The sequence below is a fragment of the Diadema antillarum genome, unplaced genomic scaffold, assembly GCF_040938485.1.
Source record: "Diadema antillarum isolate AM-2024a unplaced genomic scaffold, OU_Dant_1.0 seq00001860_RagTag, whole genome shotgun sequence".
In the NCBI taxonomy this organism is placed as follows: Eukaryota; Metazoa; Echinodermata; class Echinoidea; order Diadematoida; family Diadematidae; genus Diadema; species Diadema antillarum.
The window spans coordinates 269,512-373,505 of record NW_027272531.1 but is presented as its reverse complement, the minus strand read 5'-3'; the positions used below and the strand labels follow the sequence as shown (position 1 = coordinate 373,505).

The window sequence follows — 103,994 nt, the reverse complement described above, 5'->3', positions numbered from 1 at the left end:
ATCCATACTAACGGTGGCCCGGTTGCCCGGGGCCACCAAAAATGAAAGTCGGACCACCAAATTTCAAAAAAGGGCAAATTTGGTGGCCCGCCTCGGGCCACCAAAATTTTTTGAAAAGTATGTCAATAAATTCGTATTTTTTTGCGCCGGAAATTAGCAGTTAAATTTGTTTAAAGGATGGATGAAAAGGACTGAATGAGTGCCTGAGAGTGAGTGTTGCAAGTTTGTTGAAGTTTATTTATGAGTAGATATGTCCAACTTCTAATTCTTACTATCATAAACTTGAATATTTGACTCATAAAAAAAGGACTTTTGATGTTTTTTGTTGTTTTTTTTGGGGGGGACACCAAATTTTTCTCTCGGGCCACCAAAAAATTGAAATTTAGGATTTTGGTCGCCCCATCGGGCCACCAAACAAAAAAGTTAGTGTCGAGCCATGCCTAAATGCTTGAGTCTCCTCACAATGCGTGAGACTTGGTAGCTCTGAGTGACCGTAGGCCTAATTATAGGCCTATGAGTGGCAGGTGGATGCTATAGGTGGCCGCGAAACATGGCGCAAGCTTGTAGCTCACACGTCCCCCCTCCCCCCCCCCCCCCCCCCCCAAAAAAAAAAAAGAGAGCGGAGAGAGTTAGCTTGTTTTGCGATAAAGATCCTCAAATCTTGGTTAGATTCATTTCTTTTTCGTTGTTAACATCTTCCTCATCAAGATAAGTATAGACCTAAATGGCTTTGTAACACAATAAAAGTGACTTTTTGGGCGGGGGAAAATTAAGTTGCATATATCTTCATCTTGTAGTCATTGCCTATAGAAAAAAAAAAAAAAAACTTGATTTTGATTCCATTCGTGTACAAACAAATGGGAGAGCTGTGAGGTGCTGACATCATGACTTTATTACCCGGTGAAAGCACAGGGAACTTTGATATATCATAACAGTAAAGTTCAATTTAAATGTCGGATTTTAATATGAAACTTCTATCATTCTGCATGTTCGCTATACATCTTGTATTGTTTTTCAAAGTCAGCTTGATCTTATAGTGTGAAAATTTGCGCTCAAATCATCTCAAGCTGTTTACCATGGGGAAAGCCTTTCTCTAGGACCCTCTACTTCGAATCAACTGAAACAGATACTGAATAAGTGAGAAGGGAGGCAGGAGGATTATGTAATGTTCAAGTGGGAGGGGGTTAGTATGGTGCGTGGATGGCCAGCTTCGTATTAAATTTATATTGATAATTCGGCATTCAGTATCCTCGTTTGTTCATCGATCAATCATCGAAGTATCGCGACCATATCGATCTGCCTGGTATCGATCTCCTGCAATGCAGCGTAGTAGTGCACGGTGCATTCTCGGTAGTGTCGTGATCGTCGGATTGTAGATCGTCGCAACATCCGGCCGGGGTCGGGAGCTCGAGAAGGGACGTGAAAGCTGTTTTCTAAGCCGTAATTTGTAGGTAGCAGCTGACTGAGAGTAACTTCTTAATCTTAGTGTCAGTAGATCTAATCACATTGTCTTGGTACGGAATCAACAGTAGAATTCCTGCCGTTGTTGGCGTTGATGTTCAAGAAACTACATAATTGGTGCATTCAACTGCTGAACTTTATCCCGAGTGTGAGTGTGACCGTGGCTGAGCGCTGTGTAATAACGTATAATACGGTGTGGCGTCACGGAATTGGCAAAAAATTCTGTTCAGCTGAAGATGCGTTCGTGACATAAGAGGTATACCATCTCTATGGTTCGTAAACAGGTAACGTTAGAAGGAATCCTGAAACCACTTTGATCAAACTTAGTGGGATAGCTCTTTTTGGGGTCTAGGGCAATTACCCCCTGGGCAAATTACCCCGGACCCTTAGCGTTGAACAATCCTAATCCTAATCCTGAACTCCTATTAACCCTAACCCTAATCTTTACTCTAACCTTACCACTAACTAGTAGTATTTAGCTGGGGGGTAATTGCCAGGATACGCTCTTTTTGTTCCAGCAGTCGCTGGCTGTCGATGTTGATAGCTCTTTAACCCGGGAGTGCTCCTTTATTATACACAGGGCAAGGGGGTATTCCCGAACGCGAGCTGGTCGCAGTCTAACCCTTCTGACTAAACAACTGGTTAAGATGCTGATAATGCCTGATTGAGGTTAATGAAGTGTTTGTTATTGTTTTGTGTTACAGTGTTAACGCCAGTTAGGCCTACAAACACAGATGATACATCCCAATATAGAGTCTAACATTTAGGTCTAGTAATACTATTTTTGTTTGTACCCTGTTTCTATTCATAGTTTGGCTGTAACCTTCAAAGTGAGACTAATGTAGAATCTAATAAGACTAAAAAGAGTAGAATCTACTAACTATTATCTCCGTCTAGCTAACGTTACACTACATTTTAAAGCTAACATTTTTGGCACCTTTCTAGTGTCCTAGCTAACAGTTAACACTGACACTTTAACAAGGAGTTAAGTAATGACAACTTGGTGTCTCTCCTATTTTTCAATTATTTATAAGCCAACCATGATTTTGTTAGATTGGAAATGTGTATTAATAACTTATGTTATTTGCTCATGATTATTGTCATTTCTCAAGGCCTTACAAGGTCAAGGAAAATCATGCAAACCCCATCAGGGAAGAATGTTATACCTATCTTCAGCAAACGGAAGCGACCTCGCCAAGCTCTTTATGCTCTTCCTGCATCACAAAATGCCAGCAACCAAGTGCAAGGTATGTGCTCATAATCATATGGTCACATCCTGTAAATCCAGTCATCCAGATCACCAGTTACTTTTAAGTTTTAGACCCTTAGGCCTATGTGAATTATATAGATATATGGATATGTTGGCCAAGACCTAGCCCGACCAGACGATGTAAGTACGCTGTACGTACCTACGTACAGCGACTGGGCTGTGTATAGTTAGCCAAGCCCTAGCATGAGTGAAGCTTTTCAGTTGATATTCTTTTTTGATACTGAACTGATTTCAGCCCCCCCCCCCCCCCCCCCCCCCCCCCCCCGGGGGAGGGGGGGGGGGGGTAATGCAGTTTGCATGTGTTACTATAAATTCTTGCCATGTCAGGCAAGTCTCAAATGAGCTTTCTGGTTATCAGGAACATTACTTATCACAAAGACATGCACAGTAATTACAATCTAGATATGTTGGTAATCTGGTCAAATGTGCTAAATTCTAGAACCTATTTGTACAATTTTGTACTATAATATACCATGATTTGGGGGGTTTTTTTCTAATGAATTGACAAATGCACACTTTGTATTCGTACTATTTTTAATGGAAATGAATTGGAATGCTGCGACAATGTCTCAAACAGACTCATTGCATTGCTGGTATAGAAAATACCATCACATTTCAAAGAGAAACAACCACTAAGTTCATGACTCTTGGCCTGATACTGTTCTTTTTTTTTTTCTTTTCTTTTTGGTAATCATATAAAATTTGCTGGTGGTTTGGAGTTCAGACTGCTATTCCAGGATTGATGATTGAATTGACCTCGTAAAGGACCATCATTTCAATGTATATGTGAGCGTTCATAAAGTTAATGATGTCAACTCTTTTGTTTTACCTCCAGGGGAAGCTGTTACACCATCCAAATCTCACAGAGATGTCTCAAGTGCACCCCAACATGGTAATTGGCTAGGAGGTCAGAGTTCATCCCAACAACGCGGGAGACCACCACTCGCACCGACCACAGCAAATACCAGCCATACAAATGAGCAGTGGCAACGTCAATCCCAACCTCGAGGCTCAGAAAATAAACCAAATGCTCCAGGTTAGGTGGTGATATAAGATCTTGGGTACTGTGTAGAGAACCTTCAGATGGAGATGGGTTCACACTGCATACTGACAGCTGAAGTTGATGCTGCTGTCTTGATTAGATGTGAAAGTAGAATCACTTTGGATTTCCTAAATGTTTGATGGCAATTTTTTAGAATCTGTTTCTAGCTCACAAGCCAGTGTGTAAGAGATGACACACACTTTCTGTTATGGGTAAAGACCACTCTGGTGTTAATTCTACAAGGTCACGTACATTATATTTTGTTTAGACTTTCATAAACAGCTTGACTTTTTCATGCTAGTGTGACAAATCAAATCAAACTTGTACACAGTAAGCACAGTAAGAGAACACTGCCATAAGGAAATAACGAAAATTGGTCTTAAATTCTGTGCAATAGGTGCAATAATATGGTTTGTTTGGTTTAGCTGCTGTAAATATTACCTTAATTGTTATTTTTGTTTCATCAAGTGGTTGAACTGCTCAGTGTATTGAATAGGAAAAATATTGTTGATGATGTTGATGATATTTCTGTAGATAATGTCACTAGAAGTGATGGGAGATATTGATTAATTTGATTGAAACAGAAATAACCAACCACATTCTCATAGGAGAGCATTAATGTCTCAACAATTTATTCAAGACTTGTTCCTGTGACAACTTCTGCTGCAGATGAGAAGCCATAACCCTAACCCCAACCATTGTTTCCTGTTGTTTTGGGGGCTGTACCAAAGGAAATTCCTCATGCACTGATATCAAAACACTTGCATTCTTTGTAATGTAAGTAAAACAATTTTCTTCTCTTTATTAGAAAGTTATCAGGCATTTATTTGCATTTTGTTGTTGACCTGAATGCTTCAAAGTCTGTCTATAAATGCTATCGGTAAACTCTCGATTGGAAACATGAACATTTAATGGCAGAGAAGAAACAGAAGTTTGTATTCATGGGTTTATGCAGGCATGATGAAAGTGTCTCAGCGGCAACCAGCCATGAAACAAGACGGTAGAAACTACTGGCCCAGTGGAGGTGGCAGCCATCAACCAGACAAAAGGCAGCACATGCAGGCAGACTCGCATCCACCTCCTAACAAAATTGCCAGACAGTATACACCTGTACAGCATGATCAAATGCAAATGAGCCCCAAGTATCCTGTGAGGTAATAAAGTTTGAAATAATTGATTGCATTCTCTGTAAGTTTCATAAAGCCAGTCAGTGATGTGATTGAGAAAAGATGAGAAGACGCTTATTATAGTAGACACGTAAGGCATGCATTGGTGATGTGAAATTTCCCTTGAACATTTGCATAAGAGAAAACCTTAAAGTAACTGTCAAAGTGTGACTGCTGTAGATTAGGGTCCATCTTCACCAATCAGTCTGAACAGTAGCTGATTTTCCGATCATGTATTAAAAGAAAGGCATATGTAAAAACAAGAAGAATCCTTCATTCATAAGAACCTTTGTCATTTTTACTCCTATTTGTACAGACAAAAATTACCATAAAATATAATTCTGAGAGTAACTCCCTGTATGCCACAATTTGCTTGGGAATGTCTGCTTTTGTACAGAGTAGATCTGTACTGTTTGATTGATTCTACTCCTAATTGAATTAACAACTGCAAGTGACATAACACTTTCCCAGCTCTTGGTGTAAAGATGTCATGTGTAGTTCGTTTTCATTTGTCTGCTATGACCAGCTCCATGCAGCCACCATTGCCTGGGTCCAAGCTTGGTCTGCACCAACCACCCAGAACTCTACCCCAAGGTGTCCTTCAAAGCAGAACAGTCCCCCACACAGCCACCGGTTCACATGTCAACACTGCAATTAAGACAAGCAGTGGTGCTCCACCTCCATTCAGAATGCCACCCTCGCCCCTAAGCAGAGTAAATGTAAGTTTAGCCATTTCAGAATGTAGCGAAATGTTGTTTTTTCCCTCTATAATTTGTAAATTTGTGACAGCGAATGTATTCATTCACTTTCGAATAAAAGTATAGTCAATGATCTGTGATCAGACAGATGTTTTTGTATTTCATTTTCATACATGTTTAATTTGTATTTTCCTACTGGTCCAAGTTAAAAAATGTTACTTTAATCTATAAGTGTCATAACTTCTTGAGTGATAACCCTCTTTGAGGAAGAATCACCTGGCCATGCCAACAATAATACCTGTACTACAAATGCAAACATTTATGCAAAAATGACAAGCAGATACAAAGCACTGTCATACATAATACAGCACTTTTGCAATGTCATGAAAAGCTGCTATTAAAACAAGAACAAAAATGTATTGCTGTCAGCATGGCCACCCTTTCCAACTTTGTACAGGCTCCTCCTACCTCTTGGGAAATAAAGGGTCCCCATGCTGACGAGCACAAGGCAGACACGTCCATGAAGATTCTGACTGTGGGCATTGAGGAACTCCGGCACTGGACATCGTCCAAGGACTCTCGAGGACTCGTGTTCTTTGAGCTATTTGGTATTGCATAGACCACATTCCTGACTCTGACAAACTAACAAAACTTGTCTACCTACCTTGACTGTACATTAAGATGGAATTACCCCCACTCCACTAGACATTGACAAGATGATAGCAAATGGATGGAGACAGTCGGTTACATTTTGTGCTTGGTAACCAGCTTGAATATCTTGGCATAGGAGAACATAATCAGTACTAAATAGGTTGTGCTATTCACAATTAAAGTCATTAAACTTTATTATTTTTATCAATTGTGTATTGTTTTTATAAATTGTGTATCGATGGATTTGAGATAGAGAGTGAAGACAGTAATCTTTTTATCAATTGTGTATTGATGTTGTATGTTGGATTTGAGGTAGAGCGTGAAGACTGTAATGTTTGTATTTAGAATGTGGAATGACCACAGAGTGCAATCCTATACCAGCTTTTTCTTTAGGATACAATGTGTCTTCTTTCCTCATTAAAATATTGGACTCATATTTTTGCCTCAAACTCCATCAGGCATTCTGAATTCAGCTGTGTGTGCAGATGGAAGAGGAATAGCAAAGAAATTCACCATCAAAGATGGTCACCATACACTGCAGTGCACCTTTTATGAGACGGTAAATACACATTGGGCAATTCCATTTGTAATACAATTGTACTCCTGAAGATCACATTTGCATAGATGGGTTTTGTATCGCTTTGTACTATAATCTTACATTCTGCATTCTGCACTCCTAAATTGATTTTACTTACATGTACTAGTATTCTTTATCTATGAGATGAAATGTTGCCAAGATATGCAAAAAAGGTAGCTATTGTATATCAAGGTATCATGATGACACTTGTGTGCTGCGTGATATATGTCCACATTTGTATTTATTGTACAAGTTTGCTTGTGTTTAAATGATCTCTCTTGATATGAAATTGTAATAGAATTATTGAAAAATAAAATCACTGTGAACAAGTAAATTGTTCCAGCTGTGACTTCAGATTTTTTTTTTTTTTTACATTTACATGCAGATATGATAAAAGACTACAGCATTTTTTTGTGTTGTTTCATTTATTTTCATGTTTATGGCATAACCATGCGCTCTACAAGTTTTGATGATTTGTGATGGACCACTGTAATGAAAGGTATTTTAATGATATAATTTCACTGTCTTTTTCCATTCTAATACCCACGTTGACCATGAAATGTGCAATGTTGCATTTGCATTGCAGGACCGCCCCCTGGGTCACTTGACAAGAGGCCAGTGCCTGCGTTGCATGGGCAACATCCCACCCCGGGAGGGACTCTTCCGCTGTGTATCTGTCCGCCCGGCATCAGCCGTGGAACAGAGAGTGATGAGAAGCCTGGTTGCAGCTTGTGACAAGGCGGCCCGACACAGACTTCAGGTCACAAACATTGAGCCCTAGAGAATGCCTGGACCCATTCCTGCAGTTTAACGATGGTACTCTCTGCTGTATTCTTATATTGCATAGGGCCTATGTTTGTATTCTTTGTTTATTTTGAAGTCAATAACATGGTCATTGCAATGTCTTGCTTGTAATGGTTTATTCAAAACATGTACAGTGTACTTGCATTTTTCACTTATTGCTTCTTGACAAGAGGCTTCTGCTGATAGCCCCAAAATCTGTATACTTAGAATAGGAATTGCAAAATGCTGATACATGTACCACATCAATAAGTATAACTCTGCCTATCCAATTTTGCTTCAAGCAACCATTTTAGCGTGCCATGCATGTCTTTCAGAGCATTTAATTTCTTGTATGTCAGCAAACAGCTAATGATTACACAAGCTGTCACATCCTTCGCCTTAACTTCTGACCCTTAACCTCTGAGACAGATAGATCTCCAAGTTTTGGCACTAGTGATTAATGTAATACTCTGATACCATCACAAAGATTTACTGCATGTTGTGAAGCATTTCTCCTCTTATCTCAAAGAGTAATCCAAAAATGTGATGATCATATTTGACCCAGCCTTTCCATTTAGCCTGAAATGATTGAAATCATTCTTCTATTTTGATTTGTTGTACATACCATCTTTTGAGTGAATATAAAATATTTCATATAATTTTATCAAAGAATGGTCCACAAGGTCACCCTTCATCATACTTGTCTCAAGATCATATGGAAGGATCGTCTTTGTACCTCAATACTTAGATCTATACCTAGTGTGAATGTCGTCGTGAACTTTTGTCCTTTGCAGTTTCCATTTCACCACGGAGTAAACAGTTTTTACCCGAGAATGTTTTCTTTTACATCAGTTGGTCAAAGTCAGTTACCGAGGGCAGTCGGATTTTTTTGGTTTTTTTTTTTAAATTCAGTTAAAATATACTGTCAACCCTATGTAATTCAGCCCTTCTTAAATGATGTAATTGGACTAATCGAAAACTGAAAATCTTCTTCATGAACCTAGTATAAAAGCAGAATTCCCTGCGTGTGCAAGGCAGATAACATAAAGGTTCCGGCCATTTTCTTTGTAATCAATAGTTACGACTATTCAGGTTTTAGAATGTTGAATAGATTATAGGTGTTGTTGATGTCAAGATATCACGTGATGTATTATATTTTTGATAGAGGAATATACTTATTTAGTGATGTGCAGTAGAGATGTAATAATATTACATACTATATTTTATATCAAAGTTACTCCTTATTTCATATGACACGGTCCATCTACAGAAAACATGGCCTGAAGTGTCTGTTATAGAGAAGGCTCGGTCGAATGTAATTCTTCGCCATGAAACTTGCCTGGCAAAGTTCTGCTTTGTACTAAAACTGTTTGAATAAGTTAGCTTTACCCAATTCTTATGTCACTGACTGTATTGAATGCCATTGTAAAATTGAACTCAATGAATATCTTATCCCTTGATGTTAAAAAACAAACAACAAATATCTCTAATTATGTGTATACTGTAACTATCCAGATCTATTCAAAGAAGATTCAAAGAGCAAATTAATGTAGTGTACATTATAAGTACATGTAGATGGGTTGTTTACACAAAACAAAACAAAATAAAAACAAACTATTGAGGGTAAAGAACTTGATGTCTTGTGTGTATGTTGAAATTCCACAGCAATGGAAAGAATACCATATATCAGAATGCAGTTCTATAATGAATCTGGTGTATGCCCACAGGACAGTTTTCAGAAACAAAACTGTGATAAGCAAGAGCATAAAGTGCTACATTGACAATGAATGGCAATGAAGGGACTGCAATATTTCAGAGTGTAACTACCTGAGGGATTAAAGTTATTGACCTACTTTCCAGCTTCCCAAAAATGGCACTACATCACAACTTAGTGTAAGTCTGTGCATGTGTACATGGGCTGTAGTAACAAATGTGCGAAAAAATATTACAATCAATAAAATTGTTTGCCCTATTGTAAATGAGATCCTGTGACTGCAGTGTGTTTATAGTAATTGCCTTCGAACTCATTGATAAGATCACATTGAACCTTTGCCCAATTGGCAAATACACTAGTATGTTACAGAAACGCCCTAACGTTAGTGTTCTGATTAGTGTAGATAACATTCTCTAGGCATCAAGTTCACCTCCATTATCAATAGATGAATATATGTACACACACACAGTGCACTCCCATTGTAATGAACACGATTATAACGAAATTAAGGTTACAACAAAGTAGGAATTTAGGCTCGAACATTGTCGGGTCTATGCTCTTTATTGTTTATTTGTTCCGTTATAAAGAAATTTCGGTATAACGAAAGAAAACTGCTGGTCCCGAGCTATTATATACATATATGAAATACTCGGTACTGGCATATGTATATAGCCCCATTTTTGGCCCCAGCTTTGGTTACCAAATCAAACTACAGTGCGCTCCCGTTACAACGAACACAGTTATAACGAAATTCTGGTTATAACGAAGTAAAAATTCAGGGTGCAACATTATCCACTCTATGTTTATTATTGTTTATTTCATCGGTTATAACGAAATTTCAATATAACAAACCAAAACTGCCAGTCCCGCAGACTTCGTTATAACAGGAGTCAACTGTACATGTACAAAGTTGAAATTACATGTACATGTGTTCCAGAGATGATATTGACGGGTATTTAAACCCAGAAATAAGTGTGTAAACATTTGACCAGTTCTTATCCAACTAGAAACCTTGCCTGGCATACACTCTTGCAAAGTACCAATAAGACAAATGACAAAAGTGCACAGCCTGTTGTATTCATACATTTTACTTACCTGGAAATGACGAGATAGCACATATTTCAATTAAGTGTTTACATATGCAGTAAATCAGGATGAGGGTCATCAAACAAAATCTACTGTACCCATGTGGATTCCTTGCAGTGGATCTATCTGACCATTGCATTAAATGTACATATTTATTGTCAGCGACAAGACCTCGTGTCTGCAATTTTGGTGAAAATGACTTTTTTGGATTAATGGTCAAATAATGTGTTAAGTGATGTCCTGTCCAAATCCAAACTGTCTTAATCCAAAAATGAAGCCACCACGACATGTCAAAGGAATGGCTATCCCATTCGCCACAGTGCTTTGGCCACCATGTTTTTCGGCTCTTCTGATCATTTGACATTTTGTAGATACGAGGTCTTGTCGCCCCAGCAACGATATGTTACTGAACAACTCTAGGATATCACTGCACCAAGATACAGCTGTAATCTTTGAATACCTACGTGTATGACTTTTAACATTAACATTGTTCATACAGTATAAGGCCGTAATGTGAATTTGTACAAGATTTGAATGTAGATTTGTTAAGATGCATCATACATAGATCACATAAAAACAAAAATATGAATTTTGTTTTTTAAATGTGTGTGGGAGAATAAACTAGCACAAGAAGCTCAAAAACTCTTTATACAAGAGACAGAATGGTCACATAAAGTGTATGTTTTGCATCTGAACCAGTTGTACATATCAATTTATCAAGACAATTTATTTCTTGTACATGTATTACAGCTATCTCTTTACTATACAGTATGTTGCTTAATCTGACAGAAAATGACTGACTTTGGAAAGAAAATCTTGTCCTATCCTTCCCAACAGGCACTAAAGGCTACACTCAACATTACAGGTACAATGTTGCAGGCCTGCTGTATTTCCAATATACACTGTAGGCAACTGATGTAACTGTATGTTGCAAGTGTAGCCACATCACAAACTACATACATGTTTCTTGGTTTTGACATAGTAAATTCATAAGCAAAAATACACTGTTTGACCAAACAACACAATAATGTCCAGAATGATTATTTGTAGTCATCAGAAATCTCGCTTAGTCAAATGCAAGGTCCTCCATCTGTACCGTAACTGGTAAATGTCCTTCAAAACATTTATACTGTACGTGCTATCTTAGTCAACTGGAAAAATCACCCTTTTGATCAACCGAGTCATATTCTGGGAGGATTTAACAAACAGTTGCTCTTACAATGTACACCCATTATAACAAAGTCCTCGGGACCGGCACTTTTCCTTCATTACAATACATGTATTGAAATTTCATTATTTTAACCAAACAATACAGTGTATAAAATTTGGGGACCTGAATTTTGATTTCGTTGTAACTAGAATTTGTTAAAACCATTTTTGTGATAATGGGAGTGCACTGTACATATATACATGTACTCTATATGCATGCTTTAGTGCAGTATTTGTCTTGGATTCAATATAATGTTGACTGAAGAACAAAAAGATACACATCAAAGTATGTCAAAACAAAACAGTTATATTGTAATCAAAAATGATTGCATTCCACTCATTTCGTGCAGTGTGGCTTTCATGATCCTGCTCTGCTTGCCTACATTTTGTATATGAAGTACATGTAGGGAAGAACCACCAAAAAATAAAAAATAAAATAAAAATAAATAAATAAATAAATAAAAACATCCACTGTTAGAAGCATAGCATCTACATCATTCAGTATTCAGTGTAGTGGAGCTGAAATAATGTAAAGGTTTTCACCACAAACTGCCAAAACTCCTGCGAATTGTGCTTTTGTTTACATGAACATGCACACAATAATAATCCAACAGAAACTCCCATGTTTGAAATAACATCATCATCTGGCATTCTTCATCATAAATGGGTTAGTTTGTCAAACCATCTTCAATATTTGTCTTCTTCTTTGTCCTGGTTTCTTGTAGTGACAAATATTGCATGATTACCTTTTGTTTACAAATACTTCCATCTAGACATTCAGCTTTACACATATTTACAAAGGCGATTTTTCCCATTGGGCAGCAAGTGCTATGACTTCACGCTTGTGTCTCTTGACTTGTAAATGACTCCTCTACTCTTCAGGTCTTGCCTCATTCCTTTAGGGAGTTCGCCAGTCACTGATACAGCATAGCATCCTTTTACATAGCGATCTACATACGGATTAAAAACAGTAAGATTTCACTTCCTTTTCAATTATGAATACAGTGTAGGAACATGGCATTATGAAGGAATGACACACCACAGCATCGATTGTTCTATGAATGAAATAGTTTATGAATAAAACAATCTGACATTTTAGAAATTGTATACTCTACATGAACACATGCATAGGGAAAAGGTGCCCAATTTTCTCAAGTGCATCATTGACTTGAATATTGACCAACAGACTGCAATATCAGCACAACTGGAAGCTAAAGAATTTCACTTCAATACATCACAAAAAGATGAATGTAGATCTCTGACGGTGTAGTAGGCCCAACTGACAGCAGTGATAATACATGAAGTCACATATTTCTTTTAAAGTTTGTATGTTGTATGTTTAAACCAACTTGTTCAATTATATATCGGCTGGAACAAGATGATATTTCTCATTCTGAAACATCAGATGGAAAAAAAAAGTCTCATCCATTTCTAATATCTGAGATGGATGCTGTATACACAGTATATTTCTCAGTGCTTTTATTTTTGCAAATTTCCCAAGTTGACAAATTACTGTACACAAAATTAACAAATCGTGAAAATATTGCCTCCCGTGACACAAACGTATTATACAAACTAAAGTTTAGTATCATCTCCTAGGTGGGAATTTGCAAACATTTCTCTTGAAAAGACATTGAGTTTTTAAAAATGTGCTCCTTGATAATGAATTCAACCATTCAAAAAATTGCCCTATAGGTCCCAATTTACTAATAGAATATTATACTCGTGAAGTACATGTATATGGCATAGACAGGTACACCCTGTATCACAGCATAGTTTGGACTATTTGGTTTCGTTTTCATTTTTTCCAATGTATTCTGTACTTCCATTAGAATGGTCAGCAGACCTAGCTCACAAAATATTTGGATGTTTGAAGACCAGTAACTGTTACGTAATCAATAAATATTTTGTCAAATTTCAACAAATTGGTACCAGACTTCCAAAAGAGAAAAGACAATCATATTTGCAGCAGATGGGCAAGGAATACATTTCCTTAAAAATTTCTATTAAAAAATTTTGCACAAGAGATAAATGAAGAAACAGGAAAAGCAAATTTCCACAAACACTTACTTGTTCTTTGCCATTTTGCCACCCAGCTGTCTTCTGGACTCATCAATGATATTAAACTGTGGAAACAAGAAATGCCAAATTCACTGCCTGAACACAAGTAAAAGAGTCTAATGATTTTATCTAACTTTTTTTATTTCATTTTTTTTTACTAGAACTGGCATATACTGATCACTCCTCATTATGTTAGTCTTTGATTCATACAGTCTATTTTAGCATCAGGTAAAGATGTGAATATGGAAGTGGAAGACACAAGCATTACAGGTTAAAGACTTTCATTTCAGGTGGCTCCTATAAACCAAATGTCATCTTCAGATGCTGAAACAATATCAAATGTCAATTTAGTGGACTGAGTTGTTCCAGACAAATCACACTAAGATTCACAAAGAGACTTCTAAATGAGATTGTAAAATCTCAAAAACATAATGATAATGCATTTTGAGCAAAGAGGTCACTAAGTATATCATGTTTGCAAAATTTAGAAAAGGTCATAGGATAATAATAACTACAGAATCATGAGAACAAGAAAATTGGGTATATTCAAACAAAAATTTACACATATTGATTTAATCAGAAATTAATTGATATTTCACACCATGAAGAAATCTACGGCATGTAAACAGCTTCAAAGACAAACCATAACATGACAATCTGACATTGTGTCTTGCAAACTTGAGACATTCTACAGCAGACATTTTCATATAAAATGAATTCCATGGAACACAATATAAAAATTATATGTATGCATGCTGAAGATTGAAAATCATTAGCAGTAAATTAAAGACTTGAAGACAAGAAGCCCATCCACCTATTCTCCAAAGCTATAGCCTCTACAACAATAAATGATAGTTGGGGGAGTTTGGGGAAATTTCATGTGGATAACTACGGCAGATAAGTGACCCAGGTTTGGTTGGAAATAGAGTTACAGTTGCAAACTTATATTTTAAGCCATTTTTTTCATTTGGGTAAGCTCTTTCTTCAGACAAAATGGTAAAGTTTGGTTCCAAGTACTTACTGAGCAATGTAAGTTAAAGTAGTATTACAAGCAATTAGAAATCATCTAGCATTATGGATTGCATGGACCAGCTTATAAAACAAACAAACAAACAAACAAATAAACAAACAAGGAAGGAAGCAATTTTTTTTTCATACACTAAGATGTACCCAAAAAAAAAAAAGAATCATTCATATACCTACAGTATGAGGTGATACTATGAAAAATACCTGTGTGTTTGTTAAGTTTCAAGATCAAAGTTTTGGTCTGAAGGTACATGTACCCCCAGTTGTGAACATTTCCTGCTTATTTTATTGTACATACTTACATGTACCCAGTTGACTACCCGGAAGTCGATGTCTCCTTTAATCAGCAATGTGCAAAGTTTAAGATCAGTTTTTCTTGTTCTTTGTCTTTTTTTCCCCCTTGAGAGTTTCTCCAGACTATGCTAAGCTCAGAGGTTAAAACTTATGCACTGACCACAAACACAAACACATATTTCCATGCAAAATGTAGTACCTACCCATCAAAAGATGGACTTGTGCAGTCGTAAACCATATCTCTGTTTCCTTTCATTGGTAGAAACTCTGCACAGTTGTCGCAGCCATCCAGCTCAAACTGGTCAGCAGTCTGATGGAGACAATATTTATGAGGAAATAATCAAAGGTACAAGCCTGTAACAATCCTATCGTCTGACTACTTTGAATTACAGTTTGTACATATGTACATGTATTGCAATCCATTAGAGTTGATAGAGGATGTATTCTTGTAGGGAAATTTAGAAAAGTGGAAATACATAGTACTGCATTAACAGCATTTCATTCTTTTCAGGAAAAATGGCATTTAAGATGTGTTTCTTATCAAGGTTTCATGGGATGCAGTCTACTTCATACAATAGTGTATTCACACTATACAGTACTGTACTTGTTTCGTATTGTATGGCTATTGTAAAGAGGCCACACACTGAATTCTTATGGGCCACCCACAGGTACAATACATACCAGATATCATTTGCCTAAATATAACCAGAAAGATTGTAATTGTTCTTGACTCTGCTGAATGGCACTGCAATAGGCAATAAGGCAGCTCCCTGCAGTACATGTACAAATACAATGGATGTAGTACGGTGTAGACACGAAGTATGCACACACAGAGCTACCAAGTCTCACGCATTCTGCGTGAGACTCAAGCATTTAGGGGCCATCTCACGATCTCACGCATGACACCCATTTTTCACACGCATCGGGTGAAGTCTGCAACTTGGGCCTATTATAATGAGCATAGCTCAAAAGATTTAATAGTTGCAATTGAAGGTATATTTCCCTTTTGTCTTTCAAAATAAGTAAAAAATAGTCACTTAAGTATGCACCTGATCGCACCATTAAGAGCTCAAAATTGAAAAAGCTCCCTACAGTGGGAGGCCACGGGGGGAAAAAACCCCTCCCACACCCTCGCTCGCGCGCACATTCGCATGCCGAGATGCCGAGTCATGAAAATCTCACTCATAAAATCTTGTTGAACTTGGCATCCCTGCACACATGACCCAGCTTCATGCTGTAAATACCGTGTGCAGGTAATGCAGGTTAAAGAGGAAATCCACTTGAAAAATAAATATACTCTAAAATAAGAAAGAGGGAAAAATTCTCTACAGAAAATTCACCAGTGAGATGATGTTATGCCCTCACAATTTTTCATGCATGCTTAACTACGACCAGCAGCCCAATACGCATAGCGTAATACGCTATGCGTATATATGGGGCTGCTGGTCGTAGTTAGTGCATGCTACACTTTTTACATGATATGTAATTCTGAATAGTTGTTATATTTAGCTAACACAGGTTAAAGCATAACAAACTAGATCAGATTTAACATTGATTTGTTCCTTTCAATTCTTGGGTGGTTTTAAAGCATTTTTTTTTTTTAATTTAAACAGCTAAAATATGAGGCATTTGTTTATTTCTTTACATGAAATATATAAGAAATTGAGAGAGCAAGACATCATTTATTTGCTGATTTGAATATTCATAATGACCGGTAAAGAAGTGTTTTCTGAAAAATTTTGAAACTTTACAATGTCAAAACTTCTTTATTTCCTATCCCATTTTGATAATTTTTTGCACTGTTCTGCAGGGAATTTTGTTTCTCTTTCTGGTGATATTGATAAAATTTCTGGGGTGGATTTCTTCTTGAAATGTGTACACATAATTTATGCATACAATTGTATAAATGCATGAGCCCTAACAAGTATGTGCAGATGTTATTGTTACCATGGTCTCTTGGACCTTGCATATGCAGCCACACAAATCACACCATCGGATTCTGCACATTCCAAACTATTAAAATGTACTTGCATGCTCCCTGTTGGATCACTGAATTAAACAGATATGAGTTCTTTGGATAAACATGATTCTATCAATGTTAACATCAATTCATTGTCATAGTCATGTACAGTCTGTACCAGCATTTTAATGTTAAGATATGGAAACAAACTTCTCTTTTTATATGATTCCAAAATTGTTAAGATTCATTCACGACTTTGAGTGGGATAAATTTATAAAAGATGATATGAAAACTGTGATGTCATCACAACGCATCATGTGTCTCCATTGTTTTCAATGGGACCTACTGCAAATAAATGCAGCGTAAAACATCCAAGGGTACAGTAAAGCACGATCTGACAACCTACCTTGTTTATTCAGTGAACCTATTTGTCATAAAGACTGAGTGCCTGCACAAGGAATGAGTTACTAACATATTCAGAAATTGATTAAAGTCTTCAAATTTAAGCTACTTGAAATCATTCATACATGTATTACAACATTCAATATTACAAGGTCCTTTTCCTGTTTCAATGACATGATTGTGTTACTTCTTTGACTTTATGCTGGTAGGGACCTACTAAAAAACAGGATCCATTTATGAATAGAAGCATCAAGGGGACTGGTGCAGTGATAAGGCCCAAACATCATATGCAAGCCACCCACGATTCGACCAAAACATCGCACCGTACAAAATGTGACTGCCTGCTATATGCTTTTGCACAGAGTCCCTTTGTGTCCCTTGGATTGGGCTTGGTGCGTGTGAGGGTGCCGATATAAAATTATTTTGAGAAGAAACTAATACATTAGATCGAATGAGTTCTGGCCATGCCAGTCTGGGGCTAGTAAATTTACTAGAAGTCTATTGCCAGTTACAGTAGATCTAACAGCACAGAGTAAAACCCCAAATTTTTGGACACTTAAGCTTTTTTGCAATATTTGTTCAACTCAAATAATACTCTACAAAATTATATCTAGATAATAATGTATGTTAAATATATCAACTTACTTTTTCCCAATAATGATTTTGTCAAATACATCATAAAATTTCACAGAATCCCCAAATATTATCACCTTGTCAATTCCCCTAAATTCGGACAGCCTCTCCAAAATTCGGTCACACGCTCAATGTCAATATGCATACAAGGCCGCTGAAAAATGAGCACGCTATACCTTGTTGGCGCAAGGATGCATCAGGGACGTTGCGGCACCCGTTAGTGTCCAAATTTGGGGACTCTGCACTCGCATCCTGGATCCAGCCCCTGAACATTTATTCACTGCACAGAGATTTTGTTTTTCTTTTGTGTTTTTGAGGATACCATCACACTCTGACCTTGCTATAAGCGAAAAATCTCGCAACAGAACAGCGCAATTTTTCAATTTTCAGCGCTTTTTCGGCGACCCCGATTCTTTACACGGGAACCTAATTTGTGCACACTTTGGAAAAGTTGCGGCGATTCTGAGTTTTTGACGGCAAAAATTTTGGGATTTTAGATGGATTTTTGGAGGTGACTCCGGCACTTTCCTGTGGTGAACGAGTGTGCCAGTAGTATGTGAAATGATGTGATAAGCATGTGTAATCCGTGTTGTGACAGTAGAATTTGCTGGCTTGGGATAAACGATAAGTGTCCGGATTTTGGTGGCCGGCCGAAAATTGGGGGTTTTACTTAGTAATTTACTCTGAGTCTATGTCATGTCTAGTAAATTTTAGGCAATTGTGCACTATTTACCAGTTAGTAAGTTTATTTTATGGCAGCCTTATTTTATACAGGGCCGGGTCTGGATCTGATATCTGGATCTGGATCTGTTAAATTACTCTGAATCTGATTTCCAATGCAACATACACGGTCAAACAAAGAGCAAAATCCAGGATTACCCTATGTAGCCTATTCCCCTTTTATGAAACCCTTAACATTAATAATAGTTATACGTGTCGACGAGTGCAGTGATTCGTGATCATGATTTATCACTTCAGACTCAGCTCAGGTTCTAGGCATCCGACGAATACATGAAAACAAATGCGTGGGACAATACACTTGCAAAGCAACTTGTATCAATTTACATGCATGAAAGACTCGTATCGGTAATTATTCACTTCAAGCGATAATCAACATAGAATAAATACCTTTATAAGTGAGCATAATAAACAAGCTCTCAACCCTCGCATTCCAGTAGGAACAACATCCATTTTAACCGTATGTTCAGCAAAATTAAACACAAAGAAGCTTCCTTGCTGCAGCCTGGCTACGCACAAGGATCCGGACGAGAGAATAGTCGTGATAGCTAGTCTTTCTTTGACAGCAGTCTGTCATGACAGCAATGAATGGATTCTCTTTGTTTAATATGACATTCGAAACACATGCCAATCCACTGAATGTAATGAAAAAATACAGATACAATTTCATGCATTGAAATAATGCAGATGTATCACAGCCTTACAGGTGATTAGTAAATTGAAAAACAACAACAGAGCCTACATACAAAAATTGCCTGAGTTGAAACGACTATTTCTCAAACTTCGACCGCCCTCTTTTGGTGAAATGCACCGCGAAATGTGAAAATGGCGACTAATGTTGATGTTGTCCGTGTTACTCACGCTCAGCTAAAGAAAAGGGCGGAAATTCTAAAACAAAAGTCGAAAAATACTGCCGGGGATGGTGAGTAAAAGCATTAATCTTAGCTAAGGTATATAAGCTATTATGCTTCTGTTAATACAATTGCGCATTTCAAGATGAATATGGTCCGAAAGTTTTGAACTTGCAGGCGGAATACCAGTCCAGTCAGAAGACACAGCTCAGACCTCAGTGTCGGACGTGCATGATCACACGGATGCGGATGTTGCTTCCGAAACTACAAAAAGGGTTACCATAGGACTTTAGGAGAGTGGATCGTATTCGTGACACCGGACGCCTTTTACCTCCGCCGAGGGAGGAAGTTACGTTTTTGTTACCGTTTATTTGTTTGCTTGTTTGTTTGTTTGTTTGTTTGTCCGTGTGCAAAATAACTCAAAAAGTTTTGCACGGATTTGGATGAAACTTGCAGAAATGGTTAAGAATGACAAAAGGAAGGATTTTTGATGCCAGGTAGGGTCAACGAACTTGGATTGGAAGTTCAAGCTACACATTTTGGAGGTTTTCATGTGCTCACTAAAGTGTGTGCTCTACGTTAGTCTAACTGCTAGTTTCTGCTGGAAACCTGGGGCAAGGCGCGCCGCGCATCTGAGTGTTTATGACATAACAAAATGTCAAAGGGTTCTATATTTATTGGGAAATCGGGCGATTTTTCAGTGGGTGGAAATCACTGATCTCTGCTATGGAAGAGCAAGATTTTTTTTTTTCCCCTCACTGGGATATTTATTATTCTCTTTCATCTGTAACGTTACACGTATTACATCATATTTCAAATAACATACTTTTTTCGAATTCAATACAATATGTCAATATACCTTCTATACATCAAGAAAAAAGGTGTCTAAAGAGACACCATTTTTTTTCTGAAACACTTGCAACTTATGATTATTTCTTGTAATAAATTTCTCTTTATCATCAATTCCCTTAAACTATATTTACATAACTGAAACCATCGTAAATTAACATCTTCCGTGCTCTTGAACGGGGCCAACGAAAAAGATTGCCATTTCTTTTCTTCAAGTTGTATCAGTTGTCGCCATTTTAAAAATCCTTTACATTGATATACATAATTTCTATTCTTTAACAAAACAGCATAAATGTGTGACCATCCTTTACGATGTTTTATAACCAATTTTAAAATATCAGGTATAATTGGTTGACAAAACATCATTGGTGGAAAGTAGTTGCTGGGCAGAGGTCTGTGCTCTCAGAGTGCTATTCAAGTTTTGTTTTGTTTTGTCTTGTTTTGTTGTTTTTTGGTGGGTTTTTTTTTCGGTTCTGAAATCCGTACTCAGAAGATGAAATTTTGGCCCAAACTTTCTGACCAGTTATTCACAAAGTCCTGATAATTACAAATTCAGCAAAGATTACAAAAATTATTCACTCCGATTTTTGGAAAATAAACATCGAGTAGATCCGTAGACTAGCTGTAGAGTAAAACCCCCAATTTTCAGCCGGCCGCCAAAATCCGGACACTTATCACTCATCACAAGCCAGCAAATTCTACTGTCACAACACGGGCATATGCGCATATAACATCGTTTCACATACTGACACACTCGTTCACCACAGGAAAGTGCCTGAGTCACCTCCAAAAATCCATCTAAAATCCCAAATTCTGCCGTCAAAAATGCAGAATCATTGCAACTTTTCCAAAGCGTGCGCAAATTAGAGTCTAGGTCCCGAGTAAAGAATTGGGGTTGCTGAAAAAGCGCTAGAAATTGAAAAATTACCCTGTTCTGTTGCAAGATTTTTTTGCTTATCGCAAGCTCAGAGTGTGATGGTATCCTCAAAAACACAAAAGAAAAACAAAATCTCCGTTCGTGCCGATGCAGTGAATGAATGTACAGAGGGGCTGAATGCAAGTGCAGAGTCACCAAAATTCCGACACAAACGGGTGCCGCAACATCCCGATGCAACCTTGCGCCAACAAGGTATGGCGCACGCTCATTTTTCAGCGGCCTTGCAAAGTTGTATGCGTATTGACATTGCGTGAGTGTCCGAATTTTTGAGAGGCTGTCCGAATTTTGTGAATTAACAAGGTGATAATATTTGGGGATTCTGTGAAATTTTGTGATGTATGTAACAAAATCAATATTTGGAAACAGTAGGTTGATATATTTAACATGTTATTATAATTTTGTAGAGTACCGGTATTATTTGAGTTGAAGAAATATTGCAAAAAAGCTAAAAAAAGTGTCCGAAAAATGGGGGTTTTACTCTAGATCTAGCTGAAGAGTGGTACCCCTCTCCAAAAGTTGACTTTTTTTAGCGGGGTGAAAAATCGCATTATAAAATTTCGGACGCGATTTTCGTAATAGAATAATCAAAGTCTTTCGTATCTTGTCCTTGCACCAGAATCACAATTTATACCCACAATCTACCATACACATTCTTACCGAGCAGACGGCAAAGAAAAAATCGGCAAAGGAGGCTCAAATTTCGTATTTTACAGTAAAATGTCTAACATGAAAAATTTCAACAGTTCACGCAATAAAATCTTGTGCTAAATCGGCAGCTTCTTCTGAATCTGAGGTAAAATGTGAATTTCTTAGTGTTTGTACATTTCTGTGTCGCTTTTTTTGCAATTTCGGTCCCTGCAACGCTCTGAGTGAGGCTAGTCTATGAAGTCCCGTACGTACTGAAAATGCTAAAACGTGTGCATCCGGAATTTAATACTTTGCTGTCTGGTAATATCATTCCTGTACATACCTAGCTGGTAACAACAACTTCAAACTGCAGGATGAAGTCACCCATTTTTTAACTGTACTTGGTGGCTTCCCCTCCAAAGTACTTCCGACTTTTGGAGTTTTAACTGGAGTTGCGTCGCCAAGAGTGGTCTACTTTTTTTTTTGCATACAACTGTAACGTCAATTACTGTATGGTAGCCACTTGCGTGTATTTCCTATGCACTCCTGAGTTGGCAAACTAACGATAGGCAATGAATTAGTTGGCCGCCCATAGCGCGCCACATATTATTAGCACGTGTATTCTACACACACTTCAGTGTAGGATGCATTGTGCATCATCGCATTTGAAAAACTTTGTTAATCTGCCACCTGAAATCCATTCGAAATCAAGAACATTCTCGCATTAAAAATGGTTTTGTGACCTGTAACATACAACAAAATATTTATGGTTGAATACATTTGGGTTACAATTATTTGTGTTTTTATGGAGGAAAAAGGTGAATTAGGAATGTCTTTTGTGTTCTACACACACTTCAATGTAGGATGCATTGTGCATCATCGCGTTTGAAAAACTTTGTTAATCTGCCACCTGAAATCCATTCGAAATCAAAAACATTCTCGCATTAAAAATGGTTTTATGACCTGTAACATACAACAAAATGTGCATGGTTGAATACATTTGGGTTACAATTACATCGTATTTGTGTTTTTATGGAGGAAAAGGGTGAATTAGGAATGTCTTTTGAGAGCGATGAAAATCCGTCGCCCCAGCTGATCTCAATCTCGGCGCGCATTACATGTGATGTGAATGTCTGGCGACTTAATGGTAATCGACGTTCCATAGGGTCATAGCAGAGGCTACTTGGCCTTCTTGGGCCTGGGCGCTAGTGCAGTTTCGCACCGGATGTCTGGCTAAATTCAGTCTTCTACATTAACAACTCAAAGCAGTAATCGTATGTTAACACCTCTTCCCGTCTGTGTCTGGGCTTGTTTTCTCTTTAAATCCTTAAATTTTTAAAATGATGAATTTTTGCGTCATAATCAACACTAACAAAGGTACACCACGTTAGTGTTCCATGCAATACAATCAATAGTTGGATCTGACTGTATGGAGCAATCTCAAAGCAATCACAGCCAGTTTTTCTATGCTATGCTATCCTTAAGAAGATATATTATAACTTTGTTTCCTTTTTCCATCAGCTTGTACATGTACCTTGCCTGTACCAAATCTTGCTCGGGTCTTGCTGTGTAGTGGTTGTATATTGATATCAGCATGATTATAGGCCTCCTGCCAGAGCACTTGTGCCTTGAGCCTTGTTGTTTAATGTGATGTTTATGTGCAAGTGTATGTGTATGCTGATGAAAATCAAATGGAACTAAAGAACAGTCTAAAAAGGTGTGTATATATGTGTGTGTGTGTGTGTGTGTGTGTGTGTGTGTGTGTGTGTGTGTGCATTCTTGTACCTTTCTGTCTATCTTTCCTTCTTTCATTTTTTCAAATAGATGTAGTTACATGTATATTTCTCTTTCTTCCCAACATTTCTTTATTTCCTTTTCAGTGTTATCTTCTTCTTATTAGTGTTCCATTTCCTTGCTTCTATCCATCCCTTTATCTACATTTAGTTTCTTTCCTCTCCATTGTAAACTGTATATTGATATTTTTATCAAGTCTTTGTAGAAAGTTTCTTTTTTCTATCTATTTTTTTACAATTTTTTCCTTATCTATACATCTTTTTCTGTCATTTCATTAGTTTTCAATGTATCTTTTTCCTCTCTTTCTTTCTTTTTCAGTGTGCCTTTATTTATTCTTTTCCTTTCTTGTTGAACCTAGTGTATCTGTCTCTTCTTTCTTCCTTTTTATTTCAAGGCTATTTCTATCCTTTTTTTTCTATTTTGTAATTTGGGTGCTTATCTTTGTATTAATGTATTTTCTTTTTCTGCTTTTCCCCATCTTTTCCCTTTATCCGATTCCCCTGTTTGTTCTTGAGTCTTTGTCTCTATTCACTCCCCCTCTCTTTCTCTTTAATTTCTGATCTACAGCTGTGCCAAATTCCGCAATTCACTCTTTTCTAAGATCGATGTAAAATCACATTCTTTTTTTGAAAAATGAAAGAAGCCAAATAAAGATAGAAAGAAAGATATTTTCATGAGAATGCACACACACACACACACACACACACACATTTTTTAATGATGTTCTTTATTTGAATTTTATTTGTGTCAGCACATGCACAATGTACACAAACACACACATATATACACACACACACACACACACACAAACATCACTATATTAACAGCAAACCTCAAGGCACAAAATGCTCTGAGTCTGGAGGCCTATAATCAAGCTGATTATACAACCACTACTGGCACTATAAAACAAGACCTAGTACAGGCGTCCGCAAGGTACAAGCCAACGGAAAGCGGAAACAAAATTATCTTTTTAAGATTACCATAGACAACCTTGCTGCTATAGATTTTATACCTTTCTGGGCGTTGATTTTGATGTGAAAATTCATAATTTTGAGGATTCAGAGAGACGACAAGCCCAGAGAGAGGCAAGAAAAGGCATTCGTTATTTTGCTTTGAGTTGAAGATTGAATTTTGTGCCATAAAACTGGAATTCAGGCACCTGGTGCAAAACTGCACTAGTGCTGGCTGCATGTAGATGAGTTCGTAAGAAGAGCATTTTTTAATGTGTCTTAGACGTTAAGTCTGTCAAAGTCTTCCGTAAATTCTAATTTAATTTTGATTAGACTTACTGCAGAGTTTATTCCGCATAGCAGTTGAACAGTTAAAAAGTGAATTGCGGTTGCTTCTAATCTGATGTTTTGCGAAAAAATAGATTTTTTTTTTTTGTTGCTAATTTAAAAGTCTCCACAGTCACAGATGCCTATTAGTCTCGACTCTGAAGCTGTCAGAAGACACCAGTGCGATGTAGACTACACTAGCCTTCAAAAAAGGGGCAATCCTGGAGTTTAGGGGCAGAAGGCAGTTATGACCCAAAAAGGATACTCTTTGATCATTCGAGTGATATAACGATATTCTTACATGTTTCAGCTTCTCAGTGCTGTAACAACAGTTCAATTTGAGCAGTCGAAAGTGAATTTACTGCCATAGATATTGCTGGATGCACTTGAAAATACTGTATTACTGAGATTCGCTCATCAGTCACTTGGCATCAGCACCATGCATACATTAATTCACCTGGTATTTACGTATACGTGCACTCCCTGCTGAAGTTAGCGAGCCACCGCCATTGCATAGCCAGGGTATGGTGGCTTTAAAAGGCCAAGAACCACAAGACAATACAAGACAGTGGCAGCTGTTTTGCTCTTGGCAGGTCATGGTGGTAATTACACCCACCAGTACATGAAACCTGTGAACAAATTACCACCACGACCCTCCAATAGCAAAACAGCCGCCAGACAGACCGTTCGTGAGTAATGATTTAGAGTGCATGCATAAAGGCAAATTTTATTGCCATTTACATGTACAGTAGACCATCCTGTTATGTTTCCACAGAGTCTGAAAATCCCCAGTGGATTTGCTTGTGATATCACAGTGTTTGCATAAGAACATTGCTTCGTGAAAAACTTGGTACTTGAGTTATGATTGGCTTTAACCTCACATGTACAAGAGATTGTGTCTTGATTTCTTTATAGGTAGGCTTGTACTTGAAACAGTGGGAATAGTTTCCCAAGTTGCATTACTTTATGTATGCCCACTTTAAGTGCCCAATACTCGCCTAAAATATAGCGTATGGGGATAGAGCTTTCTCTGCAAGAGCTTCACATCTGTTGAACTCTCTACCAATCCAACATTGAAATTGTAACAACCCTGATGCCTTCAAATCTGAACTACAGACCTATCTTTTCCAGCAACTTTGTGGTTAATAAGTGACATATTGTGGGAATTGGATGCCTTTGAATGTCCCTTACAGACAAATGGCGCTCTAAGAATGCTGTTCATCATCATCATTACTTCTTTATTTTCTTAATTCTCCATTTCAAATTCTTAGGAGATGATGTTCCAGCAAATATGGAAACAGAGAAGGACAAACGAGGTAAAATGCCCTCTAAAGGGAAACGGGAGAGAGAACTAAGAAAACCAGATCAAGTCTTGTACCGGCCTGGCCAATCACGGCTCTCGAGGAATTCATCCTCGGCTGGAAGTGACCTTAATACAAGCAGAGAGGAATCTCCAACAAAACCTGCAGGGAGGAGATTGCCTGCAGATGTAGGATCTACTGGAGATCAGAGTGACAGCCCCACCAAAGAATTGTCAGACAGAGAGAACAAGGCAGAAGTACGTCATGGCAGCAATCAAGAAGATAAATCGAGGCGACAAAATATCAGTGGAGGGAGTAGGCGAGACAGAGCAGATAGAAGAGATAGTGCTGCAAACAAGCAGGGGAAACCGGCACCAAAAGGGAATGAGAGGCATGGGTCAGCACATCAGCGGGAGCAAAGAGAGAGACCAAGCAGAGGAAGGACATCACAGACTAAGTCCCAAGTGGAGAGAAAGGACAGCACCAATGAGGAAGGACTGGAGGAGTCATGGGAAATAAGGCCAGAAGACTGGGAGGCAGAAGTCATACCTCCAACACGGGAAACGAGGAGTCAGGGTAAAGGAGACACAAAATCACCACAAAGTAGTACTGGAAAGAAGACTCATGAGAGGGATAGAGACCACAGGTCAAAACCCAGCAAAGGTGTGAAAAATGTGGTCAACTCACCCACACCCAAGGAGGGTGCGAAAAATGTGGTCAACTCACCCACAAAGTTAGAAAGCTTGATGGGAGAAGACTGGGATCATGAATATGAACAGCATATCCAGAGGCGAAGTCCAACAAAAGCCCATGATCATCATGGTGGCAAGGAAAAGCCAAGACATGATGAGGAGGAATCATCCAGATTGAAGCAAGGTGCCTCAAAGTCGGGAAACGAATTGTCAGGGTCAACCAAGAAGAAGGATCTTGTGAAATCATCAAGGCAGAACTATGCCTCAGAGATGCAGAAACTGCGGGCCAAGAAAGAGAGAGTTGAAATGGAGGGTGCCCCTGGGGATGATAAACAGCCAGATGGGAAAGCAGATGTTAAGAAAGACCTGAAGATCACTGTCAAAGTTGGGGCTGAAGCTGACTGCAGCAGCAGCAGACTTGTGCAAGAAAAGACCAGTAAGAGGTACTCTGTCGGTCGGTCAAGGCAGAGGATGAACAGTGAAGGTTCGACTGGAAGTGACAATAATACGCTTGAAAAGATAGCAATCAAGTCTGAAGACTGGGATCCCAGCATGGATGATGTCAACTACCACTTGGAATCCATGGTCATTACCAATCAAAGATTCAAGCCCAGAGAGTTTCATGAGAGCAAAGCAAAGCCTGGGTACTCAGAGGAGAGAAGGAGAATCAGTCCCAAAGAGGAAAGAACCCTTGAGGACAGGAGGCAGCCTCCAAGGGCAGATGATTCAAAGCCATCTCATCTATCAAACCAATCTCATGACCGCAGGGAATGGAGAAATGAGAGGCGTGGCAGTGACCGAAGGGATGTGGACAGACATGAGAGAGAAACTTATGACAGCAAGTCGGCCATGCCAGATGAGAGGGTGAGAGATGTCAATGAGCCAAGGCAACAACGTCCAGGAAAGTCTGATGGAGCATGGAGGGATAGAGACAGCAGCCGAAGTGACTCAGGGAGTCGCAGGGAGGCACCAAGGAGGCGTGACCGCGAGAGGGTGTCAGTTTCAAGTGATGACAGCTCCGAACGATATAGCAGGAGGAGAGGCAGTAGTGAAGGAGACGACTCGGGTGCCAAGCATGGCGGAGGTATACTTCGGTTGCCTGGAAAGACTGAACCAGACAAAAAGCAGCAGCACCACAACTATGTTCCTGTTTATGACCAATACTACCAACCACCCCCAACCCAGAAGGAACCTGTCCCAAAGCCAATACCAGCGCAAGAAGAACCCAAGACAAAAGCCAAAGGTCGGGCAGGGGATAAGAGCCTCTTGTGGGATCCCAGCAAACCTGACCAGAAACCAGCTCTTCAGCATCACCATGTGAAGCATGAGGAACTGCACTTCCACGACCCAGAAGTTGAGAGAGCCAACTCAGACAGGGGCACACCCTCACCAGCTGTGCAGCCAGAGACCTGGAATACGTACTATCCGTACTACCCTCCTGGATACGGTAACTTCATTCCTCAGAATCAGCCTCCCCCTCCTCCCGGCATGCAGCATCAATACCCCTTTCCTCCTGGTCCCCCTTACCGCTATGGGTCGCCCTCTCCTCCCTCTTGGGCTGAACAAGCGGAAGCTGCTCACATGTACCAGTCTGGCCACCCAGCATCCCACCCACACCCCCATATGATGCAGTACCAACAGCCTTACGGAGGCCCTGCCTACCCACTGCCTCCCGGTGTCGCCCCACCACCAGGCTTCATGAATCATCCTCATGCTGCCATGATGCAAGGCCACCAGTCCCTGAATCGTCAGTCAGCCCAGAAGCTGCTCAAAGATGCTGCCAAGTGTGAAATGGATCTTGGCAATGTCCTGGGTATGAGTATCGTCACGAAGGATTCTCTTCAGCAATTGCTAGCCAAACAGTGAGTATAGCAAATGATTTCATGGAAACCTTGCCTCCTTCAGGACTAGTCATAAGTTGTATTGGTATTTCAGAGTTATCTTCAGTCATAAAATAACTTCATTTTTTTTTCAATTATTAGATGCCATTGTAAACATCTTGTATAAAAAGATAGCAAAACATCCATTATAGTCATTTTGACTTTTTTTTGTGGCTGTAGGCTTTTGCTTTCTGAGGAAAGTAGCTAGCTTTACTTCTCATTCAGTTAATGCTCCAAAATTAATTGATTTTAAAAAAGCTGAGGATATCACACACCTGTATAACTTTGTATTGCACCATGAAAGTGAGGTCATTTCATGTACAAATGCAGTGCTTTTATCTGGCAGTACAGTGCCCTCTCATTGTAACAAAAATGATTGTAATGAAACTTGTTACAACAAAGTAAAAATTCAGGTCGCAAAATTATTGTCTATCTGTCTTTGTATACTTTATTGTTCGACTATAGCAAAATTTCAATATGACAAAAGAAAACTGATGGTCCAGAGGACTTCTTTATAATATGAGTCCTCTATACCCTGTATACTTTGTCCAAATTGTGGAAATATCACTGTAATAAATTTGAATGTCTTTACGTGAAAAAGTTGACCAAGCCAAGGAGCTTAAAATACACTTGAAAATGACTAAAGTAAAGGGTGAATTCCTCACACCATCATGCAGAGCAGTAGTTTCCACTAATTAATGTAAAAATTTCTGTTAAACCAGGCAAGAGCTTGAGCAGCTGTACGAAGGTATCATCCTCCTTGACCTAGACCTGTGCAACCAGTACAACGTGGAGCAGGCGCTGTGGAAGAACAGCTATTATCAAGTCATCGAGGGCCTGAGGAAAGCTATTCCAGCTGCGGAGGCCCAGGGGGAGAATCTGAAGGAGGATCTCTTGGAGTTCATGCAGCATGTGGGTCTGATCAGTGAAATGCATAGATGAATAGATTTAACCAGTTGAGGACGGACTGAATTTGCTACAACACACATTTCCCGTATACACTTGCCCGAGTATACTAAACTCGGGACTCGTCCTCAACAGGTTAATAAATGAATGACTTAGCAACTAAATGGTATATGAATGAATTGAGTGAAATTAATTAACTATTGGATTGATTCAATAATAGGAATGGAAATGTATTCAGACCTGAATGTGGAAGCCTGCATCGTTACAAATTTAGGGTGATGCATGTAAGTTAATTCTCAACTTCGTATGGTAAATGTTATAAGCCGTGTAATACGTATTTGATATTTTGAATCCAGTGGCATGTGAAATCAGCGAAAAAAAAAGAAACAAACAAAATCAGTCGTGTGAAGCTGCGCATGTTTTCATTTCAGTCAGCACATGAGCGTAAGTTGCTTTCATGTTTTTTGTTTAAAAGTTTGAATACGCATGTCTGGAGGACACAGCTTTTGTCTATACATCTCCTGATTGTGTGTATCCGTTTGCCACACAGGGTAATACATTCTATGAGGGGCTCCTAAACAAGCTTCAGTCGACCTATGGCTTTCAGCTGGAGAACCGAACAGGACTGGATCCACTGCACGAAGAGCCCAGGAGATCTGTGAGTTGTGTAAAGATTTATGTGGACTATGAAATAATGATAAACCCCACCACCCCCCCCCCCCCCAAAAAAAAAAAAAAAACACCATACAAACAAATAAACAAACAAATCAAAACAAAAAAAAAACTGCTGAAAAATTTTAGAGTTTGAAAGATTCCTTTATTTCATCTTTCTTGACTGCTTAAAAATCGCATGTTGTTTTTTCTTTTGTCATGTCTTGTGCTCTTCTTCTCCTTTCATGTTCTTATTGAAAATATGGTGGTAATCTGATGATACTTAATGGTGTTTCTTCCATGTACTCTTGAATAATTTTTAGTGAGATTGTATCAGTAGGAACCCCATAGAAAGAAAAATTGTATATGTATGTGATATCCATTTGCCAGTAATTCATTGACATGTTGTAATGTCCATGCAAATTTAATGCTGTATAGTTCTTTTATTCATTATGTAAGAATGATAATTGACCAGTAGGTGTCAGATATATAAAGCTGTCTTATGAAACATGAGGCCCTTGCCTGTACTAGAATTCGACACAAACTTCTTTCTCTCTTGACCCATTCAGACCACTAAAATCTCTGAATCTAAAATTTTGGTGGCCAGAAAAAATTAATGTAGTGGCCAGAAAGAGATGTAAATGTAAAAATTCATTTTGAATCTGAGCTGTCCGATCTGGCCACCAACAGATACAACCTTTGGAAATTTACTGGCCCAACATCAATTCTTAGTGGCCATGGGCTACTGGGCACTGCTAATGTCAAGCCCTGCCTATGCCCTTGGCATCATCCATACCGGTAGGCATAATGTCTGGTGCTTATAGTCCGGTGTGTGTAAGTATTTTTGTAGCACTCGTTTGTCTGTTCTCTCCTTCTTGTAGATCAAGCTTGCTCTGCTGAGTGCGCAGAGATGTATGATAGCACTGGGAGATATTGCCAGGTACAAGGAACAAACTAACGAGACCAGTAACTATGGCAAGGCCAGAAGGTGAGAGCCAAGTGTTATTGTGGATGGTTGTCTCGGGATAGCTTGAGGGAAAACAAAAAACAACAAACAAAGATCTGTGGACATATTAATTTTTTAACAGTTTGTATTGGAAAATGTGTATTTGTGTCAGTGATGCTTTCTGTTGATTTCTTATTGAAACAGGGAGGTTTGTTATTCAACAGAGTGACAAGAAAGCAAGTGAGATTAGCTGTTGTAAGTTAGCAACATCACTTGAAGTGTGCACACAGTTATCTTTAACCCATTTAGCCTGTACCCAGTGTTTTTCTTGATCAGTTGCCCAGCAAGAGGATGTGAGAACGAGTGAGCCTGCTTGATCATTGCTCATGTCATAATGACTCATTCCTTCTGTGCGTGATACCATTGGATGCATTGTCAATGGCAGACGTTGAATACTCTTTAGAGCTTTCAGGTAAGATTTGATTCCAGTCCTCACTACTCGTCTTCTCTATCCATGCAGCTGGTACATGAAAGCTCAGCATCTTGCTCCCAGGAATGGCAGACCCTACAACCAGCTGGCTATCCTTGCCCTCTACACAGTAAGTCAAAGTTTCAGACAGTTTGTGTTCGTTGCTTTTCATTTGTTGGTGGGTTGTTTTATTTCTTATAACAGAGACAACTTCAAAGAAACTGGGAAATGAGATAGTCCTGTGATAAGTGTCTGTGTTGGACTATTGAGGATCCCTGGCCAATTTTTGTTGAAGAATAGTTAAAGTGGAGGCTATGATTGTCAATAATCTGTCCTTGTACGTTGGTTGGTGACTGTCGTGTTTGGGGAGACAAACTACTGGTATAGATGTCTGTGGCAAATCCTGTGACACACAACCCATGCACATACACTGTTACAATCTTTCCGCAAAAGGGTAGGCCATGGTCTTAATGACTTTGTCAAGTAAAAGTAATACAGTGTTAGGGCAAGTAGGCAAGAGGTACTATGACCATGGCATACAGAGAGGCATATAACTGTGTCGTGGTGGTATTAAACAGGGAAATCATGCTTCATAAATGATAATTAAACATCTCGGTCAGTGGCCCTTCCCGAGATTTTTTTTTCCTCTTTGTCAATGACAAAACTGTTATGTAGGAAATAGAGAAATGTTTCTGGACCAGTCTTGAGTCAAGTCTTAGTGAATAATTTGATCATGAGAGTTGCATAGGATGGGAGAAGTGTGATTGTCAGACAAGTCAGCGAGAGTTAAAAAGTTTCCCGACATCCTGAAGAAAAGTTTGTTTGGAGGGTTAATCTTTGGAGTGTGAATTGGGGTAATAAAAGAAACTGCTTGCAATGACTTCATAGGATCTTCATGGGGTTTTCATCATCTGATAATGGGTGATGGAAACAACAAAGACAATCAAAACTTTAAAAAGCCTTCCCAGGCTCACAACACTTTTAATCCCATTATTGGCTGAGATTGTCCATCGCAGGTGAAGGATAGTAGAAACATTCAAGGACTCTTCCAGGATTTGTGTCCATTCATCATCAAGAAAGACATGGTTGTAGCGTGCCATCCATTGTTTTTCCTTCCTCATTTCTCACAGAGAAGAAAACTAGATGCGGTTTACTTCTATGTGAGGAGTCTAGCGGCCACCAACCCTTTCATCACAGCCAGGGAGAGTTTGATGACCCTATTTGAGGAGGTCAGAAGAAAGGTATGTGGGCTGTGGAACAGACTTGACTTTCTTTCCAACCTTTTTTATTTTTATTTTTGTGTATGTTTGAATAGGGTGAGGTCTTTATTGCAGAGGTGCATTTTCTTTTCTTTTTTTTTTGGTCATGTTCATGTGTTGAGACAAGTACAGTTCAGCTGCCATTACAAGATAGCTGTACTGATGAAAAAGAGTGGAGCATTTTCTCATGGATCTGGTCAGAGACCAAAAAGCAACATAACCACATTTTTGCTTGCTTAGGGGAATTTCTTGCTGTAAAATCTCATTATCTGTTTTCCTGAAGGGATCCTACATGACAGATTCAGTAATGTTTTATTGTAGATACATAAGATTTGAGAGGCCCTAGTGCAGAGCAGTCTATGCGAATTTCCTTGCCATATGTTATTCCATATCTGTGCTGTGTGCATAGAAAAATAAAAGTTTTGAAATCACATCTGTGTAGTAAGCTTTCTGTTCCGATTTGTATGCATTGTTATGAAAGCGATGAAGATTATTGGCAGGGAAATTACGGGGAATCGGCTAGTTAATGTCATAGGGTAATATGAACTTACAGTACTGGGCAGAGGTTGCCACCTTCTCACCCTACCTTCCCTCCCAAACAGGTGGCACACAAGGAGAGCGAAGAGATGGCAGCCAAGCGGGAGGCGGAGGAGAGGAGGGAGCAGCGGAGGAGGAGGAAGAGGAAGCCATGGCAGGATGAGAACCGGGGCCGGATGGAGGTTTGGATCTCACCAGACGGCCAGAGGATGGGCGGGGAGAGGCTGGAGGAGGAGGAAGAGAAGGAGATGGAGATGGGAGAGGATCTCTCCAAGCTGTCACCAGCAGAGGTGAGTTGGCTCAGTCGGTAGCGCGTCTGCCTCACAATCCTTAGGGCCCGGGTTCGAACCCGAGTCTGGACTGAGCAATGTTGTGTGTAATCATACTGTCCCCACTCTAGCAAAAGGCAAAACACTCTGTCCCTCGGATAGGACATAAAATGGAGGTCCCGTGTATGAGAGAGTATCAACTCATGCACGTAAAAGATCCCGCTTCATTCATTCATCGCAAAGAGCAGGGTGTTATCCCGGTGAAGTGGTCCCACCTCACATCCAACTGGAACTCATGGAAGACCAGCTTGATGTAGCTGAATATGGGCTATCCAGCCATCTTCTCAGATGGAAAATGAACAAACTAACAGAGGTATACTGGCATTCACAGATAATGCACTTCAGTCAGACATTTTTGATTGAATGTCTTTAATAATAATGATAATGACTAGCTTTATCTGTGAATTTATATAGGTTCATACTCGTAAACATTTGTGCGTGTTTTCATGTCTGCGGTATGTTTAGCTTAAGTTTGTTTTTCTTTTCTTGCACTGAAGAGCAGAAGGGATAAATTTTATGTAGGCGTTATGCCATTTTTGGCATCTTAAAGGGATCGTACAGTTTTGGTTGAGACCTAATTTCAGGTTTCTAACATATTTTGGTGAAATAATGAGAAACCTCTTCTGAAATATGAAAGAGCATGTAGTTCTATGAGGAATTCAATGTTTATTTGATGAAAATTGGTTTTGAAATGGCTGAGATATCAAAAAAGGGCGATTCTAATAAAGTGTGGGACCCACACTTTATTACGATCGCTTTGTTTTACTTTGTATTTGGATGTTTCAGTCATTCCAAACCTGATTTTCATCAAATGAACTTTGAATTCCTCTTAAAATGGTATGCTCTGTACTATATCATAAGTGTTTTCTTGATATCTCGCAAAAAGTTAAAAGCCCAATTCTCATCTCCACCAATACTGTACCATCCCTTTGAAGCAGTACCCAAAGAGATAGATCAGTAAACACAATAAAGAATCCATAAAAAAATAATTTTCCGTCAGTTCTTTCAATCCACTCATTTACTTTGTTCTTGCTATCACAGCTCAACAAGAAGTTTGTCCTCAGCTTCCTGAATGTCCATGGCAAGCTGTTCACAAAGACAGGGTAAGTGCCCAGAAACCAGTGTACACTATTTACCTTGCGATGATGAAGAACAAGCAAAGTCATGGTGGAGTAGTGCAACCAGAGTATTTTGATGCAACCATCGTCATACAGGAACTACACACAAAGTAGGAGACTCAAGGGCCCGAATTCATGAAGTAGATCATGGGTACAAATTTAGACCGTGGTCTAAAATAAGTGTAAAATGGGCATACCATTGACATGTGCTTATCAATGCGCGTTTGTTACTAGACATCTGTTGGCGTACGCAATCTGTCAGTTGTATTTACGCAGAAGAAATTTGCGTAACCCATGGTTTAAATTTGTACCGCTTTTGTGAATTGGGGAGAGGAGTGTAACCAGTGTCTTAGTGAAGCTAGATGCAGACATTAGTGTCCAGTCTTTTAGTTGAAGTGCAATGATTTTAAAGTAATTATTTTTCTGACGTTTACAGCTTCCAAATCACATGTGTACTAGGAAGCATAATTGTTTGCAATTGTAGGATTTGGACTACTAAAGCAGAGTCATATGTTATAGTCAAGAGATGGCCATATGAAACTCTTTACCATATACCTGTTGGAACCTGGAAGATTCTGTTCACTTACAATGAAAAGTTCAGAAGTTCTTAGAAGCTTCCTACCTGGTATTCATCTGCACACCTGAATGGAGGGAACATCATGGATTAAATTGTCTTGCTCAAGGACACAAGTAGCAGCAGGACTTGAACTTTGACCCTTCCTATTCTAAGTACATCCTACAAACCACTAGACCATGCCACCTCTTCTTATGTCAACAGAATGGAGGCCTTTGAGCATGCTGTTGAGCAGCTGCTACGAGAGTTCCGGGCACTGCTTGACCACTCGCCCCCGGTCATCCTCAGCACCAGACTGGTACAGCTCATGGCCATCAACATGTTTGGTGCAGCCAATGCTGCCCCTCAAGGCAAGTTTAACAGGACAAATCTAACCTCGTTACTCCCCTCTCGACTCAATGTGTGCCAGGGTATGAACCTGCTGTTTGCCACATTATTCTGAGACTGCAACGCATGAGCCCTTTAGGAAAACATTACGTTTTTCAGAGCTGTGTAACTTTTAAAGGTATGTGTATGCTAGGAATGCAGTACTGCAAATTTGTAGAGAAAATTAGTTTTGCTGTGATGTAAATTTTATGACAGTGCTTCAGATGTGACACTTTCAGTATACTGTGACATTGCGATTTATCTGTAAGTTTGTGCGCAGCTGTGGGTTAGAGCAAAATATACAAAGTTGGCAAGCCTTTAACCCTAAAGGGGCCGGGCTTTTTTTGGCTATGCTCAGACCGGGGGGGGGGATGGATGGATGGATGCCGCCGCCCCCCCCCCCCCCCCCCCCCCCCCCCCCCCCCCGAGATCTCAGCCATCGGTGGTGCGATCGCGATGAAATTTTGCATGCATGAGACCCGCGTCATAATCTACAAGATCGTGTCATAAGATTTTTTTAAACAATCAATTTCTAATATTAATTAATTAATTATGCAATTTAAGCTCAAGATCATATTTTAGCCTAATTAAAAGCATTGAGAGTCTAATTTTTGATCTGTAAATCTGTTTTAGCATATTCAACAATTGTACATCACAAAAACTTCCAAAATTCATTTCAATTCTTATGTATTTTATTGCTTTCAGAATTTCTTATGTATTTCTTTGTTTTTCAACTTTTGTTTTTTCTTGGTTTTTTCATTGGAAATTGTCACTGACCACTTTTCTACCATAATTAGCACAAAACTAATCAATGAAAGTGATTAATTGTAAAAATAATCAGGTTTTTATGACTTTCATGACAGAGCACTGTTTTCCATAGGAAATGTACACAAAATCACAAAATTGTGCCCATTTTAGGGCGACATTCCGTTACAAAAATGGGCGTGGCTTCGCAAAAGTATGCGTGGACTTCGCAAATTTGGTCTCAAAAGTTGCGCGAGACTTGAACAATTAAAGTCAAGAAGCCTCGCGACGAGGCCTTCTCGCGTTACAGAATTATAGTGTTAACTGACTTGGGCGTGTGAACGGGGCACTCAAGGAGTGAAACAATACCCTAAATTAAAATATTTTTAAAGAATTGTGAGACTGTACCTCATTGATGGCATGTGTCTCCAAGAGATGATCATTAAATGCTAAATGAAAGGAACTTTTGAATTAGCAACAATGTTAAAGATTACTCTTTCATTTTGTTGTTTCCTTTTTTTTTTGAGGGGGGAGGATAGAGTGTATGTCAGATCATCTCTAAATACCTTCTGAAAGTTGATAGTTTGTCTTTGTGGAGTAGGTTTTGTTTGTGTTTTCATTGTTGTCTTTGAAGTCAATACATTTTAAGCACAAAATACATAAAGATAAAACTATGATAATACCTAACAAGTCGTACATTTCCGAAGGAGCAGTGCACCACTACAAGTCGGGTATGACTGTGAATGTCTATTGTGACCACTAATTGCCCTCTGTGTTGATATCACCAGGTGAGAGTGACCCGAGCGAGACACGCCCCCTCATCCAAGAGCAAGCTGTACAACTTGGCCTGGACATGTTTGCTATTCTGGTCAGGAGATGCTGTCTTCTACTTCAAGGTCAGATACTACAGAGCCTGATCTGGTACCAGACATTTTCCTGTCAGGGAGGGTCATTTATGGATCTCAAGATCTCTAATGTGAAACTTATGGCAGTCAATTGCAATTTGTGGAGATTAATCCTTTCTCTGCCAGGAACTGTGTACTGTGTGTACAATGCTACGGAGTTCTCTCTGTCAATCAGTACTTGAAGCACAGAAAGTGTTAATAATGATTAACACTTATACTGTACTCTGAATGACTGGCATAAGCTTATGACTGATTTCTTGCTGCCATTGGACCCAAGCAGCATTTGAGTGCCTCTCTCTTCCAAAAAGGACATGTACCAACTTTATTCTGAGTGCTTTTAGATATGATTCACATAAAGAAATTTAATTTACTGATGGACAGAACATTGTTTTAGAGGGAAATTGGACATGTTACCTACATACTTGACTATTACGTGTTTGACAGTGTTCTCTTTGTTGTGCTTCATGATTCATTGTTTAATGGCCTGTTATCTGAAACATGAGTACATACATGAACAGTTGCATATGCAATGTATGAATGAGGCATCCATTTATGGCGTGAAGTAGGTGTACAGCAGACATTGCATTTACAGTTGGCTTTTGTTACTTTGTCTTATCATCATTCTATCATCTGTGTTGTGGCATCTCATTACTATTACAAATTTGATGCTTTGATCTTCTTCCAGGTCACCTAGAAGGGGCAGACTCCCATCAGAAAATGCTATCCCAGGACCTCCATGAGTTACTGCCTGGTGTGAAGGTCTATGCGGACTGGATGATGTGCCATTCCAATATGTGGAATCCTCCCCCATGCTGCAGCAGTACCACATACAGGCAAGTAGCTTGTCAGTGTCCATGCCTGAAGACCTTTGTCATGTTGCTGTGGGTGTATACATACGTACAAGAAACACCCTGTGTAGCCAATGAGGGGTGCTCCCTTTTGTGGTCATCCACAGGTCTCAGTGGATCTTGATAAACATTATAATTTAACCCTAACTTACCTTGGGGGGGGGGCCATAATGGCCCCCCCCCCCCCCCCCTCGACGAATTTGGCGACCATTCTGGCGCGCAAAATTTTTTGACTGTGCTGCTCGCTGACTTTTTACTTTCAAGTCTTGCGCAACTTTTGAGACCAAATTTGTCGCGCCCGGGCATATTGTTCCGAAGCCACGCCCCTTCAAAAAATTTTCGTCAACCCCAAAATTGCTCAAAAACGTGATTTTGTGTACAAAGTCAATACAAATTGTGTTTTTTCAATTAATTCATATAAAGATTCATATTTTTAATTTTAATGGCTGAAATCAATTTATTTTAGTATAATTATGCTTCAAAAAATGTGTATGTCAAATTCTGCTGAAAAAAACAAACACAAAATTTCGAAAAAAACAACAAAAACAAAAGTTGGAAAAAACAAGGAAATACATAAAAAATTGATAAAACAATAAAAAACATAAGAAATTAATTTTGATACTGAATTTTTTTTTGCACAAATGTTCGGAATGTCACTAGGAATATTTACACCAAAAATCAGCATTCCATAAGCTTTTATAAGCCAATTACAGACGAAAATTAGTTTTTCTGCATATATTTGCATAATTAATTAATTTAAAATAGAAAATGCAAATTTTTTGAAAATTTAACTGAACAGTCTTGTAGATTACATCCGGCTTTATGTTCATGCAAAATTTTGCGGCGATCGCGCAATCAACGACCGAGATCTGAAGGGGGGCCATAATGCCCCCCCCCCCCCCAGGAATTCAAGCTCGCTAAATAGCCCAGGTAAGTTAGGGTTAAAGTGATCAGTTTTAGTCTGTATGCTATATATCAATTCTCATGTTTGTCTGTTGTTGTTTTTTTTTGAGTGTGTGTATGTTTGAAATTGTATGATATTCGTTATGCTGCTATACTTGAGGGAACATATTTCATACAAGGCCCAAGGCTTTTTCTCTAGTTCTCTTCTTAATTACCATGTGCTATGTAATATGTAAAATTTGTAAACTCTAATTCTGTTTGCTTGATTTGTGAGATTGATTTTATTTTGATTGTATATTTCTTGGTAACCATTGATCCTTTGTTGGAATGAATGAATGAAACCAAAAATAAAATGAAGACTTAATGCAACATACTAGCCATAGGGAGATTGAGAGAAGCAAGTAGATTTTGCTGCTGGAAGAAATTGCAAGTACGAGATGAAGAAGTTTGATCCGTAAATAATTAAAATCAATGACATTGGAAACTTAGTGGAAGAAAAGAGGCACAATGAATCATCCAATAAATGTTTGTCATTCACAGTGCTGCCGTTAATGTGTGGCCAACGCTGGCAGAGTTCCTCAACCTTGTGCGAAGGGTCAAAGTTCCAGATGTACAATTTGCTCTGAACAATGAAGAAGGTAAAGCAGGAAGCTCAAGGGCAATCCTGCCTGAAGCCCCAGCCCTGGATTTCTGTGCAAATACTCTTTCGATAATGCAGAATTTCCCCCATAGGATATCAAACGCAATAGACAGTCAAACCTGTCTAAAGTGGCCACCTGCTGTATGTGACCACTAAACACAATTCCCCCCAAGGAGAGAGGTCATGTTAACAACCCTGTCTATAGCAACCACTGTCTACAACGTTCACCATTTTTTGTCTCCTTTGGGTGACCGCTGTAGACAGGTTTGACTGTAATTAGACACTTCACTCAAGTTATATATACAAGGTATAGACCTAAATTTGTCCTGCCAAAAAAATCAAAGCCATAATGCGATATTCGTGTGCATGTCATGTTAGTGATGCCTTTTCCCCCTTGTTTTTAGTAGCATAAATGATGTACATGATTTAATGTAAGTTTATACAAGGTATGCATTGACTCAGCTCTCAACATTGTATGTGTATTCCCTTTCTTTAGTGAGCCCACAGTGTAGGGCCACTACTTCTCAGACTAGACAAGAAGTGGCCCAATTCATTTTGATACTGACTTTTCAACCACCCAAGGGGCACAAGCCAGATTAGTGCAGGCATGGCTCCCCTGACGTGCCCCTCTCTCCGACCATTGCCCCACTCATATACAAAAAGGGGTCTATGGTAACAAGAACATAAAATCTTCAGGCTTACGAAGTTATAAGTTCACTTTTGGAGAATGTTTCCTTCAATTTAAATCTCCTTTTATGTGGTATGTCATAGATAGCCCAAAAGTCCTACCTCGTACTGACAGTACTCTGTTAGATTTTGTGCCTAAAATGCCTCTCCCTCAAATGTATTGGTGTCAACTCGAACACAGGACATTTCAGTTTAGGATGGTGTACTACTTCTAGTGATAAATTTGCCCTTTGCCCTCTGTGTTTGATGTCCTACAGACAGCCAGAAGGTGCTGCTAGCTGAGGACCTGACCCTGTCCGGCTTTGTACCCCTTATGTCCCTCCCTCTGCAGCCAGTCTTCATTCAGGCTGACACATCCAAGGTAAGCCATCAGGGTTTATTCTCTACCTCACTTGCCAGGACTGAAGACTGAGGAAAGCTGTATTCATCAACTCCACCCAATACCCATGCCTCTGGGTTATATTTACGATGCATGTTCATTGACTTCAAGTATTAATGCTTCACAACATGACATATTGGAATAGGAAGTAGCTGAAATTTGTCTGTCATTATCAACACCCAAAACAGCTGTGTAAGAGAAGAAAAGACACAATGTATTGGTAGCTCAAATGTATCCCTTCATATCCACAGATACCGTTTCGTTTCGGTGAGACCTGGTTGGGCAAAAATTGGGCAATGACTAACATTGCAATCTTTCCATGTGGTGCCAAGCTGCACGATCAACTTTCTGTGTTGGGCTACAAAATGATGCTTTTAATGTGATGTCTGGCCTGCAGAGCTTATGAGTAGTATCTCAATAAAATTGTTTGACTTTTGAGTGACTTGGTGAGTGAGTTAGAAATTGAAAGTGGAAAACAGTAAAGGGGTCTTATGGACTTTTCTGTTCTACATCTCAGATCCTTGCCAGTGACCGAGTAAGATTGGATTCCCTAACCATGTTCGGGGAGTACCTGAGCGGGGCAGAGACACCGCTGATTGTCTTCAGAGTCAAGACCGACTCCTACCTCTCAGTGGCCGCGGAGCCAGCCCCTCTCAGGCAGGATCAGGAGAAGCACAGGGAGGATGTCTATGAGGTAAAAGCCAGAGGGACTTACTGTTTCATTTTGATTTGAGTGTTTTGGTCCTTGTTCATCAGTTTATCTAGAGATAGTAGATTGAATTGTGCAAAGGTCTTTACTAATATTCAATAAGCTTAGCAACTTACACTGTTCTAGATGATTTTAAGATGTGCTCTTATGTGTGTGTGTGTGCTGTTCTCATATTTTGCCAGGTCAGTTACAGTGGTTAATAGTTTCCTATCCAAAATATTTGACAGGGACAGAATAGTACATAGCAGGACATGTACTTTCTACAAATTAGCATTTGTGGCCTACCTACGGGCAAGTATCAATTATATTCCCATGCTTACAAATGCAAGCAATGCAATCTGTAACTTTCCGGTGTGTGCCCCCCTATGATGTGTTTGCGTATCTCAGGACGACGGTGATGATGTGATGGGAGGGGACCCCTACAGGGAGGAAGACCTCACTCTGGGAGATAGCACCATCAGTAGACTGAGGGAGAGGAGAGACAGTCTGGAGCGGCAGCTGAGGGACCGGGAGAGACGGGACGCCACCATCCAGGTGGGAAATAGTGTGGTCATGGAAGAGACGGGGTGTGGTCATGCAAGAGACGGGGTGTGGTCATGCAGGAGATGGGGTGTGGTCATGCAAGAGACGGGGTGTGGTCACAGGAGAGATGAGGTGTGGTCATGCAAGAGACGGGGTGTGGTCATGAAAGAGATGGGGTGTGGTCATGGGAGAGATGGGGTGTGGTCATGAAAGAGATGGGGTGTGGTCATGGGAGAGATGGGGTGTGGTCATGCAAGAGACGGGGTGTGGTCATGCAAGAGATGGGATGTGGTCATGCAAGAGACGGGGTGTGGTCATTGTTATTATTATTATTATCATTATTATTATTACTATTATTTATAGTGCGCTTTTCCCACAATGCCCAAAGCGCTTACAATCAATTCAAAACATGTACGACAGTATGTGTAATTGGATAAATGTTACAGCTACGAACTAGTTGCTACAAAAAAGATGTGTTTTCAAGGCTTTTTTGAAAACACTGACTGATGGAGACTGTCTAACGGTAAGTGGTAAATTGTTCCAGTGCTTTGAAGCAGACACAGTAAATGTCCTATCACCGGCTAAGGTGCGAGTAACAGAGTATGTGAGACGAAGCGGATCACTAGATGACCTAAAATTTCTAGTAGGTGTATATAAAGTCAAAGAGGCGTCTAAATATTTCGGAGCTTGATTGTTGAGAATTTTATAAACAAACAACAAAACTAATTTGAATATTATCCGTTGCTTCAAAGGAAGCCAGTGCAACGACTTCAGAAGTGGCTGAGATGGGTAGTCCCTAGAAACCTGAAACACTAATCGGGCTGCCCAATTTTGAAGTCGCTGCACACGATCCAGTTGAGTTGAAGGAATGCCACAAAGTAGGGGAATAATCTTGTTTGGGACATGAGAAGGCCATGCTAGATACAGGATGCAGTCATGCTTGGGGAGGGCATGGTCATGCATGGGGCAGGGTGAGGTCCTGCCAGGGACAGGGTTTGGTTATGCAATGGACCGTGCTTAATAAGGTGTAGCTTAGCAATGGTGCCTCACCATACAAGTGTCTTAATTGTAATCTTTTTAATGTTTGTTGTTTTGTTATGCCGGGATTAATATGATAAGTGTTATCATTGCAATTTCAATGTGAAAAGCATGACAGCTGAAAATACCAGGGTAGTAAGAGGATATAATTGGCATTTCCCCGTCGCTGCATTTGTTTTTTCACATAAAGAGACCCCCCCAAAAAAAAAAATAAAAAAAAATAAAAAAATGAGAGTATAGTATGATAATGAGTAAATACATGACATTTCATCATCCTTGTGTAGATTTTGTCCTGTGTGCTGTTAGAGTTACTCGAGCATTATCTTGTGTAGGATATACGATTACCGTGTCAATTTGATGTTCGTGAGAAGATATGTGTTGCATGCAAATGATACAACATCACATGATGTGACGATACTTTCTGGCTGATGTGAGATGTTCATCCTATAGTTTCATAACGCCATGTCTAGGAATGCACAGCCTCATGTATGGTAATCATGTATTCTTTGTGTGTGTGTGTGTCTCCACTCTCCAGGCCATAGTGGAAAATCACCGGTCCCAGAGGGTCCTGGAGGTGCTCATCAAGCCCTACTACCTGGTCCCAGACACCAACTGCTTCATCGACCACCTCCCCATCATCCAGGCTTTGGTCTCGTGCCGCACCTACTTGGTTGTGGTCCCCCTTGTTGGTATGTCAGCACAGCTCTTCATGCCACGTACCACGTTGTAAAGGACATTGGACTTTACATATTATAAGCATTCCTAACTGTAGCGTATTTTCAGAGCCAGATGAGAAACTGTCACTGACAATGTACATCTGTGAGACAGTATATGCATGAAAAGAACAGGAAAGATTTAGCCAAGAGGGTAATGTGAAATAAAAGTAATGACATTAGATGAGAATGAATGAGGCAATATGTCCGAGAAATCTTTCTCAGATTACGCAAAGTTACCAAATCAAAAAATTATTTTCTGAACGTATTTTTAATCTCGGAGCGGTTATGAGTAAAGTTGCAGTAATAAAAAATTCTTGGCAATATTGACTGTGCTATATGAAGACTGGTTGGCGCTGCACCAACAAAGTACATTCTGCATTCCTCTCCCAAACAGTCATCAACGAACTAGACGGGCTGGCCCTGGGTGGCCGCGAGGGTCAGTTCAGTGACCCTAGTCATGCGGCCAGGGTGCAGCAGGAGGCTCAGTGTGCAGTGGAGTACCTAGAGGACGAGTTTGCAGCCAGAAATCGCTGGTTGAAGGCACTCACCTCCAAGGGCTCCATCATGGAAACCATCCGCTTCCGCAGCGAGGAGGCAGACATGAGGGTGAGAAGGCTTGCTAATTTTGAGACAGTGAGAGTACAATCCCAGGGATTTGTACTACTGAATTTAACAGTCAGGCTTTTGGTCTGGTACCTTTTTCCCCCCTTACACTATGATTAGTACAAATGTAGCCCTTCACAGTTTTGTTTTCATATTCTCCTGGGGCACATGCCACAGGGATGATACGTTACATCCACAATGTTGTAGATGCATAGTGTAGGAAATTGGGGGGGAAATTATTGACAGTACATTATGAATGTCTTGTCGACTCCAATTTTTGTGAGTTTAAGTGTCGTTTAGGAAAGGAAAAACTCATCACCTCTATACATTTGTGTTACATGTATGATTTTGTCTGTATGGTGGGCAACAAGGCAGTCAGTCTGCAGCACGTATGCTAATGAGCCGATCCGGCAAGATTTATTCAGCACTCTCGTTGACGATCTTTGCGTCCCGAAGGTGTCTCTTGAGTGCGAGATTTTGCGAGAGTTTGACATGGCTTTGGTTTTCACAGTGCAGCGACGTTTACATGCATTCATTATGGTTACAAGTCACAATAAGTTGTTCTACAGACTTTGATCTTTATTTTGATACCAAATTTGCATATAATATCGGTTCTTGTCATGACGTTATAATCAGTTGAATTTACGTAAATTTCACCTGCTTTTCACGGAAGATTGTGTTATTTAAAGTTCGTTTTTGGTTCCTGACCGGATTAAGAAACCGTTGTTTCTGATTTTGGCTTTTTCGTAGAGAGGAAACTTAGATGCTCATCATATATTGGAGTCAAGGAGACGCAAGCATGATTTATACTAGTTTTTCCGTTTTGAAATGTCTGTAAAATTCACTCCTAAGCCAGAAAAATGCTCCACAGAAAGTGTACAGTGGCGCGAAAGAGCTCTCTCATTGGACAGCGCTTGCATTCGTGCGCGCTGTACCAAGCTTCTAGCTTCAAGCTTCTGTGCGAAGTCCAGAAATCTACACGCGTGCCTATGCAAGCATGCGCTCTGCATGCACGTGGCATGAAACCGTAGCAGCGTAATGACGTAATGCAAGCGCTGAATGCAAGCGCTGTCCAATGAGAGAGCTTACTCTTGAGATTGCACGGTTTCAAGCTGACCAGCACTGATATCGATGTATATTTTACTGGTTCCTGACCGGATTAAGCCGCAAATTGTCAAGATATTTACATGGATACAAAGATTAAGAGATGGGCTACCAAATACTGTATACGCTATATATTTCGCAGGGGTTTTATTTTCGCGAATTTCGCGAGTCGGGAGCTATTCGCGAAATTAACAACACGTGAAAATATTACCTTCCAAAATGAATCCCTTGCCTTGATGATACGAACATTTCAGTACTAGTATACCAAGTCACGGCTTACCGAACAGACCATATACTGGCTAAGCTTGTTTATGTACATATAGCACGTCCACGTCTACTTACGAATACTGTAGAGAGCCAATCCAATTATCGCAAGGGGACCACTCGTCAGAAATCTAGCACGATGGACTTAACCACTTCAAAAATGTTGAATTCTAACTTACTAGTTCGCAGAGTTTGGTAAGTTTTTTTCATGCAGTGTATAACTAGTATCATTCTTATTTGCTAGTAAGTTGAAAATTCACACTTTCTCTGCCACTTCATATTTTCTCTGGTCCACCAATCGCGAATTTAACCACTCGCGAAAATGTGTGACAACCGCAATTCGCGAAAATTTATGTACGCGAAAATTATAGCGTATACAGTAGTGCATTTTCATTTAGACGCAAGGTGAATTTGGTGTTATTTTGACGATTTGAACGTGTACTATACGAATTACTTTTTTCATCATTTTTCAAGCTCAAATTACGCTATGATATTTTTCAGTTACAATAATTTGAGTAATATGTGACGATAGCTTACATATTTTCCTTGGATTTGATACTAAATTTGTGAATATAAGGTGTATTTTTGTTGCCGAAAGCCCAAGGACAAAATCCCCTTCCGCAGCTCATTACGTATGCAAGCCTAGAGCGGGTTGCATACGAGTTGAATGAATACGAGTGAGTTATCGGGTGCTGCGGTCTGACTGAAGGGTACTTGAATGGCAGTGCAGTCTCTAGGTCCAAAAATTTTTTAATGTCGAGTTTGCATGAACATTCTTGTGCTTGTTTTTTTTATGAGGGCATTCTGGGTCCTTGTGTCAAAATGAGGCAGTATCCTGTTTCTCTTTTTTTCTGATGTATTATGTTATTTAAAACACATACCTGTAGAGAATCTTCTAGATTTATTATGCGGCAAATAAATGCAGATTATTATTACTGTTACCATTCCTATACCATCTACATGATATACTAATCTCTCTCAAACACAGGGCAGCAATGATGACCACATACTCCAGTGTTGTTTGCATTACTGCATCGATAATGCGAGGGACTACATGCCGACTGATCAAGGTCAGTAAATTTGATCTGCACTTCTGCAGACGCTTGTCGTCCTTTGTTAGAGTTACTTCACAAAATTAACTCTAATTTTTTATTTGACCAACTGTAAGGTGCCGTGTGTAATTCAAAGTAGACATGTAGAAGTCTTTGAAAATTGATGTGTTAATCACATGGAATATTCATACCTCTGAACTATTTCTGAAGATGTGGGGGTATTACTTGTTGTGACAACATTGTGACATGCCGGGTTTATGCATTAGATGGACATTAGATAGGTGACAGGACATACAGCCAATCACATAATATCACCTGGTGAAAGGAACTCATCAAGCAGTATCTTGGGAGTAGACTTCCGGCAGGTTTTAGTTCATTCAGCAAATGTCATTTTTGACTAATATTGTGTAACATATTTCCTTCATATCAGAATGTTGTTGACATGTTACTGTCATTGTTGGTAGAATGTGTTATTTGCTTATATTTAAAGCATGTGTTTGCAATAAGATTCTTCAATGCACAACTCAACCAAAGATTAAAACTTTAATATAGGTCATCCCTTTTGCATGCAAATTTTTGAAAATTTGGTGAGAACACTTAGCTATTGAAGAAAACACTATTTGGAAACCTCCTGTAAATTTTGAACTCAAGAGGGTTTATTTTTTTATTTAAATGGACCGTTAAGATTCGAATGATTATTTTGTGCTACGGAAAAATTACAAATCTAAACTACTAGTCTAGTTTTACAGACCTGTGTGATGCACTTATGTAGTAACCTTCAAATATCACAGAAATGTTATAGCTTTACAAATAGTCTTGTCATTCTGGTGGAATATATCATGTTCTGCGCTATTTGGGAAGGAATGCAAAAGGGATGGCCCATCTTTTAACAGAAGTGATTAATGCCACTGTTCACTCTCTCCTGTGATCTCAGATTCCCCAATCCGCATCCAGCGTGAGGTGGTGTTGCTGACCAACGACCGCAACCTGAGGGTGAAGGCCATCCAGCAGAATGTGCCGGTCAGGGACATCGGGGTCTTCGCCAAGTGGGCCAAGGTCTGATGAGGGGGAAGAACGGGGGGGATGCCCTAGTTCCGACCGACTTTTCTTGCTTTTTAAGAAGTCCTCATTGCCCCAGCTCTTAAGGGGAGCAGTGGTGAGGATGATTAGACGACAAATTCAGCTGTCTGCCTTGGCGCTCTTCACTCACTTCACACACGGAGTAGACTTCAGCCGGTGGCGCACTGTCGCCGCAGATCTGCCGACATTGGTAATCTGCAGGCGTCATCCGTTTTAGTCTCTTGCCAGGCTGATCGATACTAGCATGTGTGCCCCAGGTCAGCAGGCAAAGGGCACAGAAGGCTGCACTGCCGAAAGTCTCAGACTTGTAAAGGGTGTATAACAGGAGGTCCGAAGTTGGCCGTTGACTGTCAAGCGCAGAATCCTTAAACACTGAGGCAGTGGCTTGGCATGGCAGAAGAATGTAATGGCCGTGTTTCACACTAGATATTGGTCCTATGGCTGTCAGTATGTGAAAGGAATCTGTTAGAGGGTAGATTATTGACTTATCCACTGGACAACGACAAAAAGTATTGAAGTGTTTCACTACACATGCAAAAGCTCACATATCACCCACAGACAAAACATTGTGTGACTCCCAACTTGTCATATGCACTGTTCTCTCAGGGCACGTATTGCTGCGTGCATCAGGTATCATACACTGTCGCAACAGAGTGTTTTCAGTAATATACATGAATACCTCAGAAAAAAAGAATAATAAAATTCTTTTCTGTCATTAAGTCCCTTTCATAACCTCATGGACATGAAGTCAGTGTGAATTTCACAGTTTTTGTATGTTTTTGTTCTGGATCTTTTTTTAAAAAACCTTCTTTGTTTCTTTCAAAAGTTTTAAATGGAGTCAATAAATGCTAGTTTCGCTCCATTTTTCACGAAATCCAAGGGGCTTGTACTATTTCATGCTGCACCAGTGAAGTGAAATAGTCTAGTGAGTTGCCTCATAGTCACTTTCCTTCAAAGATTTTTAGGTGCCAGACAAAGTAATAGGCTTTATGTTGGCCAGTAGACCCAAAAATTGCCAGTAGCAAAATGAATCAGGGGTACTGAAGCATGTCCGCATATTATCTGCATGTTTGCTCATTATGTGTTTGTCAGTATCACTCACGACGGACTCAAGAAAATTGCAACCGAGAGTGAGAGAGAGCATTTGGGAGCACATAAGAGAGATGCAAAGTCATACTAGTAGCACACCAACTTTAAGATAGTTTTCTTCGAGGGTGATATCAACACACTTAGCCGAACAGTTTAAATGTGCACAGTGCAGTGCTATGGCTAGATTTATATTCATCTGGTGTCGCTGAACCAATCTGCATTTGAGCATTTCTGTGACAAGTTGCATGAATGCGAAATAATTCACCAGCATGTCACAATGCAGTGTTTTCAGTCTGTCCGTTTTTTCAAGCTCATGATAAGTTTGTCAAATCTTTACCCCCTGTAGACAGGCATCTCTGTATGCCATTCACAATGTGTATGAACAGGGTGTTTGTGGTCGCAAAAGACTTAATGTATGCATGAGAGAAATAGGCTGATGCCACAGTCGGAGGATGTTCTTGTGAGTGTAACATACTTTTGTGACATTTCTCAGTTCCCGTCCTGCAGCAGTTCTACCTATGAACCAGATATCAAGTTCATGTTAATGTTCTCATTCGTTAGTTGTCTTTGGTTTAGTTCTGTTGTAATTTTGCTCTTTGTTTTTGTTTTGTGTTTCTGCTGACTAGAGTGTAAAGAGAGAATGTATAGTGTAACATGAGTTGTTGTCCTGATGGGACTGGACCTTCCATGCCGTATGGAGAAAAAGTTTCCTTTGGTGTAAAAAGGACCATACAGTGATTCAATCTAAGGTTGTTGTTGGTAAGTTAACACAGCATCAGGGGTACTCTTTGTCAGAAACATGCTCAGCATGGCCAGAAAGAAGACTCCCACTTCAGGCCTGTTCCAAAAATAGCTTCATGAACACAACCAAATATCTGACATAAAAAGCAAGTACCTTTTAGGGGCAAACCAGATGAGTAACACATCATTTGACACACTGTTTGTTGTGGAAGAGAGCGCAAGTGTTGTTATGGCTTTGTATCTATGTGGGACATGTGGGAGCATGTCAAACATTTTCTTCTGTATGTTACATTTCTTGACTAAGCAGGGGAAAAAAAGAAAGAAAACTACCAAAGCTTGAGCATCAATACAATTTTGTGCAACAACAATTAGAGCTCATTTTGTCAGAAAGGAGATAGAAAATTGTGCTTTGTATGTGTGTTTGTGTGCAGCCGTATTTCTTTGATGGTCCCTCGTGTAGTGACATTAAACTTGGTACCTTGAGTGCCAAGTGAAGTGTGAGTCAGTTCAAATCCAGGACCAAGTTTGTAAATCTCGTTTGCTGGAAAGGAAAAAAACAACAACAAACAAACAAACAATAAAAAACTTGTTGTTAGGCACAACCATGCATCACCCTTCCAAATTCAAGGTGACCTCAGTTCTAAAAGAATTGCTCTGTTGGTTGATGTCATAGGACCTTCAAAATGCACATTGTTAGAAATATGTTTAGCATGTCTTCCAAAATCAAATGTAAATGATAGCATATACCTGAGATGTTGTTCAGGTGTTTGTGTGATGGAATGATGAAACCCTGCCTAGAGTTAGTACCACTTTTATGGCACTTTTCCTAAAATGGTAGATGTATTTCCTTCTTTTGTGTAGTTCTTAAATTGTACATAGTTGCCCAATACACTTGGATAATTTCCCATCAAATATATGATCCATTTCTTTCGCTTTTAAGGATGCTCCTCTCTTATCGTTTCACCTTGATTGAGTTTACATGTATCACCCCATCCTGTGAGGACAAAATGTAGGCTCAAAGTAGATGATTGCATGAAGTCTTAGAAAAGAAAATGTACTAATTGTGATGTGATTCAACAAGTCGAGTAATTTGTAATAATTACTGGAGAAATTTTAACCTCAAAATGACCAAAAAGATGCCTTAGAGAAGACATTTTTTTTTTCACATTTCTTGACATTGCACAAAATGTCGTTTTTGTTTTTATGCCTCCGCCACGAAGTGGTGCCGGAGGCATTATGTTTTCGGGTTGTCCGTCCGTCCGTCCGTCCTTCCGTCCGTCTTTCCGTCCGTCCGTAATGAATTTTGTGGACAAGGTAACTATCAAAAGCTGTTGAGGTATCCTAATGAAACTTGGCATGTATGTGTATTAGGGGGTGAAGTTGTGCCTATCAACTTTTGGGTGCACGTGCTCAAGGTCAAAGGTCAAAAGGTCAAGGTCAAATACATAAAATTGCACTATTTCCACCATATCTATGCAATGCCTGAAGATATTTTCTTGAACTTAGTGTATACATGTATTATCCAATTTAGATTCTCTGGTGAAAGTTTGGGTCATGAGGTCAAAGGTCAAAGGTCAAAAGGTCGAGTAAAAGTATTAAAACTTCTTTTTTTTCTCTGTAAATTGGAAAATTGTTCAAGGTATCTTCATGGAACATAGTATATATACATGTACTGACTGGCAGTGATTATCTAGAGAATGTAGGGTTCATGGGGTCAAAGGTCAGGGGTCAAAGGTCAAGTGCAACACTTCAAAAATTTTACTATTTCCCTCATGTTCATGCAATGCCAGCAGGATTAGTATTTTTTTTTTACACTTGGTGTATGCATGTGTAACCTAATAGAAATTCTCTTGAGAGTTTTTTTTCTTTTTCTTTTTTTAATTGCCTCAAAGGTCAAAAGGTCAAAGATCAAGTGAAAGTGCTGAACTAACTTTTTCCTCCATATCTCGGAAGTGGCTCAATTTATCGTGAAACTTACTGCATATCTATGCATGTTCTACCTGAAAGTGATTATCTTATGAATTTTAGGGTCTAAGGCCAGATGAACATGGTAACAATTTACTATTCAGTACAGAAATTGCACTTTTTCTCCATACCGGTACCATGAAAATTACTCAATGCATAAATGTATGAATGGGTCAAAGTCAAGTTAAAGTCCTTAAATCCCCAAATACATGCTCTCCTATTCATCCAATTAAACCAAGTTCAAGGAAGGTGAACATTCAACACATTTCTGACAAACTTGTCATTTCAATATTTTGCCAGTTTTGTGAAAATGTAATTACACATTGTCCACATGTACTATCTAGACCTATTAGGAGAATCATACATTATGGCGGAGGCATACTAGTCGCCATAGCGACATTTCTAGTTTGTTTTTTATTCTATATGCAGTTGACAATGATGCCAATTTTTATCTGCAGAAAAGTTTTTTTTTTTTTTTTGTGAATAGTCAGTGAATGCCAGTTTAGCATGCTTCACTTAAACTGAACAAAGACAGAATTTCTTCCTGACCTCTATCCATGGAACCACTGAAGTGAAACACTACGTGCCTGATTATTTTAAACATGAGGACACCAAAGAAATACTACCTTTCAATCAAATAGATCTGCTCAAATAGCATGACGAAATGAGTTCGCTCTTGGTGGTGAACGTTTTCCTGGATGCAAGTGTCGTATGCATTGCAGCTAAGTTTTTCGGCAGTGTTCTTAGGTTGTGATTGCATACACATGTTGATGCTGTTAATCATATGACCCTCTCTTGTTTGAATTGCATTGCAACATTGTTATCTGTACATTTACATGGAAAATGACATTAAAGGGGATGGCTAGTAACCAATCAGTGGGAATCAGTGGGAATGCTGAGGGATGATTGTTCCACTCCTTGTTGGATTTATTTAAGAGTACATTATATATCTACTGTTGTGTGAAAATTATTTGCTTCAGAACGGTCTCATATTCAAGTAATGTGAAGATTAATGCCCCGTCACTGACCAGGCACGCTAACTTGGAAACATTAAACTGCACATTACTTGAATATGAGACCATTCTGAAGCAAATTATTTTCACACAACAACAGATATATAATGTACTCTTAAATGAATCCCACAAGGATTGGAACAATCAGCCTCCAGCATTCCCACTGATTCCCACTGATCAGTTACTAGCCATCCCCTTTAAGGTAGCAAAGTTTAAGCACAAATTCATTTGACATTACACTATCTTAATTTCAGCTTCAATGTATTTGAAAAATTGAGCAGTGGCAAACTGAAGGGGAGAAAAAATGCAACACATCTATATTTCATTCATTTTAAGAGATTTGACTTAATTTGTATCTAGTTTTAACAGACAGAGTTGGATCAAATACTGATGGTAACCAGGCTATGCAAGGCAGTACAATGAATAGTACAAGTGTACTGATCAACAACTGGAAACATCACATTCATAGATTCCGACTTCAAAATCCTTCAAAAAAGGCCCTCTCAGAACTTGCTGACAAGTTGTTTCACATATTCGCAACATGTACAGTAGAGCTTCCAGAAGTCGAAGACAAAACAGTCGAGACTGTCTCCCGAGCTAAATAATGCAACCCGTCTCGTGAGATTCCACACAGGCCAAGGTGACTTGACCCTGACCAGTATTTCACAATGACCTTATTCCGAAACAAGAGACATGAATGTTGACTTTCAATATCGCGTCAAATTAGTGTTACCCCCTCAGCCGATCACCTTGTCGGCCAACTTATATTTGGGTGTTTTCCCCTAAGGGGTTATAGTGCTGTCAAAGTTCAGAGGGCATGTAACCCTCATTCATGTCTGAAACAACATCCTCTGCATGAAATCTCCTCCTGCTTTGTGAGAAAGGAGAATGATTTTTCCCTTCATTCTAAAACTACAGTCACTACCCTCAAGTAATTAAAAACATCAAAAATACATGAGCTCTCACCCCAGTAGTTTGCATTTCTTAAAGATTCTCGAACAATCCCTGCCATTTAGTTATTATTCAGATGGAACTTGTATTAGGTGATGTTCAGGATTACTGAGTTCTGCTTGTATATGTTAGACTATCAATTATTTTTGCCAAAGGTTGAAATACTTCATAATTTTCGCCATTTCTTCAAGTTCTAATATATTACATTCAAATGTTTTGAATATTTCTTCTTCAAATTGGATGTAGGGGAAAAAAAATGTGCTGCACAGATTTGGCTTGTCACTCTTATATTAGTCATTTGTTGTATGAATTGTCTTAGTTTTTTGTTTTGTAAGTTGGACAAGAAGACAAAACATATGAAAACGATACAATGTACAAATGATGAGACATGTGCTGCAAGTTGATGGCTTTACGTATGTTTGTTAGATGTGAACAGATTTTCAAATAAAAATGTAAAAAGGAAAAACATGTTTTTTTCGTATCAAATTTATGTGTTTGTCAAACTGAGATCTTTGGTGTTTGTGTGTCTGTTTCGAAAGAGCCATATCTAAGTCTCTATATTCCAAGGTAAGTGCTATAAAGACAATATAATGGGTATCTATTATTGGTCACGTGCACAATGACAATTTTGAACTTTCACTTTTCACACTTTATCAAGTCCTGGATAACATGTTGGTCCCTTAACACAAGATTCCATTATCACAGTAAACTTGCCCAGGGCTAACTTTGAACTTCGGATATGCAAACAGTGTTTCAATTTGCATGCTGGAACTTCTCAAGTGTGAGTTTAAAGGGGTTTGAACTTGAAACTGAAATCTGAACAAAGTCGGAAACGCCCCTTAGGGGGAAAAGGTCTTGCAAACATCTTTTTTCAAGGTTTAGAAGACATTACAAGTATTGTACTTTACATGAACTACTGTATTAATACATGGGTATACATCATATCACACAGCAAAGATAACACCATTACATGCATTAATCATATACACGTAAATGTAACATTACTGCAACGAAAATACGCATTTGCTGCACACTTGTCAACAACAACAAAAAAATAATTATAAATTAGCAGTACTGTGAGAGCTTTGCTTTTAGCAAGTTTGCTTCAAGTCTTTCAGTGTAAAGATTCTATTTGCATGGACACAATTTGCCAGCACACTCAAAAATCAGACAAATGATGCGAGTATGGGATATCAGTACGTCTCTCTCTCACATCTCCATTTACGTTCACTGTTGCACTAAAATTCCCCCATCACATATAAATGTAAACATTTTGGCACTAGTGTTTGGGTCTGTATGCTGGTCATCCGCTACATGCAAATAAGTGAAGTAATCAGTGTATCGGTCTGTTGCGATACAGGCAACATACAGTGACTGGAAGATCATTGGCTGATCCAGCAAACCTCTCCCCACTTGTCCACAGCTATTCTGTATTAATCTCACTGTCCCCCAAAGCATCTATGTCCTCTCTGGGCATCCAATTGAGTGGCCAAATGAGTATAATGCTTGAAAGTGTTTTTGGAACGGCAAGTCGAATTTGAAATCCACAAAGAAGAAATTCCTCCCAGCTGCTATTTTTCATATTTGTTCAACTGTATTGAATACCAAGAGTTGGGGTGGGCAAACAGCTCATCCTGTTTGGGAAATACTGAACTTGATCCCTATCATCTTGGGAAATCACATTTCCACATGTGACAATGATGAAATTTTATGCTGTTACCTAAAACAAAATGTATATATATATATATATATATCTTCAAATACTGTACAAAGGTTTAGATCATCCTACATTCCAAAGAGAACATGAAATTTATATGAATATAATAGGTACAATATATATTTTTCATCTGTATGTGTGTTCGTGAGATTATGTAAAGGTATTAAGATGAGCATTGTTTTTTTCAAAAATATATGTCCATAGACTGTCTTCACAATTCAAAGTGAACTATGTGTGAATTCTGCACTTCTTTCTCTCTTTTTTCAACTTGAAATCATATGATAGGCCTATTGTCAATATTCAATATCCACATTTCAAAAAATTTGAGGAAAATGCTCATTGGGAAAAGGGGCTGAAGTTGTATTCTTGTACAAAGTATATTTATTTCAGTGGCCTCAGCTCTAACATTGCGAGATACATATTGCAAACAGTAAATAGAAAGGCTGAAAGGTGGCAACTCAGTACACCATAGACGGAGTTAACGGCATTCAGTTTGGCAAGTTCCACAAGTCAATCAAGTTCAGCCAGAGCTGCCCCAATTGAGGCATCCCCTCTGTCACTGTAGACAAAAGACAAGCCTTCAAACGTTGCCTCCACCTCCTCCTTCAGGACCGGATTCCTCAGCAATGCGCTGCCACACCCAACCATCCTCACAACTCCCTTTTCCCTTATTGTATCCGGGGGAGCCATCTCGCTCAAGTTCCGTGCAACTCCTCGGCACGTGGCCCTAAACACGCTCCCCAGCGAGACATTGTCGAAGCAGATGTTCCCCGCCGTTCCCCGACGGTCGGGCTGGTGGCGCTCTCCACCCAATATCGGCGAGATCTCCAGAGAGGTGTCTCCGCACTGCAAACCAAGCTCAATCAGTCGTTCAAAGAGTTTGTCTTTCTCTGCAGAGACACCAAGGCCGGTGCTCTGAAGCCATCGCTGTATGGTCTCAACCAACCACGCCAGCACATTCCCACCTGTGAGGGCAGCAGCCACTGCAAGGTATGTGCCACCGAAGTAGGGGAAGTATTCCACGGGGGATGTGGGGTCCGACGGTGGAGGTGTGAAGCTCGGTGGAGTGGTGGTGACAACTTGTGCTGAGGTGCTTATGCTGAGGGCTGGATGGGGTGATCAGAAATGTGCACAACTGTTCTTATGTATATTTTGTAAGCAATGATATGATACAGAGAACCTTACAACATTCTGCAGACAAGGGCCAGAGTTCTTATTCACACAAAATATCTCTTATGGAAACAAAAGTGAAATAATCAATGATTACAGCTTCATACTTACATTCCGTCAAAGGAACTATTTCCTTGTAAGAAGTTTAATACACTAAAATTACATGACCAAAACTAGAGAAGCACTCTGGGAGCGCAAACCTCCGCAAAGCATGCAGCCCATTTCCACCCGCACTGATCTTGTTCTTCCACAAAGATCAGAGATTTCCCTACTGCATTGTGCGCTGAAAGCCACCCAATTTCCCAATATAGAAGCCTTTGTTACGTCATAAACCATCAGCTGCACCGTGCGCCTCGCCCTGGCAGAAACTAGAGTACGCACTTTAGTGCGCGCATGAAACCTCAAATACGCGCAGCCTGAACTCCCAAGTTCATTGACCCTACCTGCCAAAATATCAAAAATTCTTCATAAATTCCCCCCAAATTCTCAGATCACTGCCAAAAGTTAATCGTTTGTTACTTGTGTCATTCTAAACCTTTCCTGCAAGTTTCATTCAAATCCGTTAACTACTTTTTGAGTTTAATATTTTGCACACGGACAAACGAACGAACCATTTCTAGAAAAGCACTCTGAGAGCGCAGACCTCCGCCAAGCATGCAGCTCATTTCCACCACTGATCTTGTTCTATTATTTCCACCCATACGTACTGCATTGTGTGCAGAGTTGCCCGAATCCCAATATAGCAGCCTTTGTTGCGTCATAAATCCTCAGCTGCACCTCGCCCTAACAGAAACTAGAGCACGCACTTTAGTGCGCGCATGCAAACCTCAAATGCGCGCAGCCTGAACTCGCAAGTTCATTGCCCCTACCTGCTAAAAAATCAAAAATCCTTCATAAATTCCCCCAGAATTCTCAGATCACTACCAAAAGTTAATCGTTTGGTACTTGTGTCATTCTCAACCTTTCCTGCAAGTTTCATCCCAATCCGTTGACTACTTTTTGAGTTATTTTGCACACGGACAAACTAACTAACTAACAAACCAACGGTAACGAAAACATAACCTCCCCCTTGGCGGAGGTAACAAACTAACCAACGGTAACGAAAACATAACCTCCCCCCTTGGCGGAGGTAATAATGAGGATCTATTAGTCTAATAGATATTAGAATACACACACACACACACACGCTCAAACAAATCTCCCACCATCACTTACCAGGAAGAAAGAGTTTCATGAACTAGCTCATAAGAAATTGAACCATTGTTCCATTCCAAACCTTTCCGTATTTGGTCAAGAGTCTCTAATGCAGAGGCAATGGTCTTTTCAGTGGGTTTAAAAGCATGATGCCAGTGAAAACACTCCATGACAATTGCAGCCACTTTGAATTTTATCCAAGACATATGATTACATCTTTATCAAATGATGCAAATACATGTAAGTGATTCCTACCCCCACAATCGGAAGATTCCAAGATGGGTATCATGTTACATGGGAGGTCCCCCAAACCCACTCCAACAGCCACCCCTTCCGGTAGAACGCCTCCAAAACATTTTGTCTCCTTGGTCTTCCCTGCAACAGTCCCTGGAGTCTTGACAGTTGGCAGGAGATGAGTAGGAAATCCAGCTTCAGCTAGACTAATTGAAGATAAACCATGACACATTTACATACAATATATATATCAAAAAATGACAGAAAATACAACAGTGGGACCAGTGCTGTTATGTTTTCACTGAAAAAGAAGTCATTCGAGAGATAAAACAGTGGCGGATCGGGGGGGGGGGGGGTGCACCAGGCTCATGGCCCTTCTTTATTTTTTGTTAAAACGAAAGAAATATAAAGAAAAAATGGGGGGAGGGGGTGTGCCTCCCCTCCCCTTTGAGGAATTCCTTGATCCACACCTGTTTAAAAAAAAATGGTGCTTATTTCAATAAATGCTTTCGAGTGACAGAGGTATATTTTTCTAGACAGTATTCTTTTGAATTTCTTTTTCCTATTATTTTCCTCTCCTTTCACAAGATAACAATTATAACTATTTTGGATTGTTTGGTTTTTCCTGCACAGAGAGCAGAGACTATCAACAGACAAATCAGAATTTGCTTACATGTCGTGCACTCTCTCTGATATGTCTGCGAGTCTGGTTATGGTTCGAGTGCTCAATTTCATTCTGTTGTACCACAGAGAAGTGTGCATGACAGTTCACAAGCAAGAAACAATAAAAGTTTGAAAACATCTTTCCCCTTTGAGTGATAATCAGCTACATGTCACATTAAAGATCACACACTCTAGAGCACTTCAAATCATACAAGATACATCTAATTGTACAGGGTAATCCAAGTTCATAGGATGATGGAAAAGATCTAAGGACGTTGTACCAGCTCCAGTAATTGCAGGCTTGTCTCATTGCCGGCCGGCCGGATAAGCTGATATGGTAGGTGGCCCAATTATAAATAATTACCACATTGATTTGTTTGCCTGCACTTCATATTGTACCCTTGATCACAAGAGCTAAGTAAAGGGGCCTTGGCATTGGTAATTTTTCTCTTCCTTTTTAAAGCAGTGACCTAGTGTATCACTATTAAACTTATTCTGTCATTTGTTTGGTTTTGTGTAGGTTATCATCATTATCAGTATAAAGAACGCATGTGAGAGGGCACTTATACATATTTAGTTTAGAGTAAAGGAACTTTTCTGCATACACGTCTGTATTCCAGGACCCTTTGGTACAGCTGAAAAAGCCCCAGCTGGCTGCATTCTGGACCGACATGACGGTAGAATTCAGGTCACACAGAAGGGTTACAAACAGATCCATGACAGTTCCTGCACAGTTAAACTCTCGCAAGAATTCTGGCCTATGTCTCTGCAGCCAAAATAAGGTGGCACACCCGTGGCCAGTGGACAGCTTGAGGTGGGAATCCGGGGGAGGAAGACTGGCGAGAAATTCGGGGGAGCATCGACCATCTTGCCAGGTGAAAAGATGACTGACGCCAAGACTGCCGCTATAACTTTCACTGTCAGATGGAGAAAGGAAATCATCTATTTTAAGCCCCGACTTCCACAAAACAACTCCATGCATTTGTCCCGTCACTCCTATCCTACGGATTTTATGAGAGACGTTGTTGGCGATCCAGAGTTCTCGTAAATTCACGAGACATGCGGCGACAGTGCCAATGATCTTTCGCACGTCCTGTTCATCGGCCTTTGGCGGGTCTTCCACGCCGGCCACTCGGGCGGCTGTGGCTCGGGAAGTCACGTACAGGACGTTCCGCGAGTGAAGATCTACCAACGAAACTTTGACTGACGTCGTTCCCAAATCAATTCCGAGTGCTGTGTCCAAACAAGCTTGTGCCATAATTTCCTGTCACGCTTTAAGCTTTACCTGAATAAAAATGAAAAAATGGTGATACTACATTAGAATTATTTCTAGAAAGTGAAGTTACAAGTGAGATTCATAGCAGACGGAAAAACGTCGTACAAAGGGGGCGGAGAAATAGCTGAAGCGTGACTACATCAATGGAAATACGTTTGTCGAAGCTGGATAATCCTCTTCCAGATAATGAATAGTGCAAACCTGACAAGCGAATTACAGCTGTACATGACCGTACCGGTACCTCGCATAGGCATGTAGGCCTTATGCTCTGTTTTTGAAAACTCCTTGTACTTCAGTATGTTGGCTTCATATTTCCATATTTGCGATAATCTTCATTCATCATGAGCAGGAAGACTGCACTTTGTAATAACATAGATACACAGTCACAATAAACGCATGTTCACTTTAACTGAAGTTTATAGTCTCTAAAGGCTAAATAGTTGCTGTAGAGCAATTCCACTGTATATACGTATATAAAATATATAATTTTTCCAGGCACGGAAAAGTTGCTAAGGTACAAGGTTATCTTTTTTTTTTCATTTGTTTTATTGAATTATATAGACTTACGTACCTTGGTTGCCGCCTTAGCACCCTTATAGTAGACCAGCCAAACCTCAAAAAAGGCTCTAGATAAGGATTCGACGGCATTTTTTGTTAATGCTCCGTTCTCATACTGAAAGTCTTGCAAAAATACTAAGGAATAGCGTACGGCCGGATGTCACGCGCGTTTTTGCCGAAAAATGTCATTGTTAGCACAAAATTCAGAAGCATGTCAAAAATCACGATTTTTATTTTTTGCTTGCATTCAATTGATATTTGAAAGATCATGAGTTTCAATTGTCCCTTTTAATGAAATTGCAATTTAAATGTGTTTCCTTAGCATTTTAATAAGTCATTTTGTACAGCCATATATGGGGCTCTCAAATGTTTGGGTGTTGTTTTCTCGAAATAATATTCACAGATTACTTAACGTTCTGCAAAGTTTGCTTTTCCAAGCTAATTAGATGATCTTCCAAAAGTACTTTAATGTTTTATAAAACTACAAGTGCTTCTTTAATTGAATGTGTCAATATTATTTCTAGTTTTCTTGAAGAAATCTTTACGTTTGTGGTAAACGGGACAATGCGCTATTGTTGCGTCAGTGCGTTAAATTAGGGCGCGTTGTGACCATGCCAATGACGCAGCTGTGTGCGGTTGGCGTCGTTGGCATGGGCACAACGCAACTTTTATTTTTAATAAGAATACACAAGGACACAGAGACGCAGATTCAATTCATTTTTATATCTACTTCAGAGACATTTAGATGTATATACTTCTTGTGAGCGTCTCGGTACATATTTTGTGATACAAGCACTACGTACACGATAGCTGCGGGAACCCCGGAGTTTACTGGTAACGTAATCATTATATATCGACAGACTGGTGAGTAAAACCCTTTCGATATAATATTATTATGATTCTTCTTCTTCTTCTCCTTCTCCTTTTTCTTCTACTACTACTACTTCTTTACTAAGTCAAACTGGAATTGCTGTTAAACGTGAATTATTGTATGAAATCAAAATATTGAGCTAATGATATATGAAATTTATATTTATTGCAAAGTGAGAGACTGGTTGAAATCATTTCATTTGTGAAATAGTCACTGTTATAAATAATTGTAAAGTTTGACAATTATTTATGTTTGTTTACCCTTAATAGGGGCTGTTTTGGTTTCCAAATAAAATCTATGCAACGCCAACTGGAGACTGTCAGCGTCATCATTGAGCCGGCTTACAACAAATGGTGTCAGGAGTGGGATCTGATGACAGCCTGACGGAGTGATCCACTTCATCTAGTTGAGGAGCCGAGGAACCCTGAGGGATGACAGCCTCGAGTCTGACGGGAGATTACGTTCCGAGGAGTCAGAAGTCAACGCTACTTCTTCGCCGAGTCGACTGATTGACTGACTGCATGAGAATCGACGTGTACGGAAGTAAGAACTGTGCCGTGGACTTTGTCGACTATTTATTTTGATTACGCCATCGTATGATACTGCCAGTATTTAAGTACGTGTAATATTTTAGATCATTTCGGCTGTTTTTGATTTAGTGTCAATGTACCGTACTGCTTATCATATATTTATGGTTGCCAAGGCACGTTCTGGTAAATTTTTGTGAATAACGTATATCCATAGCACTGCAGTTGTGTTTTCTCTATAACAAGTAGAAATCATGAGTCAAGGTGAAGGTGACACTAGTTCTGCTAATGTGGAGATGATGGCTCGAGTTTTTAAGAGAGCCATGGGTTTCGGGGGTATTCTGCCACCTGGTCGTTTGGCAAAATTCAAGGGGAACCCACAAAGAAACGGTGATATCTCTCTCAATGAATGGCTAGAGGAATTTGATGACGCAACGAGTGGTTTGGGCTTAAGTGAAGGGGAGAAAGCGAAAGTATTCGTCGATCATTTGACTGGCGCGGCAAAAGAGGAGATCGCATGTCTGCCGGAAAGCGCAAAAGGGAAAATCAAGGAGATGAAAGAGGCTCTGCGGTTGTGTTTCGGCCATCAGGAAAGCTCACACTCCCTCAGTACTATCTTTCATAGTCGTACACAACAGGAAGCGGAAACGTTGGCAGATTTCAGTCGCGCACTCAAGAAGCTGTACTCGAGGATGGAGAACGCAGCGGTAACGCAGGAAGAATCAGTTGCGCTCAAACAGCTGAGAGATAAATCTCTCTGTGAACAATTCGTTCAAGGAGCAAAAGAGGTGTGGGTGAGGCGAGAACTCCGTCGAATATACCTTGCGAACGAGAGAGCGACCTTCGATGACATGAGAAGAGAGGCTCTGCTCCTTTTCCAAGAAAGACAGGAACCGGAAGCCAGACGAGTTCGTGTAAGAGAGACAGTCGTCGAGGAATGTGCCGTTTCATCGCTTCCAAAGTTGTCTGACGTGTTAGACCAGCAACGACATCTTATCCAAGAAGTTACCCACATGAGAGATGAAATGTCGGGACTCCGCTCTATGGTACAAGGCTTGAAGTCAAACAGACCAAGACGCAAACCATTGTCTGAGGTGGTCTGTTATAAGTGTAAACAGACTGGCCACTACAAGAGTTCGTGTCCTGAAATGGCAAATCAGTCAGAATCAGGGTCTTCTGCTCCGGGTGCAAGATATACTTCGGGAAACTAGATTTCTCTGTCGTTGCGGGCAAAACGACAGAGAGTGCTGACGCAAGGCCCATGGCAAATATGAACAATGTACATGTTGATACAGGGAACATTGATTTGAGTCGCCAAGATGAACACAGGCCCAATACTTTACAAGAATTGTTGATATCTCCAAGTCCAAGGACAGTGGCGGAGATAGGTGATGTAAGTATTGGTTGCATACTGGACACAGGCGCAGAGGCTTCCCTTATTCCAATGCAGATCTATCAGTCGAGGCTGGAGACGTTAGGACCAATTGGAAAGTTAGAGTCCTCCGTTAAGATTATTGGCGTGGAAGGACGTGGAATTCCAGTTGAAGGATACGTCAAGGCCCCGGTGAAAGTTGGAGAACATAAAGCCATGGTTGGATTTCTCATTGTAGATCAACAGATCATAACCGGAACAAGACAGGAAGATTATCCTATTTTATTAGGATGTAACGCTCTTCGAGTACTTCTTGGTAAAGAAGACAGAGATGACGATTTGAGCATAACCACTCAGAGCCTGATGATGCCACAGAAGAATAAAAGAGGGACTCAAAATGGAACAAAAAGGATGGATGTTGTTACTGGAGAAACACTAGAGGTTATTCCTCCCATGTCAATTAGGACCCTGCGATGCTGTCTTCGTAGTAACTCGGAAGTTGAACCGGATAAATTGTGGTTGGTGGGATCTTCGGAACACTGTAAGCATCCATCTCTACAGACTGTCGAAGGATGTGTATCGGGAAAACTGCCAATGGACATACTGGTAGTTAACAATGAGGAAAATGAGGTAATACTTGAGCCACATACCATCCTGTCAACCGCCATAGAACTTGATGCAAAAGAAGAGGTAATCACTCGTTTAAACGATGAGACTATTGAAGTAAATGTATCCGAAGTCTTTGTGGAAAATGACATGGAATCACGTGATACTTCAGAAGAAGTTGTCTTTGAACATGGAAGAGACAAAAATTTGCCACCTACACCTGGTGAGGGAAAGGAAAGCCATGCGGGGAAGTTTGCATTTGCTGATGGTTCGACTATAGATTTGCCAGATGGAGTCTGTCTGGATTCATTGAAGTATGATGAAGCATGTATGGTGGCGGAAATGTTGCATAACAATAGAGAAGCTTTTTCTTCTGATGACTATGACTTGGGATACTGCGATCTGATACCGCATGAAATCAAGGTAACTGATGGTAAGAATATCAGACTGCCATATAGGAGAATACATCCTCACCAGATGGAAGAGGTAAAAACCCTCTTACAAGATCTACTGGACAGGAAAATAATTCGCCCATCAGCCAGTCCATATGCTAGCCCGGTCGTGCTAGTACGGAAGAAAACAGGAGCACTCAGATTATGTATTGACTATAGACAACTGAATGCCATCACGATCAAGGACTCATTTCCCCTCCCCAAGATTGAAGAGAGTCTGGAAGCCATGTCAGGAGCCAAGTATTTCACATCCATGGACTTATCACATGGTTACTTCCAGCTGGCAATGAAAGAAGAGTCAATCCCTTTCACAGCTTTCCGTGTCCCGTGGGGACTCTACGAGTTTCTACGCCTCCCACAAGGATTGTGTAACAGTCCAGGAACATTCCAACGCGTCATGGAACAGATATTTGGTGACATGAATCTACAACGATTAATCTTGTATTTGGATGATGTTTTGGTGTTCTCCAAGACACTAGAAGAACATGTTGCCACACTGAATGAAGTATTCCAGCGTTTGATCAAACACGGGCTCAAGCTGAAGGGAAAGAAGTGCAAGTTGCTCCAGTCAGAAGTTGAACACCTTGGCCACATAGTGAGTGCTGACGGCATAGCAGCTAATCCTGACAAAATCGCACGTGTCAAGAGTTGGCCAACACCAAAGTCAAGTAACGAGCTTAGTTCATTTCTAGGACTTGCTTCATATTACAGGCGATTTGTACCTCGTTTTGCAGAGATAGCAGCACCACTTCATCAGTGTGTGGGGAAACAGACATCTCGACGTAAAATCAACAAAAGGCAAGCTCCTGACCTTGGTGAGGCACCGCTGGCTACCACTTTCCAATGGACAGATGAAGCCGAACGTTCCTTTCAAGCCCTGAAAGACGCGTTGTCTTCCCCACCTGTACTTGTGTACCCAAAGTTCGACAAGGAGTTCTTTGTAGAAGTGGATGCGTCACTCAAAGGACTCGGAGCATGCCTCTTACAATCCGACGAGGATGGAAAGTTGCATCCAGTCGCATACGCTAGCAGAGGTTTACGCGGTGCAGAACGGAGGTATCCTGACTTTTCAAGCTTCAAGATTGAACTCCTAGCACTGAAGTGGGCAGTGACAGAAAAGTTCAAAGGATATCTTCAATACGCTAAGTGCACAGTCTTGACTGATAACAATCCCTTGGTACACTTACAGACCGCACAACTTGGAGCAACTGAACAGAGATGGGTAGCACAATTAGCACCATTCAATATCCGGATTCAGTACAAACCAGGTCGACTCAACACCTGTGCAGATGCGTTAAGTCGATGTCCAGCGAATGACGATGAGGTCAAAGCATCTATAGGAGCTGTAGTGAATTGTAGCATCCTTCCCGCTGAACTCCAGATCAATGGCCTAGATGATGCACCAATCGAACCCCCCTCAACTCCTTCGGCCGTGTTTCCCTCATACACACATGAACAGTTAGCTACTATGCAGAGAGAGGATGAGTGCCTTGGAATTGTTTGGAAATGCTGGGAGACTGGTTGGAAACCAGGTGACGCAATACCATCCCCATCCACAGAAGTAAAGGGATGGTTGAAACAGTTCCACAAGCTAACTGCACACCAAGGAGTACTGTATCGTCAAGTGACAGATCAAGATACAGGTCCTTACAGACAGCTACTTATCCCAAAGTGTCTGCGTTCGAAGATGTTGGAACATGCACATGACCAGTGGGGACATCAAGGAGTCAATCGAACCACAGGTATACTCAAGACAAGATGCTTCTGGCCTGCATTACAGCAAGATGTGAAAGCCTTTGTAAAGAAGTGTTTCTCATGTGCGGTGACGAAAACACCAACCCCAGCGGTTCACACTCCCAGGAGACATCTCATTGCTTTCCAACCAATGGAACTACTTGCCATTGATTTCCTGAAACTAGACCGAGGTAAAGGGGGCTATGAAGATGTACTTGTTATGACAGATGCCTTCACGAAATACGCCCAGGCGGTACCTTGCAGGAATCAGACAGCACCAGTGGTAGCTCGTGTACTTCATGAAACATGGTTCGTGCACTATGGCGTTCCTCTCCGAATACATTCCGACCAAGGAAAGAACTTTGAAAGTTCTTTGATTCGAGAGCTGTGTCATCTGTACAACATTGAAAAGTCACGAACATCCCCATATCATCCTGAAGGAAACGGACAGACAGAACGGTTCAACCGAACATTGTGTACCATGATTAGGTCTCTTGCTCCTTCCCATCGAAGAAAATGGCCTGAACTCATCAGTAACATAGTGTTTCTGTACAACAGTACACCGCATCGAGTTACTGGGATGTCGCCATACAAGCTCCTCTTTGGTAGAGAACCATACACCCCCCTGGACCAACTCCTGTCTAATGTAGAACTTACTTGGGATGAAGACTTCGTAGCTCAGCAGGCTAAAGCTCTGAAATGTGCCCACGAGTGTGCAAAGAAGCACATCGAACAATCACAACAAAGGCAGAAAGAGAGGAATAATGTCCAAACAATCAGTAAATCACTGACAGTCGGTTCCAGAGTATTACTCAAACGATGCGCCTTTGATGGCCGACATAAATTTGAAGACAAATTCCATCGATCTCCTTTCATAGTAATGGACGTTAATGCACACCAAGACGTGTACGCTATTCGACCCTTACTTGGTGGACCTACAAAATGGGTGAACAGAAAATTACTCATTGAGGATCCAAGAGAAGGACTACCCCAAATTGAAGAGAATGAAGCAATGTCAACATACGAGGGAGATGTCACTGTAGAAGCTTGTGGAGAGGGAAGTAGTGATGATACTTCTGACACTCATGACCTATGGTACTGGATAACCCAAAATGGAAATGATCAAACTATTCCCTTGCGCAGATCAAATAGATCCACCAAGGGTAAACACAGAAACCCATTCCATCTCCCCAGATCAGTGCAGCCTTCATAAGGAGATCACACAATGAATTCGTGTATATAGCTATGTTATGAATGAAGTGGCTGTATGTCCACATTATCATTTTTGTTGGTTATTGTGGGCTATATTTTGTGACTGTATATTTTATTTTCTAAGTTAGCAGTCATCGGAGTTAAATTTCAGTTATGAGATTTTTACATTACACGAGTCGTGTAATGAAAATAGCGGGGAAGGTGGTGGTTATATGAATATAATATATATCATCAATATACATGAATGTATTATTCATAACTTGGAATTTCGGATTTGGATTGCAGTCTCACTGCCGTCGATGTATACTTTATCATTTTTGTTTGCATATATTATACCATGTGTGTATAATATGCCGAAGTTTGATGTATAAGACACATAGATGTAAACATAGCTGTAGTTGCCATTATACAATAGTTTTCATGAAATTATTTATGATAGGCATGTATATTAGACTCTGTATATTGTGTTTCGATATAAATTCGAATTACTCACATAGACATTGATACATGGTTTTATATACGACGCAGAACATGTTATGTTGTTCTGTTAAGGCATGGTTGACGTCATTCTGGGCTTTTATGCATCATTTTCTCGGAGAATCTGTATATAACTGACAATGTAGAATGACTGAGCTTTACATTGTAAGTCGAACTGAAGAAAATTGTAATATATTGATGTATTATTCTTTTGGCACGGAACTTATATGGCACTTGCGTATGTTTTGTTTATTCTGACAAATTTGACCTCACTTTTGTACAAAGTATCCAAATATGAGTGTTAAGTGTTAATGATTTAGATACTATTAATTTGTAAGAGGTTCCAAAGTTGCAGCTTTTGGCAGACTTCTTATAAGCTGAATTTTGTTGTATTCCCTCGTTTGTATATATTTGGCCGGAAAAGCGGGGAACACACACTTTTCTGGAATATATTATTTTTGTAATCATTCACTGTTCTGCTCTATATGGAATTGCTCTAATGACTTGACATTAGGAGCGGGGAATTTTTTTTGTTATGTATTATTATGTATGATATGAAAATGATATGACGTGATCGAGATTATATAACACATGGGTTGTGTTATATAATCGCGGGGAAGTTTGTGGTAAACGGGACAATGCGCTATTGTTGCGTCAGTGCGTTAAATTAGGGCGCGTTGTGACCATGCCAATGACGCAGCTGTGTGCGGTTGGCGTCGTTGGCATGGGCACAACGCAACTTTTATTTTTAATAAGAATACACAAGGACACAGAGACGCAGATTCAATTCATTTTTATATCTACTTCAGAGACATTTAGATGTATATACTTCTTGTGAGCGCCTCGGTACATATTTTGTGATACAAGCACTACGTACACGATAGCTGCGGGAACCCCGGAGTTTACTGGTAACGTAATCATTATATATCGACAGACTGGTGAGTAAAACCCTTTCGATATAATATTATTATGATTCTTCTTCTTCTTCTCCTTCTCCTTTTTCTTCTACTACTACTACTTCTTTACTAAGTCAAACTGGAATTGCTGTTAAACGTGAATTATTGTATGAAATCAAAATATTGAGCTAATGATATATGAAATTTATATTTATTGCAAAGTGAGAGACTGGTTGAAATCATTTCATTTGTGAAATAGTCACTGTTATAAATAATTGTAAAGTTTGACAATTATTTATGTTTGTTTACCCTTAATAGGGGCTGTTTTGGTTTCCAAATAAAATCTATGCAACGCCAACTGGAGACTGTCAGCGTCATCATTGAGCCGGCTTACAACACTTTTAATCAAAACTCTGAACTTGCAGGAACTCAGAAAATGCATTTTCCGAGCATTTTCCAGTAGCCCCGCGCAGCTTGTGTGCGCGCAAATACTTAATACGTGTGCGTACGTCTACCACGCACTACCCCTACGATCTAGCTACATACAGGTAAAATCTCTCGCGCGAGAGCTGCATGTTTCGGTCGTTGAGTTGGAAACGTGGTGACTGGAAAAGGGACTATTTCCTTCGAATGTAAGTAACTTAGTAAATATTAGTGGAAAAGTGAGCAAAGAAAATGGGATTCCATCCCGATGGAATCCCATTTTCTTTGCTCACTTTTCCACTAATAATTTATATTCTTTCTGGTCAGTTTATTCTGTCTGTATTTAACTTAGTAAATAAATACATAGTTCCTTATTGCACTGCATAACGGAACTTAAAAATCTGTTTTGATCTATTAGTTAGATATACAACTTTGATCTGAGACTTGGTTAATATCAAGGTTCAAGCGCTAACTACGTTAGGCCGATGTCTTTAATTACTGTATTTCGCACCGATCCCGTGGGCGCGGGCATGCCTACCAACCCCCGGGCCGCCACCCGACCGTGCCGGCGGTGTTTGTTAGTGGAACAGCGATTATTCCGTAAAGCACGTCTTGACACGGTGCGAAAAGAGGCCTAACAAACATTAGGTCTACGTCTAGATTTAGGTGTCTTGTTAGTTCGATCTAGGTTTGTAATTTATGGCCTCATCACATGCAGTTGGACTGAATCCTCGTCTACTGTTAGGTCTAATCTATCTAACGGTATATACACTCTCTCTAACTGTTAATACTAACGTTAGTGTTAGACATTCTAGCTAGTAGGGGTAGTGTTACTCTAACGACGAATGTTAGTGTTAGTGCTAGAATGTACGGCTACGCCTGTTATTATGCCAAAACAATTTAATCGGGCTAGGCCCTATGACACTAGTAGTATAATCACAATGAACTTAACACCTAACGTTAGCACATTAGCAGTTGTATAACGTGGACAGTACAGGTCCACTACTACTAACGTTACTGCGCTGGTTAGATGTATTTCTATTTGTAGGGCTAGAGCCAGGTCCAGGGCAAGGGGCTGTAGACTATACAGAAGATGTAGATGTAGATCTACCAACGTTTAGAGTCTAATAGTAATATACTAGACCTACAATATAAAATCTAGGGCCGGGGTCTGAAGCATAAATAGCTGGCGTCTGGAATTAGGATCTAGGTCTAACCTTAGTCAAGATCTGGGCCACTGATTCTACCTAACGTTAGAGGTTTCTAGTAATCTACTACTCATATCTAGGCAGTTTTGTTGTAAAGACCCAGCTTACTAGGCCTAGCTAGACCTAAGTTTAGGCATCTAGAGGTTCTAAAATCTATGCATAATAATTATACTATATATGTAGGCTAACTTTGATCAAAAAGTTCATGTTAGATCTAACATTAGAAGATCCTAACATTAGCTCTAACGTGAATTATCTAGGCTAATATTAGTCTCTAGAGCAGAGGTCTAAGGTTGATTCCACTCTTTCTGGTATTTGTAGACCTGTGGGTTCAGAAAAAGAGTCTAGGATTTAGGCCTAGGTGTTTTATATAAAAGCGAGTCTACAACCAAGTGATCTTGCCATTCGAATATGCCTGAAAGAGAGAGAGAGAGAGAGAGAGAAAGTGTTCAGTCCTGACTGCCAACCTCTCCTAATCTGTGAATCATTTACATGTACTCTTCTAGTTTACAAATAGATCTAGTCAAAGAGAAACTATTTAGAAATGTCTTTACTCATAAGTACCAAGTTGTTATGTTAATGTCTCAAAGAATAAAGGTTCATTTGAAAAAATGTAAATATTACATTTTTAATGGATCATTTATACCGACTCACTGAAACCTAAATATCTTCTTCTTTTTTAACTTTTTAAAAAGCTAAAAAAAAAAATCATCTTTGTAAATGAAAGAGATATATTTTTAGTTATAATTGATTTGCATGGGAAACAAAGAAAATTATGTCAATGTCAAGATGCCTTTTCAAAACAATTAAATTTCAAATTGATTTTATTTTTTGTTCACTATTAGCTTATAATGCTCTGCTTTAAAGATGAAAAAAAAATTATTTGAGTCATGTTGATTTCTGTTTTCAGCTAGATGTACCAACAAGTGGACAGACTGAGTCTTGTCTTCAAACTTCACCAAAGAGAGAGACATATGCCTATTCTGACTTGCCAAAATCTAATTGTAAAGACTGAGCTCTTTCTACCTGCAACAAATTGCAGAACAACCAGAAGGTAAGAAACGGTAAATGTCTTAAATAGCGGTCTAATTTGAAATATCTTTTAAATACTAACTTACTAAGTGTTTGATTATCAAATGTATCACTTCAGTGCCCAGTTGAAAATAATGCCAAATCTAAATACATTGAGTATCAAATATTCCTATTCCATTTGAATAAATTGTAACAAGCATGTTTTCGCTTTGACAGTTGCATTACAATGCAGTGTACAAATACTTTGCAAACAAAGAGAGGAGAATAATCTTATACACGTGTATCTCCATTTATATAATAAGGGGAGCAAATCTATGATCGGATGTGTATTCTTGTTTTCTTGTAAATTCATTGCATGTTCTATTGTAGAGGATCATATGAAAGAACGGTATTCTATCTACTGAAGATGAGATCATATAAAAATCAAACATAAATGTAATCAAGTAAGATATTATATGTAATGAAAAATTTCTCAACCATGTCAATTGGCACAAGTGTTTAATGTGTGCACAAATGAAAATACGTCTGTAGTCACAGATCAATTAACTTTCCATTGTTATTATGTTGCGTTAAGTATGACGTAAGGGTGATATGCTGTGATGTATTGTTCTTTATTTTTATCAAGGTGTCACCAACAAATGGACATGCTGAGTTTGAGATCACATCCACTAGAGTGAGGGGGAGATAGAAAGATGTCTTGACTGCGATGTGAATGCCCTTTCCAGCTCAGAAGTAAGTGTCATCGATTTGAAATTAGGAATATCATCTCATGAATACAAATCGATTTATGCAAGGAAATCATATCCTAATCCACATACAAATGAGAGCATGATACAATCAAATATTTGTGTACAGGAATTACAGGTGTCAAGATGACTTCCATCCTACATAATTCATTTTCAGTAAGATATGGCTTTAGAGCATCAAAGATGATAATAACAATGACATGATTAATGTATTACATGTAAGACAAATTAATGTTGACAGTGACCTGAAGATCCAAAATCTCATACTAAGGGATTCATGAGATCGTGATGATTAATTCTAATTCATGATGAATGTGTTTGTTTATGTTGCAGTATGATTATCCTGTTTCACTCATAAAAATGATAACTTATTTAAGTTTTTGTTAATTGTATTTTCGACCAGAATTAGCACAAAGTGGACAAAATGGACCCTGCAAACCACAGCCAACTACGGACAAGAGAGAGAGAGAGAAAAAAGAAAGAGAGAGATGTCCTGACTACCAACCTCTAATCTGTGCATCCTGCACTCTATTTCGAAAGGAAATGTGGGAGGTAAGCAATAATACATGTACATGTAAAATGTAAACCCCAAATATGTTGGAATATTTTGTCAAGCCTTTGACATCTTGACCAAATTTTTTACTGTCGATCGTTCATTGGGCAGAAAATTAACGCATGTTTTGCTAAATGAATGCAGTACTGCATATGCATGTAGTCAATCACTCCAACAACGAAGATTTACATGAATTAACGCTGATTATTATTTTTTTTTAGCCTCTGTCAAAGATGGTTGCAGGAGTTTTTATGTTGTTGCAGTCATCATTCACACGCACATCTGTCCTATTCTCATCTTGCAATAACTTAACATTTACTCAGCAGATCATCTTCAACTTTGGTTTTATACAGAAGAGATGATTACCTGCTGAGCCTTGTACAAGTAGCATTTTAGTTATTATTGTGATTTTGCTGCTGATTGTAAATTACAGGGAAACCCTGATTTTTATTGACTGTAGAGCATTGCTACCATGACATTATATTTACCTTCGGATGGCAAAGTTACCATAACCTCTAAGCAATTTGACTTTGATTAGTTATGAGGGTATTGATGTGAAAGGTCACAGGGACATTATATGCACGAAAGTGTTGAATGTATCCAGTTGCAGTATCAGGCAAGCACTACCTTGAAATTCTTCTGAATGGAATAAAAAGCTTAATGGAAAGAATTGGATATTTGGATCATGAAAGTTTCCTACATTTTATATTTCATCGTGTACTCACGGTTAAATTGCTACAATTAGGATCTACTGTATAAAATAATATACTTTACAGTTTCAAGGAAACACTACATATAGAGGAAATCAAGTAACCGTATGTCTTTATTAGCCTATATGTCACTGTGTCTTCACCAAAGATTAAAATGCCCATGTCACTTTCCTCATCAAGTAAAGACAGATACACCATTCTTTCTCTCTCTCTCTCTCTCTGTCTCTCTCCAGAAACAACCCTGCCAGGCTATCCGGTCCGCATCCAGATTCCGTATGAAGGATGTCATCAGAACCTGAACTTGCATGTGGAATGCATCCATCTAAACTTCTCAAATATAATCACAATGTGCTTTCAGAACTATTATAGAAGTTGAATATATAAAAGACATGTGTATATATTAGACATTTCTACTAATCCAGATTAAATGCTTCTTTTCTAATCTTTTTTTTCTTTTTTTCCCTTAGTGATGAAGTAAAACAAGACCTGATATCAAAATGTGCACAACACTACTTGGCAAAGAGCATTTACAATATGATTTGATGTAGATCTACTTCCAATTTTGATGGCAGCATTAAAGGGATGAGGGATGGCCTACTTTTGGTTGAGATGGGGGCTGATATGGAGATTTTGTAAAATAATGAGAACCCTGTTACGAAATATTAAAGAGTAAACAATACCAAGAGGAATTCCAAATTTATTTGTTAAAAATTGGTTTTGAAAAGGCTGAGATGTACAAAAACAAAGAGGTCCTAATAAAGGTGGCACCCACTTCTAATTATTATCATTCTGTGTCACTTTTTAAAAAAATTTCTCGGCCGTTTCAAAACCAAGAACTTTAATCAAACAAACTTCAAATTACTCTAAGAATTTGATGCTCTTTCATATTTCATAAGTTGTTTTTATTTGCTTGCAAAAAGTTAAAGTCTGAATCTCCATCTCAACCAAAACTATACCATGCCTTTGAGACTCACAGTTACAAGCCGCATACTAGTAGTTCATGGAAATTGATCCTGTTATTTCCTTTGAAGCCCAAACGCCAACATTTTAATCCTGTCAGATTGGAATGTCTTTTGTTTTTGTTTTTATGGGGGGGGGGGGGCAACAAAAGGGAAGTGAACTTTGCCTTTCTTCATCAGATGGAGGAAAATGTGTGACATGTTAGTCAGAAAAAAAAAACTGCACGTTGAAGTGCTTAAAAAGAGAAAATTTCACAAAGTAACAGTTGGTGAATCTGAAGGGAAATAGCATAGAGCATGTTTTTTCTTTTCTAGTTTAAGATATAAAAGAATAGTATGTAGCTTAAAGGAACGAACATAAGTAAAATGTTTCAATCCAAACGCCAAGTACAAGAAGTAGTGAAAAGAAAATGTACTGGTCAAGATGTATGTTTTGCCAGGTTTTCTTTCACATGTGCCATAATTGTCATGATGTTGGTAATACTATAATATATGTTAGCTATTCAGGGCCCCAGCAATGTATTCTGGTACTTGGAATGAGGGAAAGTATTAGAGGGAAATACCGGTACCATGCATTTTGGAGAGGTAATTTTTTTTTCTTCATTGAGAGACGAGTATTCAGTACAGATACCTTATCACACTGGTCTGCAGAACACAAAAATAATATCAGACTAAAAGTAGATTTTTAAAAATTTGGCAGTCACCATTCTAATTTAGTTGTACATTGACGAAAGTTCAATGCAACAGCGTACAGTCATAATTAGCTAGGATATGTAACCACAAATTTTTAAAAAGATAGAGATATTGAAATATTGCTTAAAGAGAACATTTTGTTTTTCTAACTGGTGTAACGTTTGTGATGCTGGACACATTATAGTATATGTCACATTAAAAAAAAATTGAGGCTGTCAATGCAGTTAATGTAGTCAGCGCAATTTGTATTGTTTTTCAAACTCTTTTGATGTATATCACAGAGATTTGTTCATGAAAGACATTTTCACTGAGGACTCATTCTTTTCTAAAGCTTTTAATCATTTAAGAAGATTGCTTTCAGATGGATTTTTTTGTTTGTTTTTAGATGTCCACAAATGGAGACTGAGGTTCTTTACCTTTCAAAACGAAATACTGTTGAAGAGAAATAATTATATATATTTTGCAGGATTCAAGCATGTTCTTACTGTGTATGGTATTCTAATCAGCATTTTGGTAACCAGCAACATAGATGTCAAGTGCTGCTATTCTAGTAAATGTACGCTAATGGCAAATCATTGCTTTAAAAAAGAGAAATTGCCTCGTTTACTGTTTACTGTATTTCATTCGTGAACGCTGTTTGAGACGGTGGTTGCGGGCGTGTGCACATTGTGTAGTACGTTTTGTTGGTTGACTGGGAATTTAGAGTGTTGGTGATAACTGAAATGATTTTTTTTTTTCACAAATTTGTGATAATATAGAAAAAAAATCGAATTGCAAACAAACAAGTTGTTACATGTCTGCTCCAAGGACATAGAACTTGGCCAAGGATTAATATAATCTGCAATATAGACTCGATGATATAACCGACTTAATGATGGGAAGGGGAAATAAAGCTGTTATTGCATTGTACGCATTTCACTTCTACTTCCTTTTCGCTTCTTATTTTCTCTTTTGAGGGTGATATTTGCCTTACTTTTTCACACAAATCCGGGATACATAATAACATTTTTATGTCGCCGACTAAGTGTGCGTTCCAAACAACGTTCATGTCAACAATCAACCATCATAAAAGAAACATTTAGTATAAGTCTTCTGCGGGAGAATATATTAAAATAAAATGCAAACACCTCGCCTTAGAACATTACAAAAGTAAAAGTGATTTCGTGCCTATCCCTTGCAGGGCTCCGTTTCAGGGCCTGAGAATGCAAACTATATAGCATTACGAATTCCAAAGCATTCTCGGGGGAAGGGGTGAGTATGCAGGATGGGAGATTTGGTATCGTAATTTTTCCCAGTAACATGTGATTTGTTATCACGGTTTCCATGACAACCATTTCCGAACATAGTAAACAATTTTATATAACTCTTAGGTTTCATTGTTAAACATAGATTAGTTAGATTGACACATTTTTCACACACACACAAAATGTTTCAACACTCGTACGTTTTACAATTATGAATATTTGAAATTTTCAGGGAGTGACCTAATGATGATCAGTTGCCATGGTAACAACACTACTGATTTTATTTATTTTTTGGGGGTGGGGGGGGGGGGGTGGGGAAGAAGCACATTTCAGTCATATCAAGGTGCCACAAAGGGTTTTGCAGTCAGCTATCCAACCTGTCCATTGACTTCGCCAATTATGTAAGATAAATACCTACACGCACTATACCATGTACAATATATATGGGCTTACGCTATACATTCGATTTTTCATTCAAAATGCGCGTCCGGTAAAAATACATCGTCCCATTTAGGATAACATAAAACGAGTTATCTTTCGCCTTATCTTGTAATTTCTTTGCTGCATAAGATATCAGAATATATATTATATTTCGGAATAATAAAAACTTTTGAATAGATTGATTTAGGTAGTTTAAAAAAACTTTGAAATATTGGTAGATTTTACAAAGTACAATTTTGAGTAAATCAAGTTTTTATGTTTCATTGCGCCATATATGTGCGTGTAAAAATTCTACATTCAAATGCATATTAGTCAGGTTCTAAACTTGAAATGGAAGATAACACATTTCTAGTTTGAAAGGTACTTATCAACCATTACTTATTTCGGTAAAATAAAAATCGTGATTTTTTACATTCTTTCAAATTTTGTGCTAAAAAAGACATTTTTCGGCAAAAACGCGCGTGACATCCGGCCGTACGCTAAACTTGAGTATTTTTGCAAGACTTTCAGCTGGAAAACTTAGCATTAACAAATTTTGCCGTCCAAAGTAAAAAAAATCGTCTTGGCTGGCCTACTATTATAACCTTTGTACTTTTTATAAGTGAGCCTAATTAACATTATCATGTAATTATAGCGTGCGTACAGTATTGCAAATCAATTTCATTTCGTTAATTGTTTCTGCAAAATACAAATCACTTTATAAAACATATAATTTTCTTTATCATTTATCATGGATATAACTTTGCACATGAGAAAGAACAAAGGAAATCAAATTACCACAACAGGAGGGCCCCCAAAAGCAAAGCTTATAATGTTTTGGGCCTCATTATAGATATACAGAGAAAAAATAGTTTTAATAAACTATCGTGTATTACCAAACAAAACAATAATAGACACGTTCGCAGGTAATGCTAAGAAAAAGAAAGGGAAAGCGAAACTGGAAGATAATGAGAAAGAATAAGAGATAAATCAAAAGGGCGTACCCCATCACTGCAGGATACTTCACAACGATTTTCGCGAAAGACAAAAAAAAAAAAAAAAAAAAAAAATGCGCTCTCACCAAGAAGGCGACTCCACGGCGACTTCAGAGACGTTTCCAAACAAGGTGGCAATCAGTAATGATGTACCCAGAAGCCGCGGAGACATCGCCGCGACGTCTCAGAGACGTCTAAGGCCGGGACCTCACAAATATGATTTGTACCATGCAGAAACAATTTATTTTTATCCATGGGGAAGATTGAACACACTGATATTATGAATTTTCAAGGGTTTTCTAAAGCGAGGAATCCATTTATCACACCAGTTTCCATTTTCAAATGATGCAAATACCTCATGTATCATTTAATCTGCATCATGCTAATTATATATAACATTAGCATTATACCATGCTAATGGCTGTCTTTATGCTAAATATAGGAGAATAGTGATTGCCCTTTAGTTTGCCAAGGTGCGACCAGGCTTAATCTATTCCAATACCAATTTAAAACACGTACCAACACAAAACCTTGTAGGCCTATATAAAACTTTTCTAGGTCATATATAGGCCCTATACATGGTATCTGGTACCATCTACAGTTGTACTGGACTGTCATAAATAATTATGTAACTCGGAGTCTCTCATAATTATGCTTAGTTGCTTACCATGACATTAAGACACTTGCATCATTTGAAAACTGGTGTTAAAAATAGATTCCTCGTCACGGAAACACTGGAAGAGTCGTATTATCTGTGTTTTAGGCTTCCTGGATTGAAATCAGGAATATCTAACATAACCCTTACGCTAATAAGGTAAATGTGCTACTTAGACTGATAAAGACAATTACCCAAAGCTATCAAGATGCCAACCAAGCTTAATTTAGTTCAATACCCATCTAGAACACAAAACAACACCAACAACACCAACAAACAAACAAACGAACAATCTTTTACTTAGCCACTTTTCTTGGTCATGTATAATACAAAGGATAAGGCAATAAGATACAATCTACTGAACTATTGTACGTAAAATTATGCAAATTAACTCATTATGCTGATTATGCAATTCAAGACACTCACATTATCTAAAAATATGCAAGTAATGTCACAAATTGATTCCTCGTTTTAGAAAATCCTGTACTATTCGATTTGTCCATATTTTCAGGTGTTATGTGGAACAAAATATGCTATTTGCACGATTATGCTAACTGGACAAAATAATGAGAAAAAAATTCCCAAGGTTGCCAAAGATTCAACCAAGCTAAATTCACTTCAAACCCTTCTAGAACACGAATCAACCAAAGCAAATTTGCACTTACCAAGAACAACTTTTCCATGTTATGTACATGATATATGGGACCCTCTACTAACCAAATCAAGGTATTATACTTGAGGTTAGAAGTTGAAACGTCAACTGGCAGTGGCATGAATGTTTTTGGGTATAGGTAAAACATTATTCCAAAGTATCATCAATAACAGCATAAACTAAAAGGATGTGTTTGTTTCTTTTGTTTATGTTATGAGACTATAAGAATAGATTATCCACCCGAAAGGTCCTGCGAGCATGTTTAGCACACAATAAAGGTTAATCCTGATCAAAAAGTAAAATCTGTAACTATTTAGCCATTACACATAAAACGTAGATAGCGGCACTTACAGTCAAAAGAAACGCATGATTACTGTCTTCCTAAGTTTGTTCTCATCAAGCGTAATTGACATAGAAACGATGGAGCCACCCATGACAGCCGTCTTTACCATAACACCCCATTAGTCTGGATCCTCTCGTACTTGGGATAAGATTTGATTGGTATTGTTCACATGAGACAACATCTGCATTTTGTCGAGAAGCGCTTGATAGCCCATACTGGCGCGTTCACCGGGTTTGCACAATCGATTTCCATGTGCCATAATGTTTAGTTTTCATTTCCAGTGTGGAGTCTAGCGACAGTTTGATCGAAACGATAATCTGGAGCACATAGAAATACTGACGATTCAGAAGACAGATAGACACGACCTATCCCGCAGATTATGTACTGATTAAAGTGTACAATGTTTGCTGACAATACAAGTTCGAAGTTGATGCGGCACGCTAAAATATTGTAATCTATACATAGGGCACTATACTCACTGTGACTTGATGAGATATAACAATATTACTAACGACTTCGGGAAGCCTCGTCAGTGTAACAGAATTATGCGCCGTCGGGCGATAAAAGTTCAACAATGAAAATAATCTGAGGTAGATATGAAACCAAAGGATATAAGCAAGCGATTTTTCTGTACATATCGCATCTGAATGGTGACAAGTTAAAGGTATAACGTTTGTGTCGTAATTATTGTTTTTATGTATAACTCCACGATTCAGGACATGCTTTTACACTGAAACCTAGAATAGCAGCCGTGTGTCAACTTTCGGACGAAATGTTTGGCTAATGCTATAAGAGGTTCTTGATGATACCAATAACGCTCTTATATTCATTGTTTGAGATTAAAAGCATTTTTCAACTCTGCAAATCGGCGAAAACGTAGACCTTTTATTTATTTGGCCCTCGCAGGTATTTTGTGAGAGATTAGGAAATTCTGCAGCTGGAAAGATCACTTAAGTTGTTCAATAATGTCATGACATGATTTTCTCTCATTTAGTTTGGTGACTGGTCAAAACACCTTGTCTCCACAGCATTCAAGGGAAAAACACCTGTAACTTCTAATTTATCTTTCTGCGCCATCAACATCGGTGCATTTCCTACGTCCGGCTCACACCTGCATTTGCACAGTATCCATGCAGAAGAAGGAGGAGAAGGAGGAAGAGGAGGAGGAGGAGGAGGACAAGAAGAAGAAGAAGAAGAAGAAGATTCATGTGATGCCATAGGATTCCGCAAGAGTAAAGACAATTCGCTATATTTTGTTTTGTGCAAATATTGCGCGTTAAATTTACGAGTACGGGTTGTTCCAAGCCGACTCCTTGATAAATAGCAAAAATGACAGTCATGTAGAATGAATCGATCAGATAGGCTGGACTAGCAAACGCGTACATCATCATCACAATAGTCATGTTTTTTGACTAAAAGATCTCAATACTGCATGCTTAAATTTTCCCTTTATAGTAGATAATGAATGATTTGCAAACCGAGTTTCTTAGTTGATATGATTACTCTTTTACTTTTTGCTATCACTTCGTAATTCCAAGGAGAATTTGACACCGGTGTGTGTAAATTATAACATGTTATGTTATTTTCATACAGAAGCATAAAAGTGACAAAAACACAATACTTGTGCTTGATTTCTCTGCGTTGCTATAGTTCTCTTGACAGCTGACATTTTAAGTGGAAGTGCATCATGACTTCACCTAGTTTTGCAGTCATAGACTCTTTTATAGTTCGCTTTCAAAAATCTTATTTATCCTTCCTCGTTTTCACAGTCTGTGCTTTAGTGAGTGTATTGCCAACAGGAACAGTCTTTTTACAAGTGTTAACTTACTAAATTAGGTGTTAAGACATCCACTAAAAGTTTGATCATTTGACAAAAGCCTTTCTCACATACTGATGATGAGAATCACCAGAACTCGGTCTTTAGATTAACAGGCGAAAATTCCTGTCAGAAATACAATCTAAAGTCGAGGAGTTAACAATACTCTATGACACCAGAACACCAGCCCGCGTTCCATGAAAAAATGGACATAATTATGAAAGCAATTCTCCGTTTTGCGATGTGCAATTTTGATCAGTTGCTGGTGCACGATAATGTAGTACCATCCAACGAGCAAATAGTCATGATCTTTTCACATTTTGATACCTGATGCTGTCCATCCAACTGCTTCTAAGTAAACACGACTTGTGTTCCTTTCTGGGTTTCTGTGTGCACTGTATGTCGATGCTGTCGCTGTTCCCTGGAAGAGTGACGGAAACGGATATGGAGCCTTTTCAAACGAAATTAAGTGTATGTCGATGTCAATTAATGCTTTTATTCCTACACTTCCCCTGTCATCTTGTGGGCGTTATTGCATCGTTTCTCGCGGTATTGTGTTAAAAACAGCACGGTGTTGACACACTTGATTTTAAGGGGACGTGCTCTGATGTGAGAACCGGGTTTATTGCTTGGTTGATATGTGATGCATGGTGTAAACGGAGAGTCTGGCACAGTCGTATTTCTCAAGGTATCGGAATTGTCTTCAGATCATAATGATTGCAGATGAAGGAGGATGAGAGAACGACACAGGTAAGGAAGAATGATGACATTTACTGTGAATTTTGTCTTCTGTGACAAAAGTTTGGAATATACCATTAGTTAATGCAGCAAAAATAACTGTCCATCAGCAGTGGCTTAATGTATACTCCTTGAAGGTAATATTTCCGTGAGTGTATCTTGTTTGTTATTTGTTTCTATGAAATGACAATGTTATATGCAAGATGACTGTTCGTGAAATTTTAGTTGAAGCAAAACCTATACTGATCACTACAAAATCACTGACAACAGTTGGTAGTGGTAGGTAAGAATCGATGAATGGTGATGGTAAACTCCACACCACGTAAATACCATATGTGTCAAATTTTTACAAATTGCGAAAACATGTCTGAAAAAGTAGATTTATTCCCCTGGTCATCTTAAAAGTTATTGCTTTACAAAAGGGCCCATCGTACTAATATGGCATTATGATTATTAGGCCTATGAGATATTACAGGACTTGATCGCGGCCACATTATGCCGAAATCATCTTAGTTTGACACTGTATATAAAAGTTTGTCTTCTCAAAATAAAATAATGGGGATTGGAATTCACTGAATGATAAAATTAAGCAAGAAGGCAAGAAGAACCGATCTAGTGTAAGCACAATCTTATACCGACGTCAAACAAAGCTGACCTCGGTGTAAAAGTGACATTTTTATTTTGGCAATATCAATAGAAAGAGATTGTTATTACATTCAATGTAAAATAATGAAATTGATGCTTTTCCAAGTGTTAATTGACGGATCATTCTGGTCGATACGCAAGTTCATTCTTTGTTTGAAAAGGATCAATGACTTCCATAAATTATTACGTAAAGCTTACGCACTATGTCGCTCTAAAACGAGTAAAGTAGGGGAACGTGGGGCAGGATGGGCCACATTTCACTAAATAATGTGCTTTATTTCAAATATTACGTCACAAACTCAGTTAATGTGTAAACAGGATTTACAAAGATTGTGTAAGGTAACACAATCACACGTAATATCATCTTAATTGCCTACTTTTATTTTACGTAATAGCCATCTCAAAATAGTCAAATTTGTCCCATCCTGCCCACAAACGTGGGGCACGATGGGACAAACAATGAAGATGCATATTTCCGTGTTCCACTTGAAACGGTCGCTCTTTCTTTTGTAATTCCGGACCACTCCGAAACAGAAAAAAGAATAAAACATATACATTAACCTTATCCCATATCAAAATTAATATGATGGGGCAAGATGGGACACCCGCCCATCCTGCCCCGAGGTGGATGTCCCATCCTGCCCCATGCACACACACACTACACTTCTAAGCTGTACACAATACATGCAATGACATTCAGTCTGCCTACATTTTGTGAAATAAACTTGATGTATATACTATAAAAACCACACGATATCAACGTTCTACCGTTCTTCATATTATGCCAGGGATACATTTCATAACCTCAGAAATTCTGCCGTCATCGATATCAATTTTTGCGTTTGTTCACCAAAGCTCAAGAGAATCTCAGCTTCACAGAGCGTAAAGATGGCTTCCTGACAGCGTGCTTTTTATCAGTGCAGATTATAGTGCCCTCTGATGCTTACTTAGATAGTTATCGCATTGTCCCATCCTGCCCCGTGACCCATCTTACCCCACGTTCCCCTACCCTTAACCGATTGAGGAAACAGAAAGGTCATTGGGACCAGTGTGTCCATGAGCTAACTCCGAACTGGCTTATTAGCTCACGTGCAATTATAATTTAGTACCATTGACCTTTATATTTTCTCGGTTGATTAGACTCGTCACCCGTTTTAGAAATGTCATAATGTATAAGCTTGCCAGGCGTAACAATTTTATTCATGGAATTCATGTTCAAACAGCATGATAATGAGCATGCGTAGACCAGGGGCATGTTTCACTGTAACATGGGAAATCGATCCAACTTCGATCCCACAACTTTTCCTGAGATCAGCTGAATCAAACTTAAGAATGATCTCAGAGCTTAGTGAAACAGGCGCCAGTTAACGAGAATGCAGGGTCTCTCAACTTATACGGAAACATCCATTTCTCTGTTTTTGCATTGCATGCTCTACCAAACTTGTTTTTCTTTCTCTTAATCTTGCCAAAAGACCAGGCCTGCATGCTGTCAGGCGGATGTGCTGGCAAGCAACATTTACAAGGATAATATGAATAATCATTGCATCGCGTATGCTTATCTCACTGATTTTGAAAACCTTCTTGTCTGTTGGTACAAATGACCTTTTTCTGTTCATGCGCAAAGTGAAACTACGAACTGGCTTATTATTAAGAGCTGGTGACAAAAGTGGCGTATCGTCTTACACCACCTGACTTCGGAAGTAACCGAGCACATGACTGTATGGGTAAGGTTGACAAAACCCATTTTCTAGTATCAAGTCACAAATCTAGTTGATGCGCTACTCTTATTGTATAATATATATATATATATATATATATATATATATACACATACATATATATATATATATATATATATATATGATAAAAACCTAAAATGACATTAATGCGCTTTAATCGCCAGGATATAGCGTTTTAATGTCATTTTAGGTTTTTATCATTATGTATATATATATATATATATATATATATATATATGTATATATATATAATATGAATTATATATATGTTTATATATAATACAATATATATATATAATATGTAATATATATATACATATATTTCATATATAAATGTACATAGTTGTGTATATAATGAATATAAGAAATTGTAAAATCGTGGCGGGATATCCTCTTTACGTATATTTATGAGTTTGTTTTGTGTGTGTGTGTTTGTCTGTGTATATTGTGTCAATAGGCTTTTAAAATCTATTTGGCTACTATGGCAACTTTTGTTATTCTTAAGTAATTATTTACGCTAATATGAGTTCATAAAAGTTGCACTGAACTGTGCTGAAAGGAGTTGTTTAAAGGGATGGTATAGTATTGGTGGAGACGAGAATTGGGCTTTTAACTTTTTGTGAGGTACCAAGAGATCACTTATGAAATAGTACAGACCATACAATTTTAAGAGGAATTCAGAGTTTATTTGATAAGGATCGGTTTTGGAATGGCTGAGACATCTAAAAACAACGTAAAACAAAGCGATCATGATAAAAGCTGGGTCCCACCTTTTATTAAGATCGCTCTTTTTTTTTTTTTTTGGATATCTCCGCCATTTCAAAACCAGTTTTCATCTTATAAACGTCGAATTCCTCTTGGAATTACATGTTCTTTCATATTTCATAAAAGGTTTCTCATTATCTCACCAAAAAATGTTAGAAACCTGTTCAAGTTCTCTGTCTCAACCAAAACTATACGATCCCTTTAAGATACAATGCAAGACAACCAAGTCTTGACGACAAGGAAACTGACTTTGCCAAAGCAAGGCATCTCATGCAATGTTACCGTATATAGTATAGCTACCTCTATTGCTGGGGAGCATTACTGCGATTATGTCAAGTTTACTGAATTCTTTGGGTTTACCTCTCCGCCATAACACACTCAGTCTAGGTCTGAGATCAGAGCCATATTTCTAGCAAACATTGTATGATCAATATTTACAGCCCATTTTCTGATTATTCACTGAAACCTGCCTCACGACGTGAAAAACGACGAATCCAACTCTCGTCAACTCCGGTCAACTTGTTTGCATCTCCGCCAAGCGATGATATCCTCCCATGATAACTGATGAATGGGGCGTCTGTTCAAATCTCATCCAAAGGTTCTTTAGTCCCCTCACTGTTGCCTTATTTGACAGATCTTTAGACGTGAATAGATGACTGTTTGCGTCCTTCACAAAACTCTCTCCTTGACATACTGTGTGGCAAGAAGGACGCTGCGATCGCTAAGTGCACGAAGAAAGGATGTCTTTCAATGGTTATTGAAAGGTTCGATGGTGGTGTCTGCAAGTGGATGTTTCATTATGATGCCAATGCAACAATATTTTTAAAAGTATCGCATCATTTTAACAGTTCATCATCTCTTTATATTTTTACTATAAAAAAACCCCAATTCATCCCCACCAAGTAATTTTTCCTAACTTACCAAGGGAACTTCTGCATTCTGCTATTCAAATCGTCACGTGATGAAATTTTCGTGAAATAGATAAGCAAGGAACGTATCAAATGCGAATAACAACGAATGGTATGTAAGCCTTCAAAAGGCTTTTTTTTTCATACATCACGAGGCATATTGAAAACAATTAACAGAACTTTGAGGACGTCAGTAACGAAAAGTTAGAGGTATAAATGTAGGCTGACATTTTCAACCCTCGTATTATCGCATTATCAGCCGATTGACCGACCATCAAGAAGTAGTCCTCTTATGCGGCGTACTAACTTCCAGAGTTTGGGCTGGCATTTTTTAATACAATTTAATATCGAAGATATAAAAAGAAGAGGCTAAATTTCTATCTAATCAATAATCTTAGAGATCTGAGCTCAGGCCTGGTGTTGGACACTGCTACGCTGTTTCGGGGTTTTCGGCAGCATCAACAACGGCATCGTGCTAATCGTCATCGCCAGAACAAATGATCTCCGCGACGCTACAAACCGGTTGATTGCTAACCAATCACTGATAGACCTTTTAGTATCTGCCTTTCTTCTCTTTCTACAAGTCGTTCCGGCCTTTATTCCATCGGGTAAACCTAGAGCTCCTGATTTTGTTTGCGAATTTTGGATGAGTTGGTATCTGTTCTGGGTGCTAACCACATTAAGCGACCGGAGGTAACCTCATTGTCATTACCATTGAACGATTTTACGCTGTTACCAGGCCTATAAAATCTCTTTGGCTGTCCTATTCTCTAATGCATAATGCCATGGGCACACGGGCATAATGTTATTTGTCCGGGTCTGCGTCGATAGACAGATTAAGTATTGCCTTCTCTTTGAAGATTAAGGTCATGCTTACTGACAAGGAGGGAATTAAAATTTCGTTAAAATATCTGTCACTCTGTTCATCTATCTTTACTCTGTCAATGTCTGTCTAGTCAAGTCAACTTGAACAAAGTATGGGATTGCACTCTAATCACTTTAAACAAGACGTTTAGCTCGTAAATTCGAATAAATAGCTTAAGTTTTTAAATGAGTGCATTGCCATTAAGACACTGCCTCGTGTACATGTATCTCAAATGACGGAAATTACTCCGTGACAAATTTCAGTCGGTATAATTCAATATGTCGAAATTCCATCCGTTTGCTCAGAGAGTTTTTGAACCACTGTGTATCGTCTTCTTTATGTCCCCATAGAGGGTCAGATAAGTTAGCTGGTGGTGCTTCGCCACATGCTTACATCTATTATGATATGTGAAGTGCGAAAATTAATATCTGAAAAAAAAAGTCTGTTTATTTCCTTTGAATTGAGGAGGTATAATTCTTTTCAAAGTAATAAACTTAATTAGATATCTATTATTATAGTGACTAGAAAATTGCCAGTACAATGTGCTCCCGATATGACGAACAAAGTTAAACAAATTCTCGTTACAACGAAGTCAAAATTCAGGTCTCAAAGTTATCATTTTTAACTCTTTATGTAATATCCTGTTTGGCTGCAACGAAATCTTATATAATTATTATAAGGAAAGAAAACGTCCCGAGGACAATCTATGTTATTAGCGGGATTTGTCTATACATAATCCCGGCCTTGCGTCACAAGGTCTGTGGCGTTTGCTGTCTATTACCCACCATCTGCACTGTCCAAGACTGAAGTCAATTGCAAACCTTAATTGTAAAATCAGTTCTTGTTTTTTTTTTCTTCTGTAATTTAATGTAATATTCCACAGATTGTGTGAGGTTGAGCACAAGGCCAACGATTGCAATGTTTATAAGACATGGTTATTCAGTCACTTGTCTCCATGACTGAGTTTCAATTAATTTCATGTATTTATCTTCATTTTCAACAAAGAATATTAGTGTACACAACATATCATGCAAAAAAATAAATTTTCTGCACATGTCGAGATAAATCATGATAAGGTCTAAAATGTAAGTTCAACAAAGACAAACAATTATGTAGTTTTCATAAACATACGCCAGTAATTTGTAAAATTATTTGCTTTACCTTAAAGCGCTGTTACTCGATCATTGTTACAGTTACATGTATAAGCAGAGATATGCAGAATTTGATATTAGGGTTATAATTAGCCAAGACGGAGTTATGTAACTGTCGATGTTCTAGATGCCAAGTGCAAACCTATGAACCAAAATTTGATTCAAATTTGTAGAAGGGCCTATACACGTAGTGTAAACGAGCTGGTGCATAACAGTTTTACTACGTCCTTGGAAGATGTAAGGTGATTATTCCATTAAGCTGGTACTGTTATGTGACAATAATGGTATTCCATGTCTTAACGCCTTTTCTTTTCCTTACAATTATTGATACAGGTGGAAAGCTTCAGGGAACTCCATACCGAATCGGTTGCAGCGGTGTACGAGTTGTTGATGCATTGGTCTTGAAAGAGAAAGTAACAAAAAGTGAGAAGATCTCGATGATTTCAGTGTAACTTTTTAATGAATTTGGCTTGACGAGAAAAAAAAAGTGGCAATATCTTCTCTGACACACACTCTATAGCTGACGCTGTCGTGAAAGTAAAGAGACAAGGGCCAAAAATGAATAATTATTCTTCAATAATAATTGATGAAACCCCGCCCCTCGCAGACAATGCCACTTCATCTCTGTATATGACTCCAATATTCATAGCATTTGGGATTTTCGGTGTCATCGACAATGGGTTGGTCCTAGTCGTCATGGGGTTGGTAAACGACATGCACAACGCCACAAACTTTCTGATCGTCAACCAATCGCTCATCGACCTGCTGACGTCGTTGCTCCTCGTTGCTTACCAGATCACACCGGCATCTCCGCCAAATGGTGGCCTGGGACTAAGAGCAGTTTTCTGTGCCTTTTGGGTGAGCAAGTATCCATTTTGGTCGTTGATCATGGCCAGCGGAGCAAATCTGGTCGTTATCACATGTGAACGATTTTACGCTATTAGTTACCCACTGCGGTTTCACACTTTGGTAAGGTTTAAACACGTTGCAATTTTAGCCGCGGTGCCTTGGATGTACGCGTTGATTTTTAATATCTATATCATCGCATGGTCTGGGGTAGAGGGCCAGTTGTGTTTTGTTATGCGATGGCCCAGCGTTACTGCTGGTGTCACTATAGGGGTAATAGTCTTTGTGTTGAATTTTGTGGGTTGTTCGTGCGCATTGGTGGCGCTTTATGCCTGCATCGCCTATAAACTGCGTCTCGGGCTGACTGCGCATAATAAGGGGATAAACCATCGAGTTCAGGCGCAACAGGACGTCATTAAAACCCTCGTCATCGTCTGTGCTTGTTACGTCATCTGCTGGGCCCCAAATGATTTCTTTAATCTCGTGTATCTTATCCAAGGAGTCGGGAACTACGAAGGACTTGCGTACGAGATCACCGTTCTCATGGCTTTCGGAAATATGTGGATAAATCCTGTGATTTATGCATTTCGATATAAGAAGTTTCAGAAAGCCTTCCGAAGATTGTTCATTAAGGGAAGTCCTCAAAAAGTACCATCTCTCTACACAAACAATGCAGCTGGGTCTGTAAACTCAGGGTTCACACAGACGTAGTTGGTTCGTAAGCACCTACTTGGTCCTACATATCACCTACACTTTAACCCATAACGCGTACTAAAATTACCTGTTTTCAAGCTGATGTATAACTGGAACATATACATGTCATTTCTGAAATTTATAGCTAAAGATACTAAAACTTCGTAAACGATAAATTATGCTTTTACTCAGGTGATCAGAACTTTGCTTATCAAATAAATCCATGTATACTGTATGATACCATATCTAAAGAGGTGCAATAGCAATCTAAGGCGTAAAATAATAACTGTGGTCTAGATAAAAAACATAGTACTATTTGTCATAATTCATAACAAGAACGATGAAATCAAATGAACATAAAACAATTGAATCAGAAGAAATGCCAGTTTCCACAGCATTATTATAATGAACCCGTTTTTGTCATCCACATTGGATATTGGCAAATGCCGTCAAACTTAGGTATATCTAACAGGTTTTTTTTCAGTAGATCTATAGGATTATTGTCCTATTACACGACCAAAAAAAAATGTGTTTAATAAGAATTTACGTCGTAATCAAGGTTTAATTGATTGAAAGTCTTGATGAAGACAACGCAAAGAGACCACACAAACAAATTCAAGTCGAAGTTCAAGTTTATTTCCAGTTTTTGACAAAGTTATAATAAGCATCTCACTTTCCTTAGTGACAGAAATAATGTAAACAAGAAAATGTAAATTTAAAGAGAAAAAAAAACAATAATTGAAGCTTTATGATAGAGAAACATTGTCATGAGTATTGAAGTAATCAACATGAAGCATTCAATTCAATTAAACTTTATTTTCATTTCCATTAAATAAACAAGGAAATTATATAGAATGCACCAACAGAACATATTTGTTATAATTTCAAAAACGTAAATCAACAAAATACATGTGATCATGAGTAAATATATAATTGCATTTTTAAGATATTTACATATGCATAACACAAAAGATGGGAATGGAAATGGAAGTATTAATATGCATTGTGCGAAAAATGGAGGAACGCGTTGAAAAAAAAAATGCCTGTAGAATGTATGCTCCTTTTTTCCGATGATTTCTATTGTGAAGAACGTATCATATGTCCTTAAGACATTTCGTGAGATGCAGTTACTTCTTTATCAAGGTAAACACAACAATTCGACACCTAAAACATCCAAAAAGGTGGCCCACTAATACAATAATCATTAAGGTAATGGATTCATATCCGACTGAATAATTTTTCAACCTTCAGTTTATCAAATTAATCATATCGTTTATTTTTACTGATCTATCAATGGTTTCATCACTTCCTCATGTCTGACAATTTTCCCTCAAAATATCTTATGTTATAAATTGTCGTTTCGCCGTTAATTTCAATCCAAATCCTCATGTACCCACTGTTATATCCCTTCGTAATTTGTTACCGAATTTCTTGTTGAACCGAACAAAATAATGATGGAGTTTCGTGATAATGGATGTCTGACGTCTGATTATGAATGTTTCCCTAAGATTTGTTACTGTCGTGGATGTTACGCTATTAAGGCAAACCATTTGCATTCTGAATTCTTGATGTAAAACATGACGATGTCAGACTAACCTTCGTGTTGTCAGGCAATATACTTTTACCCCCAGGTTTTGATATAACTGTATTAGGAAAATCTCATATTCTGGTCATCAATAAATGTGACCGCCTTTCTCAAAACTCATTAAAAGCAGGCCAAAATGAAATTTTCCCACCTTTCTACACATTGTTTAAAAGAGTGGGCTCTGGGGTTTATATTAATGTATTATTTGTCAAAATATTGGAGCTCCGTACTAAACATATTGAAAAATAAAAGGATTGAAACAAGAAAGACCTGTTGGAAGTGCAGTTTCATAGAAATGGCAAAGAAATTAGTTAATCATTATAGGGTTACTCCGTGTTCTTTGTAGAAGTATTAATCAAAACATGTATTATTACCCAGTTAACGAAAGAAGGTGTGGTCAAGAGAAATTGCTAATTGGCTTATCTCGATTTCGGTCTTCTTGAAGCTGCAAAATTTTGACAGTAGTCAGAGAAAAGATCACTCTCTCTGGTACGACAAACTTTGATAGCAAAGTCAACCAAAATAAAATGATATGGTTTATTGAAGAGAATCCTAATCTGTCACTCTTTTTGCAATGGGTTTCGAGCTGGGTGGTCACAAACATACCCTCTGTTGAAGCGGTTGAGTCAGAATACACTGCCTAACCTTTGAAACTTGAAAGTAAATCCATCAATAGCCTGGATAGGGAGACAGGTTGAGCAAACCGACATTTTCTGTGCAACTCTTCTTTGCAAAATTCAGATTTTTGATAATTGCATGAAATATTGAATTGAATTCACACTCCCAATATATGCGCCATAATTCAGTCAGCTCATTTGATTCACTTTATCCAGACTGGTTCCCAATTGACATGTTCTCATATTCTTTTCTTTAATCTGTACATTTATATCTCAGTTATGTTCGGATGTACACACTGTATGTTTTATTGTCTCGAAAAACATAAAGAAATGACTGTATTTCATTTGTAATATATATTCAGTGCAGAAAATTCCCAATAAATTCATTTGAATTGAATTGCATTGAATGATAAAAATCATGATATCTAGATACCGTCTCATGCACTACGAAGAACAAACTCAAATCATGAAATCGGAATCACCCAATGAATCTAATGCATCGAAGTTGCTTTCTCATCGTTAATGTTGTGGTTGTTTGGGTTTAATTTACATCTATCTGGTGTTGTTTTTTGCTTGTTTGTAATGTGACGTAACTATAAATCGACGGAGATACCAGCAACTATACTTATATTATGTAACTATGTGAAACCCCATTCTAGGAACCGCTTTGTTTAATATTGCTTTTGTTAACGTCATTGTCGCGTGTGTTCAGCTCATGTGATATGAAAGTCGTAAACACATGACATAGATATGAGGGCTAATGATATAATGTCAAACTATAATCATAAAAAATTTCTGTGAGTGAGACCACTCTCTTTAATAAAGGTGTGGAAGAATAAAAGTGTTCGCGCCAATGCTGAACAGAATTAGTGTGAAAAGCCATCTCTTAGAGTTCTCATCGTAATTCGACATAATTTTCGTCGTAGGCAGAGACAGTTTGTAACACAGGGGACATTACGGGCTTCTTTCACACTGGGAAGTTTTCTCTAATCGTCCGTCAACCAGCCATGATTTTTTCTGTGTCAACACCCATTAAGTTATATCATACTCATCCAAATGAATCCTGTTCAGCCCGAGATGAAACTGCCTCGTACACCACCTATGTTGCCATGTGGGAAACAACCTTGAATATCGTCGGTATCCTGGACAACGCCAGCATCCTCCTATTGGTGATTTTCTTCAAAGATCTTCGAACAAGATGTCACCTCTTTCTCGCCAACCTGACGGTAGCCAGCATTCTATACTGTCTCTGTCCAATGTTGCTTCTCGCCAGCTGCCCGGAAGGATGGTACTCGAACAGTTGCCAGCGGTCAGCTCAGGTGCTGCTCTCAATTAGTGTGTGTTCATACGCGGTATTTGTTTTCACCTTGATTGCGTTATCGGTAGAACGATACATGGCGATCGTCAAACCACTCGTCTGCCTTCGAATTAGTCGCATTACTCCTCGGATAGTGCTCGTTTCTATTGGCGCCATTTGGATTTCCGGTTTGCTTGTCACCGTCAGCAATTTCCTCCTCCCCTTCTTTGTTTTCGATATCTGCTTGGAGTATTTTCATTTTAATGGGGAATTAAATTTCACATTTATCATCACATTCATTTTGTACGTATTTCCGCTGATGTGCATGGGATTCTGTTACTCGTTTTGCGTGTACGTTCTCGTAGTGCGCCAACGAAAACTCGAGAGCACTGGTGCGTGCGTTGGGTGTGCGAAACACAAGACGAACATTCGTCTAGCTGCCATGGTAATAACGACAACAATGATTTTCATGTTCTCTAGGATTCCAGCCCTATTGCATTCAGTTATCAACGCCGAACAGTATCCAGCTTTACCTTACATTACTATAATCCTACGCCCATTCATCCAGTGTGCCGAACCATTAATATGGTACGCGATGAGTACCACATTTCGCCGATATTTTCGGCTGGCACTAGGGATATGTCTTAAGCGTGTGACACAGTAAAAGGCTATCAAATGCACATTTTCAAGGGACGTCAGCAGACTTGTGATTATTGCATTCTACCATTGATGTTTTAAATTTTGTTATTTTTTTTGGCTGTTCGTACACCTAAAAGGTCAGTGATGATATTCCGATTGGTCGTATACGGGACCAAAACCAGTAATAGAAAGATAGACGTGAAGACGATATACATCATGAATATTGTGGTTGCGCCATCTGTCTTCTGAGATGCATTCATATTATTTTTTCCGTGTATGCATTTTCATGTGAATTGCGGAGAGCTTGGCTATCCAACTGAAGGAAGGAATTCAAGTAAGCATCTCCTTGTCGATGCTTTATGTATAATTCGTTGATATTAGTCATCGTGAAAGTAAACAAAACCTAAGACTACAATTGATATTCTTGTACTATTTTAATCACTGGTATATGTAATTCGCATGAATTAGATCTGACGAAGTTGATAAAGTTTATCACTCATGCTATATAAGCGTTGTAAGAAAGCTGTAGAAAAAAGCAATATTTCTTCAATTGTATTTAGCTCCGTCATCACATTCAAAGCTCATATTTCCATTTTCTTTTTGACATGGCATTGAATTAGCTTAGAATATCAGGAGTAATTTCGTTAAAGTTATATAATCTTATATGCAAAAAGTGTGTGGTAATCATCCATATATTTCATAATTTTCACCTAAAGGTGGCTTATTTCACCAATTGCACCTATGTCATGTGTGTGTGTGTGTGTGTGTTTTCTAGTAGGTATTGTGACGGGTACATAAGACCTTTTGTTGAAGTTCAGATTGCACAAAAATAATAATGATAATAACCTAATAAATCACGGTAACATATAATTTATGTTACTTGTCCCGAGAAACTTCTTGTAGTCTGAAATAGTCATTAGTACACCGCACACCCTGAAGGCTCATCTACATTTGTTTCAAAATTGCCAGCAAGATGTACAAATTAGTCACTGTTGGTACTTTTACATCGATGCACACATTTGTTTCTTAATCTACTAAAATTACCCACAAAAAATGTGACATTTACATTAAATGTTACCGGGGGGAAATGCATCAATGATGGGCTCCCGTAAAGTTTACATATATATTTCTGGAAATGGGGAAAAAATTATTTTTTCTTTAAAGAAGAAAAAAAGATCAGTATAGTTCGACAATATCAATTGTTGATCATGTTATACTTGCTTTCTGCTTACTCTCTATTCTCATTCTTGCTTTTCGACAGAATTGCATCCATTATTGTATTTCAAAGCTTTTTTTTTTAAATATACACATGTACATTTTTACTAAATCCTAAATTGTATCCGTCTGTTAAACGCAATTTATATACCCCATGCCTCGACGAAATGCATTTCTTTATAATTCTATATCTATTGTTGTCATGTCATTGCAATGAAACTATATGCATATAAAATCATGGCCGCGGATTCATTAGTGTCCAATCCCCAGTAACCATAATAACAATAAAGATACCCAATTAATAAGGTAGCAAGAGTCATGAATGACAACGGCTTCAAAATTCGCCTTTTATATACACATTTCCCCCCTAAATCCAAAATCTTATTATAAATTAGCAGTCTTATACACAACTTTAGGTAGGTTATAATTTCCTCTTGATTGACTGAGAAATTGATTACTAATTTTCAAAATATTTGACATAAAAAAAAAGAAAATTGTTCAAAAGAATGAATAAAACATAGGAATGGATGATGTTGTTGCTGTTGTTGTTGTAGTCGTCGTTGCTGTTGTAGCAACATTTACCGGGAAGTTAAGGCACAAATTAACTCATTTTATCTGGACTAACTGTTTATGATATCTACAAACGGTTCCACGTCCGACGCTCCATCATGTCGGAATCAAGAAATATTTCCATATGCAATGATTAATTTTGTGCCTTAATTGAATGTTACCTGGATGAATCAAAACTTACTTCAGTTGATTTACAAAGAAACGATGATAAATAATGTCACTTTAATAGCGTGTGTCACGTACTGTGTTGTGTAATAGCTACAGAGACAAAAACGAAAGGTGAAGTTTGAAGGAAATAGACAAGGAATGTAGACAGAGATAATGTTCGTTATTTCGAAAGTTTGTTAATCTGCAAATAACATAAGATTCCTCAGACAGAAACACAGAAATTCCTATACATGTTCGTTAATCCCCAAAATGAAAAAAAGCTTGTTAATCCGAACATTTGTGTAGTAATTCCTAAAGTTCTTTAGTCCGAAGGTTCAATATTGACCAAAATTGAAATAAGTGTCGTTATTCCGAAGGTTCGCTAATCCAAAATTGAAAAGAAGGCGCGTACTATAAGCGAACCTTCGGAATTACGAACCCTATTTCGTTTTCGGATTAACGAACCTTCAAACCTTGTCGCCTATTTGCCTTATACAGAAAATGTTCACTACATGTCGGTTATTTTCTTTCAACTCTGGAAAATGATACAGCTCCACATTGCATCACTCATTGTAGAGCTGTTAGAAGTTATCTATCATTAAAAAGGGTTGAAGGGGCGGAATTGTGTTGCAAATCATTCATCAAAATACTTATGAGTTCCATTTTACTTTTAAGAGTTAAGAGTTATAAATCCATTATAGACAGTGTTATTATACCGTTAAATATTCTTCTAAAACACCAGAACTTATAGCTCTGAGTATAAATACAATGTGCATAAGTGACTGTACTTTCAAATTTGTCAGCAGCATCTGCTCCAGAGTTGGCGCAGCTGGGACTGGAACCAAACTGGAGGCCAGTTTTAACATTTTGATCTCGTTTGTTACAATGAATTTATGTTGTTACTCGTGATCACATGTACGGTGTTTTTTTTTTTTTTTTGAAATTGTAACAAATATGTTCTGTTAATGCATTGTATATAATTTTCCCTGTTTATTTCATGGAAATGAAAAATAAAGTTGAACTAACGAATGGTCAGTCTTTTTATTATCGCTACGAACGTGGTATGCGCGATATCCAGTGTGATAGAATATACAAATGGACACCATGCCCCCCCCCCCCCTCCTCCTACAGTCTCCCAGAGAGCTCCAAAGTTTGCTATATGTTCTTCTAATGTAATGCTTGGAAGGTTAACTTGCGCTACTCAGACGAGCGGTCATAATATACCAACTGATGGCATCATGTCTTGTTCATAGAGTCCACTTTGTAGGCCTACATTGAGTGGCGTTTCACATTACTGTTGCGAGGCGTACTAATTTAAACCAAAACGAGGCAGTAGAAACATACAAAACACGAAGTCACACACCCACTATTGATATGTACACACACTCACACACACAGGTTTATATATATATATATATATAACAAACTGGCCAAAAATGCATTATCAGTTTGTGAGTTCATTTCTTCGTAGAGCCAATACGTGAAATCTCAACACACATACATTGTATATATATATATATATATATATATATATATATATATATATATGTATATATATATATATATGAATTAAATTACTCTTGAGACACACAATATGATGATTGTATAGGTATTACATATACGTAAATACGTATACAATATAATCATAACACACATAGTATATCCACTGTGTATCAAAGCTGTAGCTATGAGCTTCGATTGGATGATATTCCCTCTGTGTGTATATATATATATATATATATATATATATATATATGTGTGTGTGTGTGTGTGTGTGTGTATGTGTGCGTGTGAGTGTGGCACACTGTCTCTATTGTTTCATTATGCTACTTCAGATAACTTTCGTTTATTATGAAGCCATGTTCTCAGCTGATTTTTTCATTTTGTATTATAATGCACTGAATTATGCTGAAAGTGTTTTTTTATATAATCATTCTTTATTCGAATTTCGTTCAATTTCATATGTTGCAGAAAGCAGAAATAAGCACACACACATACACTCACACACACACGCACACACACACTCACACACACAAAAAAAGGTTATGACGTCTATAAGAGAATTTGTCAAGGCAAATGTAAGGCATTTAAAGATGAAAAAATGAAAGTATATCTCTATATTTATAGGGAGTATTGATATAGGGAGCATTATTATAATAATGGACAATATCAAGTAAACAGGTAGAAGTTGAAGGACAGCGCATCCAATCCTTGCCAGCTTTATTCAGAATTCTTATGTTTTTCTCAGAATACGTATATTATTGCAGTCTAAAGGAACCATTTAAACATATATTATGTGTTTCTTAGGAGTGACTTATATTCTTGGAGAATGACTCTGAATTGTAAATCATTCATCCAGAAGCTGACTTTAATCATATTTATGAAGAATGACATTTTTTACCACGATGACTTTTTTTGTGCAATCAATGCCAAGCGGCGGTGTCCTCCCATTAAGACTGATAACAGCAGCATTGGTGAAATCTCTTTCCCAGTTTCTTTAGGTTGCTCGCTGTTACCTTATTTCACAGATCTCTGGATTTGAATAGATGAGTAGGTTTGCTTCCGTCGCTAAACTCTCTCCTCGGGTTGCTCTGTAGAAAAAAAAAAGAGATGAGTCTGTGATCGCTAAGTGCACGAACAAAGTATGTCTGAATGTTATTGAAAGGATCGCTTGCTGTGTCTACAAATAGGAATGCCATCAAAATGCCATTACTGTAAGATTCCCGCTGGCATTAGTTCATATTACTGCAATACCGCCTTATTCACTTATTCATCATCGTAACTTTGTCATTCAAAACTTTTTTTTTTCACCAAGATTTTTTTTTTACATACATATATTTTTCTTTTTAGTTAATGAAAGTTCTAATACTCATTCAATTTGAAACATGATTGAAGTTATTTGGCAACAATATGTCGGGTCTCGATTAGCAAGGAACTGTATTAACATTTAAAAAAGAGCAAACTTTTGTCAAACTTAACGATGCTTACAGAACAGAAAAAAAAAACAAACAAACAACCAACCCGATGATGGTAAGACGTCAGCGATGGAAAGTTTGGTAGTCAGTGATAGGCTGAAATTTTCAAATCCCGCAAATTTGCAAGCGAGGGACGAATATTAAAGTGATTATCGCCAAATTGACGCACCATCAAGAAGCCGTCCTGTTCTGCGATGTAACGTCAATTAAATAGTTCTTCCTGCAACCTGTCATATATGCCTCTGCGTACCATTTGACATCAGGCGCTGGGAGAGGCTAATCACCAATTTAATCACTATTTTTTTTTGCGATATGAGCTCAGGCCTGATGTTGAATACGACTGCCACAATGTATGTGGCATTCGGAGCATTCGGCATCATCGACAATGGCATCGTGTTAATCGTCATCGCCAGAACGAAAACTCTCCGCGACGCCACAAACCTGTTAATCGCTAACCAATCTCTGATAGACCTCTTAGCTTCTGCCTTTCTTCTCTTTCTCCAAGTCGTTCCGGCCTCTATTCCATCGGGTAAACCTAGAGTTGCTGATTTTGTTTGCGAATTTTGGATGAGTTGGTATCCGTTCTGGGCGCTAATCACTGCTAGCGGAGGTAACCTCATTGTTATCACCATTGAACGGTTTTACGCCGTAACATGTCCTATTCTCTATCGACAGTTCATCAATTATAAACGTGTCGCTCTCCTGGCCCTGATGCCATGGGTGTACGGGCTTGTGTTTAATGCTCATTTCTTTGCTTGGGCCCGTGTCGATGGACAGATATGTCATCTCTTTGAAATGCCAAACATAATCATATGGAAGACAATTGGAATCGTTACATTCATTCTTAATTTCCTTGGACCATCCTGCACAATGGCTATACTCTATGCAGTCATAGCGGCTAAACTGAGGCACCAACTACGCCAGCAGGCAACTGGAATAAATCTGAGGGAAAAAGCAAGAAGAAATGTTATAAAGACCCTCTTTATCGTCTGCGCGTGTTATGTCTTGTGCTGGGCGCCAAATGACGTTTATAGTCTGTTCTGCTACATCGGAGGGACATTGCAATTCGAAGGGGTCATCTATGATATCACGGTTTTCATGGCCTTTGCCAACATGTGGATAAACCCCATCATCTACTCCTTCAGGTACGACAAGTTTAGGAAAGGTTTGAGAAAGTTGCTATGCGGAAGATCGTCGCGCAGACCATCCATGGTGATATCATCCATCCATTAAAGGGCTCGTACTTTCAGGTTCACAAAAATGTAAATGTTTGATACCGTAACAACCATATGGAATGCGTACATTTTATATTGAAATTATATGACGTAAAATGTCAACCTCTCCGTTATATTCTTAAGGGAAAGTTGAAAGATAACACATAAAATGAGAGAGAGTGAGAAAGAAAGTAGGCACTCATTGGTACAGCGAAAGAAGATTATGTTCGCAACTATGGAATAAGCTCTACTTTAATGAATAGCCTAGGACAAATTCAGGTGAGGACGGTCATATTCTTAGTATATATGGTATAGTTGAGTATAGTCAGTCATAGAGCTTTTAAATACTCCACGTTTTTAAGGGTTTTGACATGATGACTTCTTGACGGAGACAGCAAAACTATTATCAATGGCGATGCCGGATGCCTTAATGATTATGATCTGATAATCATCAACATCTCTCATCTTATGGACTGGCTTTATCTTTGATGAAAGGAAAAATAAACTCAAAGCCTTTTTTTTATAATAGCTCATTTCATAAAATATGACATTTTTTTCAATTATATTATAAGTACATTAAAGGTTATAAGTCCGTTGAGCTATAATGTAGTCAATTATCGTCTATTTCTTTTTAAGCCAAACTTTCTAATCTGGAGAAAATTAAACACCTTTCCTCCACTTTTTTTTTTCTTGGCATAGGATGATCGACCTCAGAGGTAAGTTTAGATGTCCGATTACTTAAATGACATGGAACAGTGACAGAATTTTGACTCTGCATTTACAGTTTGTCAATCAGTGGACACATTTTGGTAGAAAAAAAAGTTTCTAATCTGAAAAAAAAATTATATTTCATAAATTAAACAGCTCGATGCATCACATAATTTGCAAGTGTACATTTCTGATAACATTAGTTTGCATGACGATAATCGCGTTTATGAACAATAACATTATTCATTTTTGTTTCTCTTTATTTTGGTCCTACGTTGCATCCGTGCTCCTCATCTATACACTCTGTTCAGAATTTGGGACCTACGCTTAACAAGCTCGCTTTTAAGTAGGTTCCGTCATATTTCTTTAGCGTTATACAATATAGAACCAAACGTACGATGATTGACCACTATATGTTTTATATTCTTACATTAATCTACTGTACATCCAAGCCGGATATTATGATTCACTATGTTTTTATTATATTTGATGTACATTCCTTCATTGAGAAGTATGAAAATAAATGGAATTGAAATTGAATTGAATTATCTTTTGCTATAGATTAGTCATGTACAGAGAAATGTTACAGTAGAATGTGCAAAAAGTTGTGTGTGATGAGATTTCGAATCAACTGCATTCACAGAGCATATATTTCCAACATCTCACTTAAGTTTTGAAGAGTCAAAAACATTTATATTTTAGGTTGTCATTTCAATAATACATTTCAAAAGACTTGTCTATCTCGGCTTTTATATGGATACACACATTCAGCCTAAATAATTTGGAGTGTCATAAAGAATGTTACGATGGTTTATGTTATTATGCATTTGCATCAGCACCACGTATTTTTTTAATGCCTCTTTGATAGAAATATAGTTCAAAACTCAGAGTAAATTCTAGGAATCTAGAATGTACATTTATTTTGTTTTTATTCCAAATTGATATTCTGCAATATGGTTTAGCGAATTACTATGAAAAAACGGGATCTTGTTTGCTGTTGTCGTTGTAAGTTTGTTTGACTATAATGGAGCAATCTATACAGACAATTCAAGAAGTTATCATACCTATACGTTCTCCTTGAATTGAAATTTATACCAAGTTAACTGTAAATAGTTAAAGTTGATGAAAACAGTGTGTATAAGGTAATAAATTGGAGAGTTTTGTGAATACATCTCAGGAATCATAACAACACGAACAGGTAGTATAAGTAAATTCAGTTTTTTTTTTTTGCTTGATGGCGATATGCGAAATGCAAGAACAAAAGAAATGCGTTGCTGTAGTGACATTTGGTGGATAGGATTTACTCGATTACAAGAAGGTGATATTTCTATAACCACCAGGTATATCATTACAACGTTTTTGTAAGTTTGTTTTCCTGACAACGTATGCATGTGTGGTATTGTGAATTACTGTTTCTGGAAGTGAATTGTCATTAGAAGTGCTTAGGTATTACAGTCATTATCAAATAATTTGGGCAGTTTGTGATCAATCACGCCACAATTAAAAAAATCAGTCTGTTTTTACCTTCTATTTATTGTGCAATTTCGATGAATTACTGAAGTATCTTCTTTCATTTTTGATTGACAAGTTTCCAAATAATTACGAGATCATCCTCAGAAAGTATACTCCAAATCCTTGAGCGTCAAATCTTAGAATTCAAACTAGCTCCCTCTTGGGGGGGGGGGGGTGCCTTCTCCCACATCCCTTCCCTTCCCTCCAGAGTTTGAAATAATTTGAACAGTGCATGAAAAAGTCAGGCAGCAAAGCTAATGAATTCATTTTGCTTTTTCATCACGATTACAAAACCCTTTCACATTTTCAAAATTCAAGATTTTTAAAAATATTCCAACAAAAGAATGTACCAGATCGGTGAACTTCAATTATAAAATTGCAAAAGCTTCTTTGTGTGGGACGGGATACCGTCTTTCCATACTTTGTCGGTAGATTGAGATGAAACATTTTTATATAATTCGACCTTTTAAAGGGAATGGATAGTAACTAATCAGTGGGAATCAGTGGGAATGCTGGGGATGATTGTTCCAATCCTTGTGGGATTCATTTAAGAGTACATTATATATCTATTGTTCTGTGAAAATTATTTGCTTGAGAATGGTCTCATATTCAAGTAATGTCAATGAATGTGCAGTTTAATCGCCCTGTCACTGTACAGGCATGCTAACCTGGAAACATTAAACAGCACCCGGGGACAGCACCGGAAATATTTACTCCTTGCCGTTACCATGTTTTGGTAAATGCATTATAATCTTTGATAGACTATATTTTTCAAGAATTAAAGCAGGAATGGATTGACCATGACAGAGATTAAATGATGGTATAGATATCATAATTATGTGTACGTGAACAACATTAAAATTGAAACGTATAAAACATTCAACATTCGGAGGAAAATTGTGTGTGATCTCTTCATTACGTTATTATTTCTTTGTCCGAATTTGGACATCACATTGACAAGCTGTGCATTCAATTCGATCCAATATGAAATCATCCATAAATCTAATCGAAAAAAGAACGGCAAAAAATTGCTAACGATTACATGTCTTCAGGATCTTTTTTTTTTTACTTCAGTTTTTTTTTTATAATCATGAATGCAACTCAAACATGTACCACCACTAATGGGAATCAATCGATGAATTTGCGAAATGAAAAAGTTTTCCCTCATAAAAAGAGCAAGGGCTATTCAATCAATATATTTTTTTTTCTCAAGTCCTTCAGTCTGTAGTGTCTCGGTCTCCCAAGAAATCATGAAAGCGCCATGCGCATCAAGTCTTCTGGAAAATTTTGTCAAGAATAAGCCTTTTACGAGAGCATTCGCAAAATACCACAATAAAAGTTCCGTAATGTAAAAAAACTCGATACAATAATGTATTTCAGATCCACCATTTTTTGTCAATTTTTATGAATTGTATGAAGCTTAAGCAAATAATGATACAACTACGTTAATTTCTTATCTCTCTCTCTCACTGTATTCAGTGTGTGTGTGTATGTGCAAGGAGCTCCTTGGTACGTGTATGTGTGTGTGTGTGTGTTTATGTTTGTACGTATGTGTAAAAAGCAGCAACCATCATAATCTCTCCCTACCAGCTTTTATCATATTTGTGGGCTTTTTGTGATACAGACAGAATACCTATCAGTAAAGTCATAATGGTGAATGAGTATTGATT

The 103,994-nt window shown here is 38.5% G+C and overlaps 4 protein-coding genes and 1 long non-coding RNA gene across 5 annotated transcripts; 3 read left to right on the top strand and 2 right to left on the bottom strand.

Moving 5' to 3' along the window:
- Positions 1–12,042: 12,042 nt before the first annotated feature.
- Positions 12,043–19,285, bottom strand: LOC139712795 (transcription elongation factor SPT4-A-like). Its single transcript, XM_071624586.1, has 4 exons — positions 19,162–19,285; positions 15,242–15,348; positions 13,728–13,783; positions 12,043–12,607 (listed from the first exon to the last, which is right to left on the bottom strand). The coding sequence occupies exons 1-4, from the start codon at positions 19,222–19,224 to the stop codon at positions 12,486–12,488; spliced, it is 348 nt and encodes a 115-aa protein (XP_071480687.1). The 5' UTR covers positions 19,225–19,285; the 3' UTR covers positions 12,043–12,485.
- A 7,112-nt stretch (positions 19,286–26,397) lies between these two features.
- Positions 26,398–27,881, top strand: LOC139712811 (uncharacterized). The gene is made up of 2 exons (XM_071624603.1): positions 26,398–27,816; positions 27,867–27,881. The coding sequence occupies exons 1-2, from the start codon at positions 26,398–26,400 to the stop codon at positions 27,879–27,881; spliced, it is 1,434 nt and encodes a 477-aa protein (XP_071480704.1).
- On the top strand, positions 27,767–49,451 carry LOC139712817 (telomerase-binding protein EST1A-like). Its single transcript, XM_071624608.1, has 19 exons — positions 27,767–28,961; positions 29,702–29,891; positions 30,436–30,543; positions 31,418–31,524; positions 32,003–32,081; positions 33,082–33,192; positions 33,813–34,037; positions 35,118–35,179; positions 35,973–36,118; positions 37,667–37,774; positions 38,469–38,616; positions 40,075–40,172; positions 41,119–41,222; positions 41,758–41,934; positions 42,337–42,483; positions 44,045–44,198; positions 44,620–44,831; positions 47,185–47,266; positions 48,183–49,451. The coding sequence occupies exons 1-19, from the start codon at positions 27,949–27,951 to the stop codon at positions 48,308–48,310; spliced, it is 3,399 nt and encodes a 1,132-aa protein (XP_071480709.1). The 5' UTR covers positions 27,767–27,948; the 3' UTR covers positions 48,311–49,451.
- Positions 49,452–56,314: 6,863 nt separating this feature from the next.
- Positions 56,315–60,323, bottom strand: LOC139712810 (sedoheptulokinase-like). Its single transcript, XM_071624602.1, has 3 exons — positions 59,671–60,323; positions 58,424–58,608; positions 56,315–56,910 (listed from the first exon to the last, which is right to left on the bottom strand). Exons 1-3 carry the CDS (start codon positions 60,321–60,323, stop codon positions 56,315–56,317), a joined length of 1,434 nt encoding a protein of 477 aa, XP_071480703.1.
- A 9,284-nt stretch (positions 60,324–69,607) lies between these two features.
- On the top strand, positions 69,608–73,968 carry LOC139712794 (uncharacterized). Its single transcript, XR_011709598.1, has 5 exons — positions 69,608–69,678; positions 71,588–71,731; positions 72,335–72,441; positions 72,859–73,007; positions 73,952–73,968. It is a non-coding gene; the product is annotated as an uncharacterized lncRNA (long non-coding RNA).
- Positions 73,969–103,994: the final 30,026 nt, after the last annotated feature.

Bases quoted from the DNA above. Each gene is read 5' to 3' on its own strand.
- LOC139712817 (XM_071624608.1), top strand. From the start codon at position 27,949: ATGCCAGATGAGAGGGTGAGAGATGTCAATGAGCCAAGGCAACAACGT. The intron at 35,180-35,972 runs GTAAGTGCCCAG...TTATGTCAACAG, and splicing joins AAGCTGTTCACAAAGACAGG to AATGGAGGCCTTTGAGCATG. The intron at 41,935-42,336 runs GTAAAAGCCAGA...TGCGTATCTCAG, and splicing joins ACAGGGAGGATGTCTATGAG to GACGACGGTGATGATGTGAT.
- LOC139712795 (XM_071624586.1), bottom strand. From the start codon at position 19,224: ATGGATGTTGTTCCTACTGGAATGCGAGGGTTGAGAGCTTGTTTATTA. The intron at 13,784-15,241 runs GTAGGTACTACA...TTGTTTCCACAG, and splicing joins ACAAGTCCATCTTTTGATGG to TTTAATATCATTGATGAGTC. The intron at 12,608-13,727 runs GTAAGTGTTTGT...ATCCGTATGTAG, and splicing joins GGCAAAATGGCAAAGAACAA to ATCGCTATGTAAAAGGATGC.
- LOC139712810 (XM_071624602.1), bottom strand. From the start codon at position 60,323: ATGGCACAAGCTTGTTTGGACACAGCACTCGGAATTGATTTGGGAACG. The intron at 58,609-59,670 runs GTATGCAGAAAA...ATCTTCAATTAG, and splicing joins GGGTCCTGGAATACAGACGT to TCTAGCTGAAGCTGGATTTC. The intron at 56,911-58,423 runs GTAGGAATCACT...CACCCCATCCAG, and splicing joins GGAATCTTCCGATTGTGGGG to CCCTCAGCATAAGCACCTCA.
- LOC139712811 (XM_071624603.1), top strand. From the start codon at position 26,398: ATGGAAACAGAGAAGGACAAACGAGGTAAAATGCCCTCTAAAGGGAAA.